The following is a 143,205-nucleotide window of genomic DNA, read 5'->3' on the forward strand; positions in this document are numbered from 1 at the left end:
CTGTCCCTAGCTCTTTTTACCTGACATACTTGGCGCCCTAGGTTGGGCCTTATGGCTAAAGTTATTGCCTTTATTTTTTTAATAAGGCCAGAACCTCCTTTGGTGCACATAGGCCTAAGTTCAGTTTGTAGGGCTAATGGCACCAAGGGAGGAGGGGGCGTTTCACGGTCACCAACCCTCCACCTCTAGTCCACAGAGCCCACTGTCCATGTGTTTTCATCCAACTCTTGTGCACAGGTGACGCAAAGAACAGTGAGAAGGCAATGCTTTTGTCTCTCTCTATTGTTACTCCAAATGTAAACCCCAGTTTGAAGGCCCAGTGTGTAGGAGTGTAGAACTAGGGAAAGACAACAACAACAGTGTGTGTGTGTGTGTGTGTGTGTGTGTGTGTGATATGTACACACACACATATATGTGTACATACATACATACATACATACATACATACATACATACATAGTGACTTATCTATTAGAATATTCTAAAACTTTTCCAGTCTGACAAACTAAAGCAATTTTGGCTAAGGGCCCCCAAATAGCTTCATGTTTCATAGATATCACAGAAAAAACTTGAAGGCAAGCCAATTTGGAGAACCTAGGTTAGGAAGCTACTTAGATGAAATTCTGCTTGGATGCAAAGGACATGGTGTCAGGCTATGCCCCCCTCCGAGTTACTCTATATTACGGAAACAAAGCAAAACAACACTGAGAGACTCCGTTTCACGGAAAGCCTTTGACTCCATTCTGAGGCTGGAAACTGAGCGTTTGCCTGAGTGCACGGTGAACGTCTGTCCAGGACCACGGAGGCAGCAGAGACTGACGAATCACTTACTTTTGGGGAGTAAAAAGAGTTCTAGTCTATGCATTTATCAGAGTGAGTGAAGACTGTTAGACAACATGGGCATACTAAAGGTGTATCAGGGAAGTTAGACCCAGGACCTCATCGGCCACATCAGATGGAAGCCATGTGTAACTCCCTTGCCTGGACCTCATAAAGAAGTGAACACCCAGCAATGTGACAGTGATGGCCCAGACCGGTCATCTGACTATCCAGTGTAACTCTTGACTGTCTTGAGTGTCTTTGGAGGACTCTGCTATTGACATGGCCTATTCACCGGCCGTTAGCACTTCTTCCTATTAGCCATCCATCTGTCTGTCCATCCGTCCATCCATCCATCCATCTGTTCATCCATTTGGTCCTTCCCTTTGATCGCAGCAGCTTTTTACCTCCATTTTCAAACCTGTAGCCTGAGGCAGCCTGACTCTACAACCACGGCTTCTTCACTGTCTCTGTGGGTTATATTTTTATCAATACAGGCCCCACCCAACCTAGTTCTGAAACCACTTGAAACTCTACTGCAGTCTTCTTTAATCTTTTGCCAATATTGTGTAAATATATGCACACACACACACACACACACACACCCACACACACGCACATTGCTGTGTGATATGTGATAGAAGACTTACTATTAAGAATGGAATAGGGGTTGGGGATTTAGCTCAGTGGTAGAGCGCTTCCCTAGGAAGCGCAAGGCCCTGGGTTCGGTCCCCAGCTCCGAAAAAAAGAACCAAAAAAAAAAAAAAAAATGGAATAAAGGTTGGGGTTGGGAATTTAGCTCAGTGGTAGAGCGCTTGCCTAGCAAGCGCAAGGCCCTGGGTTCGGTCCCCAGCTCCGAAAAAAAGAAAAAAGAAAAAAAAAAAGAATGGAATAAAGGAAAGTGTTAGTGTTGAAGACCAGGATTAAGTAGCAGATTGCTGCCACTGAAGCTGCTGTACCCATCGTTAAAAGACAAAAGCAAAATGGTAATTTCTGGTTTCTTTGGAGACTCCGTTGTGTCATGTGTCAGCTGGAGGCTGTCTTACAAGAGGATCTTCTGCTGAGGCAGACACTCGAGAGGAAACGTGATGTTTGGGAAGAGGATAAGTAGAACCCAACAGACAGTGAACGATGCTCTTGCATTGGTTCGCCTTGCAACGCTTTGCCAGTCTTTGCTGATCTTCTTTGTTGTCCTGACGTCATAGAGAGAAACGCACTAAAGAACTTCTCACGGTTTTCAGACCATTTCTTGCTGCTTCTGCAGACCCAGGCCGATTTGGCAGAGCCTCGGGGTTTCTTCTGGATGGAGCCTCTACTACTAATCCATGTTTGGTGTTTGCCTATCAGACTGGAATGCCGCCACTGATTCGTGTTTGACGTGTGGGACTGGACTGCTGATATCCTGTCAGTGAAGATTGGAATCGCCCCAAAGAACTACTTCCAGACATGTCCACCTACCCCTTGTCCTGTTAACCATCTTTTTCCCCTACCTCTGGGCTGTGGGCTAGAGGGGAGGTTGGAGCATTTAAGAACTCTTATTAAAGTAAGGTTTGAAGGCTCTAAGCCAACACGGAAGTGTGTTTGTCGATGTTTCTGACAGCACACTCATGACAGGAGCATGAAATGACCGTTGCTCTCGCTGAGTGCCTACTATGCCTCATGCAGCTAAAGCCACTTGCATATCCGATTAGCTACTGATTGCATTGGAAGTTCCCTCTCGACGGGAGGAAGTAGATTTATCTGCTAAGATTTGACTATGTCTTACCGTTCCCTGATTTCTATTCCCACATTATTTTTGGCAAACCATATTTACTTATGTTGAGAGAACTTGTTTAAGAAGAAACAGAAATGTCTACAACTGGGTCTGCTCAGGACACTGATGTCACAGTAGACTTTGTTCTCCAGCCATCTAAGAGGGCACCGTGGAGAGTGATGAGGCCATAACTTGGGGGTCTCCTAATGCTCACCTTGAAGTGGGCAGACATATGAATGTGTGGATTAACTGTGAGTATACCTATGATGGTTTTAAACGACAAAGGAATGGGGGGTGGGGGAGTCAGATTTTCACCAGCTGGACTCCAGATAGGATTTCTTGATAACAGGATTGCTTCTGGATGACCCAGTTCCACCTAAGCACCGAGAGAGGCCCTGTGCCTCCCTTAATGGGAACGCCAAAGTTCAGGACCAAGAAGGACAAGCAGAGTGCAATAAGGAACTGGACCCAGGAGCTCCCATGTACGGGCCGAGCCTTGGTCAGCTGTGTCCCTGGGTGTTGGTTTGCTTCCTTGTGCTAACTTGCTCCTGTCTGGGAAGTTTTAAGAATGAAAAATTATCCCTTTTCTGTTGCTTTTCATTTCTCTAAAGATTCTACTTTTTCTCACAGCAGTGTGCTACTCTATCTCGCAGTGGGAGCCACATCATGTGATAGGGAGCAGGGGGCGGGGGGAAGGGAGATGAATATTTCCAGATATCATCTTGCCTCACTGAAAGAAAAATCACACAGGCAGAATGTATGCAGCCGCTATTGTGCCTCAGAGGTGCACAGAGGAAACACATTTTCTTTTAAATTTTTTTTGTATAGTATTTCTCCTTTGACTGGAGAGCAAGTGAGCCATTAGAGCCAATGCACTTTGAAAGGGCATTTGTAAGAAGGAATCGCAGCTTGCTACAGTTCTTACGATTACAAGTGGCGTGTCTTTCCACACTGCTGCCTTTCATCCTATCAGGGAGGAAAACCCAGCAGCAGCAGCACAGGCTCCGATGAGGAAAAGCTACACCTCACGGTAGCCGGTGTGAGGATTGGCCTTTCTTCTCTCGTGCTCCTCTCTCTGCTGTTGAAGCTAAGGGAAAGTCTCCCTAGGCTGGCCCCAACTCGATGCCCCCTGCCTTGGAATCCAGAGTGCTAGGATTCCACGTGTATACCATGCCTGGCTGATGCTTGCCTCTTTAAGTCCATAAACTTTGTTCCAATGTCTAAGCATTCAACTACTGTTTTCTTTAAAACAAATAGTCCAAAAGGGGCTGAAGAGATTGGCATATTGGGTAAAAGTACACATTGCTCTTGCAAAGAGATTCAGCTCCCAACACCCACTTCAGGCAGGGCGCAGTGACCTATAACTACAGCTCCCGGGGATCCAGAGTTCTCTGCAGGTACCTGAACTCATATGAACACAGACACACACACACACACACACACACACACACACACACACACACACACACACACCACAAGAGAGAGAGAGAGAGACAGAGACAGAGACCAGAGACAGAGAGACAGGGAGACAGAGACAGACAGACAGAGACAGACAGACAGAGACAGACAGACAGACACAGATACAATATTAAAAATAAAAATCTAAGAAAGGGAAACAAGCTGTGGAAGATGGCTCATCCAGGAAAGATTTGAACCCTGTCCCTCCCCTCGTCTTAGAGGTTAGAGGTGAAGGTGTTTTCTGAGACCGCCCACAGTTGATGGGATCAGCATACCCTAATCCAAAGCTCAGGCTGAGCTACAGCCTTCTTGGAGCCCTTCCTCCATCTAACTCTTCGGTTTGACACTCCTCACAGAGCTGGTAGAGATGCAGGGAGGGTGATCAGGCAACGCCAAGCACTCACTCCAAGAGTCATTCAGCTCTAGAGCCCAGCCTGGATGGTGTCAGTGCACATCAAGGACAAAAATCTCACTGCTTTGGAGACGGTACCAACGAAATCTCTCAGTGCTGTGACAAGACATCGGACAGGAAGGGAGGGTTGTGTAGTTCATAGTTTGAGGGAGCACATGGTTCATCATGCCGGAAGATCATGGTGGCAGGCATGTGAAGCAGGTTACATCCCATCCACAGTCAGAAAGCAGAGGGAGAGCTGCCAGTGCTCCGCTCACTTCCGTCTCGTTGCTTAGGTCAGAACCACAGCCATGAACTAGCGACACCTACATTCGAGTGTGTCTTCCCTCCTGAGTTAAACCTCTCTGGAGAAGCCCTTATAGACATGCTCAGAGGTGTATAATTGGTTCTGTACCATTGAGTAGACAACAGGGATCAACCATCGCAGCCGGACTCTATGTAGGGTGAATCTGATGGGCCTCTGTCAACAATGTTGGGTTCCAGGGCAAAGAAGTGTACTTCCAGCAGATGCCACACATAACCCTGCCCACTCTCTGAGGCAGCTAAACAATGTCTGTCTCTGTGTGCTGATCCACAATGAGCTTCCAAGAGGCCTTTCACTGTGGCAGTGGGAAAGCAGGCGGTGCCTTAGGTAGTGTTATTGAGAAAGACTGAAGATCTCTACCACAGAGCGATGTTGAAGCACGGCCATCAGCATTCCGCCAGTCTCCCAACGCTGGCCCAGTGTTCTGTCCTGTGGCTTTGGCTTTGATGCCACCAGTGTCCTTCTACCTTCCCCAAGAGGAGGTGGGCATGGCTCAGTGAAACTACACAAGCCTATGGCAGTGTGGTCAAGACACAGTACCAGCGGATGCATGAACGGCAGGATGGCTCCTTATTCTGTCAGATGGAATGCCTAGGCCACACACTGAACTTTTCAGGAATAGCTGAGTCCTAGCAGGGAGCCAGTGAACATTTAGAAAGGGTGCTTTCTAAAAGGCTTTTTCAAGGAACACAGATAGAGCAGTTGTGATGGGGAATGGGGCACACACCGAGGACGCTGTTGAGAGCTGGTGACATTTCCCTATTGACACTGAGTTGAGGTGGGATGAACTTGCTTACAGTTTTGTGCATGCAAAGTGTGAACTTTGGTTTGTTTTTTAGGGCTCTCGCCTGGGCAATGTGCAGGATATACAACTAGCAATTTAATCTAGAGTCAGAGGGAGATCTTTGTACTCTCCACACACAGTCCATACAAGGAAATCTGCACACAATCCATACAAGGAAGTCTACACACAGTCCATACGAGGAAGTCTACACACAGTCCATATAAGGAAGGCAGCTGCCCTGGAGATAAAATGACATTTCTTTTTATGTATATTAGCGTCGGGACAATGTCTACCCTCCTGCAGGTACCCCAGATAAAGGCCTTCCCTGTGCTGCCAAGCTCCTCCTCCCAGTAGGGGCAGAAAGAGGAAATGGCCTAGGGGTGGGTGTTAGACTTTGGCCAAAGCAGTCTGTTGGGCTCTGCTGAACCGCTCCTGTAGAAGCCGCCTTACCTGAGAACAAAGTCTGGTGCTATTCAGGGGCGTTCCTCCCCCTTCGTGGACCATGAGGGAGCTTTTCCTTCTATTCCCCACAGAAAGGTCAAGGATCAAGAGGAGGAATCAGTGTGGAATGTGACCCATCTATAAAAATGCAAAATTACTTCGGTAATGCTCGAATGTTTTTGTTTTTTTTTTTTTCCGGAGCTGGGGACCGAACCCAGGGCCTCGCACTTGCTAGGCAAGCGCTCTACCACTGAGCTAAATCCCCAACCCTGAATGTTTTTATTTTATTATTTATAGCACACTGTAGAATGGAAGCTTTATGTAGGTCGATGTATGTTATAGGTGAGCTCCTTCCTTCCTTACCCAGGCTAGGAAACAGGAAACACTTAGCTGGCTTGCTGGTCCGGCACTGACCCATGAAATGTCAGCACTGGGCCGACATTTGAATCGTGATGTGCGTTCAAGCACAACCAATGCCAGCACCATCTTTCCATCAAGCCTGTGGACTCATGGTGACCAAGTATTGAGTGTTGAAGGGACAGGGATGAAGCCTGCTAGGTTACAAGTCTAGCGCTCTTCATCCTCCATGCACAGACCTTACAACTGCAGGAGGCCAGGACGAGCAGCCAGAGCATTGCTATGGCTTTGCAGTTGCCAGCATTGGCTGCAGATGGCTGGGCTCAAGGGCCGCACGGTGTCTCTGGCAGCTCGGAGCTCTTTCTTCATGTTGGTTTCTACGCCTCTAGGAACTGTGTCTTCAGAAACAATTGTATTTCTTAGAGAAGCTATAGTACAGAGATATCCGTAAGCTACAGTTGCTGATGACGAGAAGCCCACGTGAGCAAGCCGACAAAGTACCCTCGTGGAGGGGGGCTTGGGCTCTGCTCTCCTCATATGACTGTGGTACCATCTCTGCTTTCTTTCTGAAGCCGAGAGGTAGCGGGTTTTGGAGCATGCCTCTGTGGGGCTAATGTAAACTAGGATTGCAATTCTTTTTTTTTTTTTTTTTTTTTTTGGTTTCTTTTTTGGAGCTGGGGACCGAACCCAGGGCCTTGTGCTTCCTAGGTAAGCGCTCTACCACTGAGCTAAATCCCCAGCCCCTAGGATTGCAATTCTTACACTTTGTCCAAACTCTCGGAGACGAACGATAATATATTTTTGTAATTAACAACTTGAGTTGAATGGCACCATGCTGGGCATTCCTCAGAAATGTGCTTAGACTTAATCATCTGGGGAATTAGCGGACGTTAGAGGTCTCTCTCCATAGTCGAACCTGCTGCCTCATGTACAAATCAATATGATAATCTAATAATGGTAAAACCTCAGGAAGGAAAGGGAGTCCGTCAAGTGTATGTTGGTTTCCTGCGGCTGCTGGGAAAGCCCTCGTGACGTTTGTGGCTGAAAGTAAGCAACATGTAGGTTAGCTTGCCGATCTGGGGCTGGAGGACCCGAGCGGTTCCTGGAGTAAAGTGAGGCCCGTCTTTGCTCCGTCCTGGGGGAGCTGACGGGAGTCTGTTCAGTCTTCAGAGGTGCCTGTGCCCCTTCTCTTCAAGGCTGAGTGAGCTCTTCATCTTCCCTTCAGCCCGTTCTGTTTCTCTCTGCTGTGTCTCAAAGCCACAGGTCCTGTCTTTCTCCTTCTGCTCCCTCGTTGTCTGGTGACCTCTCCATCAGCGTCACAAGACAAACATCACCCCCTGCTCTCAGCCAGGAAGTAAAATTCCTGTGGAAAGGGGCGGGGGCGGCAGAAGGGTGACTGTGTTTTCAAAGAGTGTGCCAATGTGGGTTCTACAAAATGCCCTCTAATGAATCCTTTAAAAAGGAACGTACAAAGCAGAAAGGGAGAAGTGGCATGGGTGAAAGGAAACCTTGCTCCTGCCCAGGCTCCAGCGCGTGAACGCAGCAGAGGAACACCTTCACAGTACTCTGCTACTATCTGCATGCAGACCCTGGTTATTGGCGCTAGTTTGAGGTCCGTGTCAGTGGTATTAACTCCATGCAATGACCCTACACTCTGCAGCTTCAAATCATCACATCTCAACCTGCGGATCGTGACCCCTTCAGATTGCATATCAGAGATTTAACCTTACAATTCATAACAGTAGCAAAATTACAGTTGTGAGGTAGCAACAAAAAATAACATTGTGGTTGGGGGTCACCACACCATGAGGAGCTGTATTAAAGGGTCACAGCATTGGGAAGGTTGAGAGCCGCCCCTTTAAAGGAAGCGCTAGTGAGCTTGCTGACAGAAGGGAATGTATGGACTCGCTGTCCATGGAAGAACGAACATGCCAGAGGGTAGGATGGAGGTTATGGCTATGGTGAGAAGTTCGGGTCAGAGTAGGATTGCGGTTAGAATTAGAGAGTTGGGGTTAGAGGTTAGAGTTAGGGTTGGGTTGGGGTTAGGGTTAGGACAAGAGTTAGGGTAAATCAGGGTAAGCTTAGGGTTAGGGTTAAGGGTTAGCATTAAGCTTAAGTTAGGATTAGAGTAAGGGATTCGTGTTTATGTTAAGGTTAGGGTTATGATTATGGTTTGAGCTAGATTCAGAGGGTAAAGTTAGGGTTAATTTTAAATATTTACATGTATGCCCACATAAATATATATAAATAAACACAGAAACACAGGCATAGACACACATAAACACACAGGTACATACACAGCAATAGATATAGAAATATATATATCAATATACACCTGTAAACATATTAATATACACATGTACACAACCACAAACTTACCCATGTACACACATAAATATACACATCTATACAAATAAATATACCTGTACACACAGAGAAACATATGTAAACAAAAATATACCTTTGCATACACATACATATATACACACATTTGTATATAAAAACACATGTATGCAAATAAATGTATGTGTATACTCATATAATTACACACAGCACACACATAAATATATATGTACAAAGATAAAAATATGCAAGTATGCATGAATATACACATAAATATATACATGTATGCACAATATATACATGCATACAATTAAGCATAATATGCACAGGTAAATATATGCATGTGAATGTATATGCATATGTATGCATGCATATTCAAATATACACACAAATATATGTGCATATGAATAGAAAAATAAATATGTACAAGTTCATGCACATAAACATATATATATATATTCTAACAAACATATATATACACATGTACACCCATATACATGCACGTACAATACAAACATGCACATGTACACACATAAGCATATACACATATATATGTGTACACACATATAGATATTTATATACTTAGACACAACCATGTGTATACACATAAGTATACACATGTAGTCACATGTAAATATTTATATGCACATGCTCACACTTTAACATACAAATGTAGGCACATATATATATTCATATGTGCACACACATAATGATTTATACACATCAATGTAAGCATGTACCCATACATAAATAAATGTGTATGAACACATGTCCACATACATAAACATATGCCTGTCCACATGCATATATATATATATATATATATATATATATCACACTGTATTGCTCTGGACTGCCAGTGTTGCAGTTGAGGCTCAGGAGTTTGTTCACTCAAAGACCCTGGACACCCATGTTTTTGAGAAGACTGTACCTGAAACCACATATATGTAAGATGATCTATTTGTATTTCATTCTCTTTAGGAAATGTTTTAAGACTTTAATAAAAACTCATTTGGAATGTATTTGTCTTTTGAGAGAGAACCTTAGGGTGGCATTTCTTTTTTCTTTTTCTTTTTTTCTTACTTTATGTATGTGGATACCTTCAGACACACCAGAAGAGGGCATCAGATCCCTTTACAGATGGTTGTGAGCCACCATGGGGTTGCTGGGAATTGAACTCAGGACCTCTGGAAGAGCAGTCAGTGCTCTTAACCACTGAGCCATCTCTCCGGCACCATGGCATTGGTTATTAAGGATCAAGATCTGAATGTACTTCCGTTTACTAGCCTGTTTCAAATACTTTACTAAATTGTGTCAAACCTCTAGTCTACTTAGATTGCCTACATTTCCTAATACCATATTTTCACTTGCTTCCACAAATAATCAGAAACCTAGACTTTAAGAATAATTGTAAACCTTAAGGAGTTATTATAGATCTTTATATAGAAGAGGGAGGAAAGTATTTTAGAAGGTACGGGGGAAACATTTACTACTCATTTATACTTGCCTCTGAAACAGCAAGCATGATGCGTGAATCAGCCTGGGTTAGGGGCATTATGGGTTGCAGACAGCCTTGACAACTGGATGGCTGTAGGTCTGAGTGGTAGTGGGGCTTACTTGAAAGATCTATAACTGGTGAAAGCCATAGTCACTGCCTCCTCACCACCATGGATCTAACAATAGGATCAGGTGAGTGTCACTTTGTGTGACTTGGCCAGAAGGCTGCGTTCTGACCTGCCGCTCTTATGCTGACCAGTCATTCTGACATTGTATATTTTGGGCAGGTTCGTCTGCCCTTGAGTTTCTTTACAAAGCTTGTCTCTTTGGACTCACTGTTGTCAACACAGTAACTCTGGCGGATAAATACTCAAATTGTATTTCTCAAATTGGTGGCTGTAATAAGCACCAGGGCTGACTTGGAAAAGGGACTCACATTTGAAACTGTTTCTAGTCCCCCGTCTGTACTTGGCCCTTCAAGACCAGGTCATATGTATCATAAAGTATCCAAGGAAATGCTCTCAGAGACCCCGCCCCCGCCCCAAATAGTGTTTCCTTGGTGTTTCTTTTTATGAACAGTAAAGGCTATTCAGTGCTGCTGGTCGCTGTAGTCCCATCCAGAAGAAAGGTGCTATTATAGCATTTGAGATGTGTCTTATAGAGTTGAGATTACATCACAAGCACAGTTATGCCTACTGCATTTGGGGATCAACATTTGGCTGCCCTTCCCCCATTAAGTAAGGATTCCAATAAACACTTAGGACTGCCACAGCTCACACCTGTAATTCCAGCACTACAGGGGCTGAGGCAGAGGGATTTTTGTGAGTTCAAGGCTAACCTGAGCAAGATAGTTTCAGGCCAGCCTGAACTACAGAATGAACTCCCACCACAAAAATAAACTGAGAATCACTTATTGAGCATAGTGACAGTCTCAGATGCCAGCTACTTGGTAGATAGAGGCACCAGAATTGTTTTAAATCCAGGAGTTTGGGAAAGCTGGGCTAAGATTGTGAGACCTCGTGCCTCAGACAACCACACATGCTGTGAATGTGTGTAGCTTCTCTGTACACAGTAGGTAGAAATACTCTTTGTTCACATTGGAAACTGGCTACTTAGAATATATTCTTTTGAAATGGAATTGTTGGTCTCCAAAGGACCCGGAAGTGTTACTGGATTAAGATTCTAAATCAGGGAGCTGGAGAGATGGCTCAGTGGTTAAGAGCATTGTCTGCTCTGAGCTCTGATGCCCTCTTCTGGTATGCAAGTTTACGTACAGATAGAGTACTCAGCCATTAAATGAATGAATGAATGGATGGATGAATGAATGAATCTAAAGAATTCCAAAAAGCAAAAAGAGAACAGGAAGAGAAGTGAATAGACCAGAATTCAGGGGTGGCTAATGTCACTAAATGTTGACTGAGGCAGGGGAATGACCAACTGTCAGTCTCCACTTCGTGTATTGATTGCAGCTGTGTCCTCATTAAACTGCTACAGAGGCACTGGGCTGGGTGTACCCTTATACATACAAGACGTAAAAGGCTTTCTGTCCTTGTAGAAGAAGACATTTCATCCTTTTTAGTTTACAGAAAACTTTTTATCTTGTCTTGTTTTTTTTTTTTTTTTTTTGTTTTTTTTTTTCCAGGAAAATTATATTTGTTCAAGAAGGAGCAAGGAAGCTGTGTAAGCGTGTCTTGTCTAGGAAGATAGGTCCGTGGTTTCTAAATTACACCAGTGCTTGCTATTTTAAAAGCTTGTTAGAATTCGGTGCAGATCGCTCTTCCAGTCAGAGTGTGGGGGCTGCACTCAGAAAGCAGGGAGATGCTTGAGACAGACAGGAAGACCCAGATTTCTAACTGAACTTGGGCTATACAGCAAGACTCCTGTTTAAAATAAAGCTAGAAGGCACGTAAATATTTCTGATTCCTTAGTCCAACCCTTTCTCCAAGCTGCTGTAGGGATGGTAATCATGCAATGCGAAGCAAGTATCTCCTGGGAAACATGTTAGTCGTGTGTGTGTGTGTGTGTGTGTGTGTGTGTGTGTGTGTGTGTGTGAGAGAGAGAGAGAGAGAGAGAGAGAGAGAAATGTATGTGTATACATGTGTGTGAATGTGTGAGAGAAATGTGTGTGTACATGTCTGTGTGAATGTGTGTGAATGTGTTGTATGAAATGTGTGTATATGTGAAATACATGTGTGTATGTGTATGGATGGGTGAGGGAAGTGTGTGTGTACATGTCTGTGTGAATGTGTGTGTGAAAGTGTTGTATGAAATGTGTGGATGTGTACCTAAATCCAATCTGCTCAGTCTATACCGTGTTACTTGTATATGTATCTGTGCTTCAGGGCAGACCATTGGGTACTGGTTAACCAAAGGTGCTCTTTCCTGGGGAAGACTGTTTCTCCCACTCTCAGCATCCTTAGTTGCCTGTGTGTGTGGGGTGGAGCTCTGGGAGCTTTCCCCTACCCATGTCTACTGGTCTCATTTTTGTCCAGCTCATGATCAGGCAGTTATGTTGGTGAAACTGTCTAGCTGTGGCCTCTGACACTTCTAAGAGACACAATGGCATAGAAAACTGTTACTTAGGCTCCCACATTGTTTCCACTCGCTCTTCTGAAGAGATCCTGAGCCTCAGGTGTGGGAATTGCATTGTAGATAAATCCATTGGTACTGGGCTCCACAGCTCTGCATGTTGACTGGCTGTGGTTTTCTGGAATGGTCTCCATCCGTTACAAAGAGTTTCCTCGATGAGGACTGAAACCAGACTTGTCTGTGGGTCTGAGGACAGATATTTAGAGTGTAATTAAGTATCATGCTGGTTTCATAACATGGTGGTTGTTGCTTTTCTTCCAAGAGCCACACTTCACTGACACCCAGCAGTTGGCTGGGTTTCTGGTACTTAGTATGATTCCCCTCTTGTTGATCAGGTCTTAGGTCCAATTGGAACGCTGTTGGTTACTGCCGAGGCATACGCACCATTACTGCTCTGTGAGGATTATTGTGCCATGCTGGTCACTGTCGTGGTCCATAGGTCTCACAGGTAGGTAGAGCTATCCGTTGTTTTCCTCCGTTGGAACCTTGCATAGCATCTTCTGGTATCATGAAAGCTGGTCCTCAGGGAGGAGGCTTTCAGCTAAGTTCCAGTCAGGGGCCTCTGGACCCTGCGTTTAAGTATATGGTGTCTTCAACCGTAGGAACTTACTTTTCACCTATGAAGGTCAGCCAAGGGCAATAGCAAGAGCCTATAATATATTGATAGTCTCTTGGACAACCTTCGCCAGCAACTTAAACGGGTGTTTTCACGCCTGGTCTTGGGATTTTTGTTAGACGGTTGATGGCTCTTAGAGAAGCACTGTTAGCCCAGGTGGGAAATTTTCATCTCTAGTATAAATACTATAATATACATATATATACATAACACATATAATATACATAAATGTCTATGTATATGCCAACTTATATGTGTAGTAGACATGTGTTGTTGCTGGAGTTGAGGCTGTCGTGGGGGAGCGGAGGCAGTACAGGCTGTCTCTGCTGCTGGGTTGTTCACACACACACACACACACACACACACACACACACCACACACACACACACACTGCTATCTCCAGCTAGCCGCTGACTTATGTTTTTGAGGTATTAGGGGGAAACCAGATTGTACACTTAAGACTTTGACCACTGAAAGACAGCTTTGTCAGTTTCTATCACCCAACGGTTTTGAACTACAGGAAGGGGGTTGGGGGAGGGGGTGTTAACAACCTGTGTCCGAAGTTAGGTTAGTTACCGGTACTCAATATGCCAGTAAAAATAGCCAGATTAATCATGGAAAGACGAAAATGGAAAACGGAGAATTATAACGGAGAATTATTCAACATAGTCACATTACTGACTTGGAGTACTGGCTTTGACTCCAAATTCGATGACACACCACGTTTTGTGGTGGCATGTTGTTTGTTTTGATCCTTTATCCGGGTTCCTAGCGGATTGGCTCTAAAGACGATCCTTAAATCAAAGCAGCAATTCTCCAGGCTGCTGAGTTACTACTCTTTAAGGGATGCTGTAGTGCAGGTGCAGAGGGGGATCTGGAAAACCGTGTGATGGGGAAGAGCGAAAGTGATGGAGCCCAGAGGCTGTGACTGTGTGACAGCCGGGTGGGCTCTATATGCTCTCAGGTCATTTCACACTGCGGTTGGGAAGCCCAGGGTGTTTAGGAAGGCTCAGTGGCCAGTTTGGCCTAAGGCTCTAAACCAGCGCTTGAGGTCAGATAGGGCTGGAAAGCCTGTGGTCCGGAACAACGCAGGTGGGCGTGTCGTCCGGCGCTGCCCCTGCGCCGCCCCGCCCCCTCGGTCGCAGCGCCCCGCCGATTGGCTCGCCCGCAGCCTGTCAGCCGTCACGTGCCGGAGCGTCCCGGGCGCCTGGCTGTGGGCGGCGGGGCATGGACCCTCAGGCAGCCACCGGTCCGGGGCCGGGCGAGCCGAGTGCACGGGAGGCCCCCAGCGCGGAGGTGAGCGCCACGGGGTGGGGAATGCGGGCACCCGCGACCACCCGGGCTGGAAGTCGAGGGGCTCGAGCGCTCCGGAGAGACCGCTCACCCGGGAAACGCCGGGGCCGCGCGAGTGCGCGCAGAGCCTGGCCGGTAACGGCGGTGGGCGCGGAAACGCGCGTGGACCCGAGCCCTAGGCTGTGGCTGGCGCGGGAGGGAGAGAACACCGGGGCTGCTCGGGAGCCCCTGCGGGAGTGAATTAAAAGAACGCGGAGCTGGCCGCCCCGTACCGGTTCCAGCAGCAGGGGGCCGGGTCAGGTGGGAGCGGCGTGGAAACATCTTTTTTTTTTAACCTTACCTTGAGGACCTCTGGCCATTGATAGGGATGTGCCGCTGATGTCACCCGTGCTTTTCCCCATTTGACAAAACGAAAGAGCCCCTCGTGTTACGGGGTTTCCAGAAACTTGTTTTCAAGTGCCCGCCAATGCAGCCTTTTCCCATGACCTGCCCTTATTGCGTCTACCTCTCCAGTGACTTCTTGACTGTAGGCATCCTTTTTACCAGAAGCCACGCCTGTACCTGGCACAACGTATATGCTAATTGGGTGTATGAGTGGAATGCTTACTTGGACATCAGTGATGGTACTTGAAGCGACAGCACCAATAGATTTGCAAAGAAAATTACTTTTGAAAATAGGAGAGTCAGGGCGGAGCTGGAAAGGATGTTCTTGGGTGAGAAGGTAGGCCCAGCAAAGGTCTGGATATGAGAAAGTACGGGGCAAATGGCCTTGGAACTTGGGTCGGAGGGCAGGCCTTTTTCAGGAAGAGGACTGTGTTCAGCAAGTTGAGGAACGTTGAGAGGCAATATGGATGCCGTCGCCAGTCTGTGATGGCAGCGGAGGGCCTGTGAAGGTTTTGAGTGGAGGAGTGATTACGCTTTCTAAGAGTGAGCAGGAGTAGAGAGATGGGCATAGGTTCACATAAGACGTTCAGCTCCTAGGGGGGCAACAGTGGCCCGTGGTTATCACTGACTACAAGAGATGAATTGAGCTGTTAAAGCTCAGGAGTGACTAGATAATGAACACTAATTTGGGTGAGTGCTAAGTACAGTTTACATGCAGGATGAAGGGTGCTTAAGGCCGGAGAGACAACCTTGGTGGTCTTACAGAGTTCGGCTTAGTTCTCGGCACCCACAACAGATGTCTCAGCCCTCTGCAACTCCCTCTCCAGGGATCCTCCTGGTAGATTCGCACATACAATTATATTCAAATAAAGTAAATATATAAATAAATAAAAAAGTGGATTAAAGTCAAAGAAGTGTTACCTCCTTGAAGTCTTAACAGGTGGTTTTGTTATTGTTGTTGGCTTTATTTTATTGTAATTTTCTTTTCTTTTTTTTTTTTTTTTTTTTGAGATAGGGTCTCTTGTAGCCTAGGATCTGAGCTCACTCTGTGGCCAAGAATGATCTTGAATTTCTGATCCTTCTGCCCCTCCCTCCTAGATGCTGGGATTCTGAGTATGACCCACCTGTAGTGTGTTATGTAGGGTTGGAAAGTCAGTGTGGGGCTTTGTGCACACAGGGCAAACACTCTCCCACTGAGCTCTGTCTCCAAGCCATAGTAGATGTTTTATGAATGTCCCTTCATCATAGGACCCCTCCCAGGACATAACAACCATTTCCGTTTCTAGAGGTCACACCCTAAATGAATGGCAGGGCTAAGACTGAACTCGGCCTGACCATCCATGCTCTGGACATTATGGGTTCCACTGCAGAGAGATTTTGGGGGGAATAAAGTTTGGGGAACTTTGAAGTAACGGGGCATAACATTACCTGGTTGGCAGTGGGGATTAGGTTTTCCTTCCAGTGTTTAGAACTCAAGCGGCTTCCCCTGTGGACCACTGCGGGCATGGCTTTGTTAGAAGGAGTTGTCAGACATTGAGCTAAAGAACTGAAAAAGGCAAAGGTTTGCAGAGAAGTTTCAGGATCGGGAAACAGCTGTCAATCCTGGCCAAGAAGAAGAGAGATGAAGTTAGGGCAGTTGAAGTGTTCATAAACTTAGAGGAAAGAGTTTCCACAGACCTGAGGTTACAAACCGAGACCAGGGAGCTGTCCCATCTAGCCTCGAGGTCTGTGAGCTTGGGGAAGTCCTGCTGTCCAGACTTCTGAAGAGGGCCCAGGGGTCAGAGCATCTGTCAGTTGGCCACTGCAAGAGGGCACACCCAGTGGTCAGAGCGGAGAAGTGCTGCTGGGTGATGCCGACAGACCCCGTTCTCTGAGGCTTTGCGCAGGGCAGTATGGGAGGGAGGGTTTGGGGCTTCAGAGCAGTGACATGCCCCACATACCCAGTTCCCTGGTAATTATTTCTTCTTCCACAGGCTGGTCTTGCCACAGCTGACCTCTCTGGTGGGGAGACAGAGACTGAGCTAGATGTGGATCGACTAGGCAAGTAGACGGCAGAGACTGGGGTGTCCCCTGGAAGAGATGGAGGGAAACAGCATGGTCCCTCTGTCTTGTCTATCATCTCGTGTTGGCCAGCCCTCTTTGCCCATTGTCTGAGTGGAACTGTTGGTTTGCAAGCTTCCAGGAGGTACTGGATGCCCGTGGATCCAAACCACCCCATTTCACTGGGAGGAACAGCTTGAGACTATGAAAAGCATCTGGTGTGCAAAGCTAGGAAAAGTCTCCGTTACACATCCAGGTTGAGTTAGAAGATCTGTAATGATGCTACCCAGGATACTCGCCACCGTGTAGCTCTGTGATGCTCTGCTCCATCCTGGAGGAGAGTCCTCTAACGGGCAGTGCTGGTCTGTACAGCCTGGGCACAGAATGGGTATGACCAGAGCCGGTGCCGAGTGCACACTGTATTTCAGGCACAGATCCAGCTGTCCCCCCCCCCAAATAAACTCACAACAACCTGATGACTGTTTCACCAATGAGAAACTTAAGGTGCATAGTAAAGTCTTAAAATGCAGCAAAAGATATATACTTGCGTTTACCATTAAACTAAGTTACAGCATATGATCTGGTTCATTCAGCTCCATGACAGTGTGTACAACTGTCACCACTACGGCTAGGATGTTTTCATGGCCCCAGAAAGAAGTCCTGTGCCTGGAATAAACACTTTCCACTCTCTAGTTCTTGAGCCCCTAACTACTGATAGCTTCCCCCACCCCTAATAATTTACCTATTATGCACATGCAAGTGTGAATTTACAGTAAGTGAAATTATACAATACACGGTCCCTCATGGCCCGGCTTCTCTCAACTCAGCACATTTCCAAGGTCCATTCCTGTAGCAGCCTGTGACAGCACCCATCCCTCACGAGACTGAACACGTCCATCAGGTATCCTGCATTTTGTGGATCATTCATCCTCTGATGACATTTGGTGACGGAATGGTGTCACACTGAACTGGAATGTGTTTTATAGTTCTTGTGTGGGCACTGTTTCGAGTAGAGCTGCCAGGGCACGTGGTGATTCCGTGTTTAAGTTACTGAGGAGTCAGGACCTTCAGTATCGGACAGCTCAGGACAGATCTGACTGAGGTGGTCTCCAGACTCTGCCCTCTCCACTTCAGTGCTTTACAGCTGTGACGACAGTCTTAACACCATGGCTTTCCAGGCCACTTCTTCCTTTCCTCAGACCCGGTGTCGCCACAGCAGCCCGTGTTTTGGAGGTCCATTGGCCTTCCGTAGGCTTTGTCATGTTACCATGTGGCTTCCCTGAATTCAGGAGGAAGAATGTGTGTTTTGGAGGTCTATTGGCCTTCCGTAGGCTTTGTCATGTTACCGTGTGGCTTCCCTGAATTCAGGAGGAAGGACGTGGGGACAGGACAGGCCCTGTTCTGTTTTCCTTTGTGGACTTGCATCTAACAAGCTTCAAAAGTAAATGTGGGATGTGGGCTTGAATAGCAGAAGTACACTTTGCCAGAGGCCTTTGGGTTCATTGTAAATTACCTGAAGATGTCCCCTTCATAAGTCAACACCCTCTGTACTGAGTGGCCTAGTTTAGGACAAACATCTTGGAAAACGTGGTCAACTTCATTTCCAAAAATATAAACTAAATACTCCAGTAAGTGCTCAAGTATCAAAAGAGCTGTTTCTGTAGATTTTTTCTGATTCCTTAGACAAGGGCTGTTAGAAATTTTTCATCTATATGAGCAGACCTCCAGTTTATCAACTTTCTAAAATGTCTGTTTGTTCATAGCCAGTGGAGCTCAGAGCATCCCTACTGACATTCCTACCCATGCCGAGGGCCCAAGTTCTGAAGAGGAAGGCTTTGCAATGGAGAAGGAAGCGGATGGGGAACTGTATGCCTGGGAGCTGTCAGAAGGTCCAGCCTGCCCACCCATGGAGCAGGCTTCTGGTCTTTTTAACGAGGACTGGGACTTGGAGCTGAAAGCGGACCAAGGGAATCCTTACGGTAGGTAGGGGGCAGTAGTGGGCAGTGGGAGCAGCGGGGCTGCGCCTGAGCAGCTCAGACCCTGCACTGGCCCTCAAGGCAGACAGCATGGAAGTCAGATGGTGTTCCACTGCTCCACTGCTCCAGGACTGGAATCCCTGCTTCTTTTCTATATTAAAAACAAATGCACCCAATCCATAACATGTCGATTTGCTTAAAAAGAAAATTCTCCTAGTGTTTGAGCTGAGGGGCTGAGCTGAAAGTACTCTGCTGTCTGGCCCTTTGTATTCCTTAGGGATTGTTCAGAGTGACCTGTTTGCATTTCCTCAGGAAAGGAGGGGCTGGTGTGTGTGTGTGTGTGTGTGTGTGTGTGTGTGTGTGTGTGTGTGTGTGTGTGTGTGCGTGCGTGGGTGTGCTCATGCATGCATGCATGTATGTATGCACACGAGTGTATGTGTGTGTCTACTATTAAAATAATTGCAATATTGTTCCCTCTAGACTTTTTTCTTGTGCAATCCAGTTTGACTTTCCCTCTTGAATCTCTTTTGAAATTGTCTGCAGATGCTGATGACATCCAAGGGAGCATTTCCCAAGAGATTAAACCTTGGGTGTGCTGTGCACCACAAGGAGATATGATATATGACCCCAGTTGGCACCATCCACCCCCACTGATACCACATTACTCCAAGATGGTCTTTGAAACAGGACAGTTTGATGATGCAGAAGACTAAAAGTGTCACTTCCTTCAGTGGAGGAGTTACTGTGTCCTCCAAAAACCAAGTTGTTTCCTGTGTTCTAAGTGAAATACTCTTTCCAAGGCATCGTTCCCAGTGACCTCCCAGTGTGGGCTACAGACAGGCATTAACTGGGGCGTGTTGTCGTTGTTGTTGTTGTTGTTGTTGTTGTTGTTGTCGTTGTTGTTGTGGACTCTGGAGTGTGTTGGAATTTGTCTGTGTCAGGGTTGTGTTCTTTATAAATAAAGTTAGGGAAATGACCCAGTGTGCTTTGTGTGCATTTCTTCCCTATAACTATGTGCTTCTGCCCAGGGCCTTGCTCCCTCACTTGAAATCCTTGAATTACATTTTAAGGATGGAAATACTTAAGGGACCTAAACTACGCTCAAGAGAAAAAGCACTGTAGCTTCGCTTCTGTGTACCTGGCAAGTTTTAGTAGGGATTGTAACCCAGGGGTCACTGGTGACGCTGTGGCTTATTTCTATCTCCTCTGAAGGAAAGGCTAAGTATTTACTCAGTTTACAAAGAAGGAAACGAAGTGGCATTTTTTTTTTTTTTTGGTTCTTTTTTTTCGGAGCTGGGAACCGAACCCAGGGCCTTTCGCTTCCTAGGTACGAAGTGGCATTTTTAAGCCAGCAATTATATAATCTTTTATTTTTAAGAATCATTTATTTTACGAATTATTTATTACTTATAAATAATGTAGTCTATGAGTACACTGTAGCTGTCTTCAGACACAACAGCAGGGGGCATCAGATCCCTTTACAGATGGTTGTGAGCCACCATGTGGTTGCTGGGAATTGAACTCAGGACCTCTGGAAGAGCAGTCATTGCTTTTAGCCACTGACCCATCTCTCCAGCCATATACAATCCTTAATTGCATGGAATTCTGATTTTTAATACTCTGTTCTCTTCCTTGGCTCTATGTGTGTAAGTGTGTGTTGGGATGGGGGGGGTGATCTGTCAAAGCCGGTTACCTCTCTCTGCCTCTGACAGACCGAGGGGTAGATTCTTACCCCTTCATGATTGAAATGCAGGTGTGAAATACAAGCAGATATCACAGCACTCTGCTGAGCATTAACCCTTTGCATTACCTTCAGAGCCTCCATGAGTGTGAGTGCACAAGGGAGCGCCGTGGGAGGGAGGCAGCAGCCATATGGTCAGGGTCCTGGGAGAGAGAAGACACTTTCCCCGGCCTCTAATTAGGGGCAGCTGAGGACCTCATCTCCACTCCACTCTTTCTTCCTCCACCTGAGGCCCGCGATGAGACCACAGAATGGCTGGCCTTAAAAGTAAAAGACACCAGGAATGGGGCTTGTGATGGAAGGCAGACCTGAGAAACAGAAGCTGTTTTGTTCCATGTGTGACTAGCTTTTTGAGGCAGCCTCAAGCCGTGTATGATCACATATATGGGGCCTCAGGGAGGAAGCAGAGAGAAGCATGAAGCAAGCACAGCATGTACAGAAGCATGAAGCAAGAATAGCATGTGCAGAAGCATGAAGCAAGCATAGCATGTGAAGAAGCATGAAGCAAGCACAGCATGTGAAGAAGCATGAAGCAAGCATGTACAGAAGCATGAAGTAAGCATGTACAGAAGCATGAAGCAAGCACAGCATGTGAAGAAGCATGAAGCAAGCACAGCATGTGAAGAAGCATGAAGCAAGCATGTACAGAAGCATGAAGTAAGCATGTACAGAAGCATGAAGCAAGCATGCACAGAAGCATGAAGTAAGCATGTACAGAAGCATGAAGCAAGAATAGCATGCACAACATTTGCCATCTGTGATTGGGAAAGGCGTGAACCTAAGCATCTTGCTTTTGAGTTCATCCTGTAGGGAAACCAGCAGTTTGTCTGTCCCCTCTCTGGCTGCTGTCTAGGCTATACACGTAACCAGAGAATTTTGGCAAAAAGCCTGTGTTCTGACAGGCCCAACAAGCACTGAAGTTATCATCAACTATTTCTCACTCAGACACCAAATGAATTGTTCATCTAAAGGTTTGAGAGTCCGCAGTAGTTTAACGAAATATCTTAAACTTTTATTTTGCTGGGCAGTAGTGGCAAACGCCTTTAATCCCAGCATTCAGGAGGCAGAGGCAGGTGGGTCTCTGAGTTCAAGGCCAGCCTGGTATACAGAGTGAGTTCCAGGACAGCCAGAGCACAAAAAGAATTTCAAGTTTGGAATGAAGCATGGGCGGCATAGCCCAGTATTCAGGGTGCAGAGTCGAAAGGGTTACTATGAGTTCAAGACTACCCTGGGCTACAGAGAGAGTACTGGCTTATCAGGGCTATCCAAAGAAACCCTGTCTCAAACCAAAAACAAACACACAAAATCTCTATTACTCAAAGCTTTGGGTCCACACTAGAAAGAGATGTGCTTGAAGTCTTCTCTTTCAGATACCTATCATTCCTCTAATCTAAAATCGTATCTCTTGACAAAGCATCCAGTTGTCTTTACATAATGACACTTTATGAAACTTATTTGATACACTCAAATACATTACCTTTTCAAGAATTGTTAAGATACTAAGAGTTGCTGACCTTAGCAAATATTTTAGTTTTTTCACAGCTCTTTTCCTTTTATAACCATTCATCAATACGTTTTACATCTCATATTTCCTGCAGAGTTAAGCTATCAAACAAGTCTGATTAATATCCGAAGTCCCCTCTTTGTCAAGGAGGAAGCAAACTACAGATCACTGGGCTGGAGGTGACTCGGCGTTTAAGGGCACTGATTGTTCTTATAAAGGACCCAGGTTTGGATCCTAGCTCCCACATGGTGGCTCACAACCATTTGTAACTAGTCCCAGGGGAATCTGATGCCCTCTTCTGATCCCACGATACCAGGCACAAATGCTGTACACACACTTACATGAAGGCTTGTATACAGAAAATAATCTAAAAAAATTTCACAACATTGAGGTGTAGTATAAGACAAATATAATACACATTTACTAAGGTTAAATTCACATTATATTTATGACATGCTGAAAGTATTTGGCTATATGGCTAACAAACTTTGCAAGCCTTAGATTTTTAAATGTTGTATACAAAACAGTAACTTGATTCCTTTCTTTTGATCCCAAGCAGCCTGAGCGAATCCTTTTGGCTACCAGTGAACTCCCAGGACCTTCCCCTCACCCTGTCCTCTGTCACAGCATTAAGGTATAAAGCCATTCCACGGTAGCTTTTATGTATGTGCTAGAGATCCAAGTGGCCTGAAGAGAAGACTCGTTACCAACCGAGCCGTCTCCTCAGCCGTGTAACAGGCTGTCTTCACAGAAAATACAGAGGAAGAGCCAACACCCTCCCTCCAGTCAAATATAAAACCAAGCAGGAAAACAATAATCATATATGTGTCTGAAAAGTAGTGATAAAATGCAGTGTGTGCGCATGCGTGTTTCTTCCATTCCTTAAGGAGCAGTTACTGATTTTGCTTCCTAAAGTGTCCAAAGACCTACAAACTACTTTATAACAAATTAAATATTCAAGAAATTAAAAACAAAACACTAGCTTAAGCACTTAGAACTAAAAAAACTCACCAGAAAGAAAACATGAGTTCAAAACAGCAAACAGGGTTGCAGACATCAGCACCCTGACCCCTTACCTCATACTTGAGTTGTGGAGTACTCGTGGCAGTTTACGTTGCAAAGCCAGGAATCAGCCCAGAACGGCAGGCACGCTGACCAAGTGCAGAGAAGAGTTTTTATAGCTCTAGCACAGGTCCCTTCAATGAGCTTCAGGCAGACTAGTAGGAATTACCAGGGGTCTTGTGTTTTCTGTTTATCTGTAATTAAACCTAAGCGAACTCAAGATGCTTTTCTAAAAAACTCGAGCCCTCAATTCTCTTACACGGATAACTCTAGGGCGCTCTGAAAACCAATTCGTGCCCTCTCGAGCCACAGCAGAGATCCCCAGACAGCACGGCTTTTCCTTCCCTTTTTAAACTTATTTTTATTCTGTGTGTTTCTTGCTTGTGTGTAAGTGTTCTGTGTGTGTGCCTTGCCGGAAGGAGCCAGAAGTGGGCAGCGGAACCACTGGAGTTAAGATAGATGTGAGCCTTCGTGTAGGTGCTGGGAAGTGAACCCTGGTCCTCTATGAGAACACTGAGTGCTCTTAGCCACTGAACCAGTCAGCCGTCTCTCCAGCCCTAATATGGCTTTTCTTAAAGACTCTATAATGTCCTGTCAAACTGGCACCAAAAAATCCAAACTTAGTTGTTAAACTATATGCTCCAAGAAAAACCTAACAGAACCACAGAGGCTCTCAAGAGGCCACAAGCTAGCTAAAAGCCATCACAAAATTTCCCTGTCCAATAGTTCAAGATGAACTCCATCAAGAACGGCTACAGGTGACAAGTGTGAGATCCAGTGTATGGAACTAATGAGAGTTTGCCAGGGAGACAAACCCGAGGGTCACAGATTTAAAACACTCATTTTCCCTTTTTAGCCCAAATGAGCCACTAGCACTGCCCAAGCAGAAAGGAAAGGAAGATGTGCCAACCAAAACGAGGTTCCACATCTTCATGACTTTTTCCTTTCCTGTCACACAGCTGGCAAGCCACGTGAAAACTCTGGGAGCACCCTATTCAAAGATGCCCTCAAATATTATCCCCATTTGGGCCATCACATTGTTACCAGACTCCCTGCCCTAAAGCCTGGCTCTGGGCTGAATGCTCCTTCCCTCCCTGAGAGACGGGTTCACTCAGAAGTTAAGGCTACTCACGGCTCTGGCAGAGCACCTTGGGTCCCAGCCTCTGTAGCTCAGAGCCCCCTAAAATTCTGGTTCCATGAGATCTGACACCCTGACTTCTGCAGGCACCGTATACACATGGCACATGTAACTCATATAGGTACACATACATATTCATAAATGTAAAAGAATAAAACCTTTTTTTAAAAGCCATTTCTTCTTTCCCTCCAACAAGTACTGCTGTCAGGATGCTGGAGACCCATGGTGGTTTGAATAAGAATGTCCCCATAGGCTGCAATATCAGAAGGCTTAGTCACTAGAGAGGAGAATTCCTTAGAAGGATTAGAAAGATTAGGAGGTGTGGCCTTATTGGAGAAAGGGTGTCTCTGAGGGTGGGTTTCCAGGTTTCAAACACATACTGGACGCAGCCCTGCCCGCCCAGGGATCACAATGTAGCTCTCAGCTACTTCTCCAGTCCCTGCCTGCCATGGTGACAATGGCAGCCCCTGCCTGCCATGATGACAATGGACTACCCCTCTGAAACTGTATGCAAGTGCCCAATTAGATGCTTTCTGTATAAGAGTGGCCTTGGTTATGGTGTCCTTGCAATAGAACGTGGACTAAGACAAAACCCTCAACAGAAGCCAGGCAGGAGCCACCCAACCTTGGGACCTTCAGCCTCCAAACCTGGGAGCGGCAAATACTTCAGGAAGTAGAGAAAAAAGTTGTCCCTTTGTATATAGTTCACTACCCGTTCCTCATTTCCACTCGACCTCATCATAAAGACCATAGTGTATTTTTAAAAAACATTTTTACCAAAATTTTGTTCATAATTACCCGTATTCTCTAGTATGAATGTTTTCTCTACTACATTGGGGGCGGGGTTCTATCAAGAAGATAGTCCTTGGAAAGCCAGAAGGACTTTCAAGAAAGTGACTCTGCTTAAACTTTACTTCAGTCTGCAGGGCTGACAAGTGGTTGAGCCACTCAGCACACTCCAGATGCAGCAACTCCAGCAGCACGCATGTCCCAGACATCCTGCCCTTGTCCACTACTCAGCTGCTTCTGAGGGACAGTTTAAAAATGCGTTTCCTCCCTCTGCCCTCATCTTCCTCTGCCCATAGCTCTAGCTGCAGCCCAGAGCTCCTGCCAAAACGACCTCCATTTTGGTTATTTAGAATGGTGCCATTTAATCTTGAAACACCTGGAATGCTTCGCCTCACTAGTGATTTCTAACTTGATTCTGCGGTGATAGAATTATAAACATTATTTCAGTCCTTGGAGGTTTTTTTTTTTTTTTTTTTTGAGCTGGGGATCGAACCCAGGGCCTTGCGCTTGCTAGGCAAGCACTCTACCACTAAGCCAAATCCCCAACCCCCAGTCCTTGGAGGTTTTAATTCATTCTAGGGCCCAGACTGTTTCCATCAGGCCCATGAATACTTGAAGTATACCTTGGCTGGAGAGATGGCTCAGTGGTTAAGAGCACTGACTGCTCTTCCAGAGGTCCTGAGTTCAATTCCCAGCAACCACATGGTGGCTCACAACCATCTGTAAAGGGATCTGATGCCCACTTCTGGTGTAATCATGTTAATAAATAAATCTTTTTAAAAAATGTGTCCTGCAGCTCCTGAGAGTTTTACAGAAATAAGACACATAGCTCCCTAAAGATCTTGTATCTAGCATTGGTATTGATAAGCTTCTTGAGAGGTAAATTAAGTTCCCAACTGGTTCTTTTTGATTCATCAGATTATATATATATATATATATATATATATATATCACACATTCACACACACACACACCCCGTGGGAGAGGAAAGTTTATTGGGGCAGAAAGGGGAAAGAGAAAAGGGGAGCAACAAAGAAGAAAAGAGATGACTGTGTGTTTTTAATGTACAGATATATACTCAGGACCATTCCAGTTGCCATTAAATTTACCCCTTGTTCATTAATAAATAGCATGTGTTGCTGTTGCACTTCCTTCCCTAAATCAGGGTTAAGGGTGTAGCCCTCTTGCTTAACACGCACAAGGCCCCAGGTTCAATCCCCAGCACCATATAAACCGTTCATGGTAGTGCATACCTGTAGTCTCAGCATTCAACAGGTAGAGACTGCAGGATCACAGGTTCAAACTCATCCTCAGCTGCATACTGAGTTCAAGGTCAACGTGGGGCTCTATGAGACCCTGCCCCCAAAGCAAGCAACTCTCAGAACAGCCAACCTAAGCATCGAGTGTTTCTTCTCTTCAGTTTGTTCTTGTTTTGAGTGGCACAGAACTACATCTTTTACTAATCCTGCATTCGTCTGACACGCGGGTACTTCCGTGGTAGGGATACTCTGTAAAAGCAGCACCAATAGAGCCTAGCTCTCTCTCGTAGGTCACTCAGCATACAGGCAGGCTAGGAGCTCAAGATGGGAGAGCTGCCAGAGTGCTTTGCAACAGCACCAACTGGATCCCAAGGGCTAATTAGAATTGGAATTTATTTTGCCCTAGGCCAGCTGGGGTTAACTTGAGGGCACAGTGACAGGAAACTCCCACCATGTTATCGAAAGTATACATGAACAGTATGTATGTACCCCCTACACGAGACTGGTACTGTACGAAATTTTCGTTTTAGACCTGTGGTCTGAGGGACCCAGGTGGAAATGGATGCAGTAAAGAAACCACAAGAGCTGCTCCCTGGGTGAGAAGGGAAGTTTATTCCAGACTGCCAAGGCTCGCTCCCAGGATAGGAAAACAAGGATAAAAAGCTACAGGGGAAAGATTTTCAGGGACTGGGAGAAAGGGGGTTTGTGAGCTGGAGTGAGGCTGGTGAGCAGCGATGATTGACCTTGACAATTGGCACCAAAGTCACACGTTAATGGAAGGGCCACAAGCTCCTCTTGCCAGACACAGAGAGGACTCCACTCTTAGCAGGCAGGAACTTTCTTCAAGCCCAGGAGGGATGAGTTCTTGGTCTAAATGCCAGACCTTGGGCAGAGGACATTCCGGGAGTAGGGGATGACTTTTCAGGGATTTGTTAGAATCCAAGGTAGTCACAGATCCACCCCCACAGATGTGGGTACCACTGTTTTCTCCCTGTTGTAGTCCATGAAAACACGATGTTGAAACTCATTAGAACTAGTCTTACAGAGGAAGAAAATAAAACGCATTAAGCCAGTCATATTGTTAAGTGGCTGTTGTACAGGAAGCAAAGTCATTCCATCACATTACAGTTAGTTGTTCTTAATACATCCATGGTCTAAAACCACAGTGGACCAGGCAAGAACAATGGCTTAAATCTCACACTTTAAAACAGTATTAGTCAGGGTTTCTAATCCTGCACAAACATCAGGACCAAGAAGCAAGCTGGGGAGAAAAAGGTTTATTCAGCTTACACTTCCACACTGCTGTTCATCACCAAAGGAAGTCAGGACTGGAACTCAAGCAGGGCAGGAAGCAGGAACTGATGCAGAGGCCATGGAGGGATGTTACTTACTGGCTTGCTTCTCTTGGTTTTCTCAGCCTGTTCTCTTATAGAACCCAAGACCACCAGCCCAGGGATGGCAGCACCCACAAGGGCCCTCCCCACTTCATCAGTTATTGAGAAAACGCCTTACAGCCGGGTCTCATGGAGGCATTTCCTCAAGGGAGGCTCCTTCCTCTGGGATAACTCCAGCTTGTGTTCAGTTGACACATGAAACCAGCCAGTACAAGGGTTTTAAGGCCTTGAACCTGAAGAGTAATCAGACAGTAAATATTACTGTCTGAATCCTAGCTGTGCAGTGCAGTAACCACCCCCACCCCACCACCACATTTAAAATGAGGCAGGTAAGACCGGCACCTTTATCCTGACTGACAGAACTAAGGAAAACGCCTTGGAATGCACTGCTCCAACACATGAGCATTAGTCTTGTACTAGTGTCAGTATGACATGTGGTTATAATCCACTGAAAAGTCCCATAATTAATCTTGCTGACTTGAGAGGATAGATGTGCATGCACTGGTGAAGCACACCGATGTGCCTGGGGCACTTTCAGGAGTGGGTTGTGAAGGCTCTGTTCTGACCAATGTCTCAGTCACGAGAATAAAAACTGAACACACCACCGGGAAGTGGGCAAGGTTGGTCACTGGTGGTGTGCCTGGGAGGGACGTATCTTGGAAATGGCCCTTCCCCCCTCCTCTTTTGTGTGGATCCCTTGAGGGGAGCAGTGATCCTCTGCCACACCTTCCTCCTTGCCACATGCCTACAAGCCACTGAGACCTACAAACCTTAGAGCCAAAGTAAGCCTTCTCATTTAAAGCATCTTCCTCAGGCATCGTCCGTCTGGTTGTAATGCACTTATTGAAGAAAGCGCACACGCAGATGCTAACGTGAAAGCCGTTTTAATTTGGTCGGTACACATTTAACAAAATATGTTAGAGTAATCCACAGAATACAAGGTATTTACAATGGCAAAACATGTGAAACAAAGTCAAACTGTTTTCAGACAGGAATGCTTTTTGAGGCAGGATGTCACTGTGCTGCCCAGGCGGGGCCCAAGTGAACCCTCCCCAACCCAGCTCCCCAGCGGCCGAGTCTGAGTCAGTGAGCAGTGCTGCCAGACCGCACTGCTTGTCAACGTCCCATGCGAATCCGGAAGACTTTCAGCTCCCACTCATTACTCGGGTCTCGAGCCCCAACACCAAGTCCACAAGGCCCAGCCTAGGAGGTACAAACACTAGCACATTTGGCAACTAAAGATCATCTGCTGATGGGAGCTGGCAGGGCAGTGAAGGGCAAGCCCCACACGGAAGACTTCACTGGAAGGAACTAGAGGGAAGTGGCGTCCTTAATCACGTGGCCTTCTCAGCCTGCAGAAAATACCAAAACTGCCTTAAAAGCTCACTCGGCTGTCCTACCAGCAGAAAACCAGCAACCCTAAGGCTCCAACTCTCTTCAGCAGCGCTCTCACCCTTCCTAATGCCGTGACCCTTCAATGTGTTCTTCATGCAGCGGTGACCCCAACCACAACATTATTTTCACTGCTGCTTTATAAATAATCTGCTATCATCATAATGTAAATATCTGTGCTTTCTGTGAAAGCATCTTTCCACCCCAAGGTTAAGAACCGCTGCTCTGTAACAAACATTAATGAACATTAAGAAAGTATTAAAGATTTATAAACTATTTTACATGAAAAAATAAGACATGGTTCAAAAGTACATTTAACAACATTTTCCTCAAATTTACTCTTCATGCTCAGTTCTCACACATCCCATTTTTTTTTTTTTTTTAAGTACTAGGGATAGAACCCTGGAACGGTTAGTATGCGAGACATGCTGGGAGAGGCTCTGCACTGAGCCTCATGGAATAATTCCTATGCTCTGAAATCAGTCACACATGCACACACACAGACAGACAGACAGACACACAGATGCGCGCGCGCACACACACACACACACACACACACACACACACACACACACACACGCCCGCAGTGGAGGAGAAAGCCTCTGATTGGGTTTAAATTTGCTTGTTTACTAAATGGCCTGCCTACTTTCCCCTACTCCTTGTATTATGACTAAAATAAGCTTAAAGAAAATGAGTTATATCCATCTGTAATCTATAACAGAAATGTATTGACTTATAAAATAGCCAGCCACATAAACAAGAGATCATATGAAAAAATAACCAAGTACTTACTCTCTGTAACACTACTCAGACAAACAGGACACACACTACACACACTCCGGCTACCGATCCGTTTAGGCTACTCAACACCTAAGAGTTTGGCAAGCAACACTGGAGGGCAGGGGTCAGTGTTTTAAAGTCACATCTGTGGCTCCTCCAATGGTGATTCAAGAGCTTCCACCAGCTTCTTATTTGCCTCTTCACTGTGCCGGCTCTGACAGTGGGTTAAATGTTTCTTAAAGCCTCTTGGGAAATTGGATTCAAAATTACAGCGTGGACATTTAAGTAAGCTCTGCCCATGGGCTGCTACATGATTTTTAAGGAGAGACTCCAAAAGAAATGCTTTCCCACAAATCGTGCACTTGTATGGGCTGTGGACATTGTGCTTATTAACCAAGTGGTGCAGGACAGCGCCTTTCTTCATAGCCCGACAACAACAGATTTTGCAGAAATATTTCCCTTTTCCACGTTTCATGTACTTTGCAATCTCCTCTTCAGAGATGAAGGCTTCCTTCTCCTCCGTGAACTGAAGCACATTTTTGCCCTGCTCTGCACTACCCATCTCCATTTTGTTCTCTTTGCTAAAATCGATAGATTCCACATCCACCTGTTCCTGGTCACTGCTGGACTCCTGGCCCTTCATGTCCAAGGGGTCTAAGTCTGCTCTGAATTCACTGCTGCTGAGCTCAGCATCCGAGCTCTCCTGGCTGTCCTTCTTCAGCTTCTTTGTAGAAGGAAATAGGGTATCGTCTAACAGTCTCTTGGGTGTGGCCAGAAGCCCCTCCTGGACCAGACTCTCACACTTTGCATCACCCACAGCTTCAAGTTGTGCTTCCTCACTGAGCTCAGTGGCCTTCTGGGCCTCTGAGAACACAGCGGATTTGGGGAGCTCAGGTAAAAGTACATGCTTCCGGGACTCTGGGAAAAGTGCTCGTTTCCGTGGCTCGGGAGAAGCAGGAAGGACTGCTTTGGTGGGCTCAGGAAACAGTGTGGACTTCCTAGGCTCAGCATCCATAGACAGGACAGGCTTCCATATGTCTGAGGCTACCTTCGGTGACTCAGACGAGCCAGAAGCAGCATGTTTCCTCGTCTCAGAGAAGATGTTAGGCTTCTGAGAGTCCATAATGAAGGAAGACTTCCAGAGATCAGGAGAACTACCACAAGAACTTTTCTGGGGCTCAGGGAAATCGAGTGAAGCAGGAGAAGTTTTCCGCTGCTCAGGAGAAAGCTTCCACAGGTCTGGTGATCCTGAAGGCTTCCTGAGCTCTGGAGAACCTGCTGGACTTCGGATCTCTGGGGAAAGTGGCGGGCCTGGTCTGCGAAGCTCAGGAGACACAGGGGGCACTGCCTTCCAATGCTCAGGCGACAAGGGAAGGGCTGTCTTTCGGAGTTCAGGTGGACCAGACTTCCAAGACTCCGGAGATGTGGGTGGTGTTTTCCAGGAACCAGATGAGACTGAAGATTTCCAGGATGCTGTGGACATCGATGGAGCAGGTTTCCAAGGCCCAGGAGATACAGAAGGTATTGGCTTCCAGGGTCCAGGAGACATAGGTGGGGCAGGCTTCGATGACTTCCACGCTCCTGATGCTGCTGAAGGGCTGGACTTCCAAGGTCTAGGAGAGCCAGGTGGTCCTGGCTTCCAGGACCCTGGTGACACTGCTGGGGTTGGTCTCCGTGGCTCTGAAGTGACGGCAGGAAATGGCTTCCAAAGTTCAGGAGACTCTGAAGGGGATGGCTTTCTTGGCTCAGGTGAGGCAGTCCTCACTGGCTTCCGAGACTCTGGAGATGCAGTGAGGGATGGCCCCCAAGGTTCAGGGGAAGTGGCCAGAACTGGTGACTCTGGAGACAAGGCTGAAGGGGGAGCCCCTGTATCTGCAAAGGGAGAGTGTCTTTGGGGTTTGGAGCTGACAAGAGCAGACTTCACTGACTCAGGAGAAGGGACTGGCTCAGGCTTCTCCAGCTCAGGAAGCTCGCAGGGTGGGTCTAGACGCTCAGGGGAAGAAACGGGAGCAGTTTCTGAGGCCTCAGCAGGAAGACAAGGAGCTTGTGGCTCGGGAGAAATTACAGGAGCAGAGCTCTGAGGCTCCAGAACCGGAGGGACAGACGCCTGGGACTCCGGAGACAAACTCGGACTAGTTTTCTGTGTTTCTATGGGGAGGGTTGGAGCGGGCCTCACTTCTGCTGGGTCAAAGGCTGTGTTCTGTTGCTCGGGAAGGGGAGGGCTTTTCCCAGACTCTGTCTCTTTGCTCAGCTGCTCTTTGGGCGGCTCACTCCACTTGTCGGAGGCTGCGTGCTTGGCTGTGATGTGATGGTACACGTTGGAGTACATCTTGCTGGTGAAGAAGCACTTATGGCAGTGGAAGAGCTTTGCACTCTTCTGGTAGAAGATCAGCTTGCCCAGTCCCCCGGCATCCATATCATCACAGAACTCAGGGTGGATGGTGCCCATGTGAATCTGCACATTCTCGTAATCGGTGCCTCTGAAACTGCAGTGGCCACACTCCAAGCTTATCGCTGGTTTCCGAAGTTCCTGACACACCTCCATCTTCTGCCACACCGCAGGACTGCGCTTGAAAGACTTCGATACTGCTGCAACAGAGAAAGGAGTTATTCCACAGGCCTCTGTGCCGAAGAGCTGGCACAGGTCTAAGTCCCAGTGGCATGTGCTTCACTGAGAATGTCTACAAGACGTCAAAGAAAAAGGAGACTACCTTCTGACTGAACCACAGCACTCTGGGTCTTATACAGGTCATCTCGTTTAACCCTAACGCTCTCACTCAAGCACACCCTCCTCATCTCTGTGTGAAGACATGGCTGTGCTTTCAGAGACACGGACTGACTTGCTCTAGCTCAGGGTTAGGACATCAGTTTCTCAAGAATGAGCTCCTAACTTGTAGCTTTACACTTAGATCCTAAAATCCTCAAGCTGTCCACACACAGAGCTGATACATACCTAGGTGACTTAAATCCAGGAAAAAATGACCTGGAGAGATGACTCAGAGGCTAAGAGGTCCTGAGTTCAATTCCCAGCAACCACATGGTGGCTCACAACCATCTGTAATGAGATCTGGTGCCCTCTTCTGGCCTGCAGGTATGCATGCAGGCAGAATGCTGTATACATAATAAATAAATCTTAAAAAAAAAATCTAGGAAGTGGGGTTGGGGATTTAGCTCAGTGGTAGAGCGCTTGCCTAGGAAGCGCAAGGCCCTGGGTTCGGTCCCCAGCTCCGAAAAAAAGAACCAAAAAAAAAAAAAATCTAGGAAGGAACTTTAGATCCTTTCCAGAAAATTAATAAGTCTAGCTATGGAAGGATTGTTATGACATATTCCTGGCCTTATCTTCTATCAACTTTTGGAATATTTTAACCACCCTAAGAGTAAAGATAGAGAAGCCGTCAGAAGGTCTGAGTTAGGTCCTACAGAGCTCTTCAGCGTATCCCAGCACAGGGGCACAGTAAGCATGGACGCTAGAATTTCTAGCCAGGTTTTCACTGTAACCAGAGTTACTGAGGAACTGCTCCAGCCATATGTAAGCAGAGAGCATTTTACACGCACACTAAACCTATGACCACGTGCTCCAAGAACCCACAGGACATTTTTATAGAGTAAGCACAGAACTCCCTTCTACTTTTTGTATAAAAAGAGTATTTCTGTAGAAAACATTTCTAGTAGATTACTACTTGGTTCAAGGCTGTTTAAATTTTAAAATACACCAAGAATACAGGTGAGAAAGAATTCTCCAACTCCTCAAAACTGAGTAAACTCAAAACTCCTTGCTACACAGGCAGGATTTCACAACTGCTGTTTAATGGTATTTCCTTTTTATTTTTCTATGGGTTTGTTTGTTTTCTTTTTTCTTTTCTTTTTTTTCCTTTGAAAGGCGGGGTCTTGACAGGTAGCACTGGTTAGCCTGGTACTTACAATGTAGCCCAGGTTGACCTGAAAACTCAGGGTAACCTCCAGCCTCAACCTCCCTCATGAATACTGGGATTACAAGAATACAGCACCACACCCAGCTTTACTGTGTTGTTCTTTCGTGAGAAAGACTGAACAATTTCCCTACTAGCCTTTTGTCTTTTAAAAATCAGGTACTGGTTCATTTTCTATGTCCATCTTTCTTAATTGTAAACTTTATAGATAATTACAAAGAAAACAGCCCTTATCTAAAATATTTCCCAGATTATTATCTACCTCATTAATTTTACAGTATCTAACCACAAATGATTTTTATAAAACAGATATCGGCTTACACACAAAATTTAAAACATAAGGCTTAGGGGTTGGGGATTTAGGTCAGTGGTAGAGCGCTTGCCTAGCAAGCACAAGGCCCTGGGTTTGGTCCCCAGCTCCGAAAAAAAAGAAGAAGAAGAAGAAGAAGAAGAAGAAGAAGACGAAGACGAAGACGAAGACGAGAGAAGAAGAAGAAGAAGAAGAAGAAGAAGAAGAAGAAGAAGAAGAAGAAGAAGAAGAAGACGAAGAAGAAGAAGACGAAGAAGACGAAGACGATTTAAGACGTTTAAGACGAATCAAGATTTGACCACGGAAGACGACGAGGGAAGACGTAAGATTACGACGAAGACGACGACGCATTTATTTGATTTAAGACATTGTTTCCACCATTAAGACGAAGAAGAAGAAGACTAAGAAGACGAAGAAGAAGACGAAGAAGTAAGAAGACGAAGACGAAGAAGACGAAGAAGACTTGGAAGAAGACGGAAGACGAAGAAGATCTAAGAAGACGAAGAAGACTTTAAGAAGACGGAAGAAGATTTACGTAAGACGATTTAAGACGATTTAATGGAAGAAGACGAAGAAGACGGAAGAAGACGACGGGGACGAAGAAGAAGAAGACGAAGAAGACGAAGAAGAAGAAGACGAAGAAGACGAAGAAGAAGAAGACGAAGAAGACGAAGAAGACGAAGAAGAAGAAGAAGAAAGAAGAAGAAGAAGAAAGAAGAAGAAGAAGAAGAAGAAGAAGAAGAAGACGAAGAGAAGAAGAAGAAGAAGAAGAAGAAGACGAAGAAGAAGAAGAAGACGAAGAAGAAGAGACGACGAAGACGAAGAAGACGAAGAGAAGACGAAGACGACGACGAAGACGAAGACGACGAAGAAGACGAAGAAGACGACGAAGACGAAGAAGACGAAGAAGAAGAAGACGAAGAAGACGAAGAAGAAGAAGACGAAGAAGAAGAAGACGAAGAAGAAGAAGAAGAAGAAGAAGAAGAAGAAGAAGAAGAAGAAGAAGAAGAAGAAAGAAGAAGAAGAAGAAGAAGAAGAAGAAGAAGACGAAGAAGACGAAGAAGAAGAAGACGAAGAAGACGAAGAAGACGAAGAAGAAGAGACGGAAAGGCATTAAAGACGAAAGACAAGCATTTAAGACGAAAACCGACGACGAAGACGCATTTAAGACGCAACGAAAACAAGAAGAAAGAAGAAGACCGAAGAAGAGCGAAGAAAGAAGAAGAAGACGAAGAAGACGGAAGAAGAGCCGAAGAAGAAGAAGACAGAAAAGAAGACGAAGAAGACGAAAGACGAAGATGCCGATTTAAGAAAGAAAACCGAAAGAAGAAGAAGACGAAAAAGAAAGAAAAAGAAGACGAAGAAAACGAAGAAAGGCGAAAAGACGAAGAAGACGAAGAAGACGAAAACGAAAGAAGACGAAAGAAAACGGCACGAAAGAAAACAACCGAAAACGACGAAAACGAAAAGCACCGAAAAACGAAAACGAAAAAACCGAAAAGAAGACAAAGAAGACAAAAGAAGACGCATTTAAAACTTACAACGAAAACAACAACGAAAAGACAGCAAAAACGAAAACTGACAGCAAGACGACAGTATTTAAAGCAACAACAACAAAGAAGACGAAAACAACCAAAAACAACAGCAAAGACGACGACAAAGACGAAAACGGCAACGAAAACAGCAACGACGAAAAGAAGACGAAGACGCAACCAAAAACTGACAACGAAAACCGAAAGAAAAGAAAACGAAAAGAAACGAAAGAAAGAGCGAAAAGACGAAGAAAACGAAAAGAAAAGATGCACGAAAACGACGAAAACGACAACGAAGAAACTTGAAGACGAAAACGAAAAACGGCAACGAAAAAGGCAACAACGAAAAAAAGAAAACGAAACGAAAACGACAACCGAAAACGGCAACCGAAAACGAAAACGGCAACCAAGACGAACGAAAATTTAAAAAAAACAACCTTAAAACGAAAACGGCAACTTAAGAAACCGAAAGAAAAGCGAAAACAACGAAAACGGCAACCGAAGAAGAAAACTGACGAGGCGGCGAAAGAACCGAAAAGAAGAACGAAAAAGAAGAAGAAAAGAAGGCGAAGAAGACGGCGAAGAAGGCGAAGAAGACGGTTAAGAAAGACGAAGAAGACGAAAGACGATTTAAAGACGAAGACGAAGACGGCAACCGTAAGAACCGAAAACAACCGAAGACGAAGAAGAAGAAGACGAAGAAGACGAAGAAGAAGAAGACGAAGAAGACGAAGACGAAGACGAAGAAGACGAAGAAGACCAGAAGAAGACGGGAAGAAGACGAAGACGAACGAAGACGGCATCACGACGAAAACGGAAGAAGAAAACGACAAGAAGACGAAAGACGAAAAGAAGAAGAAAAGAAAGAAGACGAAAAAGAAGAAGAAAGAAGAAAACCAAGAAAAGAAGACGAAAAGAAGACGAAGAAGACGAAGAAGACGAAGAAGACGAAAAACGACAAGACGAAGACGATTAAGACGAAGAAGACGAAGAAGAAAGAAGACAAAGAAGACGCATTTAAAAGATTTACTTAAAGACGATTTACAAGACGAATTTATGAAAAACAACAACAAAAGACGAAGAACAACGAAAAGAAGAACAATTTAACTTAAGACGACAACAACATTTAAGAAGAAAAAAGACGAAGGCTACTTAAGACGATATTTACGAAGAAGGCGTAAGACGCAATGACCTTTAAGAAGACGAAGAAGAAGATTTAAGAAGACGAAGAAGACCGAAGACGAAGAAGACGAAGAAGTATTTAAGAAGACGTAAGAAGACGAAGAAGACGATTAAGAGACTAATAAGAAGACGATCTAAGACGCATTTGATTTAAGGAAAACGACGAAAGCAGCAAACGAAGAAAACGAAGATTTACAACGGAACGAAAACGAAAAACAACCGAAAACGACAATAAACGAAACCGAAGAAAACGACAACGCAAGCAACGATGAAAAGACGAAGAAACAACAGCGAAAAAGAAGAACCAAAAGAAAAACGAAACAGCAAGACGAAAGAAAAGAAAACGAAAAAACAAAACGAAAAAGAAAACGAAAGAAAAACGAAAACGAAAACGAAAACGAAGAAAAACGAAAGAAAACGAAAACGAAAAAATAAAAGAAAAACGAAAAAACGAAAAACCGAAAGAAAGAGCAGCAAAACGGCAACGAAAAAAACCAACCGAAAACGGCAAGCGAAAACGGCAACAAAACGAAAACGGCAATAGCGAAAGGCAGCAACGAAAACAGCAACAGCGAAAACGCAACGGCAACCGAAAACAGCAACGAAAACCAACAAAAACGAAACAACCAGCAAAACAGCAACCAGCAAAAAAAACGAAAACAGCGAAAGGCAGCAACCGAAAAGAAAACGAAAAGAAAGAAAAAGAAAAACGAAAAAACGAAAAAAACGAAAACGGCAAAACGAAAGAAAACCGAAAAGAAAACTGACGAAAACAATATGTGAAAACAACCAGCAAAGAAAACGGCAACAAAAAACGACAACAAAACAGCAACGAAAACAACCAACAAAACAACAACGAAAACGAAAAAACAGCAAAAAACGCAGCAACAACGAAAAAGAAAACCGAAAACAACGAAAAAGCAACAACCGAAGACGAATTTACGAAAACGACATGAAAACGAAGACTTAAAAGACACGACGACGAAGAAGACGAAAACGAAGACGAAGACGACGACGAAGACGACGACGACGAAGAAGACGAAGACGACGAAGACGAAGAAGAAGAAGACGAAGAAGACGACGAAGACGACGAAGAGACGACGACGAAGACGACGACGAAGACGACGACGAAGACGACGAAGACGAAGAAGACGAAGAAGACGACGAAGACGACGACGAAGACGACGACGAAGACGACGACGAAGACGAAGACGACGACGAAGACGACGACGACGAAGAGACGAGACGACGAAGACGACGAAGACGAAGAAGACGAAGAAGAAGAAGAAGAACGAAGAAGAAGAAGACGAAGAAGAAGAAGAAGACGAAGAAGACGAAGAAGACGAAGAAGAAGAAGAAGAAGAAGAAGAAGAAGAAGAAGAAGAAGAAGAAGAAGAAGAAGAAGAAGAAGAAGAAGAAGAAGAAGAAGAAGAAGAAGAAGAAGAAAGGCTTAGAATCTGGGTTTCTAAGTCAGGCTTCTGTGAGCCAGGGTCTCATTGAGTAGCCTAGCTTGGCCTGCTCCCCAAGCTCTTGCTTCCCCTGCCTGGGCCCCCCACATGCTAGGACTACACACAGCACCACACATGGCCTCCGTCAGGCTTTCTTACCCACTGGTTCCCAATCATTCAGTATTCGTCTTCTAATACTGCTCACTTCCTTCTTTCCAACAGTCAAATGCTTTGTTGTGCTGTTTTTCATTTTATTTTACTTCCAATTTTTAAATTCTTTAAAACTTACCTTAAAATTTCATAGATATGTAATGTATTTATATAGTCCTGTGTCAGGCCCCCCACCAAATTCATGACTTTTCTTTTTTTTTAAGATTTATTTATTATTTTATGTATATGCATATACTGCAGCTATCCTCAGACACACCAGAAGAGGACATCAGCCCCATTACAGATGGTTGTGAGCCACCATGTGGTTGCTGGGGTTTGAACTCAGGACCTCTGGAAGAGCAGTCAGTGCTCTTAACCTCTGAGCCATCTCTCCAGCCCCATGACTTTTCTTGAATTACTACTTTTCTCTCCCCCTTCCCCACACAAATACAATCTGTTGAGCTCATTTTCGTGGTCCTTGTATGTATGTTTTTAGGGCTAGCCACTCCATAGTGGGTAACCAACGAAGTTCTGGAGTGCTGTGAGCTGAATACAGGGCCAGCACTTGCTGGCAGATGCCCAGCCCTAAGCTCCACCCTTAGCCACGTTTGCATCTTTAATCCACATTTACAAGGACAGGGGCATCGAGCCTGTCCTTCTTACCCCAAATCAGCTGTTTTCAGCTCTTGATTGGACAACCCCTTTCTTTGCTTACTACACAACGTTGCATTTACATTTACTAAGCGTTATCTTTATTCTGAACGCTGGTTTTTGACTTCTCTCCCTATTTCTCACCACTTCCACACCCGCTCTGGCAGGCTACCTCCCCAGCACAGGAACCAGTAACTGATAAAGCTGTTACCATGACAGTAAACTCAGGCATATTGCCGAATCTTCTCTCATCGTCAAGGGTAGTGATATATGCCTGCAGGCTGGCAGGGATGGCTATTCAGGAAGCTAAGGGCAAGAGGCTCACTTGAACCTAAGAATGAGTGTTGAGGCTAGCCTGGGAAACACAGTGAGACTGTGTCTCTAAAAATAAATCTAATTTCCCATTAAGCGATATTCTACCACTTAGCAAAAGTACTGGCCCCTGCTGAGCACACGAAACACGTTCTATGACAGAGGGGATGGTGCAACCATATTCCTCCCATGCCCTCAGAGAGCAGCAGACTACAGCATCTAAAATCACAGGATCACCCTAATTTCAAAAACAGTCAACACAAGAATTTAGTAACATTTTTAATTTCCGTAAGTCCTATTTTAAGTTATTATTACTAGTACTGTTGGTGTGTACCCCTGACTGTCCAGGAGCTGGCTATGTAGACCAGGCTGGTCTCAAACTCATGGGAATCTCCCTTCTTCTGGTTCTCAAGGTGTTTTTTCCTCTCGTACAGTCCATTTTGTTACCTACCCAAAAGGCAACCCATTCATCCTTTAGAGGGGTCACCCTAAAGCACAGGCACAATCCTTCCTTTCAATTCCCTCAAACCTAGTCAGATGCATATTTCCAGCATCCTAGTCACCCCAGACATCTCAGCTCTCATAGAGCCAGGTTCACCCCTGCAACCCTTTCCTGTCCTTGGCAGTGTGTGTTCAGAAAGTACTTGATCAGTCCTCATATTGCTCAGACTTTATAAGCAAAGGAGACCCGTGCGCTCATGTCAAAACATCAAGAGTCTGAAGAAAGATCAGAAGTTCAAGGCCACCCTCAGCTCCATACTATGCTCCTGGCCTGGGAAATAGAAGCCCTGTCTCAAAATTAAAGCATCAGCAAATGCAACCAAGCTCCAGAACTCAGCCCTCACAGTGAAGGGTCTGCTTGACATCAGGCAAATAAGGAGATGTTGACAAAGGACAGAAGCAGGCACGGCAGGGGGAAGTCAGTCCAGTCGGCCAGAGGAACCCTATCAGGCGTCTGTAACCATACCAACCGCACAAACCTAGGGTATCCCTATAGTCTCCAGCTCTAGAGAAGGTGCTCTGTTGGGAGTGTGGGCTGCTACCGAGATGACAGTGACTAAATGAAAGACAAACAGGCTGGAAGGTAGATCGTCCCACCTCATCCTGTCAAGATAGGGTTTGTCTGTGTAGCCCTTGATATCCTGGAACTCGCTCTGTACACCAGGCTGGCCTTGAACTCAGAGATCTGCCTGTCTCTGTCCCAATGCATATACCACCACCACCCAGTAGACAAAGTCTCCATAAGAGTTGTAGCTTAATGGATGTGCACTTGCCTCGCATGGGTAAGGTCAAAGGACCGGTTCAATTAGCAATAGAAAGAATAGAAGAGGCAGGGTATCCTAGTAAGCTGGGAAAACATGTAAAGCACATGTTGACAAGCAGTATTAAAAATTATCACTTATGAGTATAAACATGTCACAAAGGGAAAACTATGGATAGTACAGACGTCTTTCTTTTTTAGATTTATTTATGAGTATTTTGATCACATTTATATCTGTGTGTCTGGTGCTCATGGAGGTGCACTGGATTCCTTGAACTGAGGCTACAGACTATTATGAGCTACCATGTAGATGGTGAGAATCAAAGCTGGGTTCTCTGCAAGAACAAAAAGGCCTCTTAGCAGCTGAGCCAGCTCTCCAGCCCCAGCACATTTTATAAAATGCTTTATCATGAATTGGAACAAAGTGTTTGTCAGTGGCAGCACACTGAGAAGTTAGCAATCAATACAAGACCAAAAGGACTAAGAGCCCTATCTCTTCGTTTTACAATGGAGAAAAATGCTCAGAGAGTAATTTCTTTTTAAATGTTGTATTTTTGAGGTTTTTCTTTTTGATTTAAAAAAAAAAAAAAAAATGAGGGCTGGAGGGATGGCTCAACGGTTAAGAGCACTGGCTTCTTTTCAAGAGTTCAATTCCCAGCAACCACATGGTGGCTCACAACCATCTGTAATGGGATCTGATGCCCTCTTCTGGTGTGTCTGAAGACAGCTACAGTGTACTCACATAAATAAATAAATAAATCTTTAAAAAAAGAGAGAGAAGAAAAGGCTATCCTTTAGAAAAATGTTTTCAACACAGTGCATTCTGATCTCGTCCCACGCCTCTTATTCTTCCCAGACCCTCCCCATCAACCCAACTCCATGCCCCTGAGAGAAACCAACTCTTCAGGTCTTGACTCTGAATCTTTGCTTGACAATGTGCACAGACTCCAGTCTGGATTCCGGCACTTCTGACACTACTGTAAAGACTAAACGTCTGCACTGGTCACTGGTGCTGTCAGCTGGTGACCCATACTTTCCAATGCATCCGCACCTCCGTCCACTCACTCTCTTCCTAGTTACCGACAGTTTCGTTTTGTTTCCTGACACGGGGTCTCTCTATGCAGCCCTAGATGTCTTGGAGCTCACCATGTAGATTAGGCTGGCCTCCAACGCACAGAGACCCACCTTCCCCTGTCCCCCGAGTTGAGTTCTTAGATGAAAGGCATTGAATCACCATACCTGGCCGTGATAGCCTCCTTCACTTTGATATACATGTTTCATATTAAAAATTCAACATGGAATACCTGTGAGTTCAGTGGATATGTAAGCTACACTGGTTGCCAACCTGACACACCTGGGACACTGGAGCCTCAACTGAAAAACTGTCTCCACCAGACTGGTTCATAGGCATCCGTGGGGCATTTACTTTGATTTATAATTGCCGCAGGATATTCAGCCTGCTATAGCAAGTACTGTCCCTAGGCTTGTAGGCCTATGCTGATTAAGAAAGGGAACTAAATCGACAGTATGCAGCTATAACTGTGTTTTCAGCTTGAGTTCCTGCCCTCAACAACAGACTACAACCTGTAAGATGAAATTAACCCTTTTCTCCCCAAAGGTGGTTGATCACAGCAACAGAAAGCAACCTAGGACGTTGGATCTACTAGTCTATTGTACATACTAGTACAACTGTTCTTTATGAATAGCCTTTTTTTTAAACGATATACATCTTGACTAGTTTTGTGTTTTAAAAAACAACAACACAGAGCACAAATAACTGGCACGTTTCTACACGTTTTCCAACTCTATTGACAATTCGCGTTAGTGAGGTAATTTGTAACAAGTGATACTTTCTTGTTTCCAAGTGCTGGGATGGAACCCAAAGCCTCACTCTTGCTAAGCAAGGGCTCACCATCACGCCTCAATCCCAGCCTAATTTAGGAAGCCCACAGTTTACATGAGAGGCAGAGTCACCTGAGTGCCGTTAGGGCTCTCAGAGTAACTTTACTGCTCAGAGTTCCTTGTGTTGTTGACAAGCATGACCCGTTTACGTGGGGGTAAAACTTCTGGGCACCGAGCGATCTTTAGTTTAAATGTGAGAGAACACTAGATTGGCACGAGTTTACACTCCACAGCAAAGTGCCAAAGCGCTGGCCCTTTCTTGGAAAACACCCTACTAGTCTGCAGCCATCCGAAAGGCTCCCTGGACAAGGCTAACCCCATATATGGCCCACGTCGGGAGACCTTCTGTCACAGGTCACAGGTCTTTAGGACCTCAGGTCAGTAGCTCTAAAGCAAATTCCTGACCGATATTGCCCCCTCCCATCCTGAGCGACGCTACGCTACGCTACACGGACAGAACCAAGATTAAAAAAAAAAAAAAAAAAAAGACCGGCCTTGGAGGCGGAGAACAGGAAGAAGCCACTGTGCGCTCCGGCCTCCAGGCCACGCCAAAGGCACCAAAGCCCCCGCCAGCACCACGGCGCCCGCCCACCCAACCCTGCAGCCCGAACCAAGGCGCCCGCCGGCTCCTCACCCTCCGGCAAGGTGTCCTGGAGTGAAGAGGAGGATACGCCCACAGGAAACGCTGGGCTGGCCGCACGGCCTCGGGAATGGCGGCTGGACGCAGGACTAGCCGGGAAGTAACGCGCGCCCGCACCGGAAGTGCCGTCGCGTGCCTCCGGGTCGCCCCCTCCCCCGGCCCTAAGGTTCCCAGATAGGCTGGGCTCAGCGAAGCAAGGACCTAACCACTGTCCTGGGCTTCTGTCTCTTTGCTTCCCTCTCTTTTGACTGTTTGGATTTTTGTTGCTGTTGTATTTTGTGTGTGTGCGTTTGTTTTTGTCTTTTGATTTGATCCCTTCTCAGTAAAGACGCGTTCATTGGGACACTGTCTGTACTAGGCAATAACAAAGCTCTTAGAGAACAGTAAACGGGTTTCCTATCTTCAAACTCAAACTCTAGAAATCGGCTTCAAGTACAACTGAAATATTCTCACCTTTAGTTTTAGCATTAGTCTGTTTGCTTTGAAAGATTGGGAAGACCTATTTTACCTTACTTTATATACCTATGTAATTTCTTAAGCTTTGCCTTTGGTGGTGGTGGTGGTGGTGGTGGTGGTGGTGGTAGTGGTGGTGGTGATGGTTTGGTTCCTTGAGTTTTGGTTTTGAATGGTGATAGAAATGAACCCAGGGTCACCTTATTTAAGCAGCCCATGCTGTCTGACACATAAAGTTAGTGACTTTTGTTTGTTTTTTTTTTAAGACAGAGTCTCTCCCTATGTAGCCCCGAGATTCACCTGTCTCTGCCTCTCAGGTGCTGGGCTCAAAGGCACAAGCCACCACAAGCATCCCTACACTTTTTTTTTTTTTTTTTTGGTTCTTTTTTCGGAGCTGGGGACCAACCCAGGGCCTTAAGCGCCCTAGGCAAGCGCCTCTACCACTGAGCTAAATCCCCAACCCCGCATCCCTACACTTTTGAGACTCCGTAACTGTTTGCACCAACAGCCACTATCCAAGGGTCAGCAAGTTTCTTTGTCCTCTTCACTGCCACCTTCTGCAAGAGTTTAGAGTCAACTCTTGTCAACCATGGGGCTGGGAGATGCTGGAGAAGCCAGACATAGAGTTTGGAAGCCCATGGAGTAGAGAAGAAGAAGGACCTTTCTGGCAAGTCAGGGGAGTGAGATTCGCCCTGGAATCCTGTGCGGTGGGGCAAAGCAGCATCTACCAGAAACCGAGGAAGTGAGATTTGAGGAAGTGAGAACTATGAGGTGAAAAGGAACAGAGCCTACCTGGTGGCACATTGTTAATTGTTATGATATAAAAACACAACTGATTTTGTGTGCGACCCTATACCAAGCTACTTTGTTAATTCATTCTATTAGCTTCTGAGAGTTCTGTGTGTGCATGTGTGGAATTTCAGGGACACAGCAAATCATATAACCAGAAAGCAGAGACACTTTTCACTCGAATGTAATGTTCTTCAGTGTCCTAGTTTTGCTTCTGTGTTGCTGTGATAAAACCTAACCAAAAAGAAGCTGGGCAGAAAAGGGTTTACTCAAGGCAGGAACCTTGAGTGAACAGAGACCTTGGTGCTATTCCTAGCTTGCTTTCCTCCCCTGGATTGCTCGATACCTTCCTTATACAACCTAGGCCCACCTGCCCAGGTATGGAACAGCCCACAGAGGGAGGCACTCTCCCCCCATAAGTTAGCAATCAATAAAATGCCCCACAAAAATGGTCCACTAGCCAACCTGATGCAGAAAATGCCTCCCTTGAGGCTCTCTCTTCCCAGATGTGTCAAGTTGACAACCAAGAATCACCGTCATCATCACACTTACCCAACTGTTCAAGCCAGAGTTGTCTGAGTTAAACAGAAATTATAAAAGTGAGACTTCATGCACTACCCCTCATGTGAGAAGAATTCAGTCTCTCACCAATCGGCTGTGGTGGACTTTTCATATGTGCACCTTAGGGCCGAAGTAGTTTGTCTCTACTCCTGGTTAAAAAAAAAAGAAGCGCTCATCATGAAAATTTAATTTTATTCAATTATTTCCAGATCAACTAAAATGATCAAGCAGCCTTTAAAACTCACTCTAACACAATGATGCACTGTTGTGATTGCACCATATGGAATCATCCTTGCTTACCAGAAGATGAGGCCCACTTAGTGATGTAGCATGATCGCCCAGTGTGCTGCTAGGTTAGCCATGCTAGCACTTCACTGAGAAATTCACACCAGCATTCGTCTCGTGCTATCAGGTTTTTGTTTTATAGTATGGTCATCTCTATTTGGTACCAGAGTAACGCTAGCCTCCTAGAACTAGGGAGGATATGTTTTCTCCTCTTCAGTTTGTTTGTGAATTTAAACAAATTTAACAAATCGTGAATGACGCAATTTCCTTTCATGTTGCTATACCTGTTTGGCAGAATTCACCAATAAAATACTTGTGACTACAGTCGTTATGTGTTTGGTAGATTTATACTGATTTTGCCTCCTTTTTCTTTCTTTCTTTGTTTTCCGGGGGTTTTTTTTGTTTGTTTTTTGGGGGGAGGGGGTTGTTGTTGTTGTTGTTTGAGTCAGGATTTCTCTGTGTAGTCTTGGCTGTCCTAGAACTATCTCTGTAGATCAGGGTGGCCTCAAACTCAAGAGATCCGCCTGCCTCTGCCGCCTGAGTGCCCAGCTCACCTGCTTGTGCATGCACATATTCAGATGTTCCATTTCCTTGTGACGCAGTCTCGGTAGGGTTTGTGTTTCCAGGAACTTGTTCCCCTCAAACATGCTCCTATTTGCCAACATACAGTTGATTTTTAACTCACCTATTCTTCGGAAATGGGCGACGTGGTAATATTTTCAAAGAATAAGTCTTTTGATTATTGAATTTTTTAGTTCATTTTCACAGTTTTATTATTTTTTTCTTTATGTTACTTTATATCCCAATAGTTTCTTCCCCTCCTCCTCTCCTCACCCTGCCACAACTTCTCCCTTTCTCCTCAGAAGAGGCTTCCCCTGGATATCAACCTGCCTTGTCATATCAAGTTACAATAGGAGTAGGCACATCTTCTGCTGAGGCAGCCCAGTTAGGGGAAAGGGATCCACAGACAGGACACAGAGTCAGAGACAGCCCGTGCTCCAGTTGTTAGAGGACCCACAAGAAGACCAAGCTGGATATCTGTTACATGTGTGAGGGGCTCAATTTTATTCTTTATGGCTTCTACTTTGTTGTTTTGTTCATTCTTTTTCTTTCTTTCCTTTTTTTTTTTTTTTTTTTTTTTTTTTTTGGATAATCCATGAACTATGTACAGTGTTCTATCTGCATGTATGCCTGCATGACCAGAAGAGGGCACCAGTTCTCACTAAATATGGTCATGAGTCACCATGTGGTTGCTGGGATTTGAACTCAGGACCTCTGGAGGAGCAGCCAGCGCTCTTAACCACTGAGCCGTCTCTCCAGCCCACTGTTCTTCTTTCTTCAGATACCAAAAGCTGTAGGGTTACATCATGGTTTCAGGCCCTCTCCTGTCTCAAGCGCTTGTGGCTGCCTGTTTCCTCCTTCAGCGTGGCTTCGGCAGCAGCTGACAAGTTCTGGGCTGTGTTCTCCTTTCCTTCATTTCGGGGCATTTCCTAAGTTATCTCTTGTACGGCTCGATTTCCACGTGCATTAAATCTCCTGTGTTACTTCCGTTAAGTCCATCTTTGCTCTGTTGTGGTCTGAGATGTGTCTAATGTTCTCTTTTTAAAAACCTTTTGGCATTTCATTTGTCACTGCATGTGTTTTTCTTGGGAAACGTCCCACAGGCATTTTTAAAGGATGTCCCGCGCCTTTTAGATCTACTTCCTTCACTGGATGCTCTGTGTGCTCTAGGTCCACGAGTCTGCTGTTTTTACCCGTTCTGTAGAGAGGTGTTGATATTCCAACTGGTTCTACCATTATTAGGCTTCCTATGTATTGGCAATTGTTGATACTTGTTATAAACTACTACTGGATTGAAAATTGTCGGTTTTACCATCTTTCTTAGTTACTTACAACCTCTCTCCTGGTGTTAAAATAATCTCTTTTGATTAATATTTTACTCATTCTCAACCTATGTGTCTTTGGGTCTGTAGCTGTAGTAGCCATTCCTGGCTGTCAACTTGACTATATCTGGAAGGAACTACGATCCAGAATTGGAAGGCTCACCTTTGCTCCCGATCTCGAGGCTGGGAGATACAAGCGTCTGACCCGGATCTTGGTATGGAGCTCTTGAGGCTATGGATCCCAGGCGCTTAAGGCAAGGAGACCTCTGAGTTTGGGGTCACCTGGGACAAAGCAAGTCCGAGACCCAGGTGTGGTGGTACCTTCTGCTGGAGATTGGAAGACATTGGGAAAAGGAAGAGTCTCATTTCTTTTTTCTTTTTTTCTTTTCTTTTCTTCTCTTTCTTTCTTTCTTCCTTCCTTTTTTTTTTTTTTCGGATCTGAGGACCGAACCCAGGGCCTTGCGTTTGCTAGGCAAGCGCTCTACCACTGAGCTAAATCCCAACCCCGAGCCTCACTTTTTTTTTGACTGCCTGCCTGCCTTGTGGGACCGAGTCACTGCTAGATCCATTCACAGCTGCTGCTGACCATTGCTGGAGAGTTGGACTACAGACTAAAGTCATTAACCAATTCTCTTACTATATGGAGACTACCCATAAGTTCTGTGACTCCAGAGAACCCTGACTAAGACAATAGTGAATCTGTATTATTTTTAAATTTTTGTTGTCAATTTTTGAGGTGCTGGAAACCCAACCTTTGTTGTTCTAAGTGAGGATCTTCGGCACTTTCAAGGAACGTAGGGGAGCGCACAAGCCACTGGAAATAAGGCCAGGGTCCTGTGCTGACAGCATGCTGAGTCCCGAGGCAGGTCTGAGGAATCTAGCAAGTTCCCAGAAGGCATCAGAGCTGCTGCTGGGTGGAGATCCCATTGTGAGAATTCCAGTGTAGTGGACAGTGGGTTTTGCCTGACTTAAGGTTTTGTGGAATATTAAACCACCAAGGACTCAAGCAGTGGCTCAGTAGTTAAGAGCATTGGCTTCTCTTCCAGAGAATCTGGGTTCTTTAATTCCTGGCACCCAAATTGTCGGGAGCCAAGCGAATCCAAGGCTCCCTCAGAGGTCCCCATGAAAGGACAGAGAGAACATTAGTTCTGTGTCCTTGCCAAGGGGTTGACTTGGTAAGGTCTAGTCTGGGGCTGGGGCAGGACCTACAAAGAGTTAAAGTTTCAGTCCCTGGGAAGCCAGCATTGCCCTCCCCTTTGTCGCCCCCCCCCCTCCCCAGGGCTGTGGTCTTAAGGCGGCTATGACTGAGGCCTCCCATGTTCTCTTTGCCAACACTGATTTAGCTTTCTGCTGGGCTTGGCCCATTTCCTGCTATGAACAGCATATAAGACGCTGTGCTTATTTAAAGACCGTGCTTGGCATAAGACACAGCGGTGCTAGATTTGCCGATTACAAACTTGCCTATCTTCTGGTCCTTCTTCTCAGGCTCCTGTCACTGAAAAAACAACCTACTGGTCCAAGTCATACAGGATGGCTCACAAACACCTGTAACTCCAGTTTCAGGGGATCTGACACGTTCTTCTGGCCTCCTCGGGCATCAGACACGCACAGACATACATCCATACAGATAAAACAAACACAAAAACCCAACAAAGCAACATCCTACCAGGAACCCAGGCTCTGTCCGTTCCTAAAATCTCCTGAGTGGAGATTTCACACCTCCTCGGTCACACTTAGGAGTGCTCCCTAGAATGATAAGAGGTCCTCCACCCAGTCCTGGACCAGAGACAGCCACAGGCCAAGTTAACACAGAGTAGTTTGTGGCCAACACCTCAACTGATCTGGACTCCCTACCCTAGTCACATGACTACAGAGGGTGGGTCTATCAGAAAGCAGAGCCAGGTGTCCTCAAGACATCCACTTTCACTGAAGAGAGAATACATGTTCTTTTGTAAAAAGAAAAAAAATTGTATACACACAGCCTATGTGTGGAGGGCAACCTTTTAGGGTTGATTTTCTCCTCCCAGCATGGGTGTTCTGAAGATGAAACTCAGGTAGTCAGGCTTGTAGGGCAAAGGCCTTTACCTGATACAGCATCTCACAGGTCCGTGGTGCCTGTTTCAGCTGATAAAGGTTTTTATTGTTGTTTGTTTTCTTCCTCTAATGTAGTCCCATTGATTTTATGTTGGAGGAATATTGATAGATAACCTAATGTGGGAAAAATCGTAACTTTTTAGGCTGAGAACACACAGCCTTACTTTAAAGATGGGGACGGATTTGGGAACAAGCATTGGTATATGGCTATTAAAACCAAGGGAGTGTTGTTGCTGTCATTGTTTTTAAAGAGTGGGTGGGAGTGTTTGCTTGTCACAATTTGGTGTCCGTCTGTCTCTGATATTTAGGGAAAATACAAAGTTTTCGATTAAAAAAAAATTACTGGATAATTCTTTGAACCTATGAGAGGAAAATCAGACTTGTGGGTTTGGATGCCTGGGCCCTTAGTCACACAGAGAGTCTCTCTTCTTGATTTTGATGATGTTAGACAGCTGTCAAAAACCTACAAGAAGTTCCAAAAGGTAAACCCTTAAAAAATTTTTTTTCTGGGCAAAGTGGCTTTATTAGCACAGTAGGATCACAACAGGACTTAGGGATAGAATTGGGGCCCTTCTTATTGCCTAAGGTGGGCACAACATTGACAAAGCGTCGGTTGTACTGCATGTGCCTCTTGGACCGGCCTGTCTTCCTCTTCTTCTTTTCCTGTTTGGCCACCTTGGGAGTCTGACCTCTCACTTTTCCAGCCAGCGGCAGGACACCATGAACTTTACCTCCCAGAATGCAGCCAGCTACTTCCAGACTGGTCAGGGCCTCTACACCACACTGGGCTAGGGTGGCCTCATCCTCCAGCGTCAAGATCTTCAGGGGCAACGCCTTCCAGTGAGGCCACATGAGCTTTGATCTGGGTGACCGTCTCCTGGCCGGTCACCTCGAGGGTGGGTAGTTCCTGAGAGTGGACAAGAGCTGCATGTTGGCTACTAACTTGAGGACACTGCTGCTGCTATCGTGAAGATGGAGTTCAAGAAAGAGGACGCAAGAAAATTTTTTTTGGGCTGGAGAGATGGCTCAGCGGTTAAGAGCACCCGACTATTCTTCCAGAGGTCCTGAGTTCAATTCTCAGCAACCACATGGTGGCTCACAACCATCTGTAAAGAGATCCGATGCCCTCTTCTGGTGTATCTGAAAACCGCTACAGTGTACTTATATATAATAAATGAATAAATCTTTAAAAAAATTTTTTTCCTTGCTGAATTATCATACAGAATTTCAAATTGGAAGGGAATGGTGTAGAAAACCTTACTTTCAAGTATTGTTTTTAGATGTTGTGGGTTCAATATCTAGCATCAAAAATATACTTAAAAACAAAAAGCTGGTTGGGGATTTAGCTCAGTGGTAGAGCGCTTTTCTAGTAAGCGCAAGGCCGTGGGTCCAGTTCTCAGCCCCAAAAAAAAAAAAAAAAGAAAGGAAAAAAAACATTAAAAACAAAAAGCCAGGCGGGATGGCCCATGACTTTACCCAAACCTTAAGAAGGCAGAGGTAGGCAGATCTCTGGGAATTCAAAGCCAACGTGGTCTATACAGTGAGTTCCAGGATAGCCAGGATTGCACAGAGAGACCTCATCTCAAAAAAACAAAAACAAAAACAAAAACCCAACAAAACAAGCAAACAAAACCCCAAAAAACCTACCAAAAACAAAACAAAGAAATAAATTTTAACTCCATTTGCATATACTTTTGCTGTTAACTTATGACTAAAGGAATTGGTTATCTTGAGAAGAAATAATGGCATAAGTAGGCAGAGACATGGCATTGTAAAAGGCTGGGTGCTGTGGCCCATACCTTTAATATCAGCACCCATGAGGGAGTTCAAGGCAATTCGGGAAAGTACAGTGAGACCTTGTCTAAAAAGTAAACAAACAAACAAAAAAAATCCCACCTATGTCGTTTATAAAGCACAGAGGGAAGGAGGGTTAGCTTGAAGCAAAAGCAATTACAAAAACAGAGTGTCTGTCGGTCTGAACAAAGTGTCTGTCGGTCTGAACTCAGGGTCAGCTGGAGAGTAAGGGACAGAAGGAAAAGATAACACGAGAACTGTAAGTGCAGATTTCCTGTGTCTTTCTATGAGGATAGTAGAAAAGCAGAGGATGCAATCCTACTGTTGAATAGTAGAAAACTGGGGAAAGACCAAGGTCTCCAGGCCCTCATTTAATCGTTACTTCTGAGCTTTGCACTGGGTGGGTGTCGCTGAGCTGTGGATGCTTTATAAACAACGGCCATTTCTTTGCTTTGTCTTTGTTTCAAGTTTGGAACAAAATACACTGAGAAACAAAGAACAAAATTCATCCTGTTCATTCCTTTAGCTGCCCCTGAATGCTGGTCAATTTCTTGCCGATATTTTTCCTAAAAGCTTCAATATTTAAGAAATAACGGGGCTGGGGTTGGGGATTTAGCTCAGTGGTAGAGCGCTTGCCTAGCAAGCACAAGGCCCCGGGTTCGGTCCCCAGCTCTGAAAAACAGAAAAAAGAAAAGAAAAAAAAAAGAAAAAAGAAAAAACGGGGCTGCAGAGACAGCTCAAGTGCTCTTCCCGAGGACCTGGATGCTTTCCCTAGCCATCGACATGGAGCCTCACGATTGTGTGAAGTTTAGTTCCAGGCTATCCAACACCTTCTGTCTTCTGCAAGAACCAGACTCGGTCATGCTACACAGATAGACATGCAGGCAACACACACAAAAAATAAAAATTAATAATAAAAAAAACTCACTATGCCACTCGTGGTGGCATACAGATGTACACATCTGGAAACCTAGCTCTTGGGTCATAAGGCAGGAGATCAATCCAATGACCTCTTTGGCCACATAGCAACTTCGAAGCTAGCCGTGCATGAGACCCTGTCTCCATTCACTATTACCGCTTGCAAAATTTCACTGTGGCTTAAGTGGTTTCAAATTACATAACTAGGGCTGGAGAGATGGCTCAGTGGTTAAGAGCACTGGCTGCTCTTCCAGAGGTCCCTGAGTTCAATTCCCAGCAACCACACGCTGGCTTGCAGCCATCCGTAATGAGATCCGATGCCCTCTTCTGGTGTGTAGACTGCTACAGTGTACTCATATACATAAAATAAATAAATAGAAAAAAAACATAACTAAAGACATCCAGCTGGTGGGAAATTCTAGAGGAAACCCACAGTATTTGCAAGACAGATACTAGGCTACTGATTTCCTCATTCGTGCCCAGGAAGACATTGTGTTTCTGCTCGTTCCTGCACCTCACGTTAGCTATTACTGTTTCTCTACATACTAGACACCACGTGATGACATAGCACTCAGCAACGGAAAAACCCTGAGCCTACTTCATGGAGTTTACTGACTTCATGGACGGGCTACACTGATGAACTGTGCCCCACAGAAAATAAACAAGCTGTTATGGAGGGACACTTAACCTAAACTAGGGACCAGAGGAGACTTTGGGCTCCGGGGCCTTCTGGACTGGATTGCTGAAGTAAAGCTTAAGTCTCCACGTGGAGAGGATCGGTGATGGCTAGTGTTAACTCTCCACCTGGAAGAATCTAGAATCACCTGAGGGACAAGCCTGTGAGGGATTTTGGTTAGGTAATGGAAGTGGGAGGATCCACTCGGTTCCCAGGGACTGAGCCTCAGTCCGGATAGCAAGGAGAGTGGTGTTAGCTGAGCACAAACTCATCTCTCTGTGCTTCCTGACTGCGGGCAGCGATCGATCGACTTGCTGCCTCAAGATCCTGCCCCCCTCCCCCTTCCCCCGAGACTTCCCATCTGATAGGCTGTACCCTGGAACTTCGAGCCAAAAGAAACCTTTAAGTCATCTTGGTCACAATGACACCAATATAGGCGGCTAGAGATAGGGGAGGGGCACAGAGACTCCCCTACTGGACATGACCGGGCCCTGCTGCAGCTGCAGGGAGGGGAGGGCACCCCATGGCAGCCAGAGGGGAGCAAACTCGCTCACACATTCGGAAGGGACACACAGACCTCTAAAGTGAGAAAGTTGGGGTTTTTCCAGTGATGAATCTGTGAGGCAACTAAGGAAACAAGTGGTTATCTAGACGCAGAGGTCAAAGGGTGTGTGGGTGTTGAGACTGTAACTGGGGACTGTGGCACGGGCCACGGGATGTATACCACCACTCAGGATGACGGTGCTAGAGCAGGGAGGTTGCTGTTGGGACAAACAGGAATCAGCCTTGGGGATGTAAGAGCATTGTCATGTGACCCGCATGAGGTGGAGACCTGCGGTAGTGGAAGGGCAGGAGAAATGGGTTCATGCTGCGGTAGTACAAGGAGATTCAATAAACTCACATTGCCATAGCAACAAGCCCCTAGGCCCAGGTGCGTAGTCAGCTGCTGTGAAGGACGCTTTATACCCACGAACTCATCACTGTAGCTAGACACACCTTTCAAAGCATGGGCTCCAAGCTCACTCTGCACTTTAAACTTTATCAGACCTGAGACACTGTCATGTGAGCATTCCTTATGGTGGAGTGCAGTTAACCATCCCAGTGACCTTCCTTCCTGTGTACACGGGTCCGTACTCAGTGCGTAGGGCCAGAGGCTCCGATGCCAGCTCAAAGACATTCCTGCTCTGTGTTCTGGCAGACGCAGCCATGCTCTTATAATACAGTGCAACTGTATCTATTGAATACCAGAGATGCAGTCCAAGGAGTAAGGAGCAAAGACCTGGGAGATCTCTACTTACTATGGCGTGAATGATCAACCAGGCAGGGCCCACTGTCCGAACTCCCGAGCTAAGCAATTGATGTGGATAGCTCATAATGGTTCACCTTCATGATGCTTATGTTTAAGATTAAATTATTGATACTATCAAGAAGTCCAAAGACCAGAATCCAAAACAATGACCGACAGAAGACTTTAGAAAAACATGTTGTGAAAGAATTACTGAAAATGAACATGAGGCCATCTCCTCCTAGTTCTGTGAATTCAAATGTGAACCTGGATCGTCTCCCCATACACTCTGTAATTCTCATCAAAAGGGCCAGAAAGCAGCTGCTTCAGGGTGCAGAGACACCACGGTCAGAACAGCAGTCTCTGAGGTCAGTTAGCTTTGAAGGAGTGGCGAAGGGAGGCAGACCCTACTCCCTGGCAGCCAACAACTTTGGGGTAGCATCTCTGCCCAGTGTTCTCCTCGTGAGGACTTTATTGGCATATCCTGCTAGGGGGTCAGCTTAAGATTCTTTGGCCAAAAAGAAGAATGAAAAAGGCCTGAGGTAGGAAGTGGGCACTGGTCTGAATCTCTGAGGCAGATACCTTAAGTGACTCTTGGATTCACTCTGATTCTCATTGAGGTGACATCTGCTTGTATGCAGTGGAGAATACAGTCTGATCTTTCTAAAAAGGCCTCTCAGGGAAGAGGGAACTGTGTCCAGGGTCTTTCAACAGCTCATCTGGAGCAGCGAGCACAGTTGGTGGGCCCCACTTAAGAGTGCTCCCGTTGCTCAAACAGAAGCAGCTAAGGGGAGGGGTCAGGTGCATGTACGTCTCCGATACACCAAGGTTATGCTCAGTGTCCTCTAGGTTACAATGACCACGGGAGTCTTTGGGTCCTTCTCTTTTGGTCGTTCCTGGAAGCATTGAAAATGGATGTCACTATGGGAAATAAATAAATATATACACTTTTTACAAGGTCATCACCTTGAATGGATCTGAAGGCTATCAATAAGTGAAAATAGCCAGCCTCAAGGGTCACATGTGGTATGTTCCCATTTAGTCACGTCCTTAAGATGCTCCAATCACAGAGGCTTGGTGAGGCTCCCAGGCATGGTGAGCATGCGTGTGTGTGAAGTTAGCCTCAGTGGAGCTCCTTCCCTTTGCCAGCATCTTAAACAGAGGGGACAGCTCAATGACGAAGACATAAACTGCTAACTAATCTTCCTTTAGAAGAATTCCAGAAACAGAACACTGGCTGCCTTCGGAGAACTTCGGAACACAGAAGGCCCTCTTTAGTCTTCGAGTCTGTGTATCGGCTGACACAAAGCCTGTGACCTGCTGTGAGGTTTAACTTGCAGTGAAGAAGGTGCTTGTCTAAGGAAACTGGAGGTTCTAGCCCCAGGAGAGCAAGTTTGAGAGATGTCCTGGCCCTGAGACAAAGTATCAAGATACATATTGCATGGCTACGACCCACTTAGCAGCACCTTCCTGCCCACCACCTCACGGCCACCCTCTCCCTCCCCATCAAAGCCTGCATCCCCCCTTATCTCCCAGCATGGCAGCCCTCTGTTTATCTGCCCCCCTCCCCCAGCTCTTGGCTCCCAGATATTGGTTTATTAGTGGGCAACAGCCTAGAGGTGGCCCCACTGGTAGTGCTACCCTGAATGTGGCTCTGGGAAAATGTGACAACAAAAGTGGCCTTCGCACTTCTGCACAGACCTCTTCTGGTCTGAGTAGGCAGAGCTGACTCATCACAGAAAGCTCACAGGATCTCCTTCCCTCATCTTTTTTCTTTTCTCAAGATTTATTTACTTCATGTAAGTACACTGTCACTGTCCTCAGACACACCAGAAGAGGGCATCGGATCCCATTACAGAGGGCTGTGAGCCACCATGTGGTTGCTGGGAATTGAACTCAGGACCTCTGGAAGAGCAGTCAGTGCTCTTAACCACTGAGCCATCTCTCCAGCCCTTCCCTTATGATCTGAAGGCTGCATTTACAATATTCATCTCCAGTAAATGACTTACGCTAAACAATTTTTCCTGGTCAATAAAAACCCGATTCTTTAAAAAGATGATGGAATGTTTTATTCTGAATTTAGTTCCAAGTTCAGTGCATCCCAGGTGAGCACGAATGCCCTAAAGACGCGGACTTTGCAATTCCTTCCGCATGGGCATGCGAGCTGACACAGACGGTGCGACCCTGGACTGCGCGCACCGCAGACTGCTCTCCTCCAGCTTAGTAAGGATTTCTATTTGGGCAAAATGGCTGTGAGAGGGCAGAGCACACTGTGTCCGCGCACACCTCAACGGGAAGACGTCTGTCATACCTCCTTACGCTCCTTGCTGCTTTGCTCTGCCATCCGCAGGGACGCCCCCGTCCTGGCCCCTCTCCCCTCCGTCCTGGGTGAAGCCTTTCCTCCACTTTGGCTCCTCCTCGCTCCTTCTGGAAAACCTGGCAAACTCCGAGTGAGCGCTGTGCTTTCTGCAACTGTCATGGCATCTCGGAGTCTCAGGCTCTTTCTCTCGAAATCTTTTGTCCCTCGGTTCTTTATCACTGCCGTCCTGTAACCTGTGAGTCGATACAAATGGTTAATAACTAACGGCAGGTAAGCGTCTCCCTTCTACCCTGAATGGGCTGTGAGAAGAGCCCACGCTACAGAGCTGGGTTAGCAGCCATGGCTCACAGCACCCGACAGAGGACACGGAGAAGATGGGCAAACAACGCTACCTGCGGTCCTGACCGGCAACTATACAACGGCACAGCACTGAGGTACATGAACACAGTGGACAAAGGAGGTGCCATCCCCAGGGGTGGGAGTGGCACTGAAGGAGGTGTGGCCTTGTTGGAGGAAGTGTGTCACTGTGGGGTGGGCTCTGTGACCCTCCTCCTAGCTGCCTGAGGATGCTGAGTTCTCTGCTGACTGCCTTCGGATCAAGATGTAGAACTCTTGCTCCGTCTAGAGCACCATGCCTGCCTGGTCGCTGCCATGCCCCTGCCTTGATGATAATGGACTGAACCTCTGAACCTGTAAGCCAGCCCCAATTAAATGTGTCCTTATAAGAGTTGCATTAGTCATGGTGTCTGTCCACAGCAGTAAAACCCTAAGACAGCATGGTACAGCTCAGACAAATGAGTGACATTCCTAGGTGCCCAGGTGAACTGACGTCTAACAGTGCCAGATGGACTCATCCACGCCATGGAAAGGTTCAAGGAGTAGTGAACAAGGTGCTTGGTTTATCTGGTTCTTGAGGTCTTTGCCCACTTGAACCATGGGCACAACCTAGCACATTCCCTCCGAATCCTAGCCACATGGGAAGCAGGGGATCAAGAGAGGACCGCACGACACTGCTGTACATACACTGTGAGGCTACAATGCTAAAATGCAGATCAAAGTGCTAAAGACTACGGAGTTGGTAATCCAGCAAGTAGAAGCAGCCTTGGTGTGGGCAAGCCTGGATGTGTGTGGCAGACACGATACCCAGGGCCTGGGCTGTGCCTGCCCCGTCAAGGCTGAGCTCCTTCCAGGTAAAGATAAAGAGGCAGGGCCAACGGAAGACAGAGCTGAGGAGAAGAATTATAATACTAAGTTCTATCGCTCCACCACAAAAAATAAATAAATACAATAAACCAAACCAACAAACCAACCTCCAGAAGGGACCAGCTCTAAAAGATGGGGCTCTGAAACTGTCGTTGTAGGTACCTGAACGGAGTCACACCTGAGAACTTCCTGCCAGCCTCTCTGTGTCCTCCTCAGTACCACAGAGACTGCAGAAGAGTTGGAGTAAAAGTGGGTGTGAAATCCCAACACGAGTGCCCAGGAAAGCACTCGTGGGTGTGGTTCACACAGAAAGCAGGACGGACAGCAGACCTGCAGACCTAAGCCGGGAGGAGGCGAGGCAGGAGACTTCCCCGCTGAGCTCAGACTCAGGCTGCTGGGTCACAGTGTTCACCACGCTCAGTCACTGCGATAGGAGTGCTCACCTCTCCCCATGCGTCTCCGGCTGGCTCTCCACCGGCCGGGCTTCCTGCTTCTCCTCGCCAGCACCAACGGCTTCACCTCTTTCTTTGTGTTTCTCAGTGGTCACTTCTTCTCCTGTTTCCAGTTTCTTAAGAAGCTAAGAAATCGTAACATTGATGTGATTTACTGTGTGATTTATTACTGTGTGATTTATTACTGTGGCCCAGTGGTTAACCCTTGCTGCTCTTCAAGAGCACCTGGGTTAGGTTCCTGTCACCCACACGGTAGCTCACAACCATAATTAACGCCAGTTCCAGGGGACTCAGTGCTCTCTACTGGCTTCTCCTGGTACCAGACACACATGTGGTGCACATACATACGGATTTTGCTAACCATAGACATGATCCTTACGTATTAAAAGTAACAGTTAATGATGGTTGATGCTTTCTTTATATTGTGTATTCAGAACCCCCTAAGGCATCTCAAATCCTCTGTGGAGTAAGGTGAAATCTCAGTTTTAAAGACTTCTCAGCAGAGCTGATCCGATCCTAACCAATGGATTGAAAAATCTCTTCAATCCATATAAATAAACGCACCCGCCATGGGAAGAACTGGACATGAGGCTGAGACTCCCCCGACCCCCTGCACCCCCCAGTGCCTCGTCCTAGCCCTGAGGTACTGAGGGGGACACAGAGAGGCCAGCAGGAAGTTCTCAGGTGCGACTCGCTTCAGTCACAAGAATTTAAAGCATGGATGGGCTCTTCCGGTGGCGTGACCCGTTCTACATCGGGGTCAGAGGTTGTCCCTGCCTCCTCCTCAGTACGCAGGCCATGGGGGACATCTGGGCTCGGGGGACCGTTACAGAATGGATGTAAGGCGCTGCGATAAAGGCCTCGATGGCCTACGCTTGATGACCTTAAAGAGTTGCAGTAGACACGTCAGTGGTGTGACCACGGTGACAGAGCCGCGGCTACCTTGACCCGCACGTCCTTCTCCGCTCGCTTCTGCTTCTCCGCGCCCTTCCTTTTACACCTGTCCTCTTCTCTCCGCCTCCTCTTCTCCTCCTCCCGCAGGCGCTTCTTCTCCAGCTCCCTCCTCCTCCGCTCCTCGCGCTTTTCCTCCCGGAGTCTCTGAAGGTACAGTCAGACACGCATGTGAGGCTCCTGCGTGGAAGCAGCAGGCACAGCACAGACGCTCACCAGGTCAAACGCCACCTACCTGCTTTTCTAATTTTCTGTTTTTAATATATTCCAGAAGAGGTGTGGTTCTTCTGGCTAAGGAACAAAAATGATAACACATTACACACAACTTGTAAGTTCAGATTTATTTTAAGTACTTGTTTCCAATTTAACATTAAAATAATTCGGGGAAGAATACTATCTCTAAAATGTACGTGAGTGTGCCCTGTACCCGGGAGCACTCTTATTCTGTTGTTACATATTCCAGTAATTTGTAGGTACTGACCACTCTGCATCCGCTGACATACCACTCTTCTAAGTTCTTACCAGCATATATCAACTATGCACAATAATGGGCTACTGACATTTCTTACACATATAAAATGTACTTTGACCACAGTTACACTCTACGACCTACCATGACCCCGCCCTCTCCTGCTGACCCTTTTCTTCCCAACTCCTCCCCCTTCATGTCCCCCTTTGTCATTGTTGTTTCCCAATGAGTTTAATCAGAGCTGTTTGTAGGAGGAGAACGGGTATGCAGTTATTTACTGAACCACAGGTGACTGAACAGTGAAGAGAAAGTCACACATTTTTTCTTAGAAAAGGTCACGAGAGAGCCTTAAACTGAAGAGCAGACCCGAGTGCGCTGCAGTCGTGGAGTAACTGAGATGGAGACAACGCCACGGTTTCCCTGCATGGACAGAAGCTCTCGGTTCTCCTGCGAGCAGTTACAGCAGCTAAGAAAGTGCTTCGACCCCAACCCTAACAAGGAGACTCCGGAGGCCTTGGCCGAGGCATCCAAACTGACTAAGGATGCATTAGGCACTGGTTCTTCAAGAAGAGGCGCGAGACGATGCTCAAGGGGTCGTCTAAGGCCCGCAAGAACTGCAAAATGTGCTGCTGCCACTGTACATCAAGAGGAACCGCCAGGTAGAACCCCAAGGAGTCCCCCCAAAATGACCCTGGACCCAAAGCTTGCATTCATAGAAACTAAAAGAAAAGCCATAAACTATCACTCACACAGTTGACAGAAATGTGTATGTGTGACATCAGAAGCGTCTCAAATGCTACTAATTTATTTTTACTTCTGAAGTAATGTTTACAAATTTACTTTCCTGCTATGCACATTTTCAGAATTTTTTCTTCTTCTACTGTTGGGTTTTTTACAAAGATCTATTTAATTTTATTTTATCTGTAAGAGTGTTTTGTCTGCATGTATGACGTGTGCCATGTTTATGCCTGGTGTCTGTAGTGGTCAGAAGAGGCTGTCAGATTCCCTGGAACTGAAGTCAGTAACCGTGTGGGAGCTGGGAACTGCTCTCCTCTACAGAAACGACAAGAGCTCTCGGCGCTGAGCCATCTCTCCAGCACCGATAAAACAGTCTTTAATACATGCCAACCCAATTCAAAAGTCCAAAATCAAATACCCCAAGTAACATTTTGAGCTCTGACGTAACAACACAAGTGGGAAATTCTATACGTACTTTTATGAGATAGGCCAGTCAAAACAGATACACTGCTCCACAGCCTTCAAATGTGAGCGCATGGCGAGAAGGTGGGGATGGGCCTGCTCTACGAACCTTTAAGATCTCATAGTGAACAGGCCGGGAAGAATCCTTGGATATACCTGAGAGTTCACGTGATACTGAGGACCTCGGATACCTGGCTAGAGACACATGGTCCTCAGCCTCACAGAGAGTGGGCATGCTCAGTAATGCCCACGCATTATGGCAGGAGCTGTGTCGTGGATGTAATCAGGCTGGCAGAAATGAATTTACTTTAAAGAGACACATTGGCTATCAGATTTGCAAAACAAAGGACCCCAAGATAAAGTTCATTAAGACTACCTTATCTCTCCTCCCTCCTAATTACCTACACAACAGTTTACAGAGCTCAACAAGGTGATGGTGTTTGCCACGGCCATGAAGTGCCAAGCCTCAGAGATAATCCTAAGCCGGTCCAGTCGGAAATCCTGTCCACACGAGCTTATGACTTTATTTAAACCTTGAACTTCATGCCCGAGATTCTGATTTAAAGGCAGCAGACGCAGTTAACTACAGATGCAGCCTCCACGGCCCACATCTGGAATGACGGAAGCTCTGACGGAAGCTCTGAGCAAGATCCGGCAGGCTGAGGCCCCAAGGACAGACGCCCTCTGTGGGAACAAACTAGGTTCCAACCCTCAAAGAGGACGTCTCAAAGTAGCCTGTAGTGACACCCTGATGGCAAGGGGACATTTGAGGTGACTTCTGAAGTACCTAAGCTGCCTTTTCTAACTTCATAAATTTTACATGTTTTGAGTCAAATCTCGAGTTTTGTCCCCAAAGTCTCCTTGTCTGTCTTTTCTAGGTATACATGGGAGCCACAACTAACTCACCTGCCCATCTGACCCCCTGGTCTTTCCTTCTTTCTGCCCCGGAGCCTCCACACTAATCCATTCATTATCCTCCTTTCTGCCAATATTTGACTTCTAAAACACGCTCGGCATAACACGACAGGCTTCTCTGGGGAGCGAGCTGTCGGCCAGACCTGCCTCTCTCTGGCACTCAGCAGCACCGTGGACATAGCGATCATGGGTGTGAATTAGTCCACGCCTCTCCCTGGGAGGGGCAGGTGTCAGGGCTCAGGGCTCCTTATGTCTCCGCAGTCACACGAGCTACATGCTGTTCCTACAGAGCTTCAGACTCAGGCCTCTTCATTCACCACACACTCAATTTCAAACATCTCTTTTCTGTAACTACAAGATGCATACATCGCTCCACTGTGGAAGTGGGGGAGGAAATCTGGAAGGGTATTCATGTGGAAACCAGTAAACCAATTATATGTGAGGTGTTATACAAGTCTTGACAGGTGAGCAGGACATGTTAGGGTGCTCGGCCGTGGGAAAAGGGTTTTGTTTTTAAAATCAGAATGTGTATGAATACTCTGCCTACATGCCTGTGTTTCCACCATGTGTGTGCAGTACCCACAGAGGCCGGAAGAGGGCGCTGGATCCCCTGGGACTGGGCTATAGATGGCTGTGAGCCACCATCCGTGTGCTGGAACTCCAACCCGGGACCTTTAGAAGATCAACAATGCTCTTAACTATGAGCCATCTCTCCAGACCCTCGAGGAGAGGTTTAATACTGAGACCACCAGGAAATGGGACATTTGGGTGTGTCTGAGGCTGAACTAAGTGTGCCTGGTGAAAACAAAGGGGTCTCATGTCTGCACATATATTTTCTGAAGAGACAAACATTTCTAAAACAGAAGTTCTATGGTGATTCAGACCAGATGCTAGACTCTAGCTGGGCTCACGCACTGACAGGAGAGCTTTCTCAGATTCGTAGCTTCCTGTATGAGCCAAGGGTCTTGTCTCTATAGGCTCCCAAGGCTCACTCGAGGCTGCTCTGCAGAGACAGTAATGTTGTGACAAAAGCTCCTCTCTGAGCAGCTAAGGGCATGTGCTTGTCTGTGGCAGCACGGCCATTTTAAACAAAGGCCCTAGAAGCATAGTCTTCATCAAGAAAGGCTCAGAAATATTTCCCCATGCTACTGCTCTTTGGTAGAAAGAAGAAAATACTGTTTCTATCCAGCCTGTGATGTTGAAAAATGGAGAATTAAACATATACTCCATCAGTAAGCATCTCAATGAACACACGGGCAAAACTGACCCAGCAGCTCTCTCGTCTTCGCCTCTATCTCTCCCAGCAGTGTCTCGGGACTAGCGCTGGTCTTTTCTTCCTCCAAGCTGTACGATTCCAGGAACTGTTTATACTCTGGGTCTGTAGTTTAAAACAGAACGAATGAATGAATCGGGTACCCCCCTCCAACGGTAGGTCATGCTTGATGAATGAGTCGGGTACCCCCTCCAACGGTAGGTCGTGCTCGGTCAGTGTACTTAATCTGCTGGTTTATAACTCAGCTTTTGAACAGGACTCACCGTCTTCGATGCTTCCGGTCTTGGCATCCTTCTTCTTCACCTTCTTTTTGGCAATCTTCTGGAATGGAGCAAACTCCACCACTGCAGGGTACTCCAGGCCTGGAAGGAGAGATATTCCAAGGGTCACTGTGAACTCCACTCTTCTCGCCTTGGGAAAGCAGTATCTAACACCGCGTCTATCTACGTGGGGTTAAAGCTTCAGATCCAACCTGCTTCTAGAAAGTGGTGGAGAGAAGCAACTCTCACGACATCATCAGGGGACTCACAGCACCGCTCGCCACACGCAGTGGTCTGTCATCAGGGGACTCACAGCACCACTCACTACACATAGTGGTCCGTCATCAGAGGACTCATTCACAGCATAAAACAGCTCAGTGACAAGGGAGAAATGCACGGGTCCGCTAACCCAACTCTTCCATATTACTTCCAAATGATGTCTGAACGGAGTACCTTAAGTCATGCCTTTTTGTCACAGTCAACTATTTTGATGTTAGGTGTTTTGTGTTAGAGCGATAATTCAGTGGTTGAGAGTAACTGCTGTTCTTGCATAAACCACATTAGGTGGCTCACCAAAACCTATATGTCCAGGGCCAGAGAACCCAATTCCCTCTTATGACTTCTGAGGACACCTGCACATAGTACACACACACACACACACACACACACACAGAAGAAGGTAGGAGGACCACGAGTCACTCAGGAGGCAGGGGAATTAATCACTGAGGCTTTATGGCCAGCTTGAGCTAAAAGAGTCTATCTCAAAAAGGGGAGGGGGAGATAAGATGATTTCAGTTGCATATATTTTACTAATATTTAAAATGAAGAGATCAGTTGAATACAGGAGTCAGCAATGAACTAAAATGCCAAATGGCCTGAGCCCTAAACCTGCTTGACATTCACAGAAACTACAACCTGACCTTCTGCTCGCTGCGGACGGAGAAGGCACCGCGGAGTTGTGGAGGAGAGATGGAGGAGTTCAGTATCGGGAGGGGGATGGGTGGGGAAAGAATGTCTGAGGAGGGCAGAAAGAGCTTCCTACAGAATGTTTACAAACCTTAAGGCAGAAAATATAACACAGGGCAGTCGGACAGGACAGGGAAGGAAGAATATAAAAACAGATGCAGAAAGTTCAGGAGCAGAGTCCCTGAGGGGGAGACCGCACCACACGCTCCAGGGCTGCTATTCATGACCATACGCCCCTCTGCAACACTTTCAAGAAACCGCAATCATGGCCGGTACTCTGGATTCCTGGCGTAAATGTAACTCGGAAAAGGAACTCGAGAACACCCACTCTCCAGCAATGGTGTGTTCCTGTTCTCACACAGAACCTCTGGGATTCTTTGGTTTATAAGCCTCGCCAGCACGCGATACAGTAACAGTAAACGTTTATGACCTTATTTGAGAAGTTAACTGAAACTCACTAACCTTTATTGCCAATGAAGATGTATCCATCAAAACGATCTCTGAACAGCAGGATGTCATCAGGGTTCCTAAAATTAATGTACGCTCTGGAGTAGAGGTGAGGATAGAGGCTGAAACCCGAGACAGCGATGGTTAGTAAAGCTGTACGACGCTTAATTTGGCCTTATCTTTTATGTATAAGCAAACACTTTTTTATGCCAAAGAATCACTGCTCAGTTAATTTTAACAATCTGGGTATTCCTTAGGGAAAAAAAAGGAGGAGGAAGAGGAGGAGGAAGAGGAGAATGAGGAGGGGGAGGAAGAAGAAGAGGAGGAAGAAGAGGAGGAAGAGGAGGAGGAGGGGGAAGAGGAGGGGGAGGAGGAGGAGGAGGAAGAAGAGGAGGAGGAGAAAAACCACCCATTAACTGAAGCCTTAATTATCCAGGAGCGCCTCTACTGTATACAGCCAAGGTTAAAATACTAGACTCCATTAGTCACCCAAACACCATGGGTACTTTTAGGGTCGTTTCTGGTACATCTGAACAAGAACAAGACTAGTCTTAGCTCCTTCATGGATGACATGCTGTACTGTTAGTTCCTTTTGGATGGGTAGACCAGTGCTTTGGTACCAAGAAACACTAAACCATTATCCCCATCTCAGCCACAGCTCTCTTCTCAGGTAGGGATCCTTCCATTCTGATTCACAGAGAATATTAAAGTTTAGAGCAATGTGTTTGTACAGAGGGTGCGAGTTTCAAGCTGGGACCGGGACTGCACTGAGTAACTCCCTGTTCTTTTAACTGTTTTTCTAAACTTCAGCCATCTGAAAACTACCTGTGGTTTTCAAATGATACCCATTTAACAATTATTTATATTTTAATTTGGATAAACTTTTTTTTTTAACAAAAATTGGTATCCCAAAGGAAGGCGTGTATGACACAAATGAAAAAGAAAACCATAAAAGGATATAAAAATAAATATTTGAATTCCAGCGGCTCTAACTTCAGCTGGTTAGGTCAGCCGGGTGTAGCTCCCATCACCACAGGCAGGGAACCTGTCTGACTGGGTGTGTGGTGCTGTCATGGACCCAGTGCATGCAATGACAGATTCCACTTCTCCAGGCCCTAAGCTCAGTTACTGGACCCTCACTAGCGGAAACACTCCAGCCTCAACGTGTCTAAGGGATGCAGTCTGGTTTTCCTCACCATACAGTGTATTAAGAGCTACGCGGAGGAAGGCATGGAAACGCAAAGGACAAAGAGCGCGGGACCGCGGGAGCACGGAGGTTCCCTTTCGACTGCCATTCCTAACGTGGGCGTGCACTGACAGCTGGGAGGGGGCTGCAATTGTGAGCGCCGCGGGGGTCCTCGATCCTTCACCCGTGGGTGTCCCGCCGCAGCCCCTCACCTGAGGTCCGCAGCCACCACCTCGAAGTAATCGTGCGCGGGTAGCGGACGCAGTTGCTCTTCCAGCTGCTCTTTGGTGAGGCCCGGGGGCAGACGCCGGAGGACGACCTGCGACGACCATCACTCAGGTGCTGCCGCCCGCCCCGCCCACCCAACTCCGGGCCCCCAGAGCACGGGGAACCGTGGCTCCCCAGCTCCGGGATCCCGGGGAATGAGACTCCCCATCACGGAGCTTCCCAGAGCCCGGGGGACCGCGGCTCCCCAATTCGGGGACCCGGATCCCGGGGAATGCGACTCCCCTTCGGGGAGCTTCCCAGATCCTGGGGACCACAGCTCCTTAATCCTAACCCATCCCACAGGCGTCACCTCGGAGACGAGGCCCCGCCCCTGGGAGGAGCAAGCCGCACCGCCCTCCTCAAGCCCTGCCCACCCGTGGGGCTTAAAGCCGTCCTCTCGCGAGACTTGCGGGCCCCGCCCCCACCTTGCTCAGGGCCGTCCTCTTCTCCTCGCGAGGCTTGCCGACCCCGCTCTCACTTAAGGCCGGGGCCGGGGGCGCCGCCGACTCATTCCGCGTAGACTCGCGGCGGAAATGGGTCTCTGCTCCGGACAGTTTCTCCCTCCAGCTCGGGCCCCGCGCAGAAAGGACTGCGCCCAGGCCTCCGGCCCCCTCTTCCGAGCGCATCCCCACCGGCCGCCCGCCGCCACCTCCGCGAGCACGAAGCCTCGCGAGGACTAGGCAGCCCCTCCCTGGCATTCGGTGTCCGGTGTCCCCTCCCCAGCCCTGACGGGGAAGGGGCGGTGCCAATGTTGCCCAGCGCCCGTGAACTTCCTAGGACAGGGACCACAGTGAGGGAAATCAGTGCTGCAGCTCAGAGAGCAGGTGCACGCTCCGCACATCCGGGGCGCTGCTGACCTGCGACGTGGATGGCGGCCGCGACAGTGTGGGACCGGGAGGCCCCAGGAGCCGAGAGCAGCCGCTGGGGCAGTCCCCAAATTAAACGCATCTCTCTCCTCGCTCCACCTCTCCCCCACTCCGGCCCCCTCCTCCTCCCTCCTAGGTGTTTGGTTCTGATGAGACAGGGCTTCTCCGTGTAGCCAAGGCTGTCCTGGAGCTCAGAGATCCTCTGCCTCCTGAGCGTTAGGATTAGAGACATTCGCCACCATCGTCTGGCAAAAATATTTGTCTTTTGCAGACAAACAATACAGTTTTTCTTATTCGCGTTGGCTGTGGTTTTTATTTATAGTAACCTTTTCTCCTTACGTTAAGCGTAAAGGAGAACGAGAGAATTTCAGAAATTTGAGATTTACTTTAAGTGCAACCAGGCTTCACAATGACGTCCCGTGTTGATTGTGGCACTCCTGAAATGTGACATTTTAAATAAACCAAAGACTCAAAACCATCTACAGGGCCTCAAACATCAAAGTTCTATAGAAGCCTGCACAGGAGCAGTTTCCAGTAGTTCACATTGCAAGGGAAGCCAGGCCTCTGAGCCCACGGTTTGAACCAGATCAGTTTGGAATAACCAGTTAACGCTGACCAAGAGCTATGATGGCCTGCTAACCTTATTAGGAAGAAAACGCATGTCTGAGAGGCTGTCAGGAAAAAACAACCCATAACAGTTAAGATTGTACAAGACTGATGGATAATAACTTGCCAAGTGAAGAAAACTGGAACATTACAAGCTCAGAGCCAAGTTACCTTGGGCTGGCTTTAGCCCCCGTAATAAAGCCATTGATTGCTCACCTGTGTGTCTGGCCTAAGGAAAGACCAGTTGGAGCTTTCTTTTCATCAGATTGGCCTGTGGGACAGTTTCTCCACTAATGGATGTGAGAGGGTCAGTCAGCAGGTGGTCCTTGGTTGTAATACGTAAGCCAATAAGCAGCGTTTTCCTGGGGCCCTGATAGTTCTTGCCTCCTACTTGAATTTTTTCTCTGATTTCCCCAATGATGGATGTGACCTGAGAGCTATAAGAGGAACTAAATCTCTTCCTCCCACAAGTTACTTTTTTTTTTTTTTTTTCAGGGCTGGGGATCGAACCCAGGACCTTGCGCTTCCTAGGCAAGCGCTCTACCACTGAGCCAAATCCCCAACCCCTCACAAGTTACTTTTGGTCAGTATTTTATCACAGCAACAGAAAACTAGGCTAGAAATTGGTAGTAAGTAGCGGGCTATTGCCAACAGGCTGACCATGTTTTCTTGTGTATGTGTTGGAAGACCATGGAAGTCTTTGGAGTTTTGAGGCTGAAGATAGAAATGCCATTGAGTGCTCAGAGCGTAAAAAGCTGTGGGGATGCGAAAGATACCATTGAAAGAATAGAGGCCTTATGAATTATCATAGGGACACAGACATCAGGAATGTTCTTGTGATCTTTGGATTAAGAATCTTTGGAAGTGAAACCTTTATTGGGACAAATAATGATGGACAGATACTGGAGTAAGGAGAGCCATTGTAGAGAAAAAGAAGATTGTCAGAGAGAGAGAGAGAGAGAGAGAGAGAGAGAGAGAGAGAGAGAGAGAGAGAGAGAGAGACCAGCATCAAGGTGCAATTCTCTGGACATACTTCTTAAGGGTCAGCACACAGAAACTTTGATCAAGATGCAGGGAAGTACACATCCCAAGCAGGAAACTCGACTTGATAATGTGTACCCCACATAGGGGTACTGGTTGTGTACACTTGAAAGCTGCAAGATTTCAGAGGTCACAGAAATTAGCTGAGACAGAAACTGTAAGGAGCCAGGAGAGGCCACTGGTGAAGGTGCAGTGGAGACTCCAGCATACTGGAGATACTAGGACTGTAGGAAAGTGTCGGGTGAGGAGTGGAGCCTACCTGAGCCTACCAGATCAGCTGTGTGTTGTGGGTGGCAGAGCCAGCCTGAGACATGGAGCTGCCCAAGTTCCCTGGAGCCCAGAAGATCATAAGTTCCAGACATTAGATATAAACTACGTACATTGCTGGGTTTTGCTTTTTGATCCAGTTGTAACTGTGTTCTGGTTCTTTCTTCCCTCTTGGAATAACTACTTCTGAGCATATAGTTAAGAGGCTGGATATCTTTAGTGTCACTGAAGTTTAACAAATTTTAAAAGATGGGGTCTTTGAAGGTTATACTTTATGTTGTAGTGTTAAATTCTTGACGATAAATTAGGAAAGGTTACTGTTTAATGGTGATTTATGTGTCAAGTTGATAAGAGGTCACCTGGAATAGTTTCCAGATTGACCCTTAGAGCAGGGTTTTGATTAAAGATTGATGTAGAAGGGTTCAGCCATCTGTGGGCAGTGCCATGCCTGGACAGGTGGTCTTGGGTTGTATAAATGAGTAAGCTGGGAATGCTGTAGGGAAACCATGCTCAAAATATATGAAAAAGTATTTTCAATAAACATTAAATTTATTGGGCTAGAGAGATGGGTCAGCGATTAAGAACACTGGCTGCTCTTCCAGAGGTCCTGAGTTCAATTCCCAGCAACTACATGGTGGTTCACAACCATCTGTAATGGGATCTGATGCCCTCTTCTGGTGTGTCTGAAGACAGTGACGGTATACTCACATACAAGAAATAAATTTAAAATAATTAAATTTATTAAAATAGGTAGTCAATGTATGTGTTTCTCAACAAAGCATAGAAAAAGGCTGGGAAAATATGGCTAACATAGCAGGGAAAAAGACTGGACAAACCTGACATAAAATTGCTAGTCAAAGATGCCAGTCAGTCATATCGAGCATGTATCGGTAGTCAACCCACTCTGAGTTCCCAGCAGGTCATGTACTGTACCCACTCCAGAGCTCTCTGGATTCATTAATGAACGCACGAGTACGTTCAAAGGGGTAATGGAATTCACAAAGGTCACGAGGAGTGATACACACCAACAGAAGGAATTGCTTTTCAGTGCCTGCGGCTGTTTGTCTTTCCTTTAACTAATGGAACAGAAACTGTGGAACTAAAGAACTGGAACAGCTCAAATGTGAAAATTCACTTGTGGCAATTCTGGAACAAAACGGTCTGTTCTTCCAGTGTTCATATGGGAAGACAGGAAATAGAAACAGGCCCTCCAGTAGCCTGGTGTAGAAGCCGTAGTCAAACAAGAGATCTTGCTTTAGAAAAGTGGAAGGTGAGGACATTATTATCTAGCAGAGATGTATTTTATATAGCTACAAAGAAGTTGAAAACAGTAAGAAAAAAAAAGTTCTTGCAAACAGCTAAGAGAGCTGGATCTCACTAGACAGAAAAGTCAGCTTAGAGGTATTTACTGATTGTGTACTGTGTGCTCACAGCCGCAGGAGGCAGTTCTCTTCATGAGTCCCCGGGACTGAACTCGCCCAGTCTCGGAAGCACGTGCCTTTATCTATTGAGCCACTTCACCAGCCCTCTTTAATTTTAAAGATAGTCTCACTATATTATCTTGGCTAGCCTGGAACTCATTATGTAGACTAGGCTGGCCCCAAACTCAGAGATCCACTTGCGTCTGCCTCTAGAATAGGGACTGAACTTTGGGAAAAGCTGGAGTTAAGAACAACATACCAATCAGAGTGTTTTAGCCAGGATGCATGTCCCATGGTACCAGCATGTTAACAATGGGGCACACCAGGTAAGGGGCAGACAGAAGCTCTGTGGCAGTAAATGTTCCCCATAGGCTCGGGCATTGTAACACTTGGTCCCCAGATGCTGTCACTTTTGGAGGTATAAACGTGCTGAGGAATGTGTCACTGTCCTTGCTCTCTTTCCAGCTACCACATGTGCCTGCTGCATTGCTTCTGGAGCACAGTCAGTCTGAACTCGTCCTTCAGTAGGTTGGCTTGGTCACAGACTTGTATCATAGCAACAAAACGGTAATGGACACACTCTACTAGCTTGGAAACATCTCTCTGAAGTTATTCCCAAATATAAGTTTATTGGAAAAGACACAATGAAAAAGACAATGAACAGTTGACCTTTATTCTGCTACGTGTACTACTCTGTAGGTTCAGAAGATCAGAGAACATCTGCGGCCAGGGTCTGCTGTCCCACATTTAACGCAGGCTGCTGGTCTTAAATGTAGAGCTGTAGTTAGGAGTCACAGCAGGAACTGGGAAATTCTTAAGATGTAGCAAGGCCGCGAGGGAGCACTGACCTATGCTGGCACACGAGGGTGGCCCTGGACCTCTGTCAAGTTGTGTGCTGTGGCTATGTGCTGTGGTCTGACATAGATGTCTCTAGCATCATGTCGCTTTCGTTCATTTCAATTTCAAAAGTCTCTTCCAAGGAAGGTCTGGACTCGGGGGTTTTAGTGGCGTTTTCCAGAGGTGCAAGCCCTGCTTCCTCTGTGTTCTGCTTTTCTACTTCAAAGTCCCTGAAATCCCACGGAGGCGAAATGATGTTTTTTAGTGTTTTCATTGTATGTACGTCAAAGTCATAGCACTTTAGTTTGTCTTTAATGTCTGCTCCTAAAAAGAAACACAGAATTAGGAGACAGGAAATTCCATCATCACTAGTTCTGCCCTGCTACTTCAGTCAACTGTGCTTTAAACATAAAACCGGTCACAGGGGAATCCATTTTTTCTTCTTTCCACCATTTTCAAAGGAGACACTTCGAGAAGTTCTCAAAGTGCATGCAGTCATGGTTCCTACATGGCTTCTGAGCTAACTGCCACCAAAGCTTGGACAAGAGTACATCTTAAACCATGCTGATTGATGTTGGTACAGTCACTAATGCACTGCTCATAGAAATGAAGAATATTTTCAGGGTTTATCAAAGTATGAAAACATTAGTATTTACTTGGGCCAACCTAATTAGATAGATTAGGGTCAATAATTTCTGACATAACATTTCAAACTAAAAGCTTTCAGGCTAGGCACTTTGGCAGCAGAAATTATTCCTTGTCCTTTAGATCTCTGGGCCCACTTATACTATGAAGCAGCCCTGGATGGAAACAGACTCCACACCAGCTGAGGTCCTCCACCCTCTGGTGAGTCCATCATAGAGTCAGTCTGACCGCAGCCACAAGAACCGACCAGAAAGCCCCGGGGAAGAGCTCACAAGTGACCCGCAGAACTCAACCAGTCATTACTGTTGATGAGACCTGTGACCCAGCAATATTTAACTGGTGTCTCTGACAACACATTAGTGCTTTTCCAGGTTTTGCTCATCTCTAACTCTAACATAATCCAAACAGAGAAGGATAAGTAGTCCCATAGCATCACCACTAGTCGGGGCTGGGGAGATGGCTCAGTGCTTAGAAGCACTAACGGCATGGGGGCCTCTTATGTCAAACGTCAGCTCCATTCCCAGGTAAGAGATGTTGCTGAATGCCTTCAATGCCTTCCCTAACTATATGCCATCCTTCCAGTGTTTGCCCTCTTCATGGACAGGACGCACACACACACACACCACCCGCTAGACTGTGTATATACCCGAGCTGGTCTGGATCTTCTGACCCCCACTTCAGCCATCCAGGGGAGAGGACAGCAGGCATGCACTACCCTTCAGCATCCTTTATGCATTCTCTTCTTGCAGGGTGTTTTGTTTGTTTGTTTGTTTTAAATTCTAGACAAGAATTTCCTGACAGGCTGTGCCTAGGCTGTGGCTTACACCCTCCATTCAGTGGCAGGCCTTCCTTCTTACAGTGGTATTTTAGTTCATTTTTTTATTTTACCTTTTTTTAGATTTTTTGTTTATGTATATGAGTACACTGTCGCTGTCTCCAGACACACCAGAAGAGGGCATCCCATTACAGATGGTTGGGAGCCACCTCTAGAAGAAATCAGTGCTCTTAACTACTGACCCATCTCTCCAGGCCAAGTTCTTCATTTTATTAAAGCTCAATTTATCATTCCCCCTCTATATTTATGTCCAAGTCTTTAATGTCTTTTTTTCCCCACCTACTCCTAAGTCCAGATCTTAGCATTTAACCTCAATGTACTCTCCGGATCTCACAGTACTTGTTCTTTTTTTTTTTTTTTTAAATTTTTTTTTTCTTTTATTTTTTTCGGGGCTGGGGATTGAACCCAGGACCTTGCGCTTCCTAGGCAAGCGCTCTACCACTGAGCCAAATCCCCAACCCCCACAGTACTTGTTCTTAAAGCAGTGCTTCAGAATAGCAACCGTATTTAAAATGATCCTATCACTATACAAGCTCTTCAAAGTATTATAAATCACTCTTAAGTAAATGAAAGGTATTTTAATCTTCTATTAAAGTGTAGATCATTATGTTGTGCTCTGTGTTACAAAGGGGACAGTCAATGATCCACTTTAGAGAAGCCTCGCTATGATTCCCTCTTCTACCACACAGCACACATGTTCTATGGACGGCCAGCACTGAACCTGAAACGAGACACTAACTCACACTGCATTATTCCAACAGACTAAGTGAGTTTCTTGAATTCAGAATGCTGGATGAGCTTTCAAGCGACCAAAACAGAGGCTAACAACATGCATTCAGGAGAACAACAATCTCACGATATAAGCTTGGAATCTCAATGTACATTTCAATGCAATGACCCAGCATTGTAACAGAAAACGTGTCGTCTCGCCTAAGACCGAGAGCCTGCCAAGAGAGACCAAGCACTGTTAGTAGACATCTTCCCACAGCAGCCTCTGGAGTCCTGGACAGGTCAGCCAAGAGAGCAGTGGGCAGCTAGCTCTAAGTTTGGGCATAAGCCGATGACTGCTCACAGCAGGTGAGGGTCAGGATGGTTATCACACATCCACTCTTGTCCCTAAAGGCTGTCCCCAGCACATCAGAAAACTGTCCTTAGAGTTCTGTGAACCTTGTGCATGAACACAGTTACAGATCAGTCACTTACATTAACATTCAAATGCAAACATTTCAAAGATGATTATAAGACCAGAAAACATTCGGTGGTCAAGCTGACCAGCTCAGCATTCCTATAACCACGGAACTAACTTCAGGACTTCATGGAGCTTGAAAATTGCTAATTAATCCTTAAAGATCAGTTATGAACATATTACACCAATGAATTTATCTTTCAAATATTGCATTGCCTCATATATTACCTGTTTTCCAAACATCATTAGTTGACCCTAAGGCTCACCTGTTCTCAAATTCTAACATTTCTGGTGTTTCTGGTGTCGTACAGCTGGTATTATCCTGCTGCTGCTGTGACCAGGCACAGCTGTCATAAGAATGCCCTGCCTGTGAAGGTGTAGCTAGTGTTCAGTGGCGGGGAAAGAGACCACACCACGTGAGGGCTATGTGGAGGTAATCTATGGATCTACGTGGCAGCTGTCTAAGCCTTTTATTGACAAATCAGCACTCTGAGGGTTTTATCAGATGTGTAAAACAGGTGTCTGCAGCTTGTAAAGCCCCGACTCAGGAGTAGGAGTAGCTATGCATGCTGCCACCTCCTGTCTGTGCTGAAAACTGAGCCATTTATGCGTTCATATTTCACTCTTTAATGCATAAACAATGCCAATAAAAAATTTGAAATCTAGGCACAGACAAGTACAAAAACATGAAAGGAGATGATGGTAAAGTTGAGCTGCCTTTCTTTTTCTTTAGTGGTCACCAAGCGTAGTTACTAAAGCCCAGCTCAGCACGCTGTCGATGCTTTTTCTTTATGGACCTTCAGAAGCCCTGCCTCAAGCCTCCTACCTCTTAGCTGTCATAAAATACAGTATGTGAACTAAGAGAAGATAAATATGTGGACTGTTTTCCTTCACCGACAGAAGGAACATGGGTTACTACTCCAAGTTCTCAGGAGGAGGATAGGAAGTCCCCAGAGGCTTCCACGGTAAGTGGGAATTTCTCTCTTCTTGCCTGGACAAATCCAGATGGGACCAAGGGACGAATACCTCAACGCACACGCAGGGCAGCCTTCTGCTACTTCCAATTTGGTGACTACTACACAATATGCATAATTTCTTTGCAGAGAAAAGAGTAAACACAGGGTTACTGAAGAAGTTTAAATGCCTAAATCAGTAAAAAAGTGGCCTAGAAAAGATCTTTTCAAATTAAGGAGTGCATTATTAACCAGATTAAAACACAAGCAACAGACATACTGTATGGAAATAGTCCACAGCGTTTTCGAAGTTGCCCATCAGACTGTGGATGTAGCCTATAGCAGAGTATGTGGACGCATTCTGAGGGATCAGCACCAGTGCCTGCCTGTGGTAATCCAGAGCCTCGGCGTACTTCCTGTTAGAAAAGACGGGGAAGAAGAGAGGGGAGACAACAACTGTGGGATGGAATAAAAGTGCTGATCAAGAATCCAGTCCTTACTCAGAGGTGGGCAAGTGATTTAACTCCTGGAATTATGGTTGTCACCGTCTTCAGATATATTCTCTGTGGAGAATGCTGTTGCAGGCCTTTAATCCCAGGCCTTGAGAGGCAAGGAACAGGCAGATCTCCTGAGTTTGAGGCCAGCCTGGGCTACATAGCAAGTTCTAGGTCAGCCAGGGCTATTTAGTAAGATTGTCTCAAAAAGTAAAAAGAGAACATGTATTTTTTTCCTGGCATGTCCCTTAGCTGGATGAGGAACTCGAGCACAAAGTTGCCACAGCAGCCAGAAAGTCCCAGACTTCCCTACTGAGCTACATAACACACCATTCTCCCTGTGGTATAAAACCTTTCTATACCTAGGGAAGTCGAAAGCAACCAACCAAAGAGTTCTGTCTTAACGTCAATAAGTTACTCAGAATAGTGTGTCTTAAAGTTCCTGAAATATTTGCTCTGTAGAAATCTGTGAAAAGGTTTCACATTCACTTAACGTCTGGGAAATGTAGAAACTTTAACAGATAGTCAAGGCTCAAAGAAATTCTCCAGCTGAAATCTCTCCTGCCCACCACCCTCCCCCAGCTGATACTTTTGAAGCTGTAAAACTATCTTGTATTATATACAGATATTTATGTAATACCTCTAAAAATATTTTCATTTGTTTGTTGAGACCAAGTTTTACTCTATAGTGCAGGCTGACCTTGAACTTGTAGCAATCATCCTGCCTCAGCACCCCGAGTCCTGGGGGCTACCGGTGTGGAGATGTGCACTGCCACACCTAACACGCTTGCTAACTTCTGCATCATCTTGTTCCCAGACTTGCTTTAAACAAAACGGCACTCCCCCAGACCCCCAACACACACACTTTTGAAATGGGGTCTTCTTTTCAGGGCACACTTTTGAGACTAGCCTCCAACTCACAAGGTAGCCATGGTGACCTTGAACCTGATCTGCCCACCTCCACCTACCATGCCTGGTGTTACACACTGCTGGGAAGCAAAAGAAGGGCTTCCTGCATGTTAGGCAAGCACTCTTGCCAATGAAGTACATTGCCAGCAAAGAACACATTTGTAACTGTCACCTCTTTATAGTATCATAAAACTTCTGGGGAAACAAAGCCAGTGCATGAATATGGTTTTAATTAAACCTTATTATTTAAGTGTTTTAAAATTAATTTTGAATATTAAAGTTTTTAATATAAGGGAGGGAAAAAGCCAGAGCTGTTATACTTTTCAGTGGGGATGTTGATGCTTGCTGCATTGAGCAGCCAATATGGGGACTGGAGTTATCACGAAATAAAAACACAGAAAGGCTATTCAAAATAAGCAAACTTTCAGTGACAGAGAACACAACTGAAAATGTCCTACTTGACTCACTTGAGTTTTCTGCAGACATGCCCCAGGTTGTTCAATAAAGGTTCCCATTTGTCAACTGTTACCTAGAACATAGAACAAGAAGCCCACATCACTGTTTAGCCCGACTTGTTTGCAGTGACTCATTTCACATCCTGTATCTGCTGGTATCCCACCCGCCCCTCACCCCACCCTGCTCTCCAACACACGCGCACAAACGCGCACACACACGCGCACAAACGCGCACACACACGCGCGCGCGCGCACACACACACACACACACACACACACGAACACAAACACACGCGCACACAAACACACGCACACACATACACGCACACATACACACGCACGCAGCAGAGACAGGATTTACTGGTTCATCCAATTTTCTCCTCTACTAGATGAGACTTCCTAATACTGGACTGTAATTAGCACAATTCATACCAGAGTCCATCCATGCCAAAGAAACTTAATTGTGCACTTGCTGTCTATGGTTCAATTTGAAAGCCTGGATCTTTACGGCTATCTGTCTTCTAAATATTTCTATCTAGAAATGTCACAAGCACTTCCAGTTGAGTACACTAAATCAATGCACGTTCCTTAGTCACCCTAGCTCTCTAACCTCATCCAAATGTCCAAACCAACCATTCACTGGACACAGGACATCCTGGCCTCTCTAAGACTCTCTAGACTCTGTTCAGTTGTGTACCAGGCAGGCATGGCTCCAAGGCCATACACCTTGGCTTCCCAATACTGGGAGTCTGGCCCCAGCCCTACGAGCACAATCACGCTGTCTTCCTGAAACATCTCATGTTCCCTCTCCCAGGATAATCTGCCAGCTCTCGAACACCACTTCGCAGTTTTAAATAACCAGTTAACATTCGTGCTCCATTTCCTGATATCCTCTGAATGTTAAATCCAAAACTCCATGAATGGCTCCTGCTTTTGCACATGCCTCTTCTGCCTCTGTAATGCCTTGTCCCTTATTTCTGTCTAGCTAATGTCTGCATACTAAGGATGGGGTGTACAGTGTGCCCCAGGCCCTTCCTCACTGTCACATGTAGGCGATCAACCCTTGCATGGAGTATTTCCATAGCCGCAGTCAGACTGGACCACTGCTCAGATCACCGACTTGTAATTACCTACCAGCAGCTCTGAAACACAGCAAAGGTTTTACAGTTTTACCGTTGCTGACGCCTACTTGGCTGGCACTTAGTAAACACACGCTAAGCAAATAATCAAAGGAACTTGGGTCATCTTTTCCAAGGTGTTGAGAACTGGATTTAGGAGCCCAGCCCATGCAAACAGAGACCCTTCTTGGGCATGAGTGTTTCTCGTTAGCTAGCTTGATTTCTGCTGTGGTTTCTTGCTAAAGTAAAACAGCATTTTCCTTTCCTGTAACTTTTAATTGGCATTTTGATTCTTCAATAGTAGTATGCTCTTTATTTAAGTTTTTGTAAGATTGAAAATTGCCTATGAATGAAAAAATATTTTTAGGAGTGACTCAGGAATGTGTTTCTCAAACTTTGCTATGCATGAGACACGACTCAGAATGTTGCTAAAAGTACAGCTTTGACTCAACAGATCTTACGGGTGCGTTTCTAACCGGCTCCGGGTGCTGCTGCTGGGCCAGTGAACAGCAGGATATTTAACTGTTTCAGTGACAGAATGTGGTGACTGGAACCCTACTTTGACAAAACACTAGAATTCAGAACGAGCCAAGACTCAGCTGATAAAACCCGCTTTACAGACACAATGTGGAACACAGCAAGGCTTGTAAGTCCAAACGATAAACAATCAAGACCAAAGCAAGCGGAGCTGCCTGTGTGGCAGGCAGACTGTCCGTGGTGGAGACTTCGAAATTGTGTCTGTCAGAGACAGAACCAAACACAAAGGAAGGGAAGCCATGAGGATGAGGTACAAAGGAAAACCAGGGTGTGACACGCAGGACAGAGTGAGACTGGACAGGTATCAGAGACAGAAAGGAGAAATGAAAAGAGCAGCCGCATGCCATCTCCTAGGTGCACGTTATGTTAAAATGACCATGTATGACGCCAGTGCGTATCCAGCCTTGCAAATTAAGGTTGATCATTAGCTTAGTGATCATTAGCCTGCTTAGTGAGAACAGAAAAAGGTCTGAACTTGAATGGCACCTAGTTCTACAGAGCTTGGTCTGCTGCCAAACTGCTTTTTTCTTTTCTTTTTTCTGAGCCAAAGACGAGGCTTTTTGAAGGTCTAGAGAAGCAACGTTGAGTAAGAAACTAATACTTGGACTGGCCGTCGGAAATTGCTTCCAAACCATGTTGTGTGTTGACTGCTGCCCATGTCACATCCAGTGACTGCTGTTATCAGAACTGAACCCATGTTCTCTGCAGCACTCGAGTCTATAGATAATCGTAGCACTGTCTAGTCATCTGTGATGTCAAACATTAGCTGACTCTCCTCTAGGAGGAAGACTGCCTGCCTTTCCCACATCCGACAATAGATAAGCTCAGTCGTGTCTATGTGTGTACGGGCAGATATCACACACAATACCTCATTCCCAATTGCTTTAATTTTTTCCAAAGCATCGAGAAACCACTTTTCTGCTGTTTTCCATCTAAAATAGAGGAAGAGTTAGCAGTTATTCACAATTTGCAAAGATAAGACACTGAGAAAAATCTGAGTATCTCTAGTAGTACTAAAATAACATGGAACTGCTAAAAAATAATTGATTCAGATTATACTATGAATAAAAACAAAGTATATGACAATGTATACATGAAAATGCCATAGAAACTCATCACTCTGTATGATAACTCAAAAAAACAAAAACAACTAAAAAACTAAAAAAGAAAGAAAATACTTTGGGCCAGACGAATACCTGATCTTATGATGTTTTACTGCACAGCTCAGGATTCAGGAGAGACAGTCAATGCTAACGAACAGTGGTATTTCGATGCCTGTCAATGTCTGGCCACAGTATTTCATCAACTAAGCAAAGACTAACCCTCTCTATGCATACACCATCAGTTCACTGACACCACACCTGCAGCCAACAGCACACTCACTCAGCGAGTGGTCAGCGCCTGCACACATTCCCCTGGAGGCACACGGTGGCTACTTATGGCGCACCAAGAGACAGCAGTAAGTCTGGAGATTATTTTAGATAGTAAGTTACCAACAAAGAGTACACACTGTGAAAACCACAGCACTAAAAAGACTATTAGACAGAAAACAGGGCACGATTCGGTAGGAGATTAGCCAGGACTGGTTCAGCAGACTTCAGTGGACTTGGGCTTTTTTCACATCCACATGTGTGAAGATTAAAATCACTGGAGTGTTGGAGAAAGTGACTGCAAATTTTGAGGAGGAACTATATGGCTCAGAACCATCCTGCATCCCTGAACTGTGCCCATACATACATACATGCAGGCAGGCACAACACTCACACACATAAAATAACGAGTCTTAATTCTTTTGAGGTTACAAACCCTCTTTATAATACTTATATAACCTAACTGAGAAAAATTTAAAGATTTATTTTATGTGTCTAAGTGTTTTGCCTAAGTGTATGGGTGTGTGCCAATAGAGGTCAGAAGAGGTCACGGGGTCCCCTGGAACTTGAGTTGTCATTGCTCTGACCCCCATGAGGATGCTAGGAACAACCCTGTTCCTCTGCAAAGGCAGCAAGCGTTCTCCTCTGCTGAGCCATCCCTCCAGCCCTGATAACCTGTTTAGAACACAACGCTGTGCTTACGTTAGGTCGAGTCTAATGCAGTGTACAGTTTTCTCCTCCAAATTGCCTATGCCCTAGATAATGAAGCTATAGAAAAGCCTTAATATCAAGACATTCACACTGCATAGTTTACTTTTTTGTTCTGCCAATAATTAATCACAGGACCTTTTTTATTTCAAAATGTGAAACTGTGTGAATCTAACATCTAGTTGACAAAGATGTTGTCTAGGCCACATGGTGGGTACTGGAGTTTGTGGCAGTCCATATTAAAGGAGAAGACAACACAGTTTACTGTTTTACGGGATTCCACCACAAGAATTTCTACTTTTAAATTCACCCCTGCCTCATGAAATAATACATCTAAAATAAAAATGAATGAACTCATTTTTATAAAACAGAATCCAATGAAGAGCAACTCTGGCCATGAAGTTTTAGGGGCCGAGGCCCCAATTCCAAGAGCCCACACCAGGCGAAGCCCTCTGGTACTTACTCTCCATTCTGAAAGGCAACCACTCCAACCTCATGGATGACAAACGGGTCTTCCGGGGCAATGCTCAGAGCTTGGCCAAAGAACCGCTCAGCCAGTTTAGAGTTATTGGTCAAACCATATTCTAACCCAATATACAGCATTGGCAAGTGACACCTGAAAGGATTTAAAGTTTCACATATTCAACACTCGAAACTTTGTAATGCAACAGAAATCTGTCAGCTTTATATCCTATCGTTCACTTTTTTCTAACTCTAAACACAGTCCAAACAGAGAAAAAAGCAGTCAACAGAAACCGTCCTAGCAGAAGGAGATCCTGGACTTATAAGACAATACCTTATAGGCTAGGTTAATAGTCCAAGAACTAAAACACATTAAGTTTACAGAATTAGTAAAAGGTATAACAACACCCCATCAGAGAATAGCAATTAAAGAAGAAGAAAATTAATTAATTAAATATGTGTATTATGTGTGCAGGAGCCCGTGAAGGCCAAAAGCAGACCTCAGATTCCCCAAAGCTGGAGTGGCAGGCAGCTGTGAGCTCCACTGGAAACTGAACCAAGTTCTCTGCACGAGAAATTAAGTGCTCTTAACTGAGCCATCTCTCCAGGGCTCCAAAATAGAAATTATAAGAGAGCACCAAATAGTGATTTTGGAAAAGACAAGCAGAATAAATGGAATAAAAAACCTATGATAAAAGGGCTTACAAACAAACATGTACAAGTAGCCAGGAGTGCAATGTGTAACAGAGAGAATCCATCACTAGCTGATCTACTGACAAAACTAAAGCAAGTCCCTCTGTGAGCTGTAGGTCACAGACGGTTAAGTTATCCACAGGTGAACTGTAAGGACACAGATGGTAACTTGTCCACAGGTGAGCTGTGAGGACACAGATGGTAACTTATCCACATATGAACTGTAAGGACACAGATGGTAACTTGTCCACAGGTGAGCTGTGAGGACACGGACAGGAACTTATCTACATGGAAAATAAGTGAGTCAGTCCACGTAAGTGGTGACTGCAGTGGTGACCAGAAGGCAGTGAACTGTCACTGTGTTTGCAACTCTTCTACATGATTAAAAGACAACAGAGAAAAACCTAGTAGGAACCATGGTAATGGATTCACTGTGATGTAAAGGTGGTTGACAGTAACACAAAGGAGGCGTGTAGGGACAGAGCTAAGTGAAGTGTTTGAAACTACACTGCTTGAAGATGTCGCTTATCCACAGATGATCACTAAGAAAGTCACTACAAACACTAACACTCAAAAGAAGTAAAGTCCAACCTGTGAACTATTTATATAAAAGAAAGCAGTCATGGAGAACGGAACCCAGACATGACAGGTAGAGAATGAACTGATGGCTGAAGTGAGTCTATCTCGCCGTGTCACACGGAACTGAATACACGCTACAGTAAAGAGACTGTTTTAAAAATGACTTAACTGTAAGTTGCTTATACTTCTATTCAGACTGCGAGGGACAGAGCTCCTAACTGCTAACTGACAGGTCACACACTACAGCAGGATGAACCTGAAAGGACAGCAAATAACAAAAGAGAGCTGGTGTGACCACATGACCAGGCAAGACTGTGAGACAGGGCTGTTAGCAGAGACAGGAGGGGCAGAGACGTGATGAGTAACTCAGGGCATCACGGAGACGCAGTAATTACACCACATCGAAAAACCAGCAGAGACAGAGCACAAAGCAGACTTGTGAGCAAACCAGAGGGAGAAGCAGTTAGCAGCAGAGTGCACGCACAGCAGTGACACAAGCTCAAACAGCAGCAGGTACAGCTGCAACAGTAGAGGGTGGGATTCATGATGAACACTTCCATTCTCCACGAGCACGGGAGACACAGGCTTCTGTGTTCAAGTCCCCCCTGGGTCTCATTTCCTTCTTTCTCGTACTGACTGGAAGAAAACACATCGATCCCTTCCCTCCACTGCCACAGTTATTTTGTAAATACAGACTGTTACCTAACAGACATGTGACAGTTTTGTCTAACTCAGGCCCAAATGATAACAATATTCCTAAGAGACATGCCCTCCACTTGCAGGAGAAGCCCTTTCTGGCTGGCATTTAGTTGAGCGGAGTACCTACCCCTTCATGAGCTGTGCGGCTGTGAAATAAGCAGCCATGGCTTGGTCGTGCTCGCTCTCCACAGCGAAGGAGTGCCCGTAGGCTATCCAGGCGGGCCCATAGGTCTTCTCCAGTGTGGTAGCTTTGCTGAAACAAAAGCAGTATTCAAGGAATGCACTCATCCTTCAGCTTCCAGGTTTGTGTAAGTGCACGGCATGGAAAGCGTTAATAACACCAACCGAATAAAGTGTGGACAAAGTGCAGCTGTTGTTACTGCTGCTCCGTGAAAGGCATGCAAACACTTTGGGAAACTAGAGCCAGTCCTATGCATACAGTCCTACATACAGTAACATAGCTGAGCCCATTAGCATTCTGTATGCAACTTACAAGTACTATTTACATAGCAGCCCCCTCTGTGACTCAAGGTTAACTGGTGGCTTAAAAGGCCACAGGATGGGCTAGAGAGATGGCTCAGTGGTTAAGAGCTCTGACTGCTCTTCCAGAGGTCCTGAGTTCAAATCCCAGCAACCACATGGTGGCTCACAACCATCTGTAATTGGATCTGATGCCCTCTTCTGGTGTGTCTGAAGACAGTGACATTGTACTTATGTACATAAAATAAATAATTTAAAAAAAAAAAAAAAGCCACAGGATGTGGGCCTGTTTGCCCAGGTACCACATTGTGCACCCTGGGCACGCATTTCCTAACAAGAAAACCAGCAGATCCTTACAGGAACCTACTTACTCAATGGTCACACAGGGTTATGATAATCTCCTTCACAGTTTAATGTGCTTTCTATCAGCAAAAGCTGACAATGTAAAGGGCAGCAGTCCTTTCAAACTACAGTATTGCTCCCTATGCTCATGTTCAAATAAAACAACGCAAGCGCAGGTCTTGGAGTACACAGCCTGCATCAGTGCTTTCTCTCCGCTCACAGCACCCTCAGGACAGTGCACATAAGCAGTGCAGGTGAGCACAGCCTGCTTACGGGAGTCGCCATCCACATCGTCAGAGCACTCACTGCACCACAGCTTATGCGCGGCGCTTCTCACGGCTCATGGCGAGGCAAAGAAAGCAAACCGTACCTGAGGTATCTCCTGGCGTGCTCGTTTTTATGGCCAACCATGAGATAGTAGCAGCCCACCGCGAACCACGACACCTGCAAAGTCCAACGTTACTATAGCCAGACGCAGCCTTGAACTGCAGTCTGACAAGGTAGGTCAGACAGGGTGGCTTGGATCTCTTAGCTCCTACACCTTAGTCTGAATTAGGGATTCTCTGAGGCCACACACGTTACTGAGGTCCTGAACGGAAACAGATACTGTCCTTTGCCAAGGCGGCTCCCACTGAGGACAAGGCTTCTAAGCTGCACGCCTGCCTGGGCTCTGGCTTGCCCCTGGCTCACCTTTCTTCCTAGCTGGGGTGAGTTTTAGGGGCTGGATTCCCTGCACTGTCCTCAGCTTAGCTGGACACGTTTGTTCTCATGTGGGACTCGGCCCTTGCTCACTGGCTTTCATCTTAAGGACGCATGCAGCTCCTGACCCTACTTCCCACCCTTAGCTTCTAAGCATGAGTCACCCAGTGACTTACACATGCATACAAAAGCCATGCAACACTATGCCCTTGGGAAAGGGAGCCACGACTATCTGGGATGTTGTGCTTCTTTCTGTACAGTAGTAAAGGAGTACGTATACTTTTATAACCAGAGAGAAAGGTTAAGGTCACTGCTTTAATGCAGGAAAAAAATGAGTTCATGGAATAGATAATGAAGTTGCTTGCTATTATCTAGAACTAGAAAATTCTGACTCTCTGCTTTAACATAAAACAGTATTTGTGGAGCTGCTGAGATGGCTCAAGGGTTAAGAATATGACTGCTCTTCCAGAGGTCCTGAGTTCAATTCCCAATATCCACATGATGGCTCCCAACCATCTATGAAGAGATCTAACACCCTCTTCTGGCCTGCAGGTGTATATGCAGCAGACACACACACATGATTTGCTTGAACTTAAAATATAATCTATTGTCTACATACTAGCAAAATATTTTCTTAAAGTTCAAATAACAAAAAGGAGAAGAGAAATTGTATTACTTACAGGATTACTCGGATATAAATCCACCAATTTGTGAGAAAGATAGAAAAGTTCTGTTTTAGGAAAAAGGGAAAAATTTATTTGGTATGAATAATTTAAGTTTCAGATCTGACCTTCCATCTGTTCTCCCCACCTGGCATATGCCCTTCCTCAGCCCCCACAGCAGCACTGAACACTGGCTAGAACTGTCCAAGTGGCTAAGGGCACAGGGTGGGCCACATAAGCACGCGTCCCCACCGAGCACTTTAGGCGAGGCAGAGATTCCTCAAGAGCACCCATCTGAAAAACTCATGCACCTCATGCCTCTTGACTAAACTCATTTAAAAGACTTAAGGACAAATACACTACCCAACAAATTAATGTTTGTCAAATGTTAAAACATGGGGAATATCTACTCCCTTCCAATTTCTAAATATCAATTTAACTGTTTGCCTATAATAATTTCATAAAAAAACAGGAAGGAAAAACAGTCAAAATTGATACTAATGAAGTATGATACTAACATATCTGAGCCACAGGTTACATCTGTGAAGAGGAAAGAGAAGCAGGGAGGTGGGAACTCTTTGCTTTGCCAGGAAACAGACCAGCAGTCATCTGATGATGGTAGCACTCCTGCTGCGGGTCTGCCATGTTGCATCTAAGCAGCCAGGATTTGTAGTACAACATTTCAATAGTCCAGAATGCTCTTTTAAAAAGTAAAAACAATTAAAGAGTGGCCTGGTGGCATATGCTTCCACTCCCAGCATCTGGGAGGTCGAGATAGAAGGGTCAGGAGTTTGAGGTCATCCTCAGCTGGAAAGATTACAGGACTGGGGATAGAAACACTCACCATTTGCTTTATTCAACTCCACAAGAGTTCCTATGTGCACAGGTAAACAGTTTGCATGGAAAGGGTCCTTTTCCATCACTCTGAAAGTTAAAGAACCATGTGGAAGGCGGTGTGACAGCAGTCCTCATCACACACACACACCTGCCTACCCCATGCTCAGTCTCTGCACATCAAGCACATGATAATGTAACTGTAACTCGTTACTTCAGTTAAAGCAATGTGAGCTTATACAGGAAAGGGAAGCCAGGCCTCACTGTGCACACTTACATTACTAGCTACTTAAAAGGTTGAGGCAGAAGGATCACAAGTTCAAAGTCAGCCTGGGCAACTTAGTAAGACTCTGTCTCAAAATAACAAGGGTTTGGGATGTAGCTCAGGGGTAAACACTTGCCTACAATGTACAGGTCCTAGGTCCAATCTCCACTATCACAAAAATAAAATAAGCATAAATAGAAAACTGGTTTAATTGGAAAGAATAAAAATTAGCTTTAGCATTTTCTTTTACTTTGAAATTAACTAGTTACTTTAGAATTTAACTAGTCAAAGGATAAAAAGTATAAACTTTTAAATATATATATATATACACATACATACATATACATACATGTTTATGATATGTTTATATATGTTTACTAAAATTTTTTTTATTTCAAAAATTAAACCCCCAAACAACAACTACAGAAAATGAAAACAAAAGCCAGGTGTGAGGAATGCTGGTGCTCACCTAATCCCAGCACGCAGGAGGCAGAGACAAGTGGATCCCTGAGTTTGAGGCCAGCCTGGTCTACAGAGCAAGGAAGAGCCAAGGAAAACAAACCCTGTTTTAAAAACCAAAAACCCACGACCTCCCACACCCCCATGCTCCACAGAAATCTACAGCGTGTAACTCGGCTGCGGTGTCTGAGGACGTGCGTTTGGAGGCTGGGATCAGAGATGGTTTAGCTGGGGAACATCAAGACGGGCACCCGGGGCCCAGGACTGTGTTAGATCTAGCAGTGCTAAAGGAGGAGCTTTACAAAACCAGGACCACTGGTACTTTCAAACTATCACCTCTTGGGTTTGCGTGTTGCAACTTTGAGTCACACTTTGGAAAGAGGGACCTTCAGGGGGTTGAGGCTTGGACTGTGGTGTGGCTTAGAGGCTAACAGGTTCTCGGTGGTTGGAGACAGGGTTTGCTTCTATCTTGTGCTTCGCCACTGTTCATCGTGTGTCGGTTTCCGTATAATTAGCCCAGGGACACCGTCAGTCCCACCTCAGGGGATGGAGGCAGACACGTGTCTTCTTCCCAAGTAACTGCACTGAGCCCACACAGATCACTAACTTGGTGCCTGGAGCCTGCTCTTTTAACATAGCCACCTGTTCAATTCTCTTCAAATGCTCAGGTAACTTCCATTACCACAGTTCACAGAAGACTGCAGAGAACGTGTCTGAATTTGTACAGACTGAAGCTCACATCTGACACAACAGAGTATACTTACGCAGACGTAAGCTTGTAGCACATCTTAAAATCACAGTTATAATAGTGTCTCTCAGCCAAAGACACTACCACATCCAGATTCTCTTGCAAGCCGTCCACTGACTGGGGAATGACAGTCTCACTGGGTTTATTATACTGAAACAGAAAAACGTATACACAAAATCAGCAAAGCCAAAGCAAGAAGCACTCCATGTTGTACCTTAGAGGTGAGGACATCACACGAGTGCTCATGAGCCCCTGAAAACACCATTAACTTCAGGTCCTACTCACTCTCATCAGTATGTTTGCCTCTTCAATTTCACCACAGACTTCCACAGCAAGGATGTCACAAGTTTAGAAGGCAGAATTTAGGAAGTGTTTTCATATATTTACATAATCTATCACACGCTACTGTTAATAAACAGCTCTTTATTTTTTTAATTAGAGCTGGATACAATGCAAGTGCTGTGCAAACATGCCGTCCTCCATTCCAGGCCCCAGCACCCATGTGAAAGCAGCCATGGCCACAGGCCTCTAATCCCAGCACTAAGGAGCCGACAGGGAGACGCTGGAGGCTCCCTGGCCAGCTCATCTAATCAAAAAAGCAAAGTTTAGTGAGAGGATCTGTGAAAAACATCCTGACATCAGCTCTGTCCTACACACACCCACTGCATGCATAGGCAAGTGTTTATGTCTCGCACGCATGCACACACACACATAGCATCCACACATACAAAAGTAACTAATGAGGGGAAAATCGCAAATGTTAAGGAAAGATGTAAGATTTTTATGTAAGGGAAATGTTAGCTCAGGTTTTCCTCACCTTCTTTAATTTGTTCTCAAACACAAATCGTAGTAATTCTTGTTCTTCGGCGCAGAGCTTGCTAAGAGGCAGTGAGTCTAGAAGTTCTTTTTCTTAAAACAATAAGAAAAAAATAACGTCTTCAAATATTCATGAGAAAACAGCAATTGAAAATACTCTTCTATAGTTCTCGATGTAAATCAACTCTGGAGAAAAATGAAATCCTTATAGTGTGGTTCCTACTGGAGAGGTGGGCCAGGAGGCCTCCAAATGGTTCTCATCACCGGCCAGACAAACCCAGGCCTTGATGATGATTACAGTGACAGTGTGGCCCACTGATTCACTGAAAGGCATCCCACTCACCAGGATCCGCAGCCTCTACTAGATGCCAGCAGCCAGCTTCCTATTCATCCCTGTCCCTGTTTCAGAGCCCAGTGGTTTAAGAACCAGTATTTTGGCTATGTCCGTGTATGTGACAGAGCTGTCAGTGGCTCTCAGTCTCTAGGGCTAGAGTCCCACGCGCTGTCGGAGTCCAACCTCTAGAATTTGCTGATTTAGCTCTCTGAAGTTGGGACTTGGAAACAAAGGGATGAGAGTGTGGCTAGGATGGAAATCCTTGAAACATGGTTTACAACTCCCCTTAATTCACTTCTCATGAACGATTTCACGGCATTCCGGCCCTCAACAGTGCATCACATTATTCTGTGATGTGCTCCATACATGAAGACATTAAGAAAGCTAGGTCTATTTCAGCCTACTGTGTACCCTGCTCTTAATTATACAGATTTCAGAAAATAAGACAAGCCAACAACACACACAACAACCATAAACACACACACACACACACACACACAGACACACACACACACACACAGACAGACACACGGACACACATACACAGAGCCAGACACACACACACACACACACACACACACACACACACACACACACACACACACACACACACAGATGGGCAAACACAGGTGTTCCCAAACCTTCCTGTGCTGTCAACATGTGGTGTGACGTCAGAAGATCAAATGCTTCAAAGCAGTAGACATCGAGCTTCAAAGCCTCTTTGTAACTGTAGGTAGCCAGGGTGCGATTATCTAATGCATCATAGATTTTCCCTCTCAGAAGACAAATAGAGCTCTTTATCTGTTGGAAAACACAATTCGTTATGTGTCGAGTACAATTAATTTTTGATTTAGAGATATATACTGTTAGGATACTGAGAAGTCTTTACTATGTCTACAAGGTCACCTCACTGCCGGGAATGCCCAGAGACCTGAGTTTGACCTCTGGTCTTGACAGTTATGTTTTTCTGTGTGATTATTTAATCTGTCTTGGCTTCTGTTTCCTCTCCTCACTTGTGAAAAAGGGAAAATACATCTTAATTATGGAACTCTGTAAGGCCTGGAGATGTGGGTACCTCTGGGGTGCTGGCCATCCTGCTACCTACACAGATGGGCAACTAAAAACCCGGTGGCAAAAATTATAAATCAAAACTTAAAATACAATGGACTGTGAAAGAGAACCTCAGACTCAGATAGCTTTCTCTGCAGTGTTTTAAACATGGCCTCACAAAACGAACAGTACATTACTAGTCTGCCATGCATCCCTAGCAGGTAAAGGAATATGTAAGAGGTCCAAAACCAATCCACGACAGTAAATATATGCATTCCCAGTAGAGAATCAATGCACTTCTATGCACATAATTAATAAAGAGAAGAGAGGGGAGAGAGACCCAGATGCGTCCCATCCCTGTACTTTTCAGAATGAACAGGAGAGTAAACGGGCCCTAGCTCAGAATGAACAGGAGAGTATACAGGCCCTAGCTCCTTCGTAACTGTGTTATAAAGGAGACAGGCAAATCTGTAGGCCCTAAAGGCTAGAGGCAAAGCCGGCACAGCTCTACCACAGTAAACACCACTGGACTGTGCACTCTAAATGGGTGAGCTGTATCTGTATGGTGTGAGCTGTACCTCAGTTAATCACTAAGAGTAAGAAGCCAAGTTAATAACCAGAGCATGTAACTGTTAATGTAAGTCTCTTTCAATAATACAAACTCCAACACAGCTAATGATATTATGTGCAGTCAAGTAAATAAAAAATTCCTTCCTGTAAACAAATGAAGCTAATTAAGATTCCTCTTCATATGTCCAAACCACAGAGAGGAGAGAAAGATGTGTCCACCCACTGTGTGCAGCTCCAGGCATCTGTGACGTCCTGGCTCAGCATGGAGGACATCCACAGCATTACAGCTTCAAACTGACGCTCAGTCAGAAATGTCTGGCAGTCTTTGGTTACTTGCGATAAGCAGGTAACCGTAATGTTTCATGCACACGTGTACCGGTTTATTTTTTGCCTTGTAAGGCGGGCATTTCCCACTGCTGTGACTGAAACAGGCTAACTGCATCACTCACAGAGGACTGTGACATCTCCCAGTCACTGGAAGGGTCTTTGGAGCCACTGTCATCCTTCAGGTACTTCTCAAAGAGCCTTCTGTTAATTGGTTCCTCCATATCAAGGATGTCCAGAGCCTGCTGGTACTCTTTCGCAGCATACTGTGAAGAAAACACAAGTGCTGTTCACCCCGTGTCTTCTAGACTTTTTCAAAAAAGATCCATTTATTTTATGTATATGAGTACACTGTAGCTGTCTTGAGACACACCAGAAGGGGGATCCCATTACAGACGGTTGTGAGCCATCATGTGGTTGCTGGGGATAGAACTCAGGACCTCTAGTTAAGGGCAGTCAGTGCTCTTAACCGCTGAGCCATCTCTCCAGTCCAGCCTTCTAGATTTTTAAATGGCGGTAAATACTATACCCATTATTTAAATGCCTAACGTACAAACTAAGAGTCAGCATTTTAGAAAATAATACTAAAAAGGACATTCTTCACGAGACGCTATGCTAAGCCGATGTTTCAGCTTCTGGAACAACTGCCACCCATCATGAAGGATGCACACCGTCCACAGTCACATGTTCACCAAATAAAGCAGAAACTAAGCTCACTTACGTGGCATCTAGCTGCAAGGTATCGGCAAGCTTCATACAGCTAGAAAAGAAATAAGTGAAAAAGTCAAACACTTTACATGTGTTAACATGTATGTGGAATGTGAAACATAATACACACCTGTACTTCAAAAGGAAACTTAAATGTGAACTGGAGAGTTGAAGAATTTCTCCTTTATAGTTTAAAAAAAAAAAGCCCCAGTCTTTTTAGCCCGTATCCATCAAAAACATGTTAAAGGCACTGAGGACTCAGGGAAAGTTATGTGCCTGTAATCCCAGCACACAGGAGGCTGAGACAGGAGAGTTGCCCTGATCCCAAGAATTGGAAACCAGACTAAGAAAAACAATGAGACCTGATCTCAAAACAAGTAAACTGGACTGAAAGCCAGCTTAGGAGCTAAAGGTACTGAGGGCCAGAGTCTGGTCCCCAGAGACCCACATGATGGGAGAGGACACACTCCCTCAGGTGGTTCAGATGATACACACATACCACACCACACACACACACTCACACACACGGAGAGAGAGGGAGAGGGAAGGAAAGAGATGCACATGCTGTATAAACCAGCATAATATTAAAAAGCAAACTTTTAAACCATAGCAAAGCAGAAACACAACAATGAGAACCTAGACATTAGACAGGCGGGCAAGAGAGGGGAAATAAAAGACTGGGATTTGGCGTGAGAGCCTTTCTCTTGGGCTGAAGAGATGGCCCAGCGGTTAAGAGTGCCTGCTGCTCTTCCAAAGGACACACGTTTACTCCCACATGGGGCAGCTCAGTGCCTGGAACTTCAGTTCCTAGGAACGCAATGTGGTCTTCTGGTTTCTGGAGACACCCACACTCATGCAGCACACACACAAACACATTAAAAAAAAATCTCTTAGCCAGGTGTGGTGGGCCACACCTTCGATCCCAGCATGAGGTAGAGGTAGGGGGGTATATGTGAGTTTGAGCCAGACTGATCTACAAAGTGAATTCGAGGACAGCCAGGCCTGCTACATAGAGAAACCTTCTCCATCCCACCCCCCCAAAACCAACCAATAAACCATTTTTTTTCACATAAAAATAAAAAATTTGAAATTTTAAAATTTCTTTAAAATGTTAACTTAGTAAGAACCTAATGCCATTTCGGACTGCGGGGGAACCGAAGTTCACACAGTACTTACTTTGTCCAGCTTGCGTGACCGGAGTGCATGGGCTGCTCTGTGGTACTGTGCTGTGAGGTAAAGACACTGAGCCAACCAATAAACATCCTGGGGTTCCTCTGAGGGGCAAAATTACACAAGTGGTCAGAGGCTCATGGGGGAGATTTCTAAAGATTAATTAGGGGAAATAAATTGGGTGTCACTCACCATGAGAGAGTGAAGCTACCTTGTCTGCCCAAAACAGAGCACTTTGATACTGTTGCTGCATATAAAAAGTAAACACAGGGTGACTACCGTTGCCCCCACAGTTCTGACACATGTCTACTAATATAATATAAACCCATACACCAAATCAACAGCTCACTACAATACCTCCTTAGATGTTGCAATGGGGCTCACCAATCATCTGTATTTTACAACTCAACTAGTGCGAGTTTTAGTTCATAACTGTAAGAACTTCACAGATACAATTCAAGATAGCAATTTAACTCACACACTACCAAAAAGGTATCAGCTAGTATCTAAAAACAGTAGATAAGAGATGACAGTGCAGTCATCTAGAACTTCTGGTCCTGACATTTATGTAATAAACACTGTCCACAAGCTCAAATGAAGTCCAAAGTAGAATTTAGTAGAGCAGTAGATCCAAATATTTCAAATTAAAACCACAACACATTAACAGTCACTGATCATGGGCAAAGTCGCCCCCTATAGTCAACTCTAACAAAACTTAATCTGACAGCAGACAGACACTCATGAATTTGTCCTGGTGGTGCAGATTCCTGGCTCTTACTGCCTCGGCCTCAGTTCCCCAGGATACATTCAGAACAGGGTTGCCGAATGGGTGGCCAGGAGAAAGCCTTAAGGACCCGAGAATCTGCTCAGAACAGATGCCCCCAGAGTGGAAAAGTGGCCCACATTGTCCTCTACATTTTTCAATGCCAAAGAAAATAATCACAAAACCGACTGCCTGTTAACACTCTGCCTTCCAGCAACGTGCTGCAAACATTTGGGTCAATCACTTAGCATCTATTCCGTTTCCCATTTATCGGGAGAGCAAGCATTTTAGCAAAGACCAAATGACATCACAATGACGTGGACCCCCCCACACACACACCCCGCCAGAGACACACCTTCCCTTAAACATTCCCTGCTGTCCACTCGAGGGAAGTGTGGAGGCTGAACATAGAGCATTAGGTATTGTTTCAAGTCCTAATTGGAGAGCGCTTGTCTGTATTCACAAGTATTCTGTCAAATAAGATCCCCAACTAAATCCTCTCAAACATCCCACGGCCCGGCCAGATTCCAAGGCCACAATGCAACCCTCCTAACCACAACCCCGCTTCCACAGTTCAAGCAGGATCTGAGCGATCACCTGCGCGCTCCCCGCCAGGCCCCACCGCCCCGAAGCCCAGCGTCCGGCCACTCGCCGCGCACCTGGTCCAGGTACTGCCGGACGCGTTTGCGCAGCGGCTCCAGGTTCATGGCCGCGAGGCCAGGTCAAGCACCCGACACCCCCTCGAGCCTCCGCGCGCCCCCGGGTGTCGATGGACCCAAGCCCGCCGACCACCGCCCGGATCAGACCCCGCGCGCCACACCGCACTTCCGCTCTGATAGGCCCTACCCCGGAAGTCCCCTGCAAAAGCGTCCCCTCGGGTGTGTGCCCACTCTATTGGTTCCGTGGCAATCTGGGTGCCACTACCTCCCCCCCCCTTGTTATTTTTGAGACTGAATTTTTCTCTCTGCAGTCCTGAGAGGCACACACACACACACACACACACACACACACACACACACACACACACACACACACACACACACACACACACACACACACACACACACACACACACCCCTTTTCTCGTCTTCTCCATTTTTAGGTGGTGATCCAACCATTGACTTGAGGTGGGTGTGTGGCCAGGTATAGTTGACCATATTTACAGATGTTTCCATTCACTTTGTGAATAGAATCATTTTATAAAGAAAATTTGTGCTGTCACCACAGATGGTAAACATCAGAGACAGTTATCTGGGAAAGTAGTGGATTAACATTCTAACACTCTGTTCTTTTTATCTGACCTCCAGCCAAGAAAGCTATAAAAAAGAGTAAACAAAGACAGTCATTCCAAAGTATAATATTGCCTTTCTGATAAGTGGTCAGCCTTACTCCTGAGGTTATGTTGGTGTGTGTCTCCGTATGCATCCTGCATTTCTTCCTTGTTATCTTTCTGTGCAGCTGGTTTTGCATCGTCCCAAGGCTGCCAAGACCTTCATTCTTCCAGTAGATACACTTGGAACAAACAAACCATTACCAGTGTGTACACGCTGAGCTATTCGCAATATGCACTGTAGATTCTTTTCTACAGTACGAAGTACAAGTGTATGCTTACAGAATATTAAGGTGCTCCATCTGCCTCTCCTGTCTGTGGTGTATCTCCCTGAATTGTCTGAGTTTCCCATAAGTCATCTCTCTGTAAAGCCTCCAACAATGTTATGGAGTTCCTCTTTTCCTTTGTCTTCCCAGATACAATGACCACAGCATATCCTACCTCGCATATCTTCTGTTTCCTTTCTGTACTTTGTATGTGTGCCTAATTACAAATGTATCGCCTTTTCCACAAAAGAGTGAGAGATACAATGTTTCATTGCTTTGCTCACGGGAATACTTTAAACACTGTTCCTCATCTGAAGCTCCTTGTTCTTTGTAATGTTTTATAGCGTGCTCCAACTGGTGGTGGTGGGTTCCATGCAACCAAGCAGAGCTACAAATGTGGCCCAACAGAATAGTATAACCTTTCTTAAAACATTATGAAGTTTGTATGTGGTTTGTTTTGTTTGTAATGCAATTGTGCAGTTCTCAAAGGTGAGCTTTGTGCCCCAGTGTCAACAATGCCTGAAAGTTTCTTGTCACATGCAACGAAGTAGGCTGAACTATGTTGTAATTCAAAGGAACCCTTTATCTTTTGCCTGAGGATGCTCAAGGACTGGGCCCTGGGCGCTCAGGAATTTGGCAAAGCAATACTCTACGTTTATTTGGGAAGGTGTTTCTGGATGTGATTCATTTTGAACCAGCGGAGTAAAGCAGAGGCCCTTCCCAGTGTGGGTGGACCTCTACATCCAACCTGTTAAAAGACTAAATGGCAGAAATTCAGTCTCTGCCTGGCCATTCGAGATGGGATGTCAGTGTCTCCTTGCTGTGGACCCAGCCTGTGCTCAGGCTGAAACTTATATCTAGCCTGTACTAATCACATTTCTTCTCACCACGACTAGATAAGAGGCAACATAAGGGGGAAATGGTATACGTTAGCTTATACTTTGAGGGGACGTTATCTGTCATGGCAGGGGAGGCACGGAGGCAAGGGTGGGAGAGAGCTAGTCACTTTAGTTCTACAGCCAGGAAGCAGAGGGATAAATGGATGCCAGTGCTCCATTCTAGCACTTTCCTCTCTGATCCAGTCCGAGACTCTGGTCTACAGGACGATTCCACCCACATTCAGGATGAGTCTTCCTTCTTCAGTCAAATCTTTCTGGGAATGTTTTCACAGACAAACGAAGAGCTCTGTTTCTGTGGGGACCAGTTCAGACCAGTTGACAGTCAAGATTAATTGTCATGGTTCTCCTGGGTCTCCAGCTGACCGAATATAGATCCCAGGACCTTGCGGCATCCATAATTGGGTGAACCAATTTCTTCTCTTCTACTAAGCCTCTCTTCTTATCTCTCTTCTCCCCGACTTCCTCCTTCCTGTTTCACTGGAAAACCTAACTCCATACAGTGACCATTTCCTCCAGGAAGAAGAAAATGAGCTCCCTGAGCAGGTGATATGATTTCTCCTTTCTTCTCAGTGGTAATGGTGAGAACAGGGGAGAGAAACCGATCAGGCTGTTTTAGGACACGGACCTCAAAAACCATCAGTCCCATTCTGGTCCTTGACCACAAGGCAAAAGTGTCCTTGCCAGAGGCCAGAAATGCCAAAAATGTTTGGGCACCGCCCTAGTTTGCTTTTCTGTTGCTGTAATAATCACCATGATGAGATGTCTCAGTTAGGGCTTCCATTGCTGTGGTAAAACGCCACAACTATAAGCAACTTAGCGAGAAAAGGGCTTCATTCATTTTATACGTCCTGATCCCAGTCCATCATGAAGGGGAGTCAGGGTAAGAACGGATACCACAGCCATGGAAGAGTGGCGCTTGCCGGCTCGCTCATCCTGATTTCTTACTGCATCTAGTATGTGCAAGCCCTGTGCTAGCACAGCCCACGGTATGAGATGAGCCCTCTCACGTCAATCATCAGTCAAGAAAATGTCCGCCCACTCCCAGGCTTGCAAACAGGCCAACCTGATCTGGGCAATTCCTTCTTCCCGAGTAACTGTGGATTGTGTCAAGTTGTGAGCTCTATGTTGCTGGTATCTTTTTTAAAAAAAAGATTTGTGTATTTTTATTTTACATGTATGGATGTGTTTGCCTTCATATATGTTTGTACACCGTGTGTGCAGCAGCCACAGAAACCGGAAGGATATTGGATCCTCTGAAACTATAATTACAAATGGTTGTTAACCACCAAGTGCACTGGTTCTCTCCCTCACCCGCGACCCTTATCCAGTTCCTCATGTCGTGGTGACCCCCCAGTCTGTCTGAGCTGCTCTTTATTTGACATAAGTAACCAATAAGATCACATAGATATCTAACACTTTCTGTCTGCCAGGGTTGTTTTCTTATTACTTTATTTTTATGTATATGGGTGTTTCGCTTTTACACGTGTCTGTGCCAACGTGTGCATGCAGTACCTACAGGGTCCAGAAGAGGGCACCAAATCCCTTGGAACTAGAGTTAAAGATGGTTGCCAGTCACCCCAGGAGTGCTGAGGTTGCAGGTCTGTCTTCTAAAAGAACAGTTTAATGCTCTCAGCTGTGGAGCCATCTCTCCATCCCCCAATTTATTTTTAAAAGTCCTTTTTATTTTTAAAGGCTTAAATAGTGAGTTTAGCTCAAAGTATAATCCCTTACTAAGAGAATCGTGTCGACATTCCTAGGTGTGCTTGGAGTTCATACTTGAGTGGTTTAGTCTGCCCACCCACGCCTTCCAGTTGTCTTCCTTTATTAAAAGCTTTGTTGCAAACATCAGTCAAGTGAAAATCATATCTTGGAAGCACTTAATTACTTAGTTTATCCTTTCCTTTCCTGATCTCCCTAGTGGCCCCTAGGATCTATCCCATGGTTTCATTGAGACCAGTGTAACATTTGCCTAGATTGGATACAACTGAACTTCTGAGTATTTCATTATAAAATCTCTACATTAGCTTGGCTGTCCTGGAACTCACTATATAGACCAGGCTGGCCTCAAACTCACCTGCTTCTCCTTGGATTAAAAGTGTCCATCTCCACACTTGGCCTCATTTCAAAAATCTTAAGGTTCTCCTCAAATACTAACTAGCACAACATGCCATTTCAGTTCCTTTCCAAGTTCCATTCTGTCAGGTGCTCTTACCGTCCTGTGGAGGCACTAGCCTCGTTTGCAAGCCTTCGCATGAGGGAGCTGCCCTCATCTCAACTTTCTTCTGGGATACCACTGACAGAATCCCACGTGTTCTTGACTATAGTAAAATCTCTACCAATAGGTTCCAGAATGTTCTGTCCCTCCTTTGATGTGAGCCCTGGGTTATCCACCTGATGATATACACACACAAGGCAGAGAGGATATTATAGTTAACAACGCAGGAATGTCAGCCTGGGCCTTGTGTCTTCCCCATGCTTCTCAGGGATGATGACCTGGTGGGGTGACTCCGGCTGCCTAGACAGGAGAAATTTTGTTGTGCTGGGGGAGCTCTGGGGAGTTCACCAATCTCTTCACTCTTCTGCCGTCCTGATACTGCATGCCAATGACACTGCGGCAGTGCCTGAGCAAGCCACTCTGTCTAGCGTAGCATCTGTCACTCACAGTGCCATCCTTGCCACAGAGGGCTCCGTTTATGCTATCTGCAGGCCATGCTCTCCCAGCACTTTGTGAAGACAACCAGGCCGGCTGGTTATCCCTGAGGTCGTCTTGGAGCAAAAGCCAGCAGAAAGGCATTTTTGTGCCCCAACCACTGAGCCATCTCTCTAGCCCCATTTATATAACTGTGAGCTTGTGTGTGTGTATACACGTGTGCGAGTGCATTGGCCACTTTGTTGCATTAGAGTCACCTGCATGAACATACATGGAAGTTCCCTGAAGCTACACCAGTGAAGAATATGATACTCCGCCTTTCCAGTAGCCATGAACTGCCAGTAGTCCTTCAGGGAAGGGCGGGGCGTCATAGGCCCCTCCCCTAACCACAATTAAATGCTGACTAGCCCAATACCACCTAGGTCTTGTATAGATAGCCACAACTGTAGTGAGCTCTTGTGTGCAGTTCTGTCCCAGCCAGAAAATGACTTCTTTTCGCTGCACACCTCCTCTGGCTGTTGCCTTATTTTTACCCCTTGTGTGATGTACCGAAGGGATCTTAGGAGTCTGGGGAGTGAGCACTAAGCGTACTACTGACCTTCGAGTGCACATTTAAGAGTTTGAGCATAAAGAGATGAAATTAGCATGCACGCGCGAGCCCACACACAGAGAGCAGAATAACTGAACTTCTCTGGAATGGCTGCTCCCAGCTTACGCAGAGATTCCTCCTCACCTCTGAGGCCCCAGAACCCCCACAGGCCTTTGCTGGGTGAACAGAGGAAAGTGTGCACGAGGTTTTTTTAAGTAACATTTGAGGCAGATAGGCTAGCTGCTCATTGTTAGATAATAATTTAAATGTGATCTCACCTGAAACCGGGCAAACCAGGCAGATTTGGGACTCCTTAATCACTCTGCAAGACTCACTGGGTCCTTACCTTTTGGGTCATGTATCCTGGATCAGGGTTAAAGCTCTCAGTTTGATTTATTTACATACTTGGTAAAATGACAGTCACAGAGGTATTTTTGTTTGTTTTGTTGTTGTTTTTAAAGAGAATTACATACACCCGCCCAAACTCATATTAACTCAGAGAAGAAGTAACAGCTAGAAAGGAGAGTCGCCGGGGTTGGGGATTTAGCTCAGTGGTAGAGCGCTTGCCTAGGAAGCGCAAGGCCCTGGGTTCGGTCCCCAGCTCCAAAAAAAAAAAAAAAAAAAAAAAAAAAAAAAAAAAAAAAAAGAAAGGAGAGTCCTCTAATTCAAATCCTGTAACTCGCAGAGTCACTCTGCATATTTTGTTTTTGGTTATCAGTCCAAGAAACACAGTAAACAGCCGTGCTGTGTCATCTGGCGACGGCCGTGACCGCGAAGCTCCAGAGTGCCGCGTCACAGCTCCCACAGCCGTTCCTGGAGCCAGCGTGATCTCGGATGCTAGACCTGCACACCCCACATCCCCACCCCACCCCTGGGAGACACAGGAAGGCCCCATCGGAGCTTCCAGGCCCTGGTCTTCTTTCGGTGGTTGGGTTGTGAACCCTTACCCCTTCCGCTTCAGGCTGCGCATCCAGATGAGGCTGCGGCCTTGCTGGGCTTCAGGATCAGCTCCTGTGGGACAGGAACAATCACATTCCTTAGCCAAGAACAGGAAAACACGCCAGTTGTCCAGAATGCACGGAGGATGAGCACCTCCCTCGACAATTTTTTTTTTTATTTAGAATACACTACATAATCTTTTGTTGTTGTTGTTGTGTGCGGTTTTGGTCATTTGAGACAAGGCTGGCCTTGAACTTCCTATGTAGCTGAGTCTAACTTTGAATCCCGGATCCTACTGCCCGTTATCTCCCGGTGTTTCACACCATGTTGGCTCACATCTTTATTTTATAGTGCCTGGACTAAAGTGTAGTAACTCTATATTATTAAAGCCACCCTTCAAAGTGAATAGTGGTTTGGGGATATTAATACACGTATAGCTATAATTATGATATAATTTGAGAACATTATAATCACCAACACTTCACAAACCATAATCCTTAACTCCTTCCACCCCAGTTCTCCCGTTCCAGTTTCCAGTCACACTAGGGTTTGCCCGTCTGGGCGTCTCCTACACGTGACCTTCTGCATATGGCTCTTCCACCGAGGTCTCTAAGCTTCACCCACGAGGTAGCAATGTGAGACCTCATGCTTTTATGGCAGCATAGTATTCCACTGACAGATATACCTCCTTTTTGTCTGCTCAGTCCTCAGTGTGGGCACGAATGTTAATGATGTGTACAGACACGAGTGTGTGTAAGTTTACTGTGTGTTTGTGGCCCTGGTTCTCTCCTCTACTTAGGTGTGAACTTGCTGTTTAAGTCTTTAGAGGAATCAACAGTGTTTTCAAAGCCAGCGCATCACCACCATGCCTCCCAGTTTCTCCACACACTTCACAGGCATCTGCAAACATCACCTGCTGTTCCAGTCAGCTTAGTGAGTGTGAAATGTGAAGTGTGAACTCTGGAGTCTCTCACTGGTATTGACTCCTGCTTCCCCAACAACACTGGATGGTTTTTTGTTTGTTCGTTTGTTTTGGGCTCACTGGTCATTTGTGTATTTTCCTTGGGCGTACGTGTCGTCAAACGATCAAATAGTTTCTGCTATTTCGGTTTTATTGTCAAGTCGCTTCTCACAATGCATCAGCAGACCAACCGCTGGTTTCACCTGAACCCCAGAATTTTGACTCTCTCTGGTAGAAGTATGTGTGAAGGACAGAAACTAAAACTTGCTTCGTTTTGTTTTTCAGGGCGAGGAGCTTTCTAGCCAGTTGTCAACGGCTGCTCGCTGAACCTTCACATGATTGCGTATGGGTGTAGGAGCTGGGGCCCACCTGTCTTTAGAGATGGGGACCATGGAGCTGCCTTGAAGAGCCTAGAGCATGTCTACTGCTCCACCATTCAGGGGTTCGTTCATTTCGTTTTCTCAGTGTGATCATTTCTGGCTTTTGCTTGTCTTCTGGTGTTGGTGTGGGAATGGTAGAGGCCGTGTGCCTTCCACCAGCCTAAGCCCCGGGAAGCACCAGGACGGTCAGTGGGTTAGTGGATGCTCTTATCCTCTAACATCCTCCTGATAGCATGGTGCTTTCTTTCGCTGGAGGTGGGATGCAAGCAGTAATGTGAGGGAAGCTGCTGAAGCGTCTAGGAGAGGGTGGTCTCTTCTGGCATGCCTGTGAGAAGCTCAGGGCCAGCAAAAGTTCTAGATAAAGCTGGCCGGCCAGCAGGGTGCATTCCAGGCCTTTAGTCCTGTTAAATGGAGTCCTAGTCTTTCTTACACCTGCCATTTTCAGATAACATTGTTACGTGTGTGTGTGTGTGTGTGTGTGTGTGTGTGTGTGTGTGTGTGTGTGTGTGTGAAAAATTTGACTTTTATAAAAGGCCGGGGCCCCTTTCAGACATGGTGGCACACATCTTTAATCCTAGCACTTGAGAAACTGAGGCAGGCCGATCTCTGGGAGTTCAAAGCTAGCCTGGTCTACAGGGTAAGAGCCTGTCTCAAAACAAAACAAAACAAAACAAAACAAAACAAAACAAAACAAAACAAAACAAAAGGCCAGGTCACCTAAGAACAAGGCATTCCATATCTGGTGCAGCCTGGAGCCCTGCTTCCTTCACTCTTTCCAGTGGACACACAGAGGGAAGGTTCTGGAAATGCCTAACATGGACTGAAAGGCTCTTGGCAGGAAGCTGCCTCCCGACCACGGCACAGCTGTTTCCTGCCTTTTGCAAAACGAAAAAAACAAAACAAAACAAAACAAAAAAAACTTCCGGAGTCACTGACAGATCACCCGTAGGCCCAGAGCTGAACACTGGAGGAGGTGGGGTTGCCCTGAAGAAGTTCCCCCATCCCTGTCCAACCCAAGGAGCCACTGCAGGGCCGTATTTGTCCATGAGCCAAGCTGGCAACATCCTACATGGAGTGTGGAGTGGGTGGTAGCTGCCGGGGACCGTTTCCAAGCAGAATAGCCTTCCCTTATGTCTCTTAGCTTACTCATCAGCTTCACGATTTCCTTTATGTAAAGTAGAGAGATGAAGATATTCCAAGTAAGGAAATGAATGGCTGAGCCGAGCACTCCTTCCAAACATTTTCTAGACATTTCCACTGGAAAATAAAAATATGGCTCCGAGAAATCTACCTTATGAAAAGGGTGGGAGAATAACAAACCAAACAACCAGAAGACTCAGAAATGAGGAGAAAGAGTAGTACTCAGTAAAAGCTCTGGACTCATCAAGAAGCCAAAGTCATCTTTGCCCTTAAAGGTGGCCTCAAATAAAACTAATGCAGAAACGTTAACAATAAGGCATAAACAAAAGTTTAACAGGGGTAGCAATACTTTTTAAAAAAGTTTTTAACTTCCGATATATTTGGGAAAAAATGAAAAATTAACTTTGAATCCATGCAGGGCATGCATGCTGGTAATCTTAGCAATTGGGAGGCTGCAGTAGAAAGATTTGGGTTCAAGATCAGCTTGACCTACACAGTGAAATTCTGTCTTAAAACAATCCTTTGATAAATAATTTACACAGTGTCAATGCCTTGTTTTCTACAGAACCACATGCTAATGCTCTGTAACTAAAACCAAGGTTTGAAACAAAATGTCCAGGTTTTCAATGAAATTAGAAAGCAGACTAAATTTCCCCAGTGCTTTGCTACTTAGTAATTGCTTCTTATTATACATCTTTGCAAATGTACTTGTCCTAATGCCTCAGGGACTTAGAAGAAATGTCCAAGCAAAAAATTGGAGGGCCATATGCTAAAAAAAAAAAAAAAAAAGAGCTAAGTGTGGTGCTTATGGGGACAGTGGGGACTAAAAGGGCAGGTGTCACTGGGAGGGGTTCTGAGGGATGGAATCTTTGGGATGGGTCTTGATCAGGGCACGTTCTATGTCCTAGAATATTTAATTTGGTATCTGCATTTTCCCCTAGAATAGACTTGATTCTGAAAAAAAGCATCCTGCATAAGGACAGTGAGTGACAATTTAAAACCCCTAATAACTTTGATTCATCTGTAAGGATGATGAGGACAGAACTGAATTGTTCTTCATTCTCAGTTATGGATTTTCCAGTGATTTTTTTTTTGGTTAGGTGAAGAGGAAGGGTTTAGAGTATTAAGTTTTCTGGCAAATTCTTCCCGGTTATAGGTTTTTATTTTTGGTCCTGGATTTCGAGTGGAATAGCCGCTTCAGGTTTCATAGTGAGGTATGTACCGATTTGATGGGTACAATCTGTCAAGTCACTAATTTCACTGGACGCTTCCCCGAACGTATAGCCAATCAACTGAACCAATTTTTATCTCTGTGTAAATTTGAGAAGCTTCACTACGGCTTCTGTGACGTGAGGCATTTATTTCCTGAGTAATGGACCAAAGACGCTGGACAGCCAAGAATCCGAGAGAGCATGCGCAGTGACTCTGAGAGCATGCGCAGTGACTCTGACAGAGTCAGGAACTTTAGATAGCCGCACTTTCACAAGAAAGAACTACAGGTACCTTTTCTCCAGGTGCGTCTGCATGTGCAGGGACCCGTGGCCATGGCAGTCCAGTCCTCCCGCCGTCTCTGTGCTCCATACCAGGGCTCTGAGCTTCTGAGTCTCTCTGGAACGGCTTGATTTTGTTTCTGCACTTTCATCAATGCCTGTTCTCTCGACTTCCTGTTCAGACTCCAGAAAGGAATACACGCATACCTTTCATATACCAAGATCGTGGGACAGAGAGCTTACTCTGCATTCACAAAGGGAGCCCATGTGTCCTCAGGCCTGACGGGCTCTTTTAGTTAATATCAGAGCTCTTGTTTGAGTCCGTCCCATCGAGAAACATTCGACAAACCACTCCTCCCCGTCCCCCATACTAGGATGCCTTTGTCCATCAGGGAGTGGGCACTGAGCTCATGAGGTGAGGATGCCATGCCCCTATGGGCAATGCTGAACGGAGCCTCAAAAGGAGAGGACAGTTGACAGCAAGAAGAGGAGGAAGGCCCAGCACCCATGAAGAGAAGCATAACAGCCAAGGCCTGAGGAGCCTAATCTGTTTTGGAAGTGCTAAATGCTTCAAACCAACTGCAGGCACATGCGTGGTTTAGAAAGCTCACTGTGGGAAGAACCAGCCTCAGCTCCAGCAGGACTCCCAAGGCGGGTCTTGTGTGGATCAGCTTGAGGTAGGTGCAGTTCAAATACTGTAGCTTCCTCTCTCGATGCAATCAATAGCCTAAATGTTCCTTCATGTGTACGTGTCCTCATGACAATGTGCAGGACCTTTAAATGGCTTTTGTTTTACGTCTGTTTAATTCCTGTCACCGATTTTGCTGGTGGCATGTTCAAGAAGTGCCACCTCCTCCTTCAGGGGGTCCCTCTCTGGGTAACTTGTTTGCATTCTCTATTTTCTACTGAGTTGTCGCTCTCTGCAGACAAATCGTTGTTTTTAAAACACAAACAACCATTGTACCCTTATTAGTACCAAAACCAAAAGAAGCCAAGATGCTCATTGATAGGTGAAATAAATAGTGTATGGCCTCTAGGAGAGGGTGTCACTCAGCAGCCCAAGGTTGACCCAACACCGTCCTCAACAATGTCAGTTTAGACAGGGGTGGTGGTGCAAGCTTTTAATCCCAGCACTCAGGAGGCAGAGAGAAGGGAGAGCTCTGTGAGTTCAAGATTAACTCACTACATAGCGAGTTCCAGGAAAGCCAGGACTATGTTAAGACCCTGTCTTAACAACAACAACAACAACAACAACAACAAAAACAGCAACAAAACAAACCAATTCATTCTGCAGAACATGTGTGCAGTCCCAGAACCAACCACATCCAGTGTGACCTCCAGGGCCTGGCTGTCATGAAATTCCTGGCCAGCACCAGAGGAATGGGGAGCAAGGGTCGTTTGTACCATCCTCACTAAGGAGACGGTTTCAGTGTGGGGCGTATCGAACCCATTAAACCGTATACCTTAGCTGTAAGATACTGCTTATCAAGTGTCACGTGTATCTCAATGAAGAGAGAAAAGTTAAATCAGGAGATTTGGTAAATCTGTTGTCCTTAGAGAAATCAGTTTCTCTAAGAGTGTTGGCTTTTCCTTTTTCTCAATACGATATCTGGCTGTATTAATACTATCTAAATCAACTAGTTTTCTCTGTCTGCGAAACAGAAACGATCCCCCAAATTAGCAGCCTCATTCCTGGCACCCCTGCCGCTTCCCTGAATCAGATGGCTTGGGTGCCTCATGCCTGTGGTTTAGTTTATGTTGAATCTGGAAACTTCTCTAAAGGGTTAAAGAGTCCAGGATTTCAGCAGCAGAGCCCGCATTGCCGGGACCGCCATGACTCTGCACTCAAAGGGAAAAAGACTACAGATATCTCCTAATGCCCACGGCTACCAAGGATGGAGCACGTTCTTTTGCAGACGCAAGGGCAAAGGACTCAGTGTTCGCAGGGTGGTTTCGTGGAACACGAAGGCCTCATCCTCTTGGGAAGCAAAACTCTAAGCTGAGGGAATCACAGGTTTCAGAAAGCAGCAGCCGCAGAGAGGGGACAGCCACGCCTTTGCCTTGGTATCAGGTCTCCCGGAACTAACACTGCAAGGCTCTTGGGTGCTCTGCAGCTCGGTCACACCCTGCTCCCTCCACAGTGACGGCGACGTTGGCCATGTTGTGTAATTTCGTCATACCTCAGTTTCCCCTCTATGAAACGGGAAGAACCACAGCCTCTACCTCGCCTGGTCCTTGTGAGAATGGTGGTTGGGAAGGCTCTGTGGAGAGTGCCTGGCTCTCAGCAGGCATGTGACAGGCTTGCTGTCATTCTGGGTCTTTTCTTGTGCTCTGATATACCTCAGAGCCTCAAGGAAGGTTTGGAGTCAGGGGGCAAGAGGGCCCTTTGAGTTCGGCTCTTATGATCAGAAAGAATGCCTTGCCCCTGGGTTGCCATGTCCTTGTCCTCTGCCCTGGGTCACTATGCCCCTTGTCCCCTGTCCTTGAATGCGGGCCCAGCCAAGGCGGATGTCAGGGTCCCTTCTGTTACCTTTTCCATGTGAAGTTATTTTGCCCATCAGTCCGTCTCCCGGTTTTCATGGCGGAGGCCACCCTCTGCAGAAGCAGGTAGTTGTTTCTGTCAATGATGGAGAGTCTCTCTTCCTCCATCTGTGGACCCAGGGAGCCCCCGTAGCACAAGGTTCCTCCAGACACACTTCACAGCCACACCCGGTAGATCCCCAGCAGGAGCCAACAGGTACACCACAATACTAGGCCCTGAGACGAGGGCATGGGTGACCACTATACCTTTGGGCTGAAATACTATACCTTTGGGCTGCAATAGCAGCAAGCAGACATACTGTCTCAAATGTGTAGGTCGTCTGCTAAAGTGACATGTGGTGGTCATGCTAGCAAGGGAACTATCTGAGGAGACATGCTATGCTGTTCAGTAGAAAGGTGGTGTACTTAATTCCAGAGAGAAGATAAGATGATACTTATAGTCACTTATAGTGTGTGTGTGTGTGTGTGTGTGTGTGTGTGTGTGTGTGTGTGCATGCATGTGCCTTTTCATGTGCCTCTATGCCTCGGCCTGTGGAGGTCAGAGGTCAGCCTTGGCTGTCCATCTTCACGGTCCATTTTGCTGAGAGTTCCTGTTTGCTGCTTTATGTGCCATACTACTTGGCCCACAAGCTTCTGGGGGTTCTCCTGTCTCTCCTCCCATCTTGCTATAAGGGGGCGAATGCCCTGCTTTCTGCTTTTAAACTGACTAACTAAACTAACTGACTAACTAAAATCAGCTCTTCGTTCAGCTGATTCATGATGTCACCAGGTTTAGTTTGCATTGGGGGCATCCCTGCGAGCATGACTACACATCGTTCACTCTTACCATGGCCTGCACCCCGAGAAATACAAATCCAGAAGTGGCCAAGGATGTCAATTATCTGGAGCCGCACAGTACAAATTGCCCAAGACTTATCTGTCTGCATCTATGACACGATGGGGCAGTATCATAGAAGGTTCTGGTACAAGCACTAGCCAGCTCCCTGCCATTAGGGCAGAACCAGTTCAGTTGGCCCCTTAGGTGAACCCTTGTCCACTCACTTCCCAGACTCCATGGTGACATCACCTTGTAGGCCGGAGGCATAGCTAGAGGAGCAGGGGGCACCTACCTTCAACTTCTTGAACTTTAGGTGGAAATGGCTGTAAGTCTGTGGTGGGCGGGTGTCCACGAGTGGTTGGGCGTTCTGGACCTGCGGCACAGAGCGGGCGGTGAGACTCCAGGGGCAGTTTGAGCAGGTTCTGCAACACCCCCATTAGGACCATGTGCCAGAGATTCCAAATAGCCGCGGACAGGAAGTTCTCACTGAGACTCGTGATTTGACTTGGGTTTCAGCCACCCTCAGGAGGGACTCGGTAGCCCTCAGAGGTGAGCCCATGCTCTGCTACGGGGTGGGGAATCTATGGATGCAGGGTAAGGTGGTAACAGCCGGTCATTTCTTCCCAACGCTCAGTGGCAAGAACTCTCCTGCAGGCTACGCCCCACGTGTCCTTCCTGCAGGGCTGTTTGAGCCCCAGCAGTGCATTCAGGAAACACCTTACGTCAGGATTGACTGGAAAGCAACCCCTGCAGAGCCGCAGGAAGCATATCCTGTACATGGTGAGTGATCGCACTCAGGAGAGCTCTGCGCACTTTGCTTTGCAGTAAAAGGAACCCCTTGTACTCTAGTCTTAGTGACAGAGCATGACCCTAGGATCTGTGTCAGCTGATAACGGAAGGTGACAGAGGTGGGAACCCTGCCAGCCAAGGAGCACTCCCAGAGCATCGCCAAAAGGACAATTCAGAGTGAGGCTGGGGTGGGACTCAGCGTTAGAGCGCGTGGTCTAGCATATACCTCCAACAATAATAATAATGCAAAATAAATAGGAAAGCCAAACAAACAAACAAATAAAATGGTAACATGTATCAGGCAACCCGGAAGAACATCCTGTGGCTACAATGTAGTGAAGGCTGAGGGCTTCTAGAGGATCCCCCCGCCCTCCCTCTTCCCCCCCCCTCTCTCTCCCTCCCTCCTCTCTCTCTCTATCTCTCTCTCTCTCCCTCTCCCTCCCTCCTCTCTCTCTCTCCTCCTCTCTCTCTCTCCTCCTCTCTCTCTCCTCTCTCTCCTCTCCTCCTCCTCTCTCTCTCCCTCCTCTCTCTCTCTCTCTCTCTCTCTCTCTCTCTCTCTCTCTCTCTCTCCCCCTTTCCCCCTCCCTCCCTCCATCTCCCCCCCACACACACACACTCAGGAACCTGAAGCCCCTCGAGGCATAGGTCAAAGAGCCACACTGTCCTTTGTGTGTAAGAAAGGCAAGACCGGAGGCAGGAGATGCCAGAGAACTGTGGTCCTCCAGGGCCACGGCATGGAATCAAAGGAATGGGGCCAATTCAAGGCCTTTGGAGATGGGGGTAAGGAAGGGAGAGGGGGAGGGAGAGACGGAGGAGGAGAATGGAGAGACAGGCCCACACACTATGTCTTGACATCTGGTGACATCAAGACAGGTGAAGGTAGTGACCAAGGTTGAAGCACACCCTGCAGATTCTGCGTGGGCCGTGTTTATCTGCAAAGACTGAGTAGAGCTCTCTTGTATGCTGCTCGGGACCCAGATGAAGAAGCAGTCTGTACAGCACACCACTCGAGCTCACTCGGTGTTGTTTAGCCTGTGTCGACTGAGGTATCCGGACGCACTATATGGTGCTTTCTTTTGTATGTTAGAAACATGAAATGCAGATTCTCAAATGTAAAACAGCACTGACATCGGAGAGCTGGTGTGGGAGGCTCACCAGCAACTGTGTAGCCTGACAGGCAATGCATAGAAGTCTTCACTGCAAATGTTTCTAGGTCCGAGCTCTGAGAAATTGGTGCATCCCTGACCATGGTCAGTGTCATTATGGCTAGTGGCATACGGGTGTCCTCGGTGTGTCCCCATCTCCATAATGAGTCAGGCATGGCATTGTGTCTGCTTCATCCATGGCTGTGGGATCTCCATTAACTTACAAAGAAACACTAGAAAAACCCAAACCGAGGAGGATTCTATGAAACCAGAAACCTTAATGAGTCCGTGACCTGGCAGACATGAAATTAGGAAATTAAACTACTCCAAGTGGCGTGAAGGCTAAAGGCAGTGGTTTTGTGCTGGGGGAGCGGCTACATTCCTGGGACAATTTAGAAAATGGACCACGAAGTGCCAATATCATGTACTTGCAAACTACTGTTGTTATGAAAGAGAATGTTTTGCTCTTGGGAGCTACACAGTGAGATACTAAGGGACAAAATGTGCACTGTGCTCTTTTACATTGCTTCATGTGTGTGTGTGTGTGTGTGTGTGTGTGTGAGAGAGAGAGAGAGAGAGTGTGTGTGTGTGTGTGCGAGTGTGTGAGTGTGTGTGTGAGAGAGAGAGTGTGTGGGTGTGTGTGAGTGTGTGAATGTGTGTGTGTGTGTGTGTGTGTGTGAGAGAGAGAGAGAGAGAGAGAGAGAGAGAGAGAGAGAGAGAACTGCAGAGTATATTAGTTACCCAACATGTTTCTAGAACAAGATACATGAGAAGAGCCAACTTAAGGAAGGGTCTCTTGGCTCACAGTGGTTGGTGACTGTGTACGGTGACCATGATAGTGAAGACAGTGACAAGGGCTTGCAGCAGCAGGCCACACTGCAGCCACATTCAAAGTCCAGAACTCCTGCCCAGGGAAGGGCGTGGCCCACATGTGGGATCTGTCGTCCCACCTCCATTGACCAAATCTCACAGATACGCACAGACATCCGCTCCCACAGTGATTCTAAACCCCATCACGTTGGTAATCAAGACTACCCATCACACTGACGTAGGGATGGAGACACGAACAGAGATATGTCACGGGCCTCTGTGCTATTTCTAAGATGGTGTGGTTGTTTGTATATGCTTGGCCCATGTCAGCATCAGGCGTCTTCCTCTACTTTTGATTCTTGAAGCAAGAGTCTCTCTCTGAGCCTCGTGCTTACTGACTGTTTAGATAGACTGGCTGTCCAGGGAGTTCCAGGGACTGACCTGTCCCCCAGTGCCCATCCCCAGTGTGGGTTATTCGCATGCACTGCTATGCCCGGCTTTCCACACAGGTTCTAGAGATACCAGCTCAGGTCTTCCACACAGCGCTTCACCCACAGAGCCATCTCCCCGCACTGCTGTTTTTGTGATGCCAGAAACAGTGAAGAATCCCAGGCGTGGTACTTGACTGGGGTCAGAACAGAGATATTCTAAGTTTCTGATTCACTTTGCTTTTTACTTCTGAAATACTCATATAAAGGCAAACTTCATCTTCACAGGATGGATTCCTAGGTTCTCTTAATTTATTTATCTTTTTTCCTTCTTTTGGAACAGGGTCTTTGTATGTAGGACAGGCTGGCCTTGAACTCATAATTCTCTTATGGTGCTGGGATTGTATCTATCTTTCATCTATCTATCATCTATCTATCTATTGATCTATCTATGTATCTATCTTTCACCTATCTATCACCTATCTATCTATCTATCTATCTTTCATCTATCTATCATCTATCTATCATCTATCTATCATCTATCTATCTATCTACCTATCTATCTATATCAATCAATAATCTGTTTATTATCACCTACCTACACGTAAAGGTGGAAACAATACTCGTTTGTTAGGTAAGAGCTCCACTGCAAAGGCAAACCTCCAACCATTCCTCTGTTTTTATTAAGCCACCAGGATCTGTTCCCGGGGCTCCATCCTGATGGCATTGTCTAATCCAAATCACCCCCCACGGGCTTCACCCCAAACGTCAGAGGAGATCAAGTTTCTACCCTTACAATGTATGTACCCCACGATGGGGCTTACGTTTCAGCACATAAAGCTGTAGGAGACGTTCAACCGTATCCAAGCCACAACATACTACATTCCAGAAATAACTGCACAGTAGCATGTGGCGAAGTCTCTTCCTCCTTATACAATTGTGTGAGAGTCGTTATGGGTAAGGAACCTATTTACCCAGCTGCCCATTGAAGAATGTTTGAATTGGTTCCAGTCTTGCTATTACAAAGAAAAGTCCGCAATTAACATCTTTTGCAATCCGCCTTTGTGTACTTGCCAGCGTATCTGGGATTGGGATTGCTAGGGTAAAGGCTAAAGATGCGTGCAACTCTATGAGGTATTGCTCAGTTCCCCGTGGGGCTCTGCCTTTCACACACAGCACAGCACGATGGTGGGCCCTGCACAGCAGCTCCTCGCCAGGCTCAGACTTGAGAAACAGCATTAGAGGGCAAGCGTGGTCTGCGTTTCTTTATTATCAGTGAAGCTGATGATCTTTTTTGTAGGTTAAAAGCTACTTGAATGTCCTCCGAAAACTGGTTTTCCGTATTGCTTCCCCATTTTTGTGCTCCCAGTCTTAAAGCCTACTTGCACAGAGTTTGAGCTTTTGTGACAGAACGTGCAATTGTTTTTCTCCATTAACACTTGCTTTTCCTTCCCTTGCTGTTTATGCCATGCTACTACCTTTTTATTATTATGTAATGCTCATCAATTTTCCTTCCTTTTCAAAGGGTTCTGAATTACAGTTAGCATATATTTTCTACCATGGCTCTATATTTTCTACTACTTGTGGAGTTAATTTTTAATACTCTTGTATTTTTTTTTCTTTTGAGGCAGGATCTTACCATGTAGCTCTGACTGTACCGAAACTCGCTACGTAGACCAGGCTGGCCTTGAACTCTGCCTCTGCCTCCCAAATGCTGGTATTAAAGGCATGCACTACCATGCCTGGCTACATTTTTTTTTTTTTTGAGACAATCTTACTGTGTAGCCTAGCCTTCTGGCCTTGAATTCTTGATCTTCCTCTTAGCCTCCAGAGTGCAGGCTAAGTTACCACACTCATGTGGGTTTTTATATTTAAACCTATATAATCCTTCTGGAATTTTTCTTAATATTGTGTGTATGTGTGTATGTGTGTGTGTGCGCGCTAAAGATTCCAATCCCTGAGAATCTAGATGGATGCTCCAACCCCAGGAGGTGAGTGTAGAGACTGTCCCCTGCAACGCACGAAGCCACCCTTACCAAGAACTGAATGGCAGCTTGGAGCCTAGAGTCCCAGTGCACAGAACTCTGAGAAGTACGTCTCAGCTATTAAAACAGCCTAGTCCAATATTCCCCGAGGCAGCTCAGCCAGCAAGAATACACCTAGGTTTATCCTTTGTGTTTGAATGACATTTGACCACTCAGTGCCGCTTTTCACGATGTTTGAGATGCTGTTGCTGGGACCAGAATGCTCGCATCCTCGGAATTCCTATGTCGAAGTCTTATCCCCTAGCATCAGAAATGGAGTCTTTGGGAGTGATAAGACTTGGGGGAAGATCCTCCCTAAATGGGATAAATGTCAGAAGACATCCTGGGGAAAGGGACGAGGGGAAGGCTCCATCTATAAAAACGGCCCTGGCCAAGCGCTCCAGCTGCATTTTGACTTACACCCTTCAAGTAGTGAAAATAAATGTTTGTTGTTATAAGCAGCCCAAACAGACTAAGAGACTGTTGTCTTAATGTGCCCCCGAGTTCGTGTTGGGAAACGTATGCCTCAGTGTAGAGGGAGGAGGTAACCCTGTGGGTAGGTGTAGCCTTGGAGATGTATTTGCAGGCGCTGCACAAAAGGTGTATGCCAAAGATGACCTCTTCACTCCTCATGGAAGGGCTCAAAGGTTGGGCTTCAGTTTTCTACTTCTACCACCAGGGGGCACTGCAACAAGATCTATCTATCTATCTATCTATCTATCTATCTATCTATCTATCTATCTATCTATCTATCTATCCATCATATATTATATATTATTCTACAAAATGTAACATATTTAAAATGCATTTCTATTTATAATTTTATTTGTACTTACTTTATTGTATTGTATTGGTATTTATATATGTATATAATTTGTATATCTATATAATTTATATATTTATATTTATAAAACTTATGATATATTATATTACATATATCTCATATTATAAATACATATATTGTGTTATATATTATAAATACATATATGATTTATAATATTGTAGATAACATATAGTTATATATAATATCCATTAGTATATTAATATTATATATAATACACGTATTATTTTCTTTAATATTTTATACAAGTATAATAATTATTAAATAACTTATATAATTTAAATAATTTTTATATTATATAAATATATATTAAATACTTTGTATAATTTAAATAACAAGCATTTAGTATATCATGTTATTTAATTATATATTACATCTAACATATATATTATATGTTGTACATTATATTTATCATGTTTATATATAATTTATATTTATGTAAATATATAATATATTTATATGTAATATTTAAACATATTCATATATTTGTATGTATTATATATATTAGTCTGGGAGCAGACAATCAAGGGCAGCAACATATATAAATTATATAATACAGAATATGCAATAATACAACATATAATATATTAGCTATAATATATTATGTAATATATAATATAAAACAAATAGAATGTACAATGTAATTTTAATTTTAACATAATTTTTATATAGTATAATATATATATATATTTTTTAAAGCCTACAGCACCCGGTATTCCCAGGTAGTCTCCCATCCAATACTAGCCAGGCCCAACCCTGCTTAGCTTCAGAGATCAGACAAGATCAGGAGCGTTCAGGGGAGTATGGCTGTAGACATTAAATTTACATAATTATACACAATTATAATATAATTTATAATGAATTATATACCATATATTAATTATATGTTATATATTAAATATTGTATGTATTCTGTATTATAGATTACATAACATATAATATATATTCTGTATTATCTACAATTTTTACATTTCCACATCTTGATTGCCTGCCCCCAGCTTCTGGGTCAGCGAGGAGACTAATGTCTGCACAGAGTCTACAGTGACTCCACATTGACTGTCTTCTGTTTTCCATATGCAGTTGAGGCTGAGTCCCCTGTGTCTTTGGTCTGTCTCCTGTTCATGCTTAGCACTGTTAGATGCTTAGGTCCAAATGCCCTGGGGTGGTTTTAGCATCTGTATTATACGTTAGCCTCCTGGAATCACACTTTCTTTCCAGTTTTTCCAGCGGGCTTATGCATGGCCTATCAGGTAAACTTGATGATAAATATGTCTAGTCCCAGGGAATAAAGAAACAGTGACTTTTCCTGAGGATACAAAGTAACTCAAGGGAAATTGCTAACTTTGTGTTTATTTTCAACAATATTGTACCTTTTCTATTTGTCAGTCTTCTACTGTGATTTTCTGGGGTGCTGTTGCTCCCTACACAGGTGTGGGAAGACATATACTTAGTCTCCTCCCCCTTTCCTGTCATAGGAAAGAACTGGGACTCTGGAACTCTTTAAAGCCACCGGTGTCTTCTTGTTGGTAACCAGAGAGGCGGCTGGTGATGAGGCTCCTGCCTGGCCTCAAATGGAGGCTGGTCACCAGGGGACTAATCATTAAGTTGTAGAGAGCTAGAAGTCCTGAACCCCTCTGAGGAGAACAGGGATGAAGGTTAAACTGGTCCCCAGTGCTTCGTGATTTGATGGTGCATGTCTGTGTAAGGGATCATCATTAAGAACCCAAGGGACAGTGTGGCAGAGGCTTCTAACAGATGCCATGTGGGGGTCCCTGGGGCATGGGGATTGTAAGGGGAGGGTAATGCTGTCTAATTATTTGTTAAATCTACCTTTTCCATATGAAATGACATGGGACATTTTTTCACAGGCTTATATTACCTGCATATATTGTCTGGGATGTCTAGTCAGTCTTAAGCCCAATATTTAAGTTAGGTTGTTTTCTTAGTGTTGAGTTTTAAGGGTCCGTTGTACATTTTGGAGAACACATACATGTTTTGCAAGCCTTTCTCCAGGCTTGTCTCTCCCAACACTGTTTTCCACAGTGTGGAAGCATTTTTTTTTTTTTAATTTTGATGAAGCTCGGTTTGTCTGTTATTTCTTTCATGAACTATGCCTTTCTTTGGTGTATATATACAAATTATTTCTATTCCACAGGTCATTGGATTTCCATCTGTTATCTTCTAGAAGTTTGATGGTTTTGCATTTTACGTCTAAATTTATGGTGAACTTTTTACTTAATATTTGTGAGAGGTGCAAGTTCCGAGTCTTGATTACTACTACTGCTATTATTATTATTATTATTATTATTATTATTATTATTTTGTATACAGATGTTTTCTCGACTCAATACTACTTATTGAAAAGATTATTCTTTGTCAATGGACTGCTTTTGACTTTTTGTGAACTATTATGTGATCATAATGATTTGTGTGCTCATTTCTGGTTTCTTGTTCTATTTCATTGATCTAGTTGACCATCCTTTAAGCAATATCATACCATCCTGATGTCTATAGCTTTAGAGTATGTCTTGAAGACAGGCAGCTCTAGTCTTCCAACTTGATTCTGATTTAATTTCCTTCCTTCCTCCTTCCCACCTTCCTTCCTCCCCCTTCCTCTTTCCCTCCCTCCCTCCTTCCCTCCCTCCCTCCTTCCCTCCCTCCCTCCTTCCTTCCCTCCCTTCCCTCCTTCCTTTTTTCCTTCTTTCCTTTCCTTCCTTACTTTTCCTCTCTTCACTTTCTCCTGTTGTATAATGCATCCTACTAATTGCTATTTGAATAATAACCCACTTTTGCCTACCGTGGATGAATCCCTGTTGGTTGTGGTATACAATCTTAAAAACCATGTTGTATTCTATTTTTTTAGTGCTTTGTTAGAGATTTTTACATCTATATTCATTCATTATGGGTCTGTGGTTTTCTTCGAATGTCCCAGATAACGCTGGCCTCATGAAAATGATTAGGGAATCTTTCATTTCCAGCCTTGGAAAGAGACCATAGAGAATTAGCACAACCTCTTCCTTAAGTATCTGGCAAAATTGATGAGCAAATCTATCTGGCCTCAGAGATTTCTATTTTGGAAGCTAATTAGTTGTTGGTTTAACATTTTAATAGATAGAGGCCTGTTGCGGAGTCTCTGGTTTTTGTTGCATTGGGAATCAAACCCGGGGCCTTGCACAGTCCAGGTAAGTGCTCTGCCGCTGAGCACATCCCAGCCCATGTCCAGGTGTCTGAACTGGAGCTGTCTGTTTTCCTTCTCATATAATAATTTGTATCATCTTGATTTTTCTTAGTTAGCCTGCACCGAAACTATGTATTTTAGTGGACTTTTCAGAGAATCAACAGGGACAGATTTCCTTTATTTTTCTTACTAATCTCCTGATTTGCTCATTTCAGCTAACTTTGTATTTAACTCCTCACCCCCTTGCTTTTTTGAGGGAAGATCTCACTATGTAAGCATGGCTGGCCTGGAATTTGCGAGGTAGAACAGACTGGCCTTGAACTCCCCGAGATCCTGCCTCTGCCATCGAGTGCTGAGGTTAAAGGTGTGTGCCACCTCACCCAGGTCGGTCTTCTTTTATACAAACCCATGCCCCCAGTGCTGCAGGTTCCCCTTTGTCGTGGTTCTCATCCCATCTCACACGTTTTGAGAAACTGTATCATTTTCACTTAGTTTAAAACATTTGAAAGTTTTCTCTGGAGGGCCAGCAAGATGGCCCAGTGCATAAAGCACAGGGCACCAAGCCTGGTGACCTACACTCAACCCCCAGGATCCATGATGGAGACAGAGAACCAACTCCTGCATACACATGCATATGTACATGTGCGTTCACATGTTTGCACATGTGCACACACACAAAATAAATGGAATGTATTATATGTCTATATATTTCTCTTAAGATATCTTCCTTAACCCACATATTACTTTAAAGAATAGTGATTGGTTTCTCATGTTTGGAAATTCTCCAGTTACCTTCCTGTTGTTCCTTTCCAGCTCAATCCCACAGTGATTTGTGAATAAGCGTCGTATGATTTCTAACCTGTCAGTTTACTGAGGTGTGTTTTATGGGCTGGGATGTGGTCTATACTCTTAAACTTTCTAAATGAACTTGAGGAAAATGTATATTATGTTGCTGTTGGGTGACGTAATCTATAGATTTCAACCCAATGGACTGATAGTGTTAACTGAGGTCAAATATTTCCCTGCTGATTTTCTGCCTGACGGAAGGTATTAAACTCTCCAGCTGTGATGGTAGAGTCATGCGTTTTCTTCTCTCCCTCCCCCTTTAAAACCAGCACATGTTGAGTGGCAGTTGTTACCACACATCTGTATAATGAAGTTTGATCCCTCTTATCCTCCATACGTCGGTATAATGCAGTAACACCAGCACATGTGGAGTGGCAGTTGTTTCCACACATCTGTACAATGATGAATGCAGTAACACCAGCACATGTGGAGTGGCAGTTGTTTCAGTTGTTTCCACACATCTGTACAATGATGAATGCAGTAACACCAGCACATGTGGAGTGGCAGTTGTTTCCACACATCTGTACAATGAAGAATGCAGTAACACCAGCACATGTGGAGTGGCAGTTGTTTCCACACATCTGTACAATGATGTTTGATCCCTCTCACCCTCCACTCCTCTTGCCCTCACCTCACGACTCGGGACTTTCTCTTGCAGTTCTCTCTTTGCTTCAGGTAGCCTGACCTGGTATTGCTAGCCGCTTACATGTTAAGGATTATTACCTTTTTGAAGGGTTAACCCCACTGCTGTCGGGTAAGAGTTTTCAAATCCCTAGTAAAACTCTTTGTTTTAAAGTCTGCTCTGCCTAAGATTAAAAGCAGTTGTCCTGTTTCCTCTTACTCAGTGTTAACACGCTGCATTCTGTCCCATGTATTTATGTGTAATCTATACAACTTTACACTGAAGTGGGTTTCTTTGGTCAACATAGATATAGTTAAATAAAACCGTCACAGCTGGAGATTTTAATCAGTAGGGAGATATTTGATCTCAGTTAACACTATTAGTTCTTTGGGTTGAAATCCACTTTGGGTTGATCCACTTTGGTAATTTGCATTTAAACATTTATTTACCTCTCGTGTTTTTTGGAGGTGTACATGCTATAACACGCATGCTATGTGATAGCATGCCGAAGTTGGTCCTTCCCTCTCACCACGTGGGATCCAGGAAATCAAGCTCAGGTCATCAGGCTTGGTGGTGACACCTTTACCTGCTGACACTCTCACGGGTCTCCATCTGTCACTTAATTGGTATATTTAGACCAGCAGTTCTCATCCTGGGGGTCACGACCCCTTTGGCAAACCTCTGTCTTCAAAGGTATTTATATTGTAATTCATAACAGTAGCAAAATTATAGTTACGAAGTAGCAATGAAAATAATGTTGCAGCATTAGGAAAATTAAGAACGGCTGATTTGGGCTGTAGACACACCAAGTGTTTGTTGATACAATTGGATTCATATTATTCCATTCTCTGTGTCTATCTATCAGTCTGGTTCTTTGCTCCTTTTTTTTTTTTTTTTGGTTTTATACTAGTTTTGGCCTTTTCTCATTTTATTTAAGGTTTAAAAATACAATTTTATTTTACGTGTACAGATGTTTTGCCTGTGCGTGTGTGTGTGTATACTGCATGTGTATCTGGTGCCCGAGGAGGCCAGAAGAAGACGTCAGATCTTCTAGAACTGGAGTTACAGGAGGTTGTAAATCTCCACGTAGGTCCTGCAAGCTGACCCCAAGTCCTCTCTCTGCAAGAGCAGCCATTGGTCTTAACCACTGACCCATCTCTCCAGCCATATCAGTTAGACATTTTAAAGAGATTCTTTTTAACTGTTTCCCATGCAGTTTGCCTCATACACTTGAAACTATTCCAGGTTCATTTTCAATTAACATTACCATGAATCATGAGTAGTGTAGTACTTTATAACAACTAAGTCCTGTTACTTCCTCCTGCTCCTGTATCATCGAGGTAACAAACTGACACACACAATCCAGGCCATTGTTACTGTATTTAAATCTTTTCTTATTACATGCATCTATTTGTGTGTGTGTGTGTGTGTGTGTTGTGTGCACGCACCCCATTCAGAGACTGTCGGAGGACACGTGGGAGTTGGTTCTCTCCTCCCATCATTTGGTGCCAAGAATCAAATTCAGGCCATGAGCCTGGGCAGAAGCTTCCCTATCTGCCGAGCCATCTAGCCCACCACTTAGACGGTGCCTTTACTCTTTTGTTTTTCTGAAGTTCAACTATGATGTGCGTATGTGAGGTTTGAGGCTCTGATGGTTTATAGTGTTTCCTGCTCCTCAGATCTCTGTCGCAGTGTCTGATATGAATCTGGGAGACTTTCCCCCTTACTATTCCTTCTTATTACCTCTTCCTTTCCTTCCTCTCTTCTCCTTTTGGTTCTTTCATTATTGGTGTCCTACTCCTCTGTACTTGCCCCACTGTGTTTGGAAATTCAGGATTGTTTTTGTTTTTATTTTGTTACTCTTTGATTTCAGTTTGGAAGGTTGCTATGGTTTGACTCTGTCCTTCCATGATTCATGCTGGGGTTTAATCCTTCCCACGGTGGCATTAAGAAGGGGAGCCTTTGGTGAAGTGATTAAATCATGACAGCTCTTTCCTCATGAATGAAATTAAAGCCCATATAGAATAGTCATCAGAAATCTGCCTGCCCTTCCTTCTCTTATCCCAACAAGGCTGTCATTGTGGAGGCCACTCTTACCAAACACTAAAGCACCCAGAGACTTGATCTTCAACGTGTAGCCTCTTGAACAGAAAGAAACAAATGTCTGCTGTTTATCAGTTGTCTAGTCTGGGGTGTCCTGTTATAGCACAAGGAACAGATCAATACAGGATCTATCAACATGCCCTCAGGTTTGCAGATTCTCCACCATAACCCCATTAGAGGAAGGGTGCCAGGCAGACCAGGAGCGAGAAGGAAGCATTTCCAAAGAAGCAGTGAACAGAAAGATGGCTGCGACATGGTGATGCTGACTGTGCCATGGTGGTGCTGGCTGAGGAGTGGCTCTGCAGTGCTGCTGGTGGCTGGGGGGTACAACGTTCTCGTCTCTCTATTTCACCAAACTGTGTTCTCAGAGATTCTCAGTCTAGCACTAACTACTTCAAAAGCTGATATCTCTATTCTTCCCATGAAGCACAGGTCAGTTTTAGTCCAGACTGGTTGTGCCTGGGCTGGAAGAGACGGATCTCTGTCCTTCGCTGCCCCTCATGTCTGTCTTCACCCACCAGGGGGGCCCTTGGTATCCAGACCACAGTCACGCTTTGTCCCTGGGCTGCTTGGCCTTTTTGTCAACTCGACACAAACCTAGACATATCTTGGAAGAGGAGCCTCAGCTGAGAAAATACCTCCATTGGATTGCCTGTAGGCAGGTCTGTAGAACGTGTTCTGATTGATGATTGACATGAGGAGGCCCAGTCCACTGTGGGTGGTTCCACCCTCGGGCAGTGGTCTTGAGTTGTATAAGAAGGCACCACGAAGGGCTGGAGAGATGTCTCAGCGGTTAAGAGCACTGACTGCTCTTCCAGAGGTCCTCAGTTCAATTCCCAGGAACCACAAAGTAGCTCATAGCCATCTGTAATGGAATCTGATTCCCTCTTCTTGCATGCACGGAGACAGAGCACTCATATATGTAAAATAAATAAATAAATCTTTTAAGAAATGAATCATAAGCTTCTGGGACATTTCGAAGATTTATGCCCACAAACCAATGTTTCCAGACACCTCAGGGCCCCAGCCCACGGTCCACCTCTGTGAGTCTCACTTGCCCAATCAGCCCTCTTCTTCCACAGTGACCATTTAGAGCATCTTTGTGTCACAGCATCTCAGGGACAGAGTCTGGACACTCACATAAGCACAGGCTTATCTGACAGGGTTCGGGACAGTCCCCAGGATAAACAAGAACAAGGTGTCTACAGGGCTAGTCTTGAAGACCACTGGCAGGAAAAACAGTTGCTGCCTTTTGCCTCCTAGTGAGTAGTGAGAGCTCTTTAAGTGGTCACTCAGGCCAGTAACACCACAGCGAGTAGTCTCAGTCAGAGCCCTGAAACAGGTGCCCCATTATGAACCTGTGACCCACCACGGTGGCACGGACAGGAGGGCGGAAGGCCATGGTGTGCTTCTTACAATGGGATCAGCTGACATTCTCTCGAGAGGTGGCCTTGGAATGGGACATAAGGAAGTAAGCTGAGGCCCTCTGAAGAGCTGTGGAGGATTGCCACATGGGGACTTCAAGGGGTCGGCGAGGCAGGGGCAGCTAGGGAGGGGTGAGGCTGGAGCACCAAGTGAGCCCAGCAATGAGTTGACTTCTTAGGGTGTCACCTGAGGCTTCAGAAGGACACAGGGTTGATTATCGATTTGGGGCCTGGGATCATCATTGAAAATTAGTGAAGGGGATCACTCTATTCCTAAAGTTTCTAGATCTAAGAATGTCCTCCCTCAGTGTTCCCAACACAACTAATGGAACTCCGTCATGACATTCTTAAGTAACACCCACATCTTTATCCAGGGACTGGAAGCGACACTTGTCTCTCCCCTTTCCAGGTGCAGGCAGGTTTTAGTTCCTTCTGGTGCATGTAATGTGGACCAGCAGAATCAGGTCTTTTGTCCTAGGATGGTTTTGTGTATTTTGGGGGATACTGGATACTTTAGGAACACACACTGTGTTTGGGGATGGGATGGCCTTGACTCCAAGTTTGTGGAACTCTTGTTCTTTGATGATGTAATGATGAGGCCTCTTAAGAACTTCCAGGGCTGGAGAGACCCTTAGCAAGGTTGCGTGCACAGGCTACGCTTCCAGAGAATCTAGGTTTGATTCCCGGCACCTACAACTGTCTGCAACTTCGATTCCAGGGGACCTAGTGCCTTCTGGCGTCCACGGGCACTAGGTGTGCTTGTGGTACACAGACATACATGAAAGCAAAACATGCATACACATGAGATACAATATTTCTTTAGTTAAAAAGAAACTCTGCCATCCTGACCTTCTGCATCCACACTGGACTTCCCTAGGCTCCCCCAGGCACCTCAACACCCACCACGAGCCTAGCAGGTGTCTTCCTACCTTTTTCCTGTGGTTCTGGTAGGTTTTCTCCCAGGCTCTCTGAAGGTCTCTATTAGCCCACGGGGTGGTCAGCTGGGGCACTCTATGCATCTCAGATCACAAACTCCAGGGTCCCTTCAGGGAAGAGCAGGCACAGCAGTACAGCCCCAGCAGAGCTGTTTGCGGGGTCATGTGACTGTTGCCATAGCACCCAGGCCTTGGAAGAGCCCAGTTCAGTCTGTGGAGGCTTTTGAACAAAGGGTGAGAGCTAAGAGAAAAATAGACTCTCCTTCCACCCCAGTGGCTGTCATGGATCTTGATTAGCTCATGGCTGCTGTTCTGAGGAGAGCAACTCAGCTCCCAGCTCTAGAAGAAAACATGAAAAAGGAGGCCCAAGGCCATCTCCTTTGCCAGAACAGACTGGAATGGACCAGCGTGCACTTTCCTGTTCATCTGCCTCCTATCACCCTCTTCCTTTCTTTCCTTTTTTGATCTTTGTGTTTCTTTAGGAAAAGAAATACTTTTGGTCCTGTCTTTGAGTCGTTTATAACAAAGTTATAAATGTTGTAAAAATGTTATAACAATATAACAACTCCGGCTTAGGTAACAAATTTTCTTTTCTTTTTCTTCTTGGGTTGACTTGAGACTCAGTTTTACAGTCTTGGTCACGTTTAAGCTATTCATTTTTAAGGTTCATTTTCATGACACAAGTTATTATTTTTTTTTTATCTGTCTCGGACAAACTTGCCTTGGCAATCCAAAAGACTGTCAAGAAGAATCGCAATATTGCTTGTATTCCAGAATTGTGGCCCTTGTAACATTTGGTATACAGAACTTGGAGTACAGAATTGGTAGATGCCCCTCCTTGCTCAACTCTGGTCAAATGGAGGCTAGAACGGCACATAGCACATGATTTAGGGGCTGTCAACACATCAGCTGTGCTTGAGTCAGACTCAGGGTAAGATATGAACGAAAGCAAGTCATGGCAGCCTCCAGAGACGCTGTGGACAACTGACTACACACCCACAGGTCCTCACTGTGAAAAGTTCAGTCTAAGAAAAGGCGGAAACGTCTGCGGCCTTCTTAGGCAGGAGGCTCTCTCAGGATCAGTGACACCTATTTGCTGAGTCTCTAGAAAGCCTGGGCCCCTGAACACCAGGGTCCTGCTCCCTGGGGCTCTCGTACCTCGACACAAATCCCTCCTCAGGAAAACTGACCTGGACATGCTCCATCTGCCCCTGAGCTCATCCTTAAGGTATTCTGCCCTTCAGGAGAGGGAGATGGCACACACATGTGATTTGGAAGCTCATCTTGTTGCCGGTGAAACATGGAGTGCAATGTGACAGGAAATGTGCACTGAGCCTGCTGGGAAGGGCAGACATATGCAGAGCAGGCATAAAACCATCCCACCTCAGCTACACCCCCAAGCCGGCCTACAGTTCATCATGGAAACGCTCACTTACTCGCTACAGGTGGGAAGGAAATGGTTGTGGTGGTTGTTGCTTGAGACATAGTCTCCCTACCTAGGCCTGGCTGGCCTGGAACTCATAGAGATCCACCTGCCTCTGCTTTCCAAGTGCCGGGATTAAAGATGTGTATCACTGGAGGACGGAGCTGAGAGAACATGGTGGCGGATGTCAAGAGTCCTCTCTGCACACATTATAGGTTGTTATGACTACTCTTAAGGGATGGATGTGTACAGGATTTTGTGCTGTCTAGATGGGCAAAGTATATCTTATCAATTGGATCAGAGGGGGAAAAAAGATGTGGGTCACTGCTCCTGGCAACTGTTTCAAGGTGGGCTTTATCCCATTTGTATGACTAATTTTTAAGAACTATTTGATGAATTATCGTGTGTCACACCATTTACATTAGTCCTGCTCCTAGGCGTCACTTCTCTGCCCCTGAGCTTAGGTAACTGAGGTGACGTACAAGTGTCACCATACCCTTTCGCAGAATACTTTCTCACAGAGCGGACTGCCTTCAATATCGGATCTGCCATCCTGGTTCCCAGTTTCTGCTCAGGGCCGCAGATCCCTTTGTGTGCCATTCCAGCTCTCCTAGCACTGCCAATCCCTGAACCAGAACACCCACAGAGTAGAACACAGGCAGAGAAGGCACCGACCGGACTGTGTCTAGGCTGCTAAAGGTAGGGGAAAGGTGTGTCTGGTAGGGAGGGGGTCACTGAGTTTCTTCATCCTTCATCATCTAAACCAAGTAGATTTGAACCACGTTTGCGTTCACTGAAAAGCAGTGCACACCCCACTACTTGGGTTCTTTTGCCAAGAGCTCACACACCATGGTTTGGGGAGGTCACGACTTCAAGCTGTACTCTGTATCCACGGTCGTATGCAAAGTCTCCTTTGCCCCAGTTTCTTTGATTATCTGGCTATAGAATATGGAAGACTTTTCAGAACTGAACAGCATCGTTTCTGGTATTTTAAAGCCCCCACCCTCCCCTCATCTGCAGGGGAGGGTGTCTCCTGGATGGGAGAGTGGGCTGAGCATGGTATCTTAGCAGAGCAGTCGGTTTCGGGAGAAGCAGGGATGCTGCCGCTGCCTTTACTCTGAAAGCCCAAGGGTGGTGAGCTGCTGGGTAGAGAGCCATATTGGCACTCAGGGTGAGGCCGGATGCTGTCTCAACGGCCTGGTGGGAGAGGCTCTGCAGGAGACCACAGGCTAAACAGGATGTATGCGTTTCTGAGGCAAGGGCTAAGTCACAGAATCCTTCCAGAAACCTCTTCAGGACCCCAGGGAGGACACAAAGCCCCATCCTCCTAGCACCCTGGTCCCTGGCTGCCATTTAAATGTTGAGGTAATTGTAAAATAAATAAACCTTTTCTCCACTGTAAGCGCGAGGACGTCGTTCCTAAGTATTGTTGGCAGCATACCCTTCCCTTCCAGAGAAAGGAGAAAACACAGCAGAAGACGGCATAAACCTTCTGTTCCAACTGAGAAGAAGACTGAAACTCAGGAAAACTAAGTATTTCTGACGAGCCAGAGGGTACTTCGGCTTCTAGAGGGATGGTATCCAAGAAGGGAAGTCGCTGCCGTGGCTCTAGGTCAGAGAAATTCCAGGGACAGGGGAGGATTTTCACAGGGACACAGGGGCCGTGTTATCTCTCGTGTGGCAATAGTCACAGGATGGCTTTGTGTCTCAGGAGGGAAGTGTCACTGTGATCACTTGAAGGCCTAGAGGGAACTGTCACCATAAAGGGACTCTGCTGTGCCTTTTCCAGAAGCCAGGAGGACGCTGTCTCTCTGAGGCTGATGAGACGTCTTCCTGTCAAGTCCGGTATCTAGTTCCTCAGTGAGCCTCATCTTAAAAAGCCCCGGGCTGCACCAAGCCTTGCCCCGTGTCGTTCCTCTTAGAGTCCCATTGAATGAGAGGTGAGACCCACCCACAGTGCGTTCCAGTAAAGAGCGGAACAGTGTTCTCCTCTCTGGCCCTTCTCCGATCATTTCTAATAAGCCCGTTTATTAATGAATTGGGACAACTCCAACCAAGGCATTAGATAAATCTCTAATGCTGGGTTTTATGTGCATGAATGCTCGCATGCACGTGTGCCTGGCCGCAGCACCCGTGGAGGCCAGGAGAATGCACAGGGTCCCCTGGAACAGGAGTGAGATTCTTACTGTTATTTTTGACACAGGATCTCACTATACAGCTCTGGCTGGCCTTAAACTCACGGAGCTCCACCTACCTCTGCCTTCCGGGAGCTGGGATTAAATGTGTGCTTCATCATGCCTGGCCAGAAGTGTTCTTGACAGCTAAAGTATCTTTTCAGACAAGATACTGGGTTTCTTAACATTAGCAACATCTTCGGGCCAAGTGATGCTTGCGTGTAGAGTGCCCTGCAATCTGTAGGACGCTTGTTTGGTCTCCCAGTCTCCCAGTCTCCCAGTCTCCGCGGGTACAAGCAAGCTGTCTGGGAGAGGGAGGTAGTGGTCTCCTAGTCTCCTGGTGACCAGCCTGGATGGAATTGCAAAGTAGCTCACTCACTCATGTGGCGAGACCCTCTGCTCAGAATGGTTCCAGGTAGGCAGGGAAGACCTGAGAGGGGAGGGAAAGGTAGTCTACACTCTGAGGTGTGTGCTCCTCAGAATGAGGGGCCATGAGGATGTGCCAAGCAGAAGATGTGACAACACATAGGAAAGGAGGTGGTGACTGCCACCCACCACTGCCTCCTCGGCAAACTCAGTGAGCTCCTAGCAGCAGACGGCAAGTGGGTTTCCTTATAGGGGATCAGTGTCCCTGCTGTGGAGGCCAGCAGACGAGGTGTTTACAGAAGCAGCCTTGGGGACTGTCAGGAACTATTAGGAGGCTCGGGGCGCATATGAATTGTGCTTTGTATGTCCGAGCCAATTTTACTCAGACTGGTAAGAAGTAAATAAATGGTTTCTTTTTCCTAGAGCTCAAAACCCTTTATCAGAAGATTAATGGGGACCAGGTGGCCAGGTCAGTTGTGACTGGCAGACAAGAATGTGTGGCCAAGACGTCTAGCTCCATATCCTAGCCCTCTACTCTGACCTGATGAATGCTCTTGGGGAGATTACTCACCTTTAGGCCATTGTCCTCTTTATGGACAGACAGACAGACACATCTTAGAGGTGTCCAGAGAACTGAATAAGACTAAAGCTACAAGCACATTTAGAAGAAACTGCCCCTCAGATCTCAGGATTGGAGGACTCAGGACCTTGCCACCATCTGCTTCTATCTTCTTGATTTTCGATACATAAGTCACCACATCATGGTGAAACTTGGCCTATTGAAAGACGCACACTCAATTTAGGGGCAGCTCAGACTTGGATATAACATAGATGGGCTGTATTTATAATTCTACCTGTTGCTGTGCCCTTCCACACAGGCGGCCCTGACCACGTCAGGCAGCAGTTGTGGTGTGCAGTCTCCCTTGTCTCCTTCCTTAGGCTGAGCCGTCGATCTCCTTAACTGCTCCTTGTGCAGAGAATGAAGAGGTTTTTGAAGTAAATTCTTCAGTGGGCGTAGAGACTGGGGACGCACACACACAGGGTTCGTTTGAGGGTCTGAGGAGATTTTTTTTATCTCCTGGTGTGGCTGGGTGTGGTTTTCAATTTGCCTTCACCTCACCCTACACAATGAGAACTTTTAATAGTGGATGTAGTCACTTGTGAACAGCATGGAACAAGGGAAAGTTGCCGAGAAGTACAAACAGCACATCACAGCCTTGCCTCAGTTTCCATAAGGAATATGTCCCAGGACTGGAGGGCTAGTTATCTGGCCTCTGGGTTTAGTGGGAGCCCGGTCTCTATCTGTGACGTCTTTCTCTCCTTTGTGGCAAGCTTGTCTTCTCTGTTTCCTTTCAGTCCTGTTCAGGATATACGCCCAATTCTCAGAGTCCCCAGTCCCCAAGAACTGTTGTGCTCTTACCTAGGACCCCACTTTGCTCATAGCCTGGGCCAAAGGCAATCAAATCAATGATCTGGAGTAAACTAGACCTGTCTCTGGATGTAGTAACTCAGATTCACAAGTGCTCGGCCCCGAGGTACCCATAAACCTAGGATTGTGGGCACTGTCCCCAACTCTGCAGAGCAATTGGGAATGGCCATCAGAGACGATAGGGAACTGAGGTAAGACACTGACTCAGGAGGCTGAGAGAGCTCCTGGTGGCTTTCCTAATACTGGCTTCAGATATTTAAGAAGCCCCATCCCCTTGAATTTATCACGGACCATAGAATCTTTCATTAAATTCTGTCTTGAACAGCCTTGGGTTGATGAAGGCAGGCTGGAGCACCCTATTCAGGGAAGGCGGCCACACCCACTGTTTCCGTCTGGGGTCAGGCACGGGTGATGTGCGTCTTCCCGCCTCCCCTCCCCTAAAATAGTACCACACTCCCTAGTGGAAAAGTTAAGATTTCTAGGGATGAGTTTTCAAATACCCCCAGAGAAACTGGGGGTGGTTTGCAAGATATTTAAGTTAACTTCCTGGCTGAAGAATTCCAGAGGGAGCAGAACTTCCTAGAGTGGGCCTCTGGGCCGCTAGATAGGGATGCAGCCTGGATAGAGGTGGGAGTCACTGCAACCTCAGATAAGAACCCAGCTATGCTTGACTCACAGCCACAGTTGGTCGGTCTACACAGCTGCCCTGAATTTAAAGACAGGGCTCTTGTCTCTCCTGGGTTCCTTTCATTCCTCCTTCCTTCTGCTTGCCTCTTTGTGAATGATGACCCCCTGAGGCTGCTTTCTTGGGATGAACTGACCTTGTGTCCAGAGAAAACTCTGACTATCCTGCTTTGGGTCGGAGGCGTTCTTAAGGCCGCTTTAGTTGTCAAAGGCAAACATATCATCAGAATGGTGCTCAGGCACAGTGACCGATGATGCCGGGCAGACAGAGCACACTTCTGACTCTTGATCCAGTGGTGGTCTCTCCTCAGGCTCCGTGTGTGTGATGAGTGCATGGGCTGTGCCAAGGGTGAGCTTCTAGTTTATTTTGGTGTCAGGTCATGACAGTTAAAGGGGGAGGAGGGGATTGGCAAGGCCTAAACCAAGTTGTTGCTTTTCTTTGAGGTGGAAGGTGAAGGGACAGGTTTCATTTCTGTGCTGCATTGACCCCTAGGCCTGGGAGGGTAGTTGTGGGTCCATAGACCTTTCTTCTTTGAAAGCTATTGGGAGCTGCAGTGTCATCCTGACAATGGAAACTCACTGGGCCCTTTCTAGCCCTGTTCCTCACTTTTCCTCTCTATGCAGACCACATTGGATAAGACTGCCAAATAAACTAGGCGTGGTGGTCTGGACCTTTAGTCCCAGTACTTAGGAGGCAGAGGCAGGCAGATGTAGACGTTTGAGGCCACCCTGAGCTACATATCGAGTTGCAGGCTAGCCATGGCTACCTAGTGAGATTATGTCTCAAGTGAAGGAAAAGATAGAGATTGCCAAACACTTTCTAGTCATTGCCAAACCCAAAGACTCCCCTCCCCCACTCCTGACTGGCCTTTGCTCTGTAGGGTTCTGCCCTTTTCTTACCTGCTCCTGGCACAGGGCCCATCTATGGGATAGACCATGACTTAGCAGGAAGCTAAGAAGCCAAAGTCCAGAGCCCCACAACCCTAAGTACTTCCTACATCATTGTTGCCTCTGAGACTGGCGAGGGCCCTCCACAGAGTGGGAGTTCCCCACTGGTCTTTATCAGGACCGCTCTTCCTGACCGTATTTAGAATGTGGGTATTGCACTTGGCTTTATTGAGGAAAACATCTCAGAGTGAAAAACAATAACAAAAACCTCCAAAGACCAAAACCCCCTGGAAACCCACAGCTTCCAACTGTCCACAGCTCTATCCCAAACACTGGTGCTAATAGCAGGCTTGGTCATGTGACATTTTGCTCATGGACGTGGGTAATAATTTGGATTGTTTGAGTTCTGCCTTTGAAAGCTACCGGCGAATTAGAGAGTGAGTTTTTCAACCAATAAAAACCTGGAAATTTTCAGGAAGCGGATTAAACAGAAAGACATTGCTCCCCACTAGGCGTGCTGGGTGCAGCGTTTAGCATTAGCAAAGCATGTCGGGAAGCCTGTGAGTAGAAGCCAGCAGTGCCGTTTGTTGCCTTCAGAAAGAAGGCTAGCGTCTGCAGGGCAGGACGAGGGGATGATGTATCTGCCACACCTTCCAAGAGTCCACCTATTTCAGAACATGCCTCTGTGGCCTAGCTGAGTGGCAAACTTTCCTCCAGAAAGCAAATCCACGAAGCAGCTCGAAATGCTCAAGCCTTTCTTTGCAGGCTGGGAATCCCAGGAAGATGGGCGAGAGCCAAACCTGATGACATACAGAAAAACAAGCGGCCGCGGCCAGAGAGGAACTGCTGGTCTTCTTGGCAGAGCCCCATGCAAAGGTTGTGACCAAACATGGTCATCAGTCCCCTGTTCGGAGAAGTCCAGTCTTCCAGTTATCTTTAAGGACATTGGGAATGCTATCCCAGGCTTCCTGAAGTTGAGGATGTGCCCAGGTGTCCAGCACCATTTCCAAGGGATAGAACAGTCCTCTGAGCACCCCAAACTTATGGGACACGTCCTGCTCCTTGCCTGCAGGCAACGGAGAAGAGACACAGCACCCTAAAAAGCTCTAGCTGGGGCAGGTACTCAAACTCAGCCAAATCTGGGCTGTGGGAGGATAGATAAACCCTCAGCGTGGCCCTGGCCTCCAAATTCAGAGTAAAAAGGAGAAAATCTGCAGGAGAGACAGATACCAGGTGGCTAAACCAGCTGGCATTAAAAGGTCTCCCAGAGCCCAGACGGGTTTAGTGCAGTCAGACCTTCATAGCCAGGGGCTGAACAAGGCTTCAGCCACTGAGGCACTCCACCATGTTGCCATGCAGGGATGGTTTAATATCGGAAAAACCAAATTATATAAACAAACTGGAACTCAGAGGGACAAACTGAGGTAGGCCCAGGAGAGAAATCACTTGAAGCAATCCCACTAAAATCAGAATTCAGTGAGCAACATGCAAAAATTCCAGTGAGAACTACCAAGTGAAAAATAAATCACCTTCCTCTACACAAAAAGCAAGCAGAAAGAAATTAGGGAACGACACCTTCATAATAGACCCAAATAATATAAAAGTACCTCGGTGTGACTTTAACCAAGCAAGGTACAACAAGAACTTCAAGACTCTGAAGAAAGAAATTGAAGAAGACCTCAGAAGATGGAAAGATCTCCATGCTCATGGATTGGCAAGCCTTCTGCCAAAAAGCGATCTACCCCAGAACACCAAAAAAACCCAGCAGGCTCCAGGAAGCAGAACTCGAAAGGAGCAGACCAAATCCATCAAATGGAAAAAGATAGACAAGACACAGAGATAGGAATAGAATTGAAGACCAAAATGGGTCACTTGATTTTTTTTTGACAAAGGAGCCAAATCCATCCAATGGAAAAAGATACATTTTCAGCAAATGGTGCTGGTTCAACTGGAGGTCAACATGTAGAAGAATCAAAGATCCATGCTTATCACCTATTACTGGCAGGGCTGCAGCATGGATCTGGACCAGAGGAGAATCCATATTCCAATTTGAATCCAGACTTGTTGGGTGTGGGGACAAAACGAGAGAAAAGTGATTTCCTGCCTAGCTGAAATGCGAATGGCTGAGAAACACCTAAAGAAATGTTCAACATCTTTATCATCAGGAAATGCCACCACCCTCAACAAATCACATCAAAAACTCAGGTGACAGCAAATGCTGGCGAGAGCACAGTGTTTGCAGACTTCCACTGGAGGTTTCTCAGGAGACTGAGGAAAGTCTCCTCAAAGTGACCTTATTTATAATAGCCAGAAGCTGGAAAGAAAGAACCCCCTTCAACAGAGGAATGGAACACATCGGGGTCAGCTGCCCCAGACTGGGCAAATGGTTGGAACTGGAAATTATCATCCTGAGTGAGCTAACCCAATCACAGAAAGACATACATGGTATGTACTCATTGATAAGTGGCTATTAGCCCAAATGCTTGAATTACCCTAGATGCCTAGAACAAATGAAACTCAAGACGGATGATCAAAATGCATCAAAAGATTAAAACAAAACAAGGACCTGTGCCTACCTGCCCCACATGTGGCCCATAGAGCCACCCAATTAGACAAGATGGATGAAGCAAAGAAGTGCAAGAAATCAGCAGAAATACTGAAGCACAACATTAAAAGTCAGGATTATCCTCATAAAAATTGTTTTTATTTGCATATCTACCATGCCAGGGCAGGGTCCTAGGCAAGTGACGAGTTAGTCCCCACTGGTGAAATGAGCCAATTTGAGCTTAATTAAAGTACATAAAGGCAGGCTTATTGCAAAGTCACTGTCAGGCAAGCTCATTGGACCCAAAGAATGAGGTCAGGAAGTCACCGTGGGTTGGAGGACAGAGGGAGAGGAAAAAATTGGGGAGGGTACAGAGAGGGGGGGGGGGAGGGGTACAGAGGGGGAGAAGAGAGGGGAGAAGGGGGAGGAGAGAGTACAAGAGAACAAGAGAACTTGCACATGCAGGGAGAGAGAAAATTCATCGAGAGAAAGAGAGAGGAGAGTGGGACTAAAATGTCTGGATTGTATAGGGAAGAGCTCCTGGAAGAAGGGAAGCCAGGCCCTCTTTGGTACATTAAATAGGCACCTCAGCCACTTGTCCTGGGTCTGAGACCTGACAGTGAGAACAGGCAGCAAGGAGGAAGCACACTAGAAATGGGATTGCTAAACTTGAGCTCTCACAAGGAAAAAAAAAATGGCACCCAGAGTCAAGTGAATCACAGGCTTCACCTCAAGAAACAGCTGGAGAAGCACAGAGAAGAGTCGGGAGGTTAAGAGTGGGGGCCAAAGGGAGGGAGAGAGAACGAGGGAGAGAGAGTGAGTCCATAAAACAACTTTCCCAGGGACAGAAATGTGACTCATCAGACCGAAGTCCACGGAGGAAGCAGGAGATTGCGAATCCCTGGGGAGAGAGGACACCTGTAGAAACCAAGGGTTTGGCTTTGGACCTTATGATCTGGTAGAGGGCCTAGGCCTGGTGAGTTGGCTGAGTGGAGATGGCATTTAACCTCCTTTCTTGCGGGGGAAAAGAGAAAGAGAAGTTTTATTGATATCAAAGCCAGAGGGGCCAAAAGGGCCCCAGATGGCATCACATACTCAGGCAAAAGCAGCCTGTGGGCCAGCGCCAGGAGTCTCCTTGGTTCTGTCTGCAAACAGCCCAGACCTGTCTGTTCAGGACGTTGTCACCATAACCACTCAGCCCTCCTCACGGGGACTCCTGCAAGCCAGGTGTGCCACACCATGTCTCCCAGAGCCTCCATAAACAGTTCATCCAAGCAAGGCCTTCCTCACGGAGGGATGAGTCACAGTTAGAAAGGAACCGACGTGAGATCTATATTAGGATAGAATAAATGAAAGAAGGAAGCTTCCACGAAAGCTTCTAGGGGAGAGAAGCAGTCGGCAATCCTACCCAGGGAAGCCATGACAGGTACTGGAAACCTAGTCAGCACCTCAGGGCTGTTGGAGCCATGGATCTTGGAGGAGAACCACGACTACTTTACTAAATGTGCACCATCCCTAACTACACTCTTAACGGCTGTCCTCACACCCACAGACACCCCTCATCTAGGGAGCTTCTCTTTACAACATTCAGAGAGCCGTACAGAAAACCATGACCCATACAAATGCAGACTTGTGGAGCCCAGCCCCGACAGACACGTCTGCAGTGCAACTTCTGTACCTAAGCTCAGGGATCATTTACAGAAGAGGGAGCGGAAAGACCGTGTGAGCCAGAGCATGGGGGAGTTTGCTATGAGATGGTGTCTCCTAGCAATGCCAGAAACTAAACCCATAAAGTCTCACCAACACAATGACAAAGTCAACAATACTCATGCTAGCCTTGACGGGGAAGGCCTAGGAGGCCTCAGCCCTACTCAAGGAACTACAGGCAGCTAAGGAAGGCTGAGAGCAGGAGAGAAAGCCTTCCCCAGGGAAGAGCACACCAACTGGGGATCCAATACCAAGTGGCCAGCCCTGAAAACATATGTCCAAGTAACATTATATAGACTATATATCTATATCTATATCTATATCTATATATCACATACATGTAAACACATATGCGATATATATTTGTATAACGTATATATGTATATATCACATACATGTAAACACACACACACACACATATATATATGTAACAACAATTTAAAAAGGGGTCATAAATTTAAAAGAGAGCAAGGAGGGTTTATGGTTTGTTTGGAGGAAAGGGAAGAGGAAAATTATAGAATTATAGTATAAACCCAAGAAACACGTTAAAAAGTTGAAATGAGGGTTGGGGATTTAGCTCAGTGGTAGAGCGCTTGCCTAGCAAGCGCAAAGCCCTGGGTTTGGTCCCCAGCTCTGGAAAAAAAGAAAAAAGAAAAAAAGAGAAAAAAGGAAAAAAGAAAAAGTTGAAATGAAAGAAAAAACAAAACAAATAGCAGTGAGGAGAGGGAGAGACCCAGGAAAGGAGAGAGGCAGCAGCGTACCCGAGGTACGGACATCGCCTCCACACGAGGCCCAGCCAACAAGGGCGCACGGACAGGCTGTGAAAGCCTTTGAAGGAAAGCGAGCACGGCCAGAAAATACGGTGCAAGAAGTGATGGCAAAGGTCAGCCTTCCAGTAGTGTGCGCTGAGTGAGCTCAGCTCCCCGCTGAAGGGAGACAATACAGCTCGCCATCCCTGTATAATAGCAGAATACGTAAAATACAGAAAGCTTCCATTACCCACAGTAAGCCCTGCTTTCCCCCGCCTTCCGTGTTTTCCTGCTCACGTGGCCTGGCGCAGCCAGGGGTTTATTTCTATGGCCTGTCACACTGCCATTGTGAAGCAGCGTATAAATAGAATTACGGAGTGTGGAGATTTCGCTGTCTGCCTTCATCCCCTCGCTGCGGTGCTTTTGAGCAGCTCCTTTGTTGGTGCAGGTGAATTTAGTCTTGAAGCAAGAGGAAACACCTGCGGGTGACCTGGCTGGGCGGAAGCTTGACCAACTGACATACGCAAGGAATCATGGGAAAACGCCAATCAGCCCTATATTTGTTTCTCAACTAGACCGGGTCAAGCAGCCACAGGAGTGTCTGGTTAAAGCCACGGTGAGGATGGTGCAGGTGTGTGGGCGAGCGTGTTAGAGCCTGGATGTTCTAACCTGGTTTTTGTTACTGTGATAAAACATCGACCACAACCAAGTAGGAGTGGAGAGGATTGATTTCAATTGATGGCTTCTTTGTCAAAGATGAAGTGTCCATAGGTGTGAGGGTTTATTTCTGGGTCAACCTGTCTGTCTCTGTATCAATACCATGCAGTTTTTTTTTTTTAAATCACAATTGCTCTGTAGGACAGCTTGAGGTCAGGGATGGTGATTTCCCCCAGAAGTTCTTTTATTGTTGAGAATTAATTGTTTTGGCTATTCTGGTTTTTTTTGTTTGTTTGTTTTGTTTTGTTTTGTTTTTTGTTTTTCCACATCAAGTTGAGAATTGCTCTTTCCTTGTCTGTGAAGAATTGTGTTGGAATTTTGATGGGGATGGCATTGAATCTTTAGATTGCTTTTGGTAGGATGGCCATTTTTACTATGAGATCTTCCCGTCTTCCGAGGTCGTCTTCGATTTCTTTCTTCAGGGGCTTATGGGTTACAGTCTCTCATCTACGGGGTCCAGGACTTCAGGCTTCAGGTGTGTGTGGTTCCAAGTGACCTGGCAGGCTCCAGGTGTGGTTCCAGGTGACTTGGAAGGCTCCAGGTGTGGTTCCAGGTGACCGGACAGGCTCCAGGTGTGATTCCAGGTGACCTGGCAGGCTCCAGGTGTGGTTCCAGGTGACCGGGCCGGCTCCAGGTGTGGTTCCAGCTGACCTGGCAGACCCAGAGCTGCTCCTGTTTTATAACTGACAGTCTCTCTCTCACTGACCCCTCAATGTCTCACTCCTGATCAATCCATCCTAGAACCATCCACAAGCATCTCTTGGAACTTGACAACTGAGCATGCTCGTGAATGGACAATGTCTCTGCGGAGCAGTCTGTGTCATTGGGTGGTAGTAGCACAGTGGAGGAGATAGGTGAGGGTTAAAGAGCTGTTCCTCAGGCCCAGGTCCACCTGAGAGGGATAACAGCATTGCAGTATCCTGTGCCCACCCTCTGTCCAACCCTGCATCTTCCCTGTACTCTGAACATCCTACTCGGTGGGCTGAGGGCCTGGAAAGCACCTGCTCAGTGCGAGCCAAAGGGCTTTGCCCTTCTTTCGAGCAGGCAACACGCAGGCTTTCTGCTGTTAAAACACTAGCACGCACTCGGGGGTGGACGGGGCTACCAAGGTGTGATCCTCCGCAAGGACAGGAGGCCAGATGGCCTGTCAGCAGCAATCAGCTTCAACCCACTGGAGTGCAGCAGTGTGTAATTAAAAAGAACAGCAGGCTCTGGCTAGCAGCACTGGGACCAAGCGTTTGGCTTTTGGGAGGGGAGGAGGGAGTGTTGGATGACATCCTGAAGCAGGGCGTTGTTAAAGATGCTCTGTGCTACGTAGAAATAGTGCAAGACTGGCCCCATGGAGCCTCTGACATGCTTTCTTCCAGCAGGGATGCATGCGAGGCAACAATGTATGTATGTATGTATGTATGTATGTATGTATGTATGTATGTAGCATGTGTGACCAGCGATATACTCTTTCTCCGTGTCTTTGTCTCACTCTTGTTCTTGAAACAGGGCCCTGTTCTGTAGTCCAGGCATGCTTGACACTCAACATGAAGCCCCAACGGCCTCAAGCATGGAACGGCCCTCTTCCTTCAGCCTCCCAAGTAACGGTGAGCCACCAAGTCGAGTTCTAAGTTCTTTCTTCTTTTAAGAAATGGTGGCACGGTGAGCTCTGAAGAAAGAACAAGCTACAAACTCATGGGGACAGCCCTGCCAGGACGTCCTGGAGCTGCCTCTCCAGTGCCTGGAGCAGCCCAGCACTCGGGGCACCAGGGAGCTGGGAGCTTGGGCCGAAGGGGCAGCAGACGCTGCAGAACGCACTGGGCTCTGGTCAGCATGCAGGCCCGGATCGACATTCCGAGATTTCCTCCCACTCTGTCTTCACAAGTGGGTCCTCCATGGTCGAAACACCACAGCATTTGAAGAACAAGCAAACGAAAGGTTTGATGTCTGACGTTCAGAGTGAACAAAGTGTACCAGGGGAGGCAAGATGTCCCTTGGGACACTGAAGAACTGCTACACCCCCATGCAGAGATGGGCCACGTGTAAGACGCCTGACTAGCCCACGTGGCGATCGTTTGGTGTCAGTTCTCGGCTGGCCATCACTGTCATTTTGGTGGTCAGCTGGATGCAGACTCTCTTATTTGAGGAAAAAGATCAAAACAAAACACTGGGGAATCAATAGTCTGAATGAGGTAAGTGTTTTCTGTGTCAGAGTATCATAGGACTTGGAACTAACTGGATTTGCCCACTATGTTTGGAGAGAGACATACAAAGTAACCAAACCAATACAAAACAGGTGAGGTAGCAAAACTCTGGAAGGTGAAGGAGTAACAAAGGAGTAACACGGACAGCTCGGTGCCAGTAGTCAATCAATCCTCTTTGACAGGGATCGTAGTAGCAAAAAAAGGGAGATTGATGTACAGTTACCTGGGGACATCGCTGTCATGGAGAGATGTGAATGACAAAGTCCTTGGGCCGTAGAGAGTCTACTCTGCTTAAGGAATGCCACAGAGCCATGTAGGCCTGGACTAGTAGGAAGATGTTGAGGGAAGGAGGCTGGGAGAGCTGCAGCTGCTCAGCCAGCATCCGTCTATACGCGTGGGGGAACAGTCCAGGGTCTTCGCAGAGGATTTACGCTGCCTGTGGAACATTCACATCCTGTGTCCCGTATGATGGGAGTCTGAACCCAGCAAAAGTTATGGAGCCCCAGCCGGTCTTTGATGCTGCTCGCTGCTGTCAACACGTAAACATGGCATTTTAGCTCAAGGTCTGTCCTTCCCTTAGGTCCTCCTCTCCGGTTGACTTTCCGTCCTTCTGGCTGGCTCGAGTCGCTCATCTCGTGGGCACAAAGTGCAGCTCTTGCTCCAGAGGAAGTAGAAACAGTTTATTCCGAGCCAAATCCGAGTACCACAGTGCAGGGAAATCGATTCGGGTTGCTCCAAAGGATATGTTGCACTGGGGCAGTGGTTTTGCAGTCTTTATAAGTGTAGAATAAAAGACAGAAATCAAGGCTTTTGATAGACACATTAGCGGGGACACCGGGTGGGTGATTGACAGGAAAGCAGGGCCTTCAGATACTGTCTGGTGACATGCTTGTCTTTCTGGCTGGCAGAAGGTGGTGTTCTGCTAAATTAATACATCCCAATGGTTTAGCTTGATAGTTGAAAGGACTCAGGCACGGGGAAGGGAGGGACACTAAATAGCAATTAAGGGAACTAATGACAGCCCCAAATAATTCTGACTCTAGATCTTCCACCTTCCAACTCTCCACAGCAACAGATTTCTAACTGACCAACCAATCAGAAGCATCTTCAATGGAAGTATGGCTGGCCACAGGACAGAGCTTACTTTGGGTCAGCTCAACTCTGCAGACAGCTGGGGCAAGAAAGACAGGGCAGTCCCCACGGACTAGGCTGTGATGGATCAAGTCAGAGCTGGAGGCACATGTGGTCTTTTTCCAAGAGGAAGGGACCACTGTTGGCCAGCCCTTATACAGTCCCGTCGGATTCATGGAGAACCGTAAGGTGGAACCAAACGACACATACTGCCATTCCGTAAAATGCGAGGAGGGGGAGGAGGTTAGCAGCCATCCGTCTATCAGTGGGTCCTAGGATTCTGGTGCCTCTCGGTGCCTTTGTTGGGTGGTTGGGGCTCCCAAACTGTGGATCACGACCTGTAACTCAATGTGCTGACTGTGGAGTTGTAGTAAAAGGTTTTTAAACAACAACAACAACAACAACGACAACAATAACAACAACAACAGATTAATTCAGAGTCAGATATGCAGCAGATCTGGTGTTCTGTTAGGATGATTGATTTTAAAAATTGCTGTTTGCTTAGGCTGGAGAGTTGGCTCAGTGGTTAGCAGCACTTGCTGCTCCTCCAGAGGACCCAGGTTCGATTCTTACCACCCCTAGAGTGGCTAAGAACTGTAACTCTAATTTCAGGAGACCAGGCATTTTCCTTTTCTGGCTTTCTTGAGCATTGCACAAACATGGTGTCCACACACACACACACACGAAATAAGAAAAAAACCTGCTGTTTAAGCCTCCTGTGGTGGGTCATGCCTTTAAACCTAGTCCTGTGAAGGCAGAGGCAGGGGGATCTCTATGACATTAATGCTAGCCTGGCATACATATTGAGTTCCAAGTCAACCTGGGTTACATGGTGAAACCCTGTCTCAAACAGCCAAAGATTTGTGGGGCTAGAAAAATAGATCAGAGTCGAGAGTGTGTACTGCTCTTGCAGAGGACCCTGATTCAGTTCTCATAGCACCCACACAGAGCGACTCACATCTGTCTGTAACTCTATCCACAGGGAGACCTCTGGGCACCACTTGGTTGTGCACCCCCATGCAGGCCCACACCCACAGAGTTAGCAAAAAGTAAACCTTTAAGATTTTCCTCTTGATGACCAGGAATTTATTAAAAAAAAAAAAACAACACAATGAATGTTGGTCTGGGATTAGAACAAACCTTCTAACCATCTCTGAAATGGTTCTAAACATATTTTTGCCATTTTGTATTCTACATTTATGCAAAGAAATTCCCTTGGCCCTGCTGATTCTAAAATCAAAATATGTATCAACTCTGAAACTTGAGACACTAAAGGCACTCTGCATCCTGCTGATCAAACATTCAGTCGGGGGTTAATGCTTTACGTAAAAACACAGAAGCACACGCTTCTCATCGGTGTGCAAACTTGCCTTCATCGTTAATAAATGGTAACGTGTAAGGGAAAGCAAGCCATTTTAAGATAAAATTCTTTATGACTCACTGGCTTTGCGTTTGCTCTGCGCGTCTGTCTTATATACCCGCAACACCGGGGGGTCGTGTAACATTTTCCCAAGTGACAAGGGACAGAAAGTGTTAAGACTCAGGGAGCCTCGGTCTGGAGGGACACTTGCTGCTCATTCATCAAAGCGTGACAGGAAATGGACGCAGCTCCTCAGGGACAGCCAGACACATTTTGCAAGAACCTCGAGGACTCTAGCCAGCAGGCTGCGCTTCCAGTGAGGAGGTGGCTGGGGCAACCTTCTAAGGACCTCCCCACCCCCATACGCTCTCTCAGCACACTCTCCTCCCAGAAATTTCGTCAGAGTATTTGAAAGGGACAAACAAAAGGAGCTTGAGGCTTAAGCATGGAGCCATCTCAGGAGATCAGGCTCCAAAGCAAGAGTTGCCCTGCCCTCTTCTCCTGGCCAGGGAGGAAGGTATTTAACCAGCAAAACAGCATCCGGGCCTTTTATCCTAGCCTTCTGCAGGAGTCTGAGGGAGCCCACAGAAGCTGGTGGGTGCTCACAGGAGCCCGCAGGAGCCCACGTGTCCCACTTGCATGCATTTTGTCTTAGGTCAGGGCACAAAAGGCCTGACTCCTCCTCTAAACCCCAGGCTGTATTCTAAGACTCCCACCTCCTAAGAGGCCCTGAGAGGCGATGGTGTATCTTGGGGGCATCACTGTGTCCTACCAGAGGGCTCTCCCACTCCTCCTGTCTTAGAATCTAAGTGGATGAGGACAGGCTCAAGAGACTAGGGTGGAGAAGGGCACACTGGGATGAGCCAGTGGCCGTAGGCGTTTTACCACAGCTGACATCAGTAGCCTCCAGAACATAAGGTGTTCTGGAGACCTCAGACCTCTGGAGATTCTCAGACCTCTCAAGAGAACATAATTCAATTTGAGAAAAGACGTATTTATTTTATGTACATGAGTGCCCTGTCTGCATGTACACCTGCATGCCAGAAGAGGGCATCAGTTCTAGATCACACTATAGATGACTGCGAGCCACCAAGTGGTTGCTAGGGATTGAACTCAGGACCATCTGGAAGGTCAATAGAGATGGGGGGGGGAATGGAGAGGGGGAGGAAAGAGGAAGGAGGAGGGAGATGGAGATAAAGACAGATACAGACTGAGAGATAGACACAGAGACACACATAGACAGAGACTGAGAGAGACAGAGGCAGAGACACACAGAGAAGAGAGACAGAGACACAGAGATAGAGAGACACAGACACACAGAGAGAAGGGAGACAGAGACACATAGAGAGACAGAGAGATAGACAGAAACAGACACAGACACAGAGACAGAGAGACAGAGACACACACAGAGGCAGAGACTGAGAGAGACAGAGGCAGAGACAGAGAGAAGAGAGACAGAGACACAGAGATAGACAGACAGAGTGATAGAGACAGACACACACACACAGACAGAGAGACAGACACAGAGACAGACAACACAGCAGTGGGGCCCTGGCAGTTCTATGCCAGCAGAGCCCCAGCCCTGGATCTCCCTGGCTGTGTCTTCATCACTGGATCCCACCCATGGTGAGTCCCTTTCAGTAGTCAAGCCACCAGGGCAGTGTGACGCTCACAGACCTTGAGTTTCTCTGACCTCAACTTTCCCCCTGAGACATCAAGGGCTGGTACTGCCGAGGGCTGTACCCTGCCTGCTAGGTGAGTAAACACGGGTCACACCCTTCCTGTGCAGAGGAGGCTTGGGTTATTACTGAGAGGGCTTGGTTTCTGGAACCACAGAAGGGGAGAGAGCGAGGTGACAGCTGCCTCCATGTCATCCGTGGCTCTAAGCATTTCAGTCTGCAGAAAAAAACAAGGATTCCCATTCAGTTATAGAACCCAGGTCCCGTGGAGGGTCTCCCGGTCCCTTCCAGTGGTAACATCTTGCAAAACCACAGTATTGGAATTGCCTGTAGTATTGCAAAGGCCAACGACCCACTGAGGTCGCTTTGCCACACATGAATGTGTGTTATGGGTGGGTGGGTGTGTAGTATATAAACATGTATTTGTGTAGGTACTGAGTATATGTGTGAGCACATGTTAGCATATGTGTTCTGGGTATATGCATGTAAGCATGTGTGTACTAAATATGTGAGCCTTTGACTTCCAGAATTTATACACAGTATATGACCATATGGTATTAGCCTGTACAAGTGTATATGTGCTATTCGAGCATGTGTGTGAGCGTGTGTAGGCATATGTGTGGCGATGACTGGGTGTAAGCTTTTCGGTGCTTCGTATGTGAGCACGTTCATGTGAACGCGATAGACGAACATAGTTCTATCATGTATGTGGATGCCTGTCAAAATGCAGGGCATCTCCCGACATCAAGGGCCTCTTCTATTTTTTGTCAGCCACAGCTTCCTCTTTCACTAGCTGTGAGACCATCTGGGCCTGCATCTCGATGGCTCTGCCATTGGAGAACGCTATGCAAGCAGAGTACACACAGTGGCTACCCTGGAGACTCCACCCCTACATGGATTTCTTGCATTTTCTTGGAGTTGCCTGAAGCCTTGAGCCTTGATGTGACCAGCGGTATCTGTCTTGTGCTTCCCGCTGTCTGCTTGCCACATGCTGACTGAAGGAGAGGTCAGAGGTCACTTCCGGTTTTGCATTTAACCCTATCTTGTGTGTCTAACATCTTTTAAAAAAAAATAATTTCTCCCCGTAGGTGGAGGGACAGATTGTCGAGGTTCTTGTGGTGTAAGGGAATGAGGTCCCAGCTGCCTTCCAGCATAAAGAAGAAGAACATGGAGTACCGGGATCAGTCAGGGCCTTTGCTGTCCATGGGAGGAGGCTTAGTCTTCATGAAACCATGAAAACTTTACTCACCTCTCCCTGTGGCCTGTTTTGATGCCTGTAAACCCTTCAGCACTCAGTACATGGTAGCATCAGGGGATGAGAGGTCACTCCTTGCCCTCAGGGAAAATATCCAGTTCTGGTCCAGGTGCTCACGCCATGGTTTAGAGCCTGCCTCACAGCCTGAGCTGTCTAACAGAGATTTGGGGATCATCTAGGGAGACAGGGAATGCTCACCTCAAACCAGAAGACAAGGGAATTGGAGAGGAGCCTACAGAGTGCATACAGACAGCAACTTTCAGTGACTCTTCCTAGCCGAGGGCTCTAACTTTGAGGGGGAAGCAGAATTTATCAGTGCCCTTGCTGTGTCTGCTCCAGAGACCCCACAGCTGCCTCCACTGGGGGCTTTACATTCTTCACTGCTTGGTCCAGAGAGGTTTGTGAGGCATGCACTCCTTAGCCAGTCCAGCCTCAACTCATATTAAGCAATCGGGCGGCCCAGTTTGAGGTGGGGAAGGGATGTGCCAGGCCTGAAGTGGGCATGACTCCTGTTTTCTCAGTCTGCCCAAGGCTAGTTCCATAAGAAGGGGGGCTTAGATTCCTCCACGGGGCGGCCACTGTAGCTATGCACAGGAAGTCTGTGTGCCTCTAGTCTCTTTCTACAGGTCTCTGTCCCTCTTCCCTGGGACAGCTCACTAGCACCCAAGGAACCACACAGGAGGGAACAGGGTTGGGCCTGGCTGGGTGTGTCTGTTGTCTCACAGGCAGGCAGGTCCTAGACACAGCCAAGTGCTTAGGAGAGAT

The 143,205-nt window shown here is 46.1% G+C and overlaps 5 protein-coding genes and 1 pseudogene across 6 annotated transcripts; 1 reads left to right on the forward strand and 5 right to left on the reverse strand.

Annotated features, from left to right (window-relative positions):
- Positions 1-14,546: 14,546 nt before the first annotated feature.
- Positions 14,547-20,043, forward strand: Coprs (coordinator of PRMT5 and differentiation stimulator). The gene is made up of 4 exons (XM_032919272.1): positions 14,547-14,669; positions 17,024-17,090; positions 18,854-19,069; positions 19,610-20,043. The coding sequence occupies exons 1-4, from the start codon at positions 14,601-14,603 to the stop codon at positions 19,777-19,779; spliced, it is 522 nt and encodes a 173-aa protein (XP_032775163.1). The 5' UTR covers positions 14,547-14,600; the 3' UTR covers positions 19,780-20,043.
- Positions 20,044-28,821: 8,778 nt separating this feature from the next.
- Positions 28,822-43,543, reverse strand: Champ1 (chromosome alignment maintaining phosphoprotein 1). Of its 2 annotated transcripts, none has more exons than XM_032918932.1 (2): positions 43,437-43,543; positions 28,822-32,711 (listed from the first exon to the last, which is right to left on the reverse strand). In XM_032918932.1, exon 2 carries the CDS (start codon positions 32,668-32,670, stop codon positions 30,265-30,267), a length of 2,406 nt encoding a protein of 801 aa, XP_032774823.1. In that variant the 5' UTR covers positions 32,671-32,711; positions 43,437-43,543; the 3' UTR covers positions 28,822-30,264. The 2 variants fall into 2 exon arrangements, with proteins under 2 accessions (XP_032774823.1, XP_032774824.1); XM_032918933.1 differs by having other exon boundaries at positions 28,822-32,714.
- A 12,680-nt stretch (positions 43,544-56,223) lies between these two features.
- Upf3a (UPF3A regulator of nonsense mediated mRNA decay) lies at positions 56,224-66,764 on the reverse strand. Its single transcript, XM_032919152.1, is given in 10 exon segments — positions 56,224-56,522; positions 56,524-56,733; positions 58,147-58,280; positions 59,098-59,253; positions 59,342-59,397; positions 62,958-63,068; positions 63,227-63,325; positions 64,652-64,758; positions 66,035-66,141; positions 66,515-66,764. Coding segments are annotated over 10 exon segments (1,218 nt in total). The 5' UTR covers positions 66,716-66,764; the 3' UTR covers positions 56,224-56,485.
- A 4,130-nt stretch (positions 66,765-70,894) lies between these two features.
- Cdc16 (cell division cycle 16) lies at positions 70,895-93,836 on the reverse strand. Its single transcript, XM_032918763.1, has 19 exons — positions 93,654-93,836; positions 92,424-92,478; positions 92,238-92,335; positions 91,075-91,113; positions 90,479-90,619; positions 89,051-89,210; positions 88,077-88,168; positions 87,276-87,409; positions 85,798-85,877; positions 84,972-85,021; positions 83,963-84,036; positions 82,898-83,023; positions 80,801-80,953; positions 79,128-79,191; positions 76,617-76,678; positions 75,027-75,162; positions 73,464-73,551; positions 72,887-72,889; positions 70,895-71,451 (listed from the first exon to the last, which is right to left on the reverse strand). The coding sequence occupies exons 1-19, from the start codon at positions 93,699-93,701 to the stop codon at positions 71,192-71,194; spliced, it is 1,863 nt and encodes a 620-aa protein (XP_032774654.1). The 5' UTR covers positions 93,702-93,836; the 3' UTR covers positions 70,895-71,191.
- Positions 93,837-106,164: 12,328 nt separating this feature from the next.
- On the reverse strand, positions 106,165-122,301 carry Cfap97d2 (CFAP97 domain containing 2). Its single transcript, XM_032919038.1, has 3 exons — positions 122,136-122,301; positions 107,289-107,369; positions 106,165-106,287 (listed from the first exon to the last, which is right to left on the reverse strand). The coding sequence occupies exons 1-3, from the start codon at positions 122,223-122,225 to the stop codon at positions 106,165-106,167; spliced, it is 294 nt and encodes a 97-aa protein (XP_032774929.1). The 5' UTR covers positions 122,226-122,301.
- LOC116915161 lies at positions 113,731-113,848 on the reverse strand (annotated as a pseudogene).
- Positions 122,302-143,205: the final 20,904 nt, after the last annotated feature.

This window comes from Rattus rattus, chromosome 13 (genome assembly GCF_011064425.1).
Source record: "Rattus rattus isolate New Zealand chromosome 13, Rrattus_CSIRO_v1, whole genome shotgun sequence".
NCBI lineage: Eukaryota > Metazoa > Chordata > Mammalia > Rodentia > Muridae > Rattus > Rattus rattus.

What these genes read in the sequence shown, in the direction of transcription:
- Coprs (XM_032919272.1), top strand. Translation starts at nt 14,601, where the DNA reads ATGGACCCTCAGGCAGCCACCGGTCCGGGGCCGGGCGAGCCGAGTGCA. An exon ending in GGGAGGCCCCCAGCGCGGAG is followed by an intron (nt 14,670 to 17,023) that starts GTGAGCGCCACG and finishes CTTCTTCCACAG; the next exon opens with GCTGGTCTTGCCACAGCTGA. An exon ending in GGACCAAGGGAATCCTTACG is followed by an intron (nt 19,070 to 19,609) that starts GTAGGTAGGGGG and finishes AATTGTCTGCAG; the next exon opens with ATGCTGATGACATCCAAGGG.
- Champ1 (XM_032918932.1), bottom strand. Translation starts at nt 32,670, where the DNA reads ATGGAGGTGTGTCAGGAACTTCGGAAACCAGCGATAAGCTTGGAGTGT.
- Cdc16 (XM_032918763.1), bottom strand. Translation starts at nt 93,701, where the DNA reads ATGAACCTGGAGCCGCTGCGCAAACGCGTCCGGCAGTACCTGGACCAG. An exon ending in TTGAGAACAAATTAAAGAAG is followed by an intron (nt 87,410 to 88,076) that starts GTGAGGAAAACC and finishes TTTCTGTTTCAG; the next exon opens with TATAATAAACCCAGTGAGAC. An exon ending in ATTTATATCCGAGTAATCCT is followed by an intron (nt 84,037 to 84,971) that starts GTAAGTAATACA and finishes TGGACTTTGCAG; the next exon opens with GTGTCGTGGTTCGCGGTGGG.
- Cfap97d2 (XM_032919038.1), bottom strand. Translation starts at nt 122,225, where the DNA reads ATGCATAGAGTGCCCCAGCTGACCACCCCGTGGGCTAATAGAGACCTT. An exon ending in ACCAGAACCACAGGAAAAAG is followed by an intron (nt 107,370 to 122,135) that starts GTAGGAAGACAC and finishes TCTGTGCCGCAG; the next exon opens with GTCCAGAACGCCCAACCACT. An exon ending in TAAAGTTCAAGAAGTTGAAG is followed by an intron (nt 106,288 to 107,288) that starts GTAGGTGCCCCC and finishes CTGGGTCCACAG; the next exon opens with ATGGAGGAAGAGAGACTCTC.